Source organism: Hemiscyllium ocellatum, chromosome 5 (genome assembly GCF_020745735.1).
Source record: "Hemiscyllium ocellatum isolate sHemOce1 chromosome 5, sHemOce1.pat.X.cur, whole genome shotgun sequence".
NCBI lineage: Eukaryota > Metazoa > Chordata > Chondrichthyes > Orectolobiformes > Hemiscylliidae > Hemiscyllium > Hemiscyllium ocellatum.
The window spans coordinates 103,728,316-103,872,494 of NC_083405.1; the positions used below are offsets into that span (position 1 = coordinate 103,728,316).

At 39.8% G+C, this 144,179-nt stretch overlaps 1 protein-coding gene across 1 annotated transcript; it reads right to left on the bottom strand.

Moving 5' to 3' along the window:
- Positions 1–8,816: 8,816 nt before the first annotated feature.
- On the bottom strand, positions 8,817–118,492 carry LOC132815810 (kinesin-1 heavy chain). Its single transcript, XM_060825070.1, has 27 exons — positions 118,085–118,492; positions 94,382–94,469; positions 90,393–90,466; positions 89,030–89,134; positions 88,503–88,551; positions 80,387–80,442; positions 80,082–80,169; positions 75,608–75,732; positions 73,724–73,828; positions 72,977–73,122; positions 70,505–70,653; positions 65,980–66,152; positions 64,749–64,817; positions 63,996–64,202; positions 63,167–63,310; positions 56,499–56,684; positions 42,823–42,940; positions 41,363–41,424; positions 41,075–41,184; positions 40,389–40,490; positions 40,017–40,077; positions 39,831–39,902; positions 32,347–32,451; positions 27,716–27,932; positions 19,495–19,633; positions 15,048–15,115; positions 8,817–11,523 (listed from the first exon to the last, which is right to left on the bottom strand). The coding sequence occupies exons 1-27, from the start codon at positions 118,208–118,210 to the stop codon at positions 11,504–11,506; spliced, it is 2,964 nt and encodes a 987-aa protein (XP_060681053.1). The 5' UTR covers positions 118,211–118,492; the 3' UTR covers positions 8,817–11,503.
- Positions 118,493–144,179: the final 25,687 nt, after the last annotated feature.

Consider the following 144,179-nt stretch of genomic DNA (forward strand, 5'->3'; position numbering starts at 1 on the left):
CAAATCAGGACAGGACTTCTACACAATGGTAAGTTCCTGGAGTGTGTTGATGAATGACTTGGGGTGCAGGTTCATAGTTCCTTGAAAGTGGAGTTGCAGGTAGTAGGATAGTGAAGGCAGTGTTTGGTATGCTTGTTTTTATTGCATTGAATAGAGGAGTTGGGATGTCATGTGGCAGCAGTAGAGGACATTGGTTAGACCACTTTTGGAATTCAATTCTGGTCTCCCTGCTATTGCAAAGAGATTACTATACTTGCAAGAGTTCAGAGAAAATGTACAGGAGTGTTGTTGGGATGGAGGGTTTGAGCTGAATAGGTTAAGTGGTGACCTCATAGAGGCTTATAAAATCATTAGGGGCAGGGATAGGGTGAATAGCCAAGGTGTTTCTTTTTCAGGGTGGGCAAGTCCTAGAGAATCTAATCTAATGGGAAAAGATTTAGGATTAGAGGGGAAAGACTTAAACAGTATAACTTTTAAGGGGCAATTTGTTCACAGAAGGCAATAAGTGTGCAGAATGAGCTGTCAGAGGAAGTGTAGGTGATGGGTAGAATTACAACCCATCCAAATGCCTTAGATGTTAATGAATATGACGTGTTGAGACAAGCGGACTAGACTTACTTCGAATATCTGGTCAGCATGGACAGGCTGGATTGAAGTGTCTATTCCATGCTATCATTTCTAGGACTCTACTCCATTTTCTTTCTCTGTAACCTGCTAATCTTGAATGCTATCTTTGTGGTTCATGGACAAGGACTCCCAAGTTCCTCTTATCCAGTTTTCTGCAATAGTTCTTCATTTAAATGGGATTTGGCTCTTCTATTTCTCCTAACAAAGTGCATAACCTCACATATTCCCACATTATATTCCAATTGTCAGATTTTTGCCCACTCACCGTCTATATCCCTGTGCAGTCTATCATCCTCACTAATCACGATCCCATTTATTTTGTCATCTACAAACTGATCGTACATTTTCCTCATCCAAGTCAATAATATATACTGTAACTAATTTTTTGCTGGCCATTTTCAAGCATCACGTTCATTCACTAGTGACAAGATTTAAAGTTTACGATTGTGCACAACCTATCTAAACTGATGCGTTACTGCAACACTGTGGGAATGCCACATCAATTTTCTGATGTGTTCAATGGATTTCGATTTAAAAGGTGGAAATACCTCAAGGCAGAATTCAAAGGAAAGCTGAGAAGCTCACTCACATTATCCTTCAACCAACCAACTGGAAATTGATGAACCAATCATTTATTTAACCCATTGTTCTTTACAGGATCTTGTTGCAGTCAAGTCAGTTGTTACTTTTACTACTCCTTCAAAAGGAAATCACCAAGTGAGCAATAAATTACTACCCCAATCAGTGAGACCCACACCCTATGATAAAAAGTGATATTTTAAATATTTGGCCATGAAGCATTTTGGAACTTTGAGAATCAGTGTTCAAGTCTAAGTAAGGTACCAAAACAAATTTATAACCTTAAAATGTTTTGAAATTAATCAGCTATGTTTCTTCCTCTATTTTTTGAGGAATTTGATTCAGTACCACAACTATTGGGTAAACAAAAGTTGCACTTGACCAAGGGGTTCAGGTACATAGTTCTTTGAAAGTTGCATCACAGCTAGACAGGGGGATTAAGACAAAATTTAGCGTGTTTGCTTTAATTGCTCAGGTCACTGATTATAAAGAGCTTGGATATCATATTGAAGCTGTACAGGACTACGGTGAGTCCACAGTACTTTGGAGTACTGTGTACAGTTCTGGCTGCCCTGCTTTAGGAAAGATATTATTAAATTGGAGAAGGTTCAGAAAAGATTTACTAAGATGTAGCCAGGACTGGAGGGTTTGAGTTTAAGGATAGGCTTGGACACTTTCATTGTAGTGTAGGATGTTGAGGGGATGAATAGCAAGGGTTTTCTCCCTCGAGTAAGGCAGTTTAAAAGTAGGGGCATATTTTTCAGGTGAAAGGGGAAAGATCTAAAAGGGACCCGAGCGGCAATGTTTTCACACAGAGGGTGGCTCATATATGAAATGAACTGCAAAGGAAGTTGTAGATGCAAATATAGTTACAACATATAAAAGACATTTGGATTGGTACTTAAAGGTTTAAAGGGGTTCTTTTAAAATTCATTCATGGGATGATGCAGTCACTAGTTAGGCAGCATGTATTGCCTATCCCTAATTGCCCACAGGACAGATGAGTGTCAACCACAGTATTGTCGGTCTGGAATCACGTCGGCCAAACCAGGCAAGGGTGGCAGATTTCCTTTCCTAAAAAAGGAAATTAGTGAACCAAATGGGTTTTTTGACAATTGGCATTGAATTTATAGTAGTCATTAGATTCTTAATCAAATTCAAATTCCACCATCTGCCATGGCAGGAATCAAACAAACACAGTACCCCAGAAGGTTATCTGGATCTCTAGATTAAGAGTCAAAAAGTGTGGTGTCGAAAGAGCACAGATCAGGCAGCATCCAGGAAGCAGGAGTGGACATTTCAGGCATTAGCCCTTCAGCAGAAATCCTGATGAAGGGGTTTATGCCCGAGATATCGACTTCCTTGTTCCTCAGATGCTGCCTGACTTGCTGTGCTTTTCCAGCACCACACTTTTCAACTCTGACTCTCCAGCATCTGCAGTCCTCACTTTTTCCTAGTATCTGATGAACAGTCTAGCGATAATACCACTAGGCCATTAACTCCTCTAAAATAACCCAAATGCAGGCAAGTTGGACTATGTTGTGGTTCTGCTCGCCGAGCTGTAAGTTTTTGCTGCAAACGTTTCGTTCCCTGGCTAGGGAACATCATCAGTGCGGTGGGAGCCTCGTGTGAAGCGCTGCTTTGATGTTTCTTCCGGTATTTATATTGGTTTGTTCTTGCCGCTTCCGGGTGTCAGTTTCAGCTGCAGTGATTTGTATCTGGGGTCCAGGTCGATGTGTCTGTTGATGGATGTTCTTGCCGTTTCCGGGTGTCAGTTTCAGCTGTAGTGGTTTGTATATGGTGTCCAGGTCAATGTGTCTATTGATGGAGTTTGGGGATGAATGCCATGCTTCTAGGAATTCTCTGGCTGTTCTCTGTCTGGCTTGTCCTATGATAGTGGTGTTTTCCCAGTCAAATTCATGTTGCTGGTTGTCTGAGTGTATGGCTACTAGAGATAGCTGGTCGTGTCGTTTTGTGGCTAGCTGATGTTCGTGGATGCGGATTGTTAGCTGTCTTCCTGTTTGTCCTATATAGTGTTTTGTGCAGTCCTTGCATGGTATTTTGTAAACTACGTTAGTTTGGCTCATGCTGGGTATTGGGTCCTTTGTTCTAGTGAGTTGTTGTCTGAGCGTGGATGTTGGCTTGTGTGCTGTTATGAGTCCTAAGGGTCGCAGTAGTCTGGCTGTCAGTTCTGAGACACTCCTGACGTATGGTAGAGTGGCTAGTCCTTTTGGTTGTGGCATGTCCTCGTTCCGTGGTCTCTCTCTTAGGCATCTGGTGATAAAGTTGCGTGGGTATCCGTTTTTGGCGAATACCTTGTATAGATGTTCCTCTTCCTCTTTTCGCCGTTCTGGTGTACTGCAGTGTGTTGTGGCCCTTTTGAATAGTGTCCTGATGCAGCTTCGTTTGTGTGTGTTGGGGTGGTTACTTTCATAGTTTAAGACTTGGTCTGTGTGTGTTGGTTTCCTGTGTACCCTTGTGGTGAATTCTCCGTTGGGTGTTCTCTCTACTAACACGTCTAGGAATGGGAGTTGGCTATCCTTTTCTTCTCGTGTGAATCGGATTCCTGTGAGTGTGGCATTGATGATTCTGTGTGTTTTTTCTATATCTGTGTTTTTGATGATTACAAAGGTGTCATCAACATATCTGATCCAGAGTTTGGGTTGGATTTGTGGTATGGCTGTATGTTCTAATCTTTGCATAACTGCCTCTGCTATGAGTCCCGAGATTGGTGATCCCATGGGTGTTCCGTTGATTTGTTCGTATATCTGATTGTTGAATGTAAAGTGTGTGGTGAGGCACAGGTCCAGTAGTTTAAGTATGCCGTCCTTGTTGATAGGTTCGGCCTCCTGTGTTCTGTTATGTATGTCCAGTAGGTTGGCTATTGTTTCTCTGGCTAGGGTTTTGTCATTTGAAGTGAACAGTGCCGTCACGTCGAATGATACCATGGTTTCTTCTTTGTCTAGGTGTGTCTTCCTGATGACGTCCAAGAATTCCTGTGTTGATTGTATGGAGTGTTTGGATCCGCTGACTAGGTGTTTCAGTTTTTGTTGTAGTTCTTTGGCCAGTTTGTATGCTGGTGTCCCTGGTAGTGATACTATGGGTCTGAGTGGGATGTCTGGTTTGTGTACTTTGGGTAGTCCATAGAATCTGGGGGTGTTGTTGCTTTCAGGTTTCATTCTTTGCTGGTCCACTTTGGTTATCTGTCCGTTTTTTTGTAGATTCCTTAGTGTGTTGATTATTCTATTGGTGAGTTGTGGTGTGGGGCCGGAATCCTTCATTTGGTAGGTGTTGGTGTCTGCGAGTAGTTGTTGTGCTTTACTGATGTAGTCTGATTTATCTAGGATGACCGTCATTCTGCCTTTATCTGCCGGTAGTATGATTATGTTTTTGTCATTTTTCAGTGCTTTCAGTGCTTCCCTCTCCTTGGTGTTGAGGTTATGTGTTTGTCGTTTTCTTATTATCATGGGTACTACCGTTTGTCTCACTGTTTGTTGTGTCTCTTCTGTCAGTCCATTGTTCCTGAGTGTGCTTTCTAGTGCTGCTAGGAAGTCTGCTGTGTTGGCATCCCTGTAGTTGTATTTGAGTCCCTTGGCCAGTATAGTTCTTTCCATGTCTGTGAGCTGTCTGTGGGAGAGGTTTTTAACCCAGTTGTGTGTTGTAGTGTCCTCCTTTTTGTGTGTTAGTTTGTCCATTTTTTTCTCTTAGTGCTGTTTTTTTGCGGAGTGTTGTCCTGTTCTGTCCTATAGTGATAGCCTGTTCTATGGTCCGGGTCCATTCCTGATTAGTGGTTTTTGAAATTAACGACTTTTGGCGCGCAATTTCTTGCTTGTATCTGTGCAGTCGGTTGTGAGCGTCTGTGATCATTACCTGGACCATCCTGAATCCGTTCTTCTTGCCTGTTTCCCTGGCTTGTGGGTTATTTACTGGAGGTCTGTACTTGACACATTGTGGAAGGATTTGATTTTTTCTGCATTCGTGGAGGAACCGGAGTTGTTCATATGTTGCGCTGAGGCGGTTAGCGCAGGATTCCCATCTCCTGGCTTGTTTCAGCGTTTCTCGCCCGTAAGTGTTTAAAATCTGATTGAAGATTTGTAGCTCGGGTATCCGTTGTTGTGGTTCTGCTCGCCGAGCTAAAGTTGGACTATTTAGTTTGGGGAAACTTGGTCAGCTTGGACAAATTAGACCAAAGGGTCTATTTCTGTGCTATATGACGACAAACATACATTCTCTGTAAAAATAAAAACTCCACTAGTGAAGTCATGCCCAAGTAGAAAGGCTTGGAATAGTACAGTACTAGATTAAAATGAAACGCCTTACCAAGTTGCTAAAGAGTGATAGAGTTGAGACTGCAAATGATTTAATGTACACCAAAACATGACCAAGAAATCCGTGTTATACAGGGAAAGAAAATAGAATGAGAAGATATAAAATAAAAACAGATTGCAGGAACTATGCAGGAATGTAAAAAAGGGATGAGGAAGAGTTCTTTTGAAGTACAGACAGAAAAATGACAATGGCAAATGAACAACCAAACTCAAACAAATATTTTATCTTCACAGTAGGAGTCACAATTGATATATTAAATCCACAGAACATGACCTTTACTTGAGCAAGTTCTTTTTTCAGATTGCCAGCAATATTTTGCTTCCATTGCTTTATATTCTTTATTGTATGTGACTTAACTTGCATGATAAAACTAACCTACTTTATGCAATAAATACTTGCTCAAACTAAGTAGCCTTTAAGAGCCAAATAATCTATTTAATCTCTCAAATGGAGGTTTTATATCTCCTTCTCTCAATACTGCAATAAATGACATCCTTTTATCTTTTATGGACTGAAAGAAAAAGATATTGAACTGTTTGGACACTGAGTTAAATAGGGTTATTCTCTATTAAACAGAAACTCAGGTAATGCTCTGGGGACTCGAGTTTGAATCCCACCATAGCAGATATTGAATTTACATTTCACTAAGAATTAAGAGTGTCTAATTGTGAAACCACTGTCGATTTTTGGGGAAAACCCATCAGTTCAATCATGCCTTGTAGGGAAAGAAATTGCAGTTCTTACTGGGTCTGGCCTATGTGTGACTCCATACTAATTGGGACAGGCAATAAATGTGCGCCTGGCCTATGACGCCCACATCCCATAAGTGAATTTATTTAAAAAACAACTTAGTGGCATGTGCTCATTTGACCCTGTTCTGATCTATCCCATTCGGGACAGAGAATTGCTTGTATTGGCTTCTGGTGTTTCCCAATGTATCTTTGATCTCTTCCCAATTTTCAACTACATGCTGCCATGCCACCATCAGCACCTCATTTCCACATATTTACTGACGCAATTGCACTCCCTATCAACACCTTTCTAGCTATCTCTGCTCTCTCTAAGTTGTCAGGCATCCAACCCTGTTGGAATTTTCTCCACTTAAATAATGGGAACACCAATGTCATAGCACATTTTCTGGTCACCCACACCACCACTCAGCAGTAAATCTAAAATTGATCTGGATTGTTCAAACCTTGGTGCCATAAGTTCCTGACCACATCTGCACCTTCATCACAACCAGCTATTTTCAATAAAACATTACCCCAATTCACCCCAGATCTCTGCTCATCCATTGCACCCTTGTTATCTGAAGACTTGATACAGCCTTGACTAGCCACCATGATCCATATATCTAACCTCTAAAACATTATCCAAACTCTGCTGTCCATCTCCCAACTTGCATAAAATCCAGTTCAGTCATCCTCTGCTCACAGACCCACTCCTCAGTTAAGAAATGCCTCCACTCTCAATTTGAGCCCTCCACGGGTTTGGTCCTCTCAGCCCTACACATTAGATAAAAACTGAATAAAAACAGTGGATGCTGTAAATCACACAAAAACAGGAATTGCTGAAAAAGCTCAGCAGGTCTGGCAGCATCTGTGAAGAGAAATCAGTTAACATTTTGGGTCCAGTGACCCTTCACAGAACTCAAAAGCAAATGCTATTTGTCAAGTATGCTTATATCATGTCTTCTGCAACAATGCCTGTTTATTGCACACAAATAACAACAAATCACAATCATTCTTGTACAAGTTTATTTGCAGGACTGCCTGCAATGTTGAATTTTCAAATCATTAGATTTAGTGACATCAGGAATCAAGCTAATCAGTGGTAGAATGATTTTTCACACGTCAGTTCTATCATCTCCAACAGAACAACTTACAATTCTCAACTTCAGCCAAAGCAATGATACTTCAGGATCCTGCTAGAAGATGATGCGAGTTTGTTGTTTGTTGGGAGGACATAGGAAAAACAAAATGCAGTTCTACTCAACAGCAATCTTGAAAAACTTAGTTTTTAAATATACTACAGATAGGATTACAATATTTCATGGTCATGCAAGTCATCTGTTCTGTGCTATTACATTTCTTGGGAGGGACAATTTTAGTTACCAATACATTAAAATCATGTTGAAAGTCAAGATTTTCAGCATGTTCATTTATGACAATGTTCCACTCATAAGTTAAAACGAGGTTTTATTCCAATGTTTATACGCTCAGCTTTTATATAGTTTTATGGGAAAATTAACACTTCTCAAATATAGCTCATATCAGTGTCAGAGTTTTACAGCATGGAGTAAGGCTCTTTGGCCCATTGTGTCCATCAAACATCTATCCATTCCAATCCCATTTTCCAGTACTTGGCCCGTGGCCCTGTATGCTTTGGCATTTCAAGCGCCATCTAAAGAATTCTTAAATGCCTTGAGGATTCCGATCTTGTTGACTCTTTTAGGTAGCAAATTCTTGATACCCACCATGAAAAACCTTCTCCACAAATACCGTTAAACCTCCTGCTCTTTACATTAAAACTATGTTCCTAGTTATTGATCCTTCTACTAAGCCTCATCTGCCCTATACATGCTCAACTTCTGCAGCTCAATCAGAACCTCCTCAGATGACTGTTCTAAGTAAAACAACTCTGGCCCATCTAGTCTCACTTCATAGTGAAATCACTCCAGCCTAGGGAGCTTCCTCGTGCATCTCATCTGCACCCTCTCCAATACAATCACATTTTTCCTATAATGCGACAACTAGAACTGCACAGTCCTCCACCAGCAACCATGATCCAAGACTTGTAACTATTATATACAGCTCCATCATAACCTACTTGCACTTGTATTCAATTCCTTGATAAATAAAGGCAAATGTGCCATTGCCTTCTTAACCACTGATCCATCTGTTCGGCTACTTTCAAGAATGTATGGGCAGATACACTAAGGTCCCTCAGTACCTTGTGCAGTCCTACCATTCAGGATATACTTGCTGGTCTTGTTAAAAGCATCACTCAGTTTTCAGGATTAAATTCCACTTACCACTGTTCAGCCTGTCAGCTTTAACAAACTTTCAAGTCACAAAAAGTCATCATCTGCAGTAATATTTTAATTTGCAAACAGCTTAGTTAAACCCAGATCTGAATTTTAATGAACTATAACCATACCCCTATGCACCTTCTTCTGGATAAACTATTGCAAGTTGCACTCATTACTGCTGATTTGCAACCATTAGTTGTGTGTTGGACTGAAGTTTTTTTTAAGTATAAAAAATGTTTCTACTCAAATGTTCACTGAATTCCCAGATAAAGTTCATTTATTTAAACACAAATACATTTACAGCATGCAGTCAGTCAAAACTAAATGATGGCTTAACAAAAACATTTTATGTGCCTTCTCCTGTCCGACTTAAGTCTGCACCACGTTCCACAGGCGGAAACCTTAGTGTCTTCTCATGTCAAATTTAGAACTATTACAGTAATTTTCTTAGCATTGTTTAAATTATGCAAATAATTTAGTTGATCACCATGAATAAATATTAGATTTTTATTCAATTGCATTTTGCTCAAAATCATTCATTTCTACAAGATCTGAGGAACAAGCTCACAATAAGCACTTGAAGGGTACACTGCAATGCAATCAGGATAACAAGGCATTTACTATTCAAATGACAAATTTATATTCAACACCTTGTGTGTAGCCCTGTCCAGATGATTTGCCATGGCAACTTTGATTAACATCACATATTGGAAATTGCACAGAAAATTGAAATACAATAAACAGGTCCTTAAACCAGTTATGTTTCCAGTGCAGTGACTGCACCCAATGGCCAGTATTGAGTGTTAGGCACGTAAGACCTAATATCTGAAAAGAATATCTAACAAGTAAATATGCAAAATCAGATGGTTTTATATTATCAAGACAACAAACATACAAAAGCAATTAAGTTTCATCTTAAATAGTAAATCTCATGGACCAAATATTCCTTTTTTCAGATGCAAATGGAGTATGGCTTTTTTTGCATCATTTAGGAGGCCTTGTGATCAAATGCCCTGATAGACGAACTGGTCAAATCAGTTTCAGAGCAACAAGTCCAGTATTATTAGATTCAAAACTGACCTTCAAAAGTGGTCAAAGTACATTCGGCACTATGTTTAACTCAGATTTGCATTATTAGCTAATTTATTGGTCAGCCTCCAGTCAGCAAGTAAAACAGAGCTGGAAAATTGGGAGGCCAAGGAAGAGAGAGAGCGAGCGAGCACACAATGTTAAAAACAATCACCTGTTTAATTAAGCACATCAATTCATCATTTATTCAGATCACATTTATACTTCCTGTCAATTTGGTTTGTTACTTGTAAAGTTGTTTTCTTTAGCACATAAATGATCCACCTTCTCAAATATTCAATACCGTAGCCAATATCTTGCCAGAAAGCTTGATCCATCAGGTTAAGGATATACCTTGCTGATTAGTCACAAGTAATAATACTCCACAAGTAACTAACCAAATCGACAAGGGGACACACCCTTTTTTTGAAATTATAAATGGTATGTGAAACAAAAGGCATTTTAGGGGATGCACCACTTAAAAGTATGCCTCAATAATGCTTAAGTCAGGTCTAAATTTAGACTATTAGCTCCATGGAGACATTTCATTGAAGTTTTGTTCATTGCATATTGCTTACTCACTTTATCCCACTAAAGAATCTTAGCTAGCTATGTGACCTTATCCACCATTTAGTCTGTTCTCATCTTTCCCCATTCATGTTAATAACCTTTTATATCTTGAACAGGGTTTCTGGACAAGTGCCAGGACTGAACCAGTTTTTCCTCCTAGGGACTTTTTTAAAAATGTTAGACTCAACATCAGTATTTTGCTTTCCTAATGAAGGCCAATTATAGTAAAATAGTACTTCACAAATTTGCACTTACTTTCCATTTGTGGGTATTTTCAAATGAGCCATTTTGCATTTTGAGTTATCATTGAATAGGTTGACTAATAGCATATTCCAGGTATTAAAAAACAGATTAGGATAAAATGTTCAAGCAATGGCCAAATATTACAGATTTTTTTTAAATTGAGTATTTGCACTTCTCCTGAAATCTATTTTAAGAACAGTAAAAGTGCAATGTTTTAACTCAAATACTTTTAAATAATGCTCTCCCTGCGCAATGAGTCTAAAGACGAAATACTGATCTTTAGTTTATCATAAAAAGCAATGGCAAAATCTGGACAGACTATGTTGCGTGCTCCAAATCAAAATATAATGCCTTTTTAATTTACCCTCATATTTATGCTCAGCTAATGTGTTTTAGCGTTCTCCCATAAACTTAGTCAGACAATGCCACAATATATGTTACAGTCTCATTAGACATTCCTGTATTTTACTGTTAGCAGCTTATTATTCTGTACTACCCTAAATCTGCTCTAACCATACACTGTCATGAATGTACCTTCAGTATTCAAATTGTTCTACTCCTCTTCATCTCAAACCAAAAAAAAAATCCATTTCAAGAAAAAAACTTCAAGTACTATCTTAATTTACACAAGGTGATAGCTGCGTTCCTCCAAATCACTTTTCACTGTAAAACAAGCTTATCAAATCTACTTGGCGACATTGTTTCACAAGTCCTAAAACAATGAAATGTACACAAATTAGGCTTCATTGCTTCTGCTAAAGTTTTCCTGCAACAACATACATTCAACTTGGCACAGTGCAGACTAAATTTAAGACATGAATGACAATGTACTGTGCAATGGAGCTACACATTAAATTAAATGTAGTTATTTGCAAGGCGCCTACATTGCACTCTTGTTTTGCAAGAAGATCAGTAAGGAGGTTCTGCCAAGGGTGGAGCTGTACAGGCCAGGGCTTTTATTTTTAAATATAATTTTTCAAAAATAATCCTGTGAAAAGTCTAGTTGGAGAGTTCACTGCTTTGGAATGATAAGTTGTTTGGATGATACCTCTTTGATTATGTTGTTGCTTTAGCAGCTGTAAAGAAAAAAAATGAAATCAGTATTATAAAACCTAGTCAAATCCATGCATTGAATGGTTTTGCAAATCATAAAACAGCATTTTTTATTTTCGTTAACAAACGAAACTCTCAGTGGAAGTCTCGAAGGAAATAAAGGAAAGATAGGAAGAATCAAAGAGCTATAACTGGAAATTTTGATTTTAAAGTAGGCACGTTACATTTAAATTCAACTATATCATGTTTCGGTATTTAAAATTAGAACCCAGCACTGCATGAAACATGAACTTTTCTTCACACAAGGTGGTAATCTTTAAATTTCAAATATTTTGTCAATATCTTTAAAAAAAGATTCATTGCAAGTCCAGAATATAAAGTGATATCATGAAAGGCGAGATGGATGCAACTAAGATACATATCAGCCATGATCTCACTGATTAGCCTGCTCCTCTTCCTAGCACTTAGTGAAAGAAGCAAGCAACCAAACAAAGTTACTTTACTCTTCTGGATAATATCTGTTGTGGTTCTGTTCGCCGAGCTGGAAGTTTTTGCTGCAAACGTTTCGTTCCCTGGCTAGGGAACATCATCAGTGCTATTGGAGCCTCCTGTGAAGCGCTGCTTTGATGTTTCTTCCGGTATTTATAGTGGTTTGTTCTTGCCGCTTCCGGGTGTCAGTACTGACACCCGGAAGCGGCAAGAACAAACCACTATAAATACCGGAAGAAACATCAAAGCAGCGCTTCACAGGAGGCTCCAATAGCACTGATGATGTTCCCTAGCCAGGGAACGAAACGTTTGCAGCAAAAACTTCCAGCTCGGCGAACAGAACCACAACAACGGACACCCGAGCTACAAATCTTCAACCAGACTTTGGATAATATCTATCATGGAATGAAGTGTATAGCAAAATGATAATATGTTTAATCACTAATTAACCTATTAAAATTTTAGGGAGATTTTCTTTCAATTCCTGATCTTGGGAATTTCAAAATGTGTTAAACGTAGACCTATATATACATACAGGGAAATTAAAAGATTTGCTCACCACATTGTGACAGTATTATGGGCTAACAGACAAACTACATTAAAAGCTCACTGTGGAAGACAAACAGCAGTCTCTTAGTAAGATACCACTAAGATTAAAACTTTTATACAAAGCCAATATTTTGAAACTTCACTAACTATTTTCAAACTTTAATGAACTCCATTCAAAGTTTATACTTTTAAGAAAATACCAATTATTCTACCTATGCTTACCTAGAGCTATAAACAACTAGTTTGAGATTTTAAGGTGGGTCATTGAAATTTGTTTGAATTGGAAAGCAATGTAAATGGTTAGCTTGCAGGTGCTGTTGCCTGCCTGGTCTTAAAGGTAGGGTGTTGGGTCAAATTGGCACTTAAAGTAGAATGTAAAAAAATCACTACATGCTGAAATCACGCATAGCAAGAACAATGACAACTAGTGATCTTGCATACACAAAATAATAAAGCTCAGTCTTGGAAGCAATTACTTAGGAAAGCTCAGGACATATGGGTTGGATGGAGAATTGTAACTAGCTTGTTATTATGCAATTTTATTGGGTTATGGAGTCCATATAGAAATGATGTAGAGAACCACTTTTACAAAAAGCGTGACAGAGATTTAATTTAACAGATAAGAATAATCTTTTCTCAGAGAATTGCAACTATTTAAAACTCTGCTACTAAAGCCTTTTAAGGAAAAAGTCCTTGAATATTTTTAAGGCAGATGTGCATAGATTCTTGAAGCAAGGTGGTGTGGGGCTAGGTGGTCACATGAGGAGTTATCGGCTAAGATCTTACTAAATGGCAGGCCAGCTTGAAGGGCCAACTAGTCTACTCCTGCTCCGCCCTACTCCAATTTGAATGTTGGTATGGAGTAAAAAGGACAAAAAAAAGTCACAGATAAAGTCTAAGGGATTATTTTAAATCATTTCAAATACACAAAAGGATCATTCAGAATCTATAGGATTAGGAAAAGTCTGTGGGAAGGAATTATCTATCACAAGTGTAAGAATAGGAGGTTATGTATTCACCTATTGTCATTTATATCTCTCAGGTCACCTGCAAGATCCATGTATATCCAGTAGCGAGAAAAAAATGCAACAGTAAAGTTAATGGAATTTGCAGAAAAGAATTCTATTATTGGGAGAGTAGGTAAGATGGAAGAAAACTTAAAAGACAATGCTTCCTGAAAAGAATACAATGTTTCAGAAATAATACTTCAAATGAAGAGCTTTTACCTCCACTGAGTGGAGTAAACCCACATCTATACCAGTTGGCAAAGCAGGAATATATATCAAAGTCAAGTAATTTATATTTGCATAACCATTGAAAGAAAAAAATGTATGATCTTATAAATGTAAAGGCAACAAGTTAATTTGCTACAAGGCAGTCTTTGTCAAATCAACATTCTACACAAGATTTTTACACTGTAAAAAAAAAATCAATATATTTGCACTATCAAACTGGAGGTTGCATTTTGTGGTCAGCAAAGCACTAAAGCTGGCTTGAGAGCTCAAAAGAAAACTATTCACAAAGATTTGTTAAGCTTTAATACTTCTGAGTATTTGTTTAAACCTGAAGCTAAGTCATAGGGATCTCAAGCATTCAGCAATAAGGACAACCTCAAACTTGGTGGGCAGTCAATCACACCGAACAACTCTCATTTTGTGAATCTAGCAGTAAAATGAATGGTATGAAAATAAAGGTTAAATAGGTAACTAAATGATCGAGGTAAAAACAATGACTGCAGCACGGCGGAGCACAGCAGTTCAGGCAGCATCCAAGGAGCAGCGAAATCGATGTTTCGGGCAAAAGCCCTTCATCACGCTTCAGGCTCTCTGCCCTTATTCCTGAATCTCTCCATGTTCAGGCTCTCTGCCCTTATTCCTGATGAAGGGCTTTTGTCCGAAACGTCGATTTCGCTGCTCTTTGGATGCTGCGCTCTGCCAACACCACTAATCCAGAACTAAATGATCGGGACATGCACATGGGATTAAGTTGAAACCTGGTATTTCTTTAAAAATTGTGCATTTTTAACCATAGTACAGAAAATTGACATTGCTCAAATAAAATTTGTTTCAGTGTTCGAATGATTGTTCAAAAGTAATCATAAACTAGTTTTTCTTCATTCAACAAGGCACAATTATTTTCAAGCATTTCAGACAGAAGCTGAATATTTGTTTTAAACTGCAAGTATGAACTAAAGAAGTTGATGTCAGCTTAAGTAATGACTGACTATTTCATTGTCATAATTACTGCAAGATCCATTCATCTGTGCTTCAACACAAATTATCATTCACAACTTTTTATTTGCATGGGCTATGTAAGCAAAATAGCTTAAGAATCACAGGTATTCAGATACCTATATACAAGGCCACATGCACTATACATTCTAAATATAAACTATTTTGTTCAATCATTCGGAACATACCCAATATTCTTCAGAAACTACATTTAAACACTGCCTTAACCTCCAGCTTACATAAGTAATAAACTTACACATTACATCAAGGTAGCTTACCTTTAACAGATGAAGGCACAAAGCCAGTGTCTCCAATTTCAGCATTATTAGCCATCCCTCCACCAACACTACAAAACAAAAAAAAAGCTATTATATTCAGAAACAGCTGTATACAAACAGCACTTACCCATCTGGAACAAAAACATCAGTTTAAAAAAGAAAGCACAATAATCTAATCGGAGAAGACGACACTATCTTAAGACAGAGACCTAGTTCCAGATCTCCGAGGTCACCACTACCCATTACACCACTTCCCCTTTTGATTACCAAGAACATCCTTCCTGAATTTACCACATCCCCCATAATACGGTTATCATTTCATAATAATGTGCAATCATATAAAGATAGCAGCTACCAATACAGTGCCATACTTAATATTTTCTATTCCTTGAACACTTTCAATGATTTGATTTATCACCACATGAATAGAGATAGTGAAAAGGATTGTTTGATCTAGCTGTTCTTGAATCTATGGATACAGGTTTTTTAAACATTTATATCTTCTGCCTAATGGAAGAGTATAACAGGGGTGGGAGGGGTCTTTGATTATGTTGGCTGTAATTGATTTAGTTAAATTTAAATTGTAAAATTTCTCTTGAAATAGTGATACTTTATACCTCAAGCAATTCATTTTAGACACAAAAATAACAATTGCATTTCAAAATTTCATGTTATTGTTACAATTACCACCATCTTGTTCATCCACACTATACAGTCTTCGAAATACAGCATCTTGAAAGATTCAAAGTTTTGTGTAAAATGTAGAATCAAGAAAGCAATTAAAGCATAGGCCTTAGAATTTCAGTGATAGATATACAGCTGGACAACAAATGCCAGTAATACCCACATCCTATCAAAGGATATTGAAAGATCAATTTCAAATCTGACTGACATTCATGCTAGATTCATTTCACCAAATAAAATGTGTCAACCAGATCATCAGATGCTTATGTAGGGTTCATGCCCCCTTCCTTTCAGGGGGCTAAACAATTCCACTTCTCAGATGAAGGTGAAGGTGAAATTAGACCATATGAACATTTCTAAAATAAAAATAATACCTCCTAGTAAATTTATTGTACAATCAGCTAATATCAGAGGAAAAACGTTATTCAACAAAATTGCCTCATTAGAATCTCAAACTTACTTACTACAGGAGATAATCATTCAGCCCTTTCTGCTGGTGATGGGTCCTTGAGAAATCAGTTTAGCTCCACATCTACTTTCTGACCAGGGCCTTGTTTCTGTATTGTATACTCCATGCAATCAGTTAGAGACATAACTTAATCAAGCTCAACTGTTTCTTCCAATCGTCAGTAACATGGTCCAGATTTTGTATTTCAGTCAAAAGAATAAGTTATCAAAATTTCAATTCTGAGAATGAACAGGGATTCACAGAAACCCATCAATTCTAGCAAGCCTAGACAGTGTAAGCACAGCATGTTCCTAGTGACCAAAATCAGTCCAAGGGTACTGGGTTTGCCATTTAGGACTGAGCTAAGAATTTTCTTTGCCCGGAGCGTTGACAACCTCTGCTACAGAAAGGAGAGTCACAAAGCATGGAAACAGACTCTTCAGTCCAACTAGTCCATGCCAACCACTTCCCACCCTGGTCGAACCTTCCTGGTTTTGACCCATATGCCTCCAAACTTTTCCTATTCACCTATTTGACCAGATGCCTTTTAAACGTTGCACCTGCATCTGCCACTTCCTCTGGCAACTTATTCTACACATGAACCACTGTTTAAAAAAAGAAAGCTGCCCCTCGTGTTCTTTTTCAAGCTTTCTCCCCTCACCTTAAAAATATGCCTCCTAGTTTTGAACTCCCCCACCTTTGGGGAAAAAAAACCTTAGCTATTCATCTTATTTATGATCGTCCCCATTTTACAAACCTGTATAAAAAGATCACCCCTCAAACTCCCATGGTCCAGTGAAATGTGTCCAGGCCTATCCGACTCAAAGTCTCAGTCCCAGCAAAATCTTAAGTCTTTGTTGAACCCTCTCCAGTTTAATATCTTTCCTGTAACAAGGCAACCAGAACTACTCTCAGTCCTCCAGAAGGTTTGAAGGGCCAAGAGCAGGCAGGTGGGACAAGTTTAGTTTGGGATTATGTTTGGCATGGACAGGTAGGACCAAAGGGTCTGTTTCCACGCTGTATGATTCTAAGAGACTTCACCAACTCCCTGTACAACATCAACATGACATCCCAAAGCAGTTGAGGTCAATTGAATAAGAGTCAGGTATAGTCCTTAGTACTAAAGGATCGAAGGGGAGAAAGTGGAAAGAGGATACAGAGTTGGATTAGCCATGATCATTTTAAATGGTAGACCAGGCACAAAAGACCAAATGGCCTATTTCTATGTTTCACACCTCAATCTGTGGAATTCCCTTGCCCAGTGAAGTAGTTGAGGTTTCCTCATTGAATGTTTGTTTTTAAAGCTAATATAGATAATTCCTTTACTGATCAAAAAATTGAGGGTTATGGTGAGGGGGCGGATAAGCGGAGCTGAGGCTACGAGAAGATTAGTCACGATCTTATTGAATGATGGAACTGGTTCGAAGGATCAGATGGCTTACTCCTGCTCAGAGGCCTAATTATCCACAATACCAATTGTCAGTAACATTTTGGCTACAGAAGACTCAATATATTATCGCATGTTACTGCGTGGAGATAGCAAATGCCCAAATTTAAATTTCAACCTTGCAACTTAAATATTAAAGCAATTTATATTGTTTATCTAATCCTAGTCTTCATTCAGTTTCCAGGATGTTTATAAACTCCATGAACAAGACCAACATATTAAGATTTAGTATTTGCCACATAATGTAATTCTTCACCGAGGTACAGGGATTCTCTTCATTATGCTAGAAGAGAATGGTGCAACTATTCTGACTGATAATAAATGGTATACACAAAATCCACTCTCTCCACTTCAAGATGACAGCAGAGCAGCTCATCTGCTCTATCCTCTTGCTTTGCTTTTGTCTGCGTTTTTTGAACTTTTTAAACTTATACAGACAGAACTGTATGGGAATGGTGGCAAGGTTAATGCGCAGATTGGAGGCAGTCATGGGGAGGCAAGATCCTGGCATGAAGCAAGTTCCCAGACTGGAGGCCATTGCAGGGAAGTGAAGGAGAGCCTATCGCAAGGAGGGGAGTCCCCTTCATGGAGAGGCAAGGCCCCTTGTGGACTGCAGATGACGCCTGGAGTTTCGAAGTCTAGTATGGTCTAGAGGCTGGAAGGACTAAATTGTGCATTTTTATTTTTCTACATGCTAGGTTTTTTTTATTTGTTCTATTTTATATCAATACTTAAGTATCTGTACCTACATATCTTGAACATTAGATGGCATGAGTGGCAACCTATAAACTTTTCACTGTACTCACTTGAGTACATGAGACAAAGCTAATTCAATTCAGATAGCACTTCCAATGTTCAATGTCCACCCTGTTGGACTAGGGTGGACAAAGATAAAAAGCACACAACACCAGGTTATAGTCCAACAGGTTTACTTGGAAGTACTAGCTTTCAGAGAGTTGCCCTTTTGTCAGGTAACTGATGGAGCAGCATCATAGGACAATTTATAGCAAATGATCATACTACTGATGTAATATACTGAACAAACAGATTGCTGTTAAATCTTTTATCTTTTAGAATGGGTTTCAGGTTTCCATTAATATATAAATCCTAGAACTTCTTTCAAGACACATTCCTGAGATAGCTTAAGATTTTACTATAAAAAACCAACATCTCAGCTCAGACAATGCATTAAAGGTGTGAGGTTAGAGTCTGTCTGTATTCCAGTCTTCAGTCAGACTGGTTCCATTTCCAAAATAGGAATTTCTAAAATGTCACATGGATTGACTGCCTGCAGATTGTGCTTTTTGAACAAAGTGAAATATATCTGCCATCTGATTAAGGAGCAGCGCTCTGAAAGTTAGCACTGTCAAATAACCTGCTGTTAAAAGATTTAATTTTTAATAAAACCTTAAGTTTTCGCAGGAATGTGACTTGAAAGAAGTTCTGAGATTTACATATTAATGAAACCTGCTACCCATGCTAAAAGATGAATGATTTAACAACAATCTAGGTTTGTTCAATACATTGCATCAGTTGTATGATACTATGATCTTTTGCTATAAGTCATCTTATGATCCTGCCCCACGAACTACCATGAGGGAGCAGTGCTCCGAAAGCTAGAACTTCCAAATAAACCTGTTGGACTATAATCTGGTGTTGAGATTTTCAACCATGGGAATAGGTATTACAATGAGAGCACCAGCAGAATTCTGCAGATTTGTAAAACCTGGAACTTGCTAAAATAGTCTGTTCAAATTATTAGTGTGCCAGAGCACACAACAAAAGCATTGAAAATAGTTAAGTTTAGTCAAAAGTATTTGACTTATTAGAATATTCCAAGAACAAATTTTCACGTGCATGATACATACAACTTATCTGATTTTACACCGCCTCCACCTCCACGGACTGCAACTGCTTGGCTGTTCTGGAAGAATCCACCTCCCCCACGAATGGCACTTGGGTGAGTTGGGGAAGCCATAGGGGGCTGCCCAGGGCGGATTGGTTTAGCTAGATAAACAAAAGGAAACCATTTGTAAAAACATTAAGTTTTGCTTCGAGCCATAGTCAAAACGTTATACTTTAAACGCCCTGCTACACTTATACAAACAAGAAAAAGGTTTATACAATTTAGGAATTATGCTTTGAATTGCATTAGATTTACAGAATCTACAAAGAAACTGACCATAATTCCTAAATTAAGAGTAAAACCACACCAGCAGGCAAGGCGAGAGGGTGTCAAAATAAATTAAAGGAATTCTATCCAAATGGATAGTAGAATTGAAACAATGTAGGTGGACTCTGTGCACATCAGCAGTCACCAGTGCCAGAGGGAGGACCTCAGCAAGAAACCCGCCCCCCCCCCCCCCCCCAAGTACAAGCAGTCACCTGCACTGAAGAGCAGATCGTCATAGGCCTCATGTTGAGGAGTGCATAAAGCCCAAACACCAGATCACTAGATTTTTCCTCTTTCCCACCTCCTCTAACCAAAAGAGAAGTGGAAGGATAGGGGGAGGGGGAAGCAGCCAGAAGTCACTGCACACACTGGCACAAATGATATAGGTAGACATAGGGACAAGGTCCTGCAGAGTGATTATAGAGAACTAGGAGAAAAGTTAAAAACCAGGACTTTGTTGGTGATAATCTCCACATCACTTCCAGTGCCATGCGCTAACGAGGGTAAGAACAGGAGGTTATCACAGATGAATGCTAAAGTGGTAGTGCAGGGAGAAGAGATTCAGATTTTGAGATCACTGGAATCTTTTCTGGGACAGACGTGACCTGTTCAAGAGGGACACATTGCACCGAAACTGGAGGAAAACCAGTGCTGCAAGGGAGGGTTTAAACTAGATTGCCATGGGGATGGGATCCACAACAGCAGGGAAGCAAATGCTAGGGCACTTGCTCGAAGGGCATACAGTAAACAGAAAAAGTTGAAGAGACAAGTCAGGCTGGAACATGACAGGGAACAACGAACGCCTGTTGGATTAAATTGCATTTATTTCAATGCAAGAGGGCTGACAGGTAAGGCCAATGAACTCAGTTATGTGGGACTGCGATATTATAGTCATTACAAAACATGGCTAAGGGAGGGACAGCCTAATGTGCCAGGGTACAGGTGCTTTAGACAGGACAGAGGTGGTGGAAGGAGGGGAGAGGAAATTGCATTTTTTATTAAGACTAGTATCACATCAGATGAAGTAACTGAAGGATCGTCCAGTGAGGCTTTGTGGGGGGAAGCTAAGAAATAAGAAGAATATGGTGACCTCATTGCAGTTGTACTATGTGCCCCAAATAGTCAACAGGAATTAGAGGAATCACTATGCAGGGAGACTGGGAAGACTTGCAAGAGGACTGTCATAGTAGGGGATTTTAGTTTTCCTAACAGACCAGGATTACCAGGAATGGAATTTGTTAAGTGTGTTCAGGAATGTTTCCTCAAGCAGAGGAACCTATGGGAAGAGGTGAAACTCACTTATTCTTGGGAAATAGGCCAGGACAGGGGACAGTAGGGGAACACATGGTGCCAGTGACCATAGCTCTATTGATTTTAAAATAGTTATGGAAAGGGACAAAAACTGATCCACAGATTAAAGTTCTAAATTGGAGCAATTCAAATGTTGATGGAATTAGACAGGAGCTTGCAGGGGTTGATTGGAGTAGTTTGCTTGCAGGCAAAGGGACCTCTGGCAACTGGGAGGCCTTTAAAAGTGAGATATCTAGAGTTCAAGGTCTAAAAGGTTCTTGTGAGGGTGAAGGGAAAGATTGGCAGAAGTAGGGAACCCTGGATGACAAGATATTGAGGATTTAACCAGAAAAATGGAGGGCTGGTACAGGTTCAGGCACTGGGATCAAAAGAATCCCTGGAGGTATACTGGCAAATCCTTCAGGAAAGGGGGCACAAGATAGCCTTGGCTGAGAAGATTTGAGTGAATCCAATGAGGTTCTTTAAATGTATTAAAGGAAAAAGAACAACAAAAAAGAGAATAGGGATGCTCAAGGACCAAAATGGACATGTATATTAGAATTACTGGAGATGGGCAAGGTTCTTGAATATTTTCCTGTGTTTATCATACAGAAAGACAATTTGGGAAAGTTAGTGGTGATATCTTGGGGACAGTCTGTATCACAGTGGTGTTGGATGCATTAAAATTTATGAAGGTGGCTAAATCTCCTGGTCCTGACCAGATATATCCAAGAACACTGCAAAGGGCTAGAGAGGAAATTGCAGGGGCCCTGGCTGATATTTTTGCATCATCGTTAGTCATGGGTGAGGTCCCAGAAGAAATGCTGGAAAATCTCAGCAGGTCTGGCAGCATCTGTAAGGAGAGAAAAAAAGCTGACGTTTCAAGTTTAACGGACCCTTTGTCAAAGCTCCCTTTTTTTTTTAAAGCTTTGACAAAGGATCAGTTAGACTCGAAACATCAGCTCTTTTGTCTCCTTACAGATGCTGCCAGACCTGCTGAGATTTTCCAGCATTTTCTCTTTTGGTTTCAGATTCCAGCATCCGCAGTAATTTGCTTTTATCCGGAGTCTATATGGATTTCAGTAAGGCCTTTAATCAGGTTCCACACGATAGGCTGCTCTGGAAGGTTAAATCGCATGGAATCTAGGGCGAGCTGGCAAATTGGATACACAATTGCCTTGGTTGTAGGAAGTAGAAGGGCAATAGTGGAAGGATGCTCGTCGGACAGGAGGTCTGTGACGAGTGGAGTGCCTCTGGGGTTGGTTTTGGGCCCTCTGCTGATCTATATCAATGATTTGGATGAGAATATACAAGGCATGATTACCAAGTTTGATGACACTAAAACAGGCAGTACCATGGACAGTGAGGAAGGTTATCAGAAATTGCAGCAGGACCTTGATCAACTGGGGAATTGGACAGAGAAATGGCAAATGGAGTTTAATATAGCTAAGTGTGAAGCATTGCATTTTGGAAAGCCAAATGATGTTAGGAGTTTCATGGTGAATGTTAGGGCCTTAAGGATTGTAATGGAACAGAGGGATCTTGGAGTTCAGGTTCACAGGTCTCTGAAATTAGAGTCACAGGTAGACAGGGCAATGGAGGCGGCTTTTGGCACACTGGCCTTCAGTCAGGGCAGAGTATAGAAGTCAGCATGGATGGGCATTTAGGTTGGCATGGACCAGTTTGGACCAAAGAGCCTGCCTCTATGCTGTAGGACTCTATGACCATGTGACTCTATGAATGTAGTCAAACAGGTATGATTTAACTGCCATTATGGAGGTGTGACAACAGATGACCAAGGCTCAGACTGGAATATTCAAGAGGATTCAATATTTAGGAAGAATAGGAGAAAGTGAGGACTACAGATGCTGGAGAAGTCAGAGTCAAAAAGGGTGGCGCTGGAAAAGCACAGGTCAGGCAGCATCCAAGGAGCAGGAGAATCAGTGTTTTGGGCATAAGCCCTTCATCAGGTATGTGAAGTGGAGGAGGAGGATGAGAGGTAAATAGGAGTGGGGGGATAGGCAAGAAAGAAAAGCAGATGGGTACTGCTAATAATAAAGGATGGGATCAACACATTGGTGAAACAGTATTTTAGATGAGGAAGTTAGAATGTGTAAATCTTAGATCAGTTTGGGTAGAGGTAGAGGTAAAAAAATGGGAAGTCAAGCATTAGCTGGAACTTTTCCCATAATCAAAGTTCACCATTTAAAACTGGCAAATATAGCCCAACCATTTAAGGAATGTGGGGGGACACAGAAATATCTGGTAACCTGATACCTATCACAGGGAAATTAATAAAATATTAATAAAAAAAAGGATATGACAGTTGGGCACTAAAACAACAAGACAAATTTCTGTAAAACTCAGGTCTGGCAGCATCTATGAAGAGTTAACATTTCAGGTACAGTGACCTTTCTTCGAAACAATGTTCTGAGGAGGCCACTGGATCTGAAGTATTAACTTTTCTCTCCACAGAATGCCAGACCTGAGATTTTCTAGCAATTTGTTTGTTTCCAATTACCAACAACCACAGTCCTTTCGAATTTTTAGTAAACAAAAAACTATGATTAGGAATTGGGAGAGTCAACATGAATTTTGGAAAGAAAAATAATATTTGACGAACCTGTTCAAGTCCGTATATTTGAACAGAAGTCAGTAGATTTCCAAATATTAAAAATATCAAGGATAGAATGTATGTGGGGAAATGACAGTAGGCAAGATGATCAGCTATGATCTAGCACAATTTGGAATCAGGCTCAAGGGGTTAAATAGGCTACTACTGTTCCTATCCCATCTTCCAAACCGGTCTATGCATTCCACAAGCCTGCTCATTACCTCTACCAACTTGGATTTCTCATTCTTCTATTCCTTTCTCGCTCACATCTCTCCTTCAAGTGGATTGATGCTACCTCTGCTTCAACACTCCATGTGGCAGTGAGTCCAACAATCTTAACTGCTACAGATTCTGTGGCAATCATATTTCTAGCCTCTTATTCTAGATTAGGCAAGTGCAAACTTTTTCTCATTATCCCTCCATTTTAACTTTAGAGACCTCGATAGGATCGGTTTTCCACAGAAAACAGCCCTAGTCTGCTTAACTTTATCAAATGGTTTATTTCCCCTCCATCTGGTCAAATCCTTGTCACTTTTTTAAAAATAAGTCCTCAATATCCTTTTAGCAGCATGGCAATCAGAATTTTACTCCATAATGCAAGTGCTGTCTAATCAAGATATAACAAACCTTTCGACTGCAGAACAATCAATTAACGCTAACATTTACTAGTTTCATGGTCAACCTGTTTTCTAGTTTTATTTATCTTATTTTCTCCTACTTCGGTAAACCACAGTGTACCAGTATTTTACTAAAATGTTAAATCTTAATTAGTATAAGTGACAATAACTCATTCGATTCAAACTAATTTTATTGTTTCCAGCTCAGGAGCATCAAGGCCAGTCATAATGCTGCTCAAGCTACCTCAGCTGATATTTCAGTGAAAATATAGTCTGCCCTGAATTATATCATTTATGCAATTAAATCTACTCATTTGGTATCACCTTCCAAACTTGTAGTATCTACCACCCAGAAGGGCTGGCTGCATAGGAACACCCTATGCCGGCTCCAAGTTTTTTCCAAGCCCCACACATTCTGACCTGCACCTTCTTCAAGGCTCCTTTACAGTTGGATAGTGAACTTCCATCCATTCCTGACTGTGCACTTCAAGCTGGTTTTTCTGTCCATTGTATAGTCTGTACAGCGTCAGCGGGTAAGACAAAAGGTGGAGGGGTTTGCTTTTTAGTTAACAACTTGTGGTGCACAGACACTACAACCCTGAGCAGCCATTGCTCCCCAAACCTTGAATTCCTCACCATTAAATGCCGCCCCTTCTATCTACCAAGGAAGGTTACTGCTGCTATACTAACTGCTGTGTACATACCACCATAAGAAAAAGGTTAAGGAAGCTCTGAATATGCTGTACTCCACCACTAACACACTAGATATGGAACACCCTGAGTCCCTGTTTATTGTAACTGGTGACTTCAAATCAAGCCAATCTAACAAAGGTGTTGCCTAAGTACCACCAGAACATTACCTGCCCCACCTGGGGCCTGAACATTTTACACCACTGAAGGTTGCCTACCACTCCATCCCCTGCCCTCATTTTGGGAACTCTGACCACAATGCTATGTTTCTTCTCCTGACTTACAGGCAAAAACTCGAGCAAGAGACCCCCTAATGGATGTAGGGGTAGTGTTGGCCGGAGGAGGCAGAGGATCAACTCTGGTGCTGTCTGGAATTGATTGAATGAACCTGGCCCAAACAGTCTGCAGGTACCTTGGATGGGTACGCCACCACCGTCACAGGCTTAATCAGTACGAGCGTGGAGGACTGCATACCAAGGAAGTCAATCCCAAACAGGAAACCCTGGATGAATTAGGACATGCAGAACCTGGTAAAAACCAATGTAAGGCCTTCAGATCAGAAAACCCACTCAAATATAAAGAATCCAAGTATGACCTTCACAGAGCCATTCAGACAGCCAAGGACCAAAACCAATCCAAACTAGATACCCAGAGACCGAGCGACTCTGGCAAGCACTGACTGAATGACATCACGTGTTCAAAAAAGAGACAGTGTAAAATAGCAGACAATGATATATCCCTCCCAGATAGTCTCAAAGCCAATGCTGACTTTGAGCAGAATTTTGGCAGAGAAGTAACACCTATTCCGACAAGTCCTGACGAACCTATCCCAACAGTCACTGCATCAGAGGTCGGATCAGTTTTCCTTCGTGTGAATCCAAGGAAAGTGAGTACCAGGCAGAGGTCAGACATCTTCAACCTCACCCTGCAGCAGGTCACTGTCTCTGCCTGTTTCAAGAGGCCAACAACATCCCTGTGCCTAAGAAGGCTCTTGCATCGTGTCTCTGACTACCGCACAGTGGCCCTAACTTCGGTCGTTACGAAATGCTTTGAAAGGCTGGTTGTGGCATTAACTCCAGCCTCCTCACTATTTTTGACCCACTCTAATTTATCTATCAGACCAACAGATCCACATCAGATGCCATATCACTTGCCCTGCACTCCTCCCTAGAACATCTTGACACCAAGAACTATCTAAGAATCCTACTCATTGAAAGCTGAACTGTAGTCAACACTTATCTCCTTGAGACTGATTACTAAACTTAGTGATCTCAGACTAAGCCCCAATGTCTGCAACTGGATCCTCAGTTTCCTGACCCACAGGCCACAATCTGAAGATTGGGGACAATATTTCATCCTAACACTGGAGCCCCCCAAGAATGCGTACTCAGCCCACTATTATACTCGCTGTATACCAATGACTGCGTCACCAAATACCAGACAAATGCCATTTACAAGTTCGCTGATGACACCATAGTCAGTCGAATCTCAGATGGTGACAAAACAGACTACAGACGGGAGGTGGAAAACCTGGAAAAATGGTGCACGGAGAACAACCTAGCTCTCAATGTTGGCAAAACCAAGGAACTCATTGATTTTCAACGGGATGTTACTTATGCCCCCCTACACATTAACAGCACAGAAGTGGAAGAAGTGGGGAGTGTCAAGCTCCTGAGCACAGTCATCCACAACAAGCTTTCTTGGACTCTTCTTGTGGATGCACTGGTTACAAAGACCCAACATCTCTTCTTCCTCAGGCAGCTGAGGAAACTTGGCATAACGGCAAATATCCTTAAGAACCTTTATAGATGTGCCATCGAAAGCATTCTGTCTGGATGTATCATTACCTGGTATGGCAATTGTACCATTGGAGATGGTTACAGAGAGTGGTGAACTCTGCCCTGACAATCACATAGGCCAGCCTCCCATCTATAGAATCCATCTACCAGGCCTGCTGTCAAGGAAAGGCCACCAACATTCTCAAAAATCCATCCCACCCTGGCAATGTTTTTCTACAACCTCTACTATCAGAAAAGAGGGTACAGATGCTCTACATGCACCAGCTGGCTTCATAACAGTTTCTACCCTACTGTTATAGGAAGACTGAATGGACTTAAACTCTTAACATTCGCTGTACCTGTGTTTTTTGTTTTTGCCTATTATTTACTTATCTATGCTAACTATGTGATCTGCCTGTATTGCTCGCAAAACAAAGCTTTAAATTCAATTCAATTCCATGCTATTAGCTCTGTGGGAGCCCCCATATTTTAAAGAATGCATAGTTTAAGGCAGTAGCTTACGACACCTACGTAACAGCAATAATTGTTGGTCTAGGCAAGGAGACTCATACTTGACAAATAATTTAAAATTGAGATAATGTAAATTAACAACCTAAAGTACTAATTGCATTTCAATCAGAATGATTACACCGCATAAGGAGACATTTGCCTGTCATATCCATGATGGCTCTCTACATGAGCAACAATTTAACTACTTTATGACAACCTCAACTTATTTTAAAAAAGTTAAGATAATGATAACAAGATATGACTGCTAAGTTATAGTTGTTTGATAGCACAGGACTTGAATACTGCTAGGAAAACGGCGCGCTGTTGAAGCTTTCCATCTTACAATCAAGACAACTTGCACAAATTGCCATTAGATAGTTTGTTGGAATCTACAATGTTGTACCATACTTATCTTACCAATCTGAGCAGAGTGCATTCTCTTTGCCATGTTCTTTGCTCGTACAGCTTCTTTGATACGGTCCACTTCCTGCTGGTAGCGCTTGCGATCTCTAAGTGCATTCTCTTTGGCTTCCTTTAATGCAGATTCCAAAGCCTTGACTCTTTCAGCTGTGGCTCTGAGACGTTTCTCTAGTTTGGGAAGCTCACAACGAAGATCTGCATTATCCCGTACCAACTAAAGGAAAGCACAACACCTTAATATTAATAAACTTAAGAACATGATCAGGTTGTATCAGGACTTCAAGGAATTACAACTTAAAGGCAATTAATTGGAAAATAACTGCACATAACAGAATGAATACAGTGACAGATTTTTAACCCGGTTCATTTGTTGCACATTCAAGATATCCAATTTGCTTCCTAATCCTTGATGTATATGAAGCCCTACTAACTAAGATTTTATGATGGTTCAAATGAAGCACCAGGGATCTGAAACATTTCAGATGGGATAATAGCAATTCATAATGTTATGAAGTTGCCACTTTTTTAATTGATTACAAATGAGAGAAAAATATAAGCTACCTTTAAACTTGGGGGATTTTATTAGGTGAAAGTGAGGACTGCAGATGCTAGAGATTAGAGTCAAGAGCACGGTGCTGGGGGATTCAAGATGGCAGCGACCCAGCAAGTCTGAGTCTACAGAGCTCCTCCCAAGACTTGGGCAAAGTGGATCGCCCACCTCCACCACACTCACCAAATCATCTAAAATAGCTTTTATTTAATATAATTAGTTGTTTGGTAGTGTTAATATTAAATTTATATAATCTAATCTCTTAGGAAAAATGACTAAAGGGAGGAGAGCCCACAGCTCTCAGCAAGCAGGAACCCCTCCCCCACCCCCACCCTCTCCAGCTGCAGCTGAGGTGTCTATAGCCGCCCTGGGGGACTTACCGACAAGCCTTGTGGAGATGATCACCAAGCTGGACGCGAAAATCGACGCATTTATCGAGGCGTCACGAAATTGCTGGGATTCACTCTCGGCCGAGCTGCAAAAGCACGGCCGAGACATCCAGGAACTCGAGCGCCGAGTCGGAGGGGCGGAGTTAAAGGCCGCGACCTCCGAGACTGCAGCTCAATCGGCCGCGGATCAAGTCCGGACCTTAGAGAATTACATTGACGACCTCGATAATCGAGGTCGCCGAAAAAATATTCGTTTGCTGGGCCTTCCCGAATGGGAAGAGAAAGGCCAGCTCACAGCATTCCTGGAACAGTGGTTGCCACAACTTTTGGATCTGGAGGCTGGATCAGGCCAGGTGTGGGTAGAATGGGCCTACCGGGTCACAATACGCGGGCCTGCCTCGAACCAGTGCCCACGCCCGGTCCTGTTCCGGGTGCAGAGCTATAGGGAGAGGCAGATACTCTGAGATGTGTCTAGAAATCTTGGAAAAGATCCCAAAGCCATGATCTATAAAGGATCCAAGATCATGTTATTTCAGGACTTCTCCCCGGCTCTGGCTCGAAGGAGGAAGGCGTTCGATGAGGTGAAGAAGTGTTTAAGGGACTTAAATATCCAATACTCCTTACGCTACCCAGCGACGCTATGTTTTAACCACGAAGGATCTGGGTATAATTTCAGATCTGCAGAAAAGGCTAAGGAATTTTTGGACTCTCTTAAATAAATCGTAAGAGACAATGTATGTTGGCTTGCCTTTTCCCCACTCTGATTTATATCCCCCCCCTTTTCTTTTCTTACTGTTTATTATCTTGGGGGGGGGGGGGGGGGGGGGGGGGGAGAGAGGGAATTATTTATTTGCTCTCCATTTAACGATTTTCTCCCCCCCTTAGGGTTCTTTTATTTTATTATTATACGTGTGTGTGTGTGTGTGTGTGTGTGTGTGTGTGTGTGTGTGTGTGTGTGTGTGTGTGTGTGTGTGTGTGTGTGTGTATATATATATATATATATATAAAAAAAAATAAAAAGCCAGGGGGTTTAGCTAATGTTGGTGGGGACAGGTGGTTACCTTATTCTATTTTACTTTTGTCTCTAGGAGCGGGGTTATTTTCCCTTGCTATTTTATATTATTATATTTAATTATAATTTGTTGAAGTTGTAATTTTATAGTTATATATGTTTCGACATGGTATTAATACTACCAAATATACTCAGGTGTGGGTGGGGGTGGGGTCGGGTGGGGGTAGGGTGCTCACTGTTAACTCTATCTCCTGTATCATATCTGAATTCTCCTCATTCTATTAAGGAGCGCCTGGGTCAAGGGTGGGGCACTGGTTGGGAGAGGATATGATGGACCGTTGGAAAAGAAGAAGTGATACCCCCGGGAACAAGGGGGATAATCTCCACTCAAATGTTTTTTTTTTATTATTTAGAAATAGTTTTCTTTTTATTATACTGTTATGAGTGTATTAGAGAACCTTTATTTTCGTAAATTCTATATGCTCGGGATGTTTTAGATAGGGTTTCCCCTCCCGAGGGGTCTCGGATTTACTCGGATGATTATGGTTGATCAGTCGGTTAAGTGGTGCACCTGGAATGTCAAATAGGAAGAGATTATTTTCTGTTCTCTCTTTCCATATCAGGAAAAATATTTTGGTGAACTGGGTGGCTGAAGGTTCCCCTGGACTTTCAAATTGGCCCAGATTAATCATGGAATGTATTCCCCCTACTTCCTTACAAATATGGTGCACCAAAAGACCGCATTATTTTATAAAATATGGCAGCCCTTTTACATAGATATTTTGGCTATCCTAACAAGGGCTTTTATTTAATTGAGATTACAAACATGGCTGGTCCGGGGCCCCTTGGGAGAGGAATCCCGCATGAATACGGGTTTTGTTATATATGATGTTAACACATTCCGAGCAAGTATTTCAATATCCAACTTCTATGTTAACCGTTGGGGTTTTTTTTTCTCCCCCACTTCTTTTTTTTCTCTCTGATTTTCTCTTATTTGAAAGATGTAAGTGACTCAATTATACACTCTGGCTAATTGTAGGTTAGATTAGTAGTTAATTGAGTTTTGATTTTTCTCTCTCAGTATTTTTCTCATTAAATTTTGATTATTGTATATTTAAGATTTATTTATATATCAATGTTTGTACTTGAGAATTTTGTTTATTTTTGTAAATTTGTTAAAATGTTAAATTTCTAATAAAAATATCTTTAAAAAAAGAGCACGGTGCTGGAAAAGCACAGCAGGTCAGTCAGCAGAGGAGCAGAAAAGGACTGTTGCCCAAACATTGATTTTCCTGCTCCTCAGATTGATTTTATTGGCAGTCATGAGTTAACTGTAATGTGACTATTAAAGTACAATTTAAACCACTGCTTATTGTTTAATCACAATATTTTAAATGCATTGTTTCTATTTCAAAGAGTCAGCTTTACTTTAAATAACAAATCTTGAAAGACAAAAAAGGATTGCATACATGCACAGCTTGATGGATTTAATTGCTTCTATAACTACTAACTTGGCCTGTCTTTGTGGGGAAATGTTTAAATTCAGTCAAGCTTTTTTTGGGCTGAACATATTATTGGGTTCCTCGAATTTTAAAAACACAATCACCTGTTATTTAGTTACAGTCTCAGGTGTTCTGTTTCAGGGTTTGTCCATCAAGGAAGCAAAATAGCTAATAGGCAATTCTTTACCTCCAGGACAAAAACAAACAGGACAAACCAGAAGTAAGAATTACAAATGTAAAAAGGACAATGGTACCTTAATTTTGAGGCTTTAAATGTTACAACTCAGAAGCCACATCTAGGACTACACAGAGTTCAAATCCTAATCTAATTAGCAATGTCAAAATAATTGTAGGTGCTTACAAACTAAGATGAAGAGGATCAGTTGTTACTGTTCGTAAATTCTAAATTTCCAAATCAAACACCCTTCTGATTTAAAGCAGTTTTAAATCTGTACAGCATTAACTTGATCTCCACCTATCATTTACTCCTTTAGCTCATATGATCTTCAGCATATATACCTTTCCATAGACACAAATCAATAATGAAGGGTGACTGGACCCAAAATGTTGAATCTGCTTTTTCTTCAGATGTTGCCAGACCTGCTGCATTTCTCCAGCAATCTGTTTTTGTTTCTGATTATTCTGAAAACAGGTTTCCCTGGGGTTTTGTTCAGTAATTTAGCATTGAAATTAGTAGAGTTAAATGCAAATCCTGGCACGCTGAATTATTGTTCTTGTGTCAGACAAAAAACTATAACAGCTGTAGTCATGCACGTGGATCTTGGCAACTGTAGGCTGCAGCATAAATCTTTGGCTAATTGCAATGAATTTAATGCAACATTCTTAAATGTGCATGCAAAGTTACTTCAATAGATATCCTATCGAGATAGTTATTGTACAAGTTGATTTTTTTTTTGTAAATCTTGTGATTTAATAACACCATCTAGTGAAGAATTTAAAAAAGGGAAAAAAAAGCGCAAGTTATTGAAGAATGGTCAGTTTCTAGTTTTTGGAAGTTTGACTCATGGCATCCAGTCCCCATTAGCATGCTCCACAATTTTAAAGCTGTTATTGCTGCTGTTTTCTAAATACAAATGATCAAACAAGCATATAAATAGATCCGATGCTGAGTTTAAGTAAAAACATTTGCAGAAATGTTAACACCTTTGATTTACCTGTTTATGAACCTTTGTGAGCTGTTCAAGGTTGTTTTCAAGAAAGGAGATCTTTTGCTTCTGTGCAGCACTACCACCGGTGTCATCAGAATCCATTTCAGCACTCTGGAATAAAACAGGGATAAAGACTTATTCAGACATCTTCAACTGGATGTCTAATACTGTAAAACAACTTAGATTATTATATTGTAATCTATTAAAAAGACAGTTCTTCTATAACGCTATAGCTACATTCTTGTGCGACCCCACATCATTAAAAAATCGCGCTTTAGAAACCGTGCTTAAATTGATGGTGATGTAATCATGTTACAGCAAACACTTTTTTTTAAAAAGTTTGCGCTTCAGAAACAGTGTCCTCAACTCGTCAATTGGGTTAACTAAACACACATTATAATAGACCAACCTGTAAAGGCAAAGTGTTACATTTAGATTAGTGATTTATTGTACTACTAACTGAAAGAAGGTGACAGATTGAACAATGCTGCAGTACACTTAACATTGAGTCTACATAGTTGAAAAATAAATTGTCTATGCAAAATTACTTCCAAGAGGATAACTGCACATCTGTATAGCATCTACAGTACAGAAGCAGGCTGTTCCTTTTATCTGATGTATATAATAATTGTGCTTCACACAAGCCTTCTCCCATCTAACCTTATCAGCATATGCTTTTACTACTTTCTCCTAGATGCTCATTTAACTTTCACTTAAAAGCATCTATGCTAGCTATGGTCAATGATTCCTTGCAGTAGCATGCTCCACATTTCTAACATTCTTTAGGTAAATGTTTTCTCCAAAATTCCCTCCTTATGAGTTCCAGTTTTAAGACTCTCCACAAATTGGGAAAAATATCTTCATTTGTTAAAGGAATTTGATAGGATTGACTCAAAGACCACTAGCTACACCTCAGTGTTCTTTTATAAGGAAAAGAGCCCCAACCTTTCCTGGCTAGTGTCACCTCAGTTCTGATAGCATCCTTGCAAATCTTTTTTGTATACTTCTCCAGGATTAAGAACAAAAGAAGAAGATTCATTGGGGAGTATTATGGTATCAAGCAATAATTTTTAATGTTAACTTGTACAAAATGGAAACGGGACTTCATACTAAACTGAATAATTTATCGTTTAAAAAGTGCTATGAAATATATTCCAAATGTTATTAATTGAAATGATCAGTGGTCACAAGGGCTAAAAATGTAGTAGAAGTCACTTTGAACTAATAGTAGCACAGTAGCATGTTATTGGGTCAATGCTTCAGAGCTAATAATCTAGAGAATCCATGATCAAATTTTATCATGGCAGTTTGATAACTTTGTTACAAAAAAAACCTGATATCACTAAATGTGAACATGAAGGTGCCAGATTTTAAGAACTAATTAGTTCTTGTAGGAAAGGAAGTCTGCCGTCCGTCTTTACCCAATATAGCTCTTCAGTTCTAAACACTTTCTGGCCTCGGATTTGAACCGGCTGTTTCAAACAGTTACCAGTGGCTCAAGGGGACATACAAATCACTTTTCATGACAACCAAAGATGGTCAGCAATTGTCATGAACATTCCAAGAAGAAAATTTAAGTCTTCCAAACTGGAAATGGGTCACACAAAAATAACTGCAATGTTCAAACTGAAACAGCTCAATTTTAACACTGGGTAGTAACACTTTTACAACTAATGCAATTCAGCCAGCAGCAGGGAAATCCAAAATCTTGAGAATAAAACTTTATCCAGCAGAAAAAGGTACACAGCAAGAGCCCAAATAATATCAATATTTTCACTAATGGAAATTTAATCTAGAAGATAACCTGAAAGATAGTAAGCAAACCTGCAATTTAATATTACCTCTCAGCTAACATAAAAGGAGTTGTGTAAGTCACAGATCATCTCGCTTAAATAACATTGCTTTCTAGAACTTATGAATACTTTATCCTGAACACGAACAGAGGATCTCTAGTGGTGCTAAATATTACTAGACAACAGTAAATTCAATAAAAAATTCTAATTTGTTTTTTAATGAAACTTGAATCAGCTACTAGGCTTCATACCATATATCTATTTCATGGCTTATTTAGGGGCTTTTAAAAGTTGTAGGTAGTTACAAGGAAGTGCAATATCTACACAACTCATTTTAAATTAATGAGTGTTAGTAAACAACACTCAGGGCCTCTAACAATTAGATTTATACCATTAAAGATAAAACACGTAAGCAACTTGACGTCATGAATAGGTAGAAACCATACTCTGTTCTGGAATGTGGTTTTCAAACCCGTCTTGATTGATGGGCTAACACTGACTTCACTTGCCAGCAAATCAAAATCAAAAGTACCAAAAAAAAATTGGACAGCCTCAAAACAGCTCTTAGTGGGACAAAGTTCACAATGCAAATTGCCTTATGCACTCACATATGCAAATAAGCTAGCACCACTGATCAGTCACAGGATCACCAATCACAATAAGAAAATAATTTACTGCTATGGTGTAGTAAAGGCTACTCTTCTGGGAATGGGCTAGAGCAAATTCACACTTGGCCAATTGGTTTTTGATACTGAAATGGAGTATTGAAATAGAAACTATCCCACTCAGGAACAAGATACCCTGTTCTGATGATCAAAGTTTACAAATAGATTTGACTGCTTTTGAGTCTGACTAAGAAATCAACATCAAAACTCTTGTAATTAATGGGTAAAATTACTGGTTTAAATTTGCTATAGAAATGATACTATATCTCATGTACTCTTGCACATATTTCAGAAAGACACCAAGACAACTAAATAACATATGCTGATCTAGTCCTCTGCACATTTAGTTGGTCAGCCTGCTAGCCAACTATGTAACAGAAGTAGAAAATAAGCATATAACCCAGAATTTATAATATGACATTCACACTTATTTGAGTATACACTTAGTTATCAATAAACTTTCAGATATCTGAGCCAACATGAACCTGACTGAGGGGAATGTGTTACATGTGTTCACACAGAAAGTCACAAGTAGTAAAAGCAAGCAGGGACTAGGTGGTGGTGACAACAATTTGGTAGCAAAAAAAAAGGTTCAAGGAAGGTTTTCCAAGTCCTAGAAGATCGACTTAAGGCAAACTTGAGGCCATGTCATACACCAAAAATCCAATGAACAAATGCGTACCAATCAGAAGGCAAATGTAGTTACACCAAAGATAACCTAGCTGAACAGCTGATGGAACTGATCATTGTCCCTACCTTTCCGAAAGGAACTTCTGGGCAATGCTCAAGATTATACCATCAACATACTGCTGGGGGGGTTACATTGGAAGCCACTGTAGGTACTTGATGCTGCAACTATTATCCATCAAGTACAGTATATTCAAATCTTGATTTGGACTGTCTCATCCACCAGTGTCCAACATTTTGTGACATGTGCAAGTTCTGGTCTACAAGATGACACTGTACTAAATGCAAATTGAAGTGGCCACAGAAACCAAAAGTACAATACAATTCTCCACTACAGCATGTGAACAACTACCAACCAAGGAACATTACTAAATGTATTCTCAAAGCTCCATCCAAGTGAACAGGCACGTTAAAAGAAAAAGTAACTGCAACATGTCAAAGTATATGGTGACACATGGACGCCGTCAGAAAATCTAAACATTTCACCTCCATCCAAGTGGCACAGCCCAAAGAAAATGGCAAAATGTGCTACATGCTAAGAGTGATATATTGGTCCAAGAATGTATATCATCCCATTATGCATCTTCCATGAGATGATCTCGAGAAATTAGCACAATGTTTTGAAATCCAACATGACAAAGACCTACGGAGGGAGACTGGGCAAATTGGACTTGCATTCTCCAGAGTTCTGAAGCATGAGAGGGGTTCTCATTTAAGCCTATATAGTGCTTAAGGAATAGTGTTAATGCCAGATACGATGTTGCCCTGGTTGGGGAGTCTAGAAACGAGAGCACAATTTCAAAATATAGGGGTGTCCTGAAAGGAGGACGATGAGGGTTGTCCCGAGAGGAGAAAAACGTCTTTTTAACTCAAAGGGTGATGAATCTTTGGAATTCAACTTTATAGGGGAAAATCAGTCTTTTGAGTGTATTTAGAGATTGATAACTTTTTGATTATCAACGATGTAAGGGTTTTGGAGACATGATAAAAGGCATTGAAGTATTCAATCAGCCGCGATCATATTAAATAATGGGGCAGGTTTGACGAACTCAACAGCCTCCTCCTATTCTTGTGCTTTTAACTATTTATAATGGATTTTCCATCTCATGCATTGGCATTCTGTATTTTAATGCCAATATAGCTCATGATGGACCTCTGAAGTATTTCATGTTGTTCCAATGGGGCCTTCCATCATGCACAGATTGCCATATTATGATCCAAAAGTTAACAAATATATCCACTCAACACTATAGGTCCCAAACTGTATTAATGAATCAATGATCCCAGTGTACTCTTCTGGCAAACTGAAATTGTGATGCAGTACCACATCTGAAAGAGACTGCCCAAACAAGCACTTGAAGTGCAGCGTTTACATTCAGGATAAGCTCAAACTGGAACTCATGATCTAGAAAGTCAAGCATCACATAGGTTGGTGCAATTCTATGTTTGAAGATGGTACTTGTGACGAGATGTGCCTTGAAGAGTCATTGGTTTTTTCTTGTTTCTCTTGAAGAGGCATGTTGTAAACCTGGTGCTGAGGTATCCACTTTTTCTTTAACAAAAGCAGCATGAGTGGATGGAGTCAGTCTCTCAGATCTGGGTTTTTTTTGCTTTCAATTCTAGAAGTTGGAGTTTTGGAGCTGAAGCTGCTAGTTAAAGCTTTTGCAGCAACAGAAAGCTGAAGTGATCTCTGCGGATAGGTTCCTTCTGTCAATGTTGTCTCGTCTAGACTGAAGGAGATGGCAAGTGGGGAAACAGTTTCCTGAATTTGCCTTTGTCAAGGATCCCTTTATGGGATGATGCTATGTTGGAGTAGCAATTATATGATTTATTTAGTTAAGTATTTTAATAGAATTAAAATACAGTTCATGCCAATTCTTGTTTTGGCTTGTATTTAAACGGTTATGTAATAATAAAGTGCTTTGCTTAAAGCCTAGTTGTTTGATCAATCAAATCACATCTAGAAGGCGGCACCTAACACTCATCTTTAACTAAGGTAAAAGTTCAGATTTAGGCTAATCTCCTTGATATATTTTAAAGAGGGTTTGGTCTAGTCCACAACACACCGCACATTTACATCAAGGTGCATTTACAATGCACGAAAAATAAGTTCATGCAAGATCGCTACCTGTGGAAGACTTTAATCCCAACTTTTCCAGGCACAAAGTATCTTTCCAGCTAGATGCTGAGAATAAGCATCAATCCATACATCTTTCCCTAAAGTCACAGGAACTCAAACTTTTAAAATAGCTTTCGGTAGATAATGTTTGCTCAGATTACGATTGGCTTGACTTATCTGTTAGCGGAGACATATTCCAACAACATATGAATCGTATTAGACAATCTACCAGCTTGACTCTATTGCAGAGTACATTGCAGTTCCCGCGAAAACTAAACATCAACTTGATACAAACTGCCATCAGCTCATTGTGGTTCCAAGAAACAAGATAAAAGCTTTCAGCAGCCAAAAATGTTATATTAAGGCAAGTCAACTTCTTTGCATTGATATATTCTTCACAAGGTATAAAACCTGATGTTACCAAAATGGAAAATATACCACAAGACAAAGGCAAATTACAAAAATATCACTGAATCTAGGACTTTTTAACCTCCTTATATTCTAAATTTTATCTCCTGAGATTTGCTTTGCAAAGGCACACCATATAGGAAGACTGAAAAGGGCAACATATATCTTAATCTCTCAAAAATGCTTCATCACCAAACAAGTATATTCTTCAATATTGTGGAAATAAACACATTCCAGAAAGGCCTCAGAATATGTCTACTACAGGGTGACAAGCTTATTGTATTTGGTCCTTACAATAGTTCAGACTCCAAAATCAAAAAAAGCACTCGCTCCCCTTTGCGAAATACAAAGTTTCCACATGGACTTATTCAACAAGCATTTCATGCAATATAATTAAAATGTAGTTTCAGCTATTGATACCAAGGATAGAAGATGGTAACAGCTGTGGCGTGTCAATTCAGATTGACAAATTTAAAAAAATACCCACATTTCCTACACCCTCCATTTGCTATTAATTTTGTTTTTTTTTTCCCAGTGACTCATTGATCATAAAAGCACAAACCATTGGAAATGACCTGTCAAAAAATTCTCATGTATTCCAAGACTATACCATCTAATTGTGAAATCGTATCCTTTGATTTTCAAAGTACAATTAAAACCAAGCTCCGAGGATTTTTCTTGATGTTTTGGCAGAGTTCTAAACCCTGCTAAGAATGAAGGTATTCTTATAGACTTACTAGTAGATATTGTCAAATCGGAGTTTGACGGTAATCTCCACGCCAATCTCATTCATTTCGGCCAATGCCAGCAGCACTAATTCAGCAAGTCATGCCTGATGCTATCCAATTGCAACAGCTCAAAATGATTATCAGCTGTTCGCTCAAATACATTGGGCAAGTCCCTGAACAAACTTTTTTTTATATAACCAGAGATGAACTAGAACATGGCAAAAATGTAATTTTTAAGGCAAATGAGTGATTAATTCACATGCTCTGCACTAAATCATGTTTGACCATATACACATAAGCTCTTTGGCATCTGTGTGAACTAAGAGGTTTGCATATGAATCTAGTGGCTTGCCATTAGACAGATTAACTGACTCCACACAAAATTCCATCTGACCTGTAGTGCAAGGTCACTACCAAAACTTTCATGTCCAAGGACATGACTACATCCTGGTGACTGGTTATTTCATGAAATTCCCTTTTCAGAGACAAAATCAAAGATACCACTTGTGCAACAGCTTTTGACAGATTTAATTGCCATATTCAGTATGCTTGGTGTTCATCATCAAATTGAGTATGACAACAGCCCGCAATACACTAGTGCACTCTTCCACAATACCTAACAGAACTGGAGTGCTCAATTCCTGCCCAGCGAAAACCACAATTATTAAATACAAAGCTGCTTACCAAAAATTTTGGATAGCCTTATAAATCTACTTGTTCCTTCTCAAGGCAATAGCTTGCCCTCACGAGCATCTCTCAGGTTTGAAAGACTGATCGACACAGTTTGTCCCTCATATACTCTCACCACACAAACAGTGGAGCAGACATGACGTGCCAATGGCTTACTTCTACTCCTGTGTATTCTGGTCTGCAAAGGAGCTACTTTTCAATAAACATGCCTTAGTAGGCCAGCTTCAATGATCCAAATTTTCAACATATTGCTTAAGCTCTGTTCTACTTCGGTACATTCTAATTAATACCCATGATAGGAGAGAAAATATAATTAGTTTGCAAGTTGTGAATGGGCTTCCCTTTTCATGTTCCAACAAATGTACAACTGACCCAGAAAGCAAAGTCACTGCTTCCATACCTTTTTAACTCTGGTTGCCAAGTCTTGAACAAACAGCTTCCGAAGATTATGAAGTGTCTGGAGTTCTTTTGCCTACAGAAATAAAAAAGTGACGGCATACAGATTAATCCTTGCTCAATAAAAGTTTAAGAAAGATTTTATTTTAGAAATTCAAAATCCAAGACTTGCATATTCAACTTCACTTACCACAGTCTCTTCCAGTCCTTTGAGGTCCTGCCTTGCTTGTTCTCGTCGATCCTGCATAATCCTACATTGCAATATTTCGTATTAGTCAGAATATTTACATGAATGAAGACATAGTACATGCACTAGCAATGATTCTAGAATAAATATCAAGCTTTATTCTTGGTCTAATAAGTAGAGAAGTGGTTGAGAACTTTGTGATATTAGTACATTAACATGTGTGAACTAAAATTTGTTTCAAAATAACAAATTTCAATAGTATAGCTTTTGAGTTTAGTAATTTTTCAAAATCTGTTTTTTTAAAAAAAAGTAGTGCTGTAATTCAGCTACACATTCATATGAAAATACTCATTTGGAAACACTCATATTACTTACGTCAGTTCATGTAATTTGCGGCTTTTTTCCTGATCAACAGTCTTTAGCTTTTCATGTTCTACATGTAGACGCTCCTGTTCCAACATCATTTTCTGATTTTGGCTGTTGTCAAATGGAAAAAGAAAAAGAAAATGAACAGAATGTTTTGTTTTAGCTGTAAACAATAATTTAAATCCAATCCAGAACTAATAAGCAACAAAAACACTAGCGAGGTCTGAAGATTTTATATTCTCTTCTGCACTTCAATCAGGAGAAAATTATTGATAGCCAGTCATTCCACAGAGGGGCCAGCTCAGGATAACTTCAGCTTTTATTCAAAATCTCAGCCAACATATGATGTAGTTCTGGGGGAAGTGAGGATCTGTTGCAAGAATGGATTAACTTGCTCTGCTAATGCAACAAATTTTGATATAAAAGATGCCCAAAATAGCAAAATTTATTGAATGAGACTTTTGAAATTTAATAATATGGAGTGTCAATACTTCATTCGACATTTCAAACTGTATGTGTGCATGTCTAAGAGATTACAGTTCGACTTTAAATCAATGAGCAAGTGCCAAGTGTTGCCCAGAATCAGAAAAAGATAACTACCATACAAAAAGTGTTGCTGAAAACCTACATAAAAGATTCAACTAATTGGTTTATAAGTTCAAATATTGCAGATTAAATACTAATGAAACACATACTCTTGAAGGTCAGTAATGAGTTTTTCCTGCTTTTCAATTTCATCCCTCAAACTGCTGATCTGTTTCTGATGGGCCTCCCGGTGGCTCTGCATTTGTTGTTCGACAGCTTTCTGTAGTTAGAAATGAATAGTAGAAATATTATTTATCAAGACGAGGCCTTAACATACACAGTCAAAATATTGTGATACAAGTGATAAGTGAACATACAGCCTACACAATAATCACAAAGGACCAGAGCAAAATAGTGCACAAAGAATTAATTCCTACAGTTCTAAAGCAAGGAGTTACCTTCACTTCGTTGGCAGTCTGCACTTTGTTCATGTGCTCCTTTTCCATTTCATGTACTTTTTCTGTAAATTCAAAAAGTTCATTACTTTAATCCTTTAAAATTTTATCAAATCTGAATTACAGAAACTTGATAAATTCAAAATAAACTGTTTGAACATTAATGTTTTTCATGGCTACTTTTTTTCTCAACTGTCATATTTGATGATAGATTGGATCTATAATAGAATTCAGATTTTCAATAATGTTTTTGGCCTGTTTTGCAACCAATTGCATAAATTCCTAGCCTCTATATCTCAGCAAGCTGAAACAATTTACAACCATCTTGCTGAGATTTGACTTTGGCCCCACCTCAAAGAATTTTTTGGCTCTGTGAAATCCAAACCATAATTACACCTAGCTGTGAACAATACCTTGTTACACTCTTTCCCACCTCCCTTGTTAAAATTTTACTTGGCTATGTCAGTCAGTTTACCCTCTGAAATGGAGAATTATTGCAGAGCCCAGCTGACCCCACTGCCAAAATTATCTGCCGTACTAACCCCATCTACCAATTTCCTTTTCTTTCCCTATCAAGTAATTACAAGCTTCCTCCTGCCCGTCCAATCTACCTGATTAAATACAGTGCTTAATCCAGGCACGCTGGATGCCATGAGACCAAGATCAACTAGCCAAATATTAAAAGTTCTAATTTTTTTCTTAAAAAAATGCAGAGGAGAGAAGACTTAATGTATTCAAGACGTAAGGACAATTTGAGCTGCATTTCTAACATTGGAATCAAACAGGGGCCCTGCTGTCACACCATATTGCAAGCAGTCACCCAGGTTTTACCTTAATTTAGATTATTTTAGATAGATTACTTAGTGTGGAAATAAGCCCTTCGGCCCAACAAGTCCACACTAACCCGCTGAAGCGCAACCCACCCAGACCCATTCCCCTACACTTACCCCGTCACCTAACACTATGGGGCGAGAGAGAGCGCTGATAGGCTCAACGCCTGTATGGATTCTAGTGGTCTTCTCAATCTTGGACTTTCAAGTAACTGAAGAGGATGTTCACCAACTGTGAGCAGTTCACTCCATTATGATGTGGACACCAGCAGCATGAAATTATAGTTACCCACCTCATTTTACTCCTCCCCCACCCTCACCCAAAAAAATTCTGCTTTCAAAATTTTAAGACTACAATTCTGCTGGAAATTTATACCATGATAAACAATTTCTTGGCAAAATGTAGACAACCGCACAGGTAAGTGGGGGAAATTAGGTGCTGGTAGTTAGGACCAGGGGAAGAGAAATTTTTTTTTTTAAAAATCAAGCAAACAATTTACAATAGTGCACCTGAACACTTGGCATCAGAATATTCCTACAAACTGCAAAACTATTCTACTTCTAAGATTTCTGCAAAAATGCTACACGGTGCAACAAAGCATACTCTTGCTTAGAACTAAGACTCAAACATACCTTGCGCCTGAAGCTTGACCAAGTCTTCATTCAATGAATCAACAGATTCTTCTAGATGTCTCTTTTTGTGTTCCACATTCTGTAGATATTCTGTAAGTGACTTGATCTTTGCTTCATGCTAGTATCATTGATTTAAAAGAAAAAAAAATTATAGTTTAAATAAAACGAACAAATCTCTTTTCCCTTCAGGTAACGAGAGACAATGTAATAATTTTTGTGGAGCTTTCTTTTTGGATGTTGTTATGAAATGAAACAAATGAATATTACCATTTTAACTTGTAGGCTTGTGTTTTTGCAGCCCAATGGCCCACAGTTATAACTACAACAGGCCAGAAATAAATAACTTCATATGCAGGAGAGGTAGAAAAACATACCTGAAGAGGAGGACAGTGAATGGGTAACATAGATCCAGGAAATAGAAACAGTAAAACTGCCAACTTTTCATGAAAGCTGTTTGCAATTAACAACATTTATATTCAATGGAATTACCACTGAATCACCCATTATCAACATCTGGGACTCAGCATTGGCCAGAAATTGAAATGGACCAATCATAAACAAAATACGACAAGAGTAGATCAGAGGCTAGGAATTCTGCAGTGAGCAACTGACCTCCCATCACCCCAAAGCTGGTTCACCAACTAAGTCATCGTGATGGAATACTTCCTACTTGTGCAGATGAGTACAGCTCAAACGACACAAGTAGTTCAACACCATTCAGCCCCACTTATTAGCTGTCTATACACCACCTTTAAATCCAATATACAATTACAGCAGTTTGTCCAACAACATGTAATGTCTCAACACACCAATACTTCTCAGATAGCACCTTCTAAACACATGACCCCTTTTGATTCACGAGAATGGCAATTGCACAGGAACGGACCACCTGATACTTCCACCAATAGGCTAATTTTTCTGACTTGCAGCTATATTGGTTTCTTCACTGCTACTGGGCCAACATCCTGGAATTCTCTTCCAAACAGCACTGAGGAGTGCTGCAGTAGATGAAGACAGCTCATTACCTATCCTTCATTGTCCTTGAAGATGCTGATGTGTTGATCTAGTTATGAACATATATCTAGTTACGGACATATATTCCATGACTGGATATAAAAACTAAATGGTTGTGTATTAATTAATCTGAATATAAAAAGATTTTAAAACCTGAAGCAAAATAGGATACAATTGCTGCCAATTTGTTTTATGTCCTAGGACAGCAATTGTAACCCCACCCCCTCAAAATATCACAGTTGACTACATTGAGTGTCAATATACTACAGCCTGCTGAATAGTCAAGATCACAATCTCTCCAATCATGGCAGAATTACATAGATTGAAAAAGTGACAAAATATAGCATGAGAGAACAGAGGATAGAAAAAAGATGAACAAATATTTCTAGAGGCCACTAGCTATCAGGGCCGTTCATCTACAACACACAACATCCCAAGCACCATCACCAGATTACGTCCACCATAATCTAACCCAGTAGTAACTGGAGTGGCTTCTACTACTAATAGGATGTTGCCGTCGAGCCATAAAGCCATTCTGCGTACACCACAAATGTATACTGTGGAGTAGGAATTTTAGTAATGGTGCAGTGTTATGTCAGGTATGAAGCTGTGTCCCCCAAAGATTGGAGGACTGACATCAAACAGAATTTCACTTCAGTTGTTTACAATCAGTATCTTTCCTATCTGCCCACACTTGCAAAACTCACAACACTAAATTTAGGATGTTCAGCTGAACTTGTTGTTATGATGTGCTGGCATGCACAGTAAGCTTATACATTAATGCATAGGACCCAGTTCTTTCTGGACAGAAAGCAGAAAGTACTCCACTGTGCCTGTTGTTTCAAATCAACAAAATAGATGACATGCTATTTACTAGCTCATTTGTCTGGGGAATGCCCTGACCAGAGTAAACCTGTTTGGTTTAAAATTTAACAAAACCTGGCCGTTAACTGTTAATCAGCATTGATGGGTACATTATCCATGGTAATGCCTCTGCCAGAGCTCATTTAGCACCCAAATCTGCTCATGCAATATAAATACTAGTTTTCCTCTTGAATTTGTTTTCTTACACCTTTTCCAAATTGAAAACCTTTTTTCAGCTCAAAATCTGCACTATTATTAATAATAATTTAGATTCCAAGCTTTTGATCTCTCAATGGCACACGTTTATGCACAATGCTGTATTATGATTGATTTCAACTAGTTGAATGAGCCAAAATTCCCAGCCTTGCTTTTTAAAAGAAAAAAAAGAGAGAAATGTAGCATGGTAGAGACAAAATAGACAAATTGCAGTCCATTTATTCATGAACTTGGCTCTTCGCATGCTCCGCGAAGCCTAAAAATGTGTGTTTGCAGAATAGTTGCTACACAGGGTTTGCAACAGGTGGTGGGGGAAACCAATTAAAAAAAACTTGGCCTCAATCTGTCAGCTACAGATTCTTCTATCCATTAAAATATCAGTTAGTGACCACTACACAATTCTTGTGTAGCCAAAGCCCTGCCATCACATCGGGAATGTCCTCCACTGTGTTGTGTGGTCCTATCACTGTGTTAAGTCAGACAGATTACAAATAGATCTAGCAACTCAAGACCAGATAAGCATGAAGTTCTGTGGGCCACATCAGCAGAAGAATTGCACTACAACCTCATAGCCCAGCATATCCCCTACTCAAATCATTACTGTCAAGCTAGGAGGTCAATCAGTATTGAGTATTAAATTCAATGGAGTGCTGATGTGCATGCCAGGAACAGCACCAGGCATAACTAAAGAATAAAAAATGAGTTAGGAGTCACCTTACCAAAATGAACTATTTGAATGTTGCTTTTGTTTGGCAAGTGATAGACAGTCTAGATTAGAGTGGCATTGGAAAAGCACAGCCAGTCAGGCAGCATCCGAGAAGCAGGAAAATTGACATTTCAGGTAAAAGCCCTTCATCCAGCACCACTCTAATCTAGACTCTGATTTCCAGCACCTGCAGTCCTCACTTTTGCCTAAGTAATAGACAAGAGCTAAGCAATACCACAAATCGGTAGATCATATTTAAACTGCAAAGTCCATTTTAAAATGGTGATGGCCAATTTAACAACCTACTGGAAGACACCAAAGCAGCTCCACAAATATCCCCATGATGGAATAGCCCAACACAAAAGCAAAAGATATGGCTGAAGTATGAAAAGTAGTCTTCAGGTGCCAGTCTTCAGCCAATTCACTTCACATCACTGATATCCAGAAAGGGTTAGAGGCACTGGATACTGCAAAGGCTAGGGCCCTGACAACATTATGGCTCTACTTGTCACTCTCCAAACCAAGCAGTTCAACACTGGCATCTAGCCAACAAAGTGGAAACTTGTCCAAGCAGGACAAATCCAATTTAGCCAATTACTGCCTAATAAGTCTACCCTCAAACATTAGTAAAGTGATGGAAGGTGTCATCATCAGGGCTATCATGCAACACTTGCTAAGCAACAGTCGACTTATTGACGCCCAATTTGGGCTTTGCGAGGGCCACTCAGCTCCTTACCTCATTACAACATTGGTTCAAACATAAACAAAAGACCTGAATTCTATAGTTGAAGTGAGTTTGTCAGCCGTTGACATGAAGGCCATTTTGACTGAATGCGGCATTAGAAGAACCCTGGCAAAACCAGAATGAATGGGTATCAGAAGGAAACCTCCCTGCTGATAGGAGTCACAACTGGTATACAGAATAATCTTTGTGGTTGTTGAAGGTCAGCCATCTCAGCTTGAGTGAATATCTGCAGAGAGTTCCTCAGGGTCATGTCCTGGACCCATTCAGCTGCTTCAACGATCCTTCCTTCATCACAAGATCAGAAGTGGGAACCCTTGCTAACGTTTGTACAACATTCAGCACCATTCACGGCCTCTCAGATACGAAACAATCAGTGCTCACATTCAACAAAATCTAGACAATATCCAAGCTCGAGCCTACAAGTGGCAAGGAATATCACCACCACACAAATGCCAGGCAATAACCATCTCCAATAAGACACAATCCAACCACTGATCTTTAACTCTCAATGGTGTCACCATAATTGAATTCCCCACCATCATTTTTGGAGGTTACTATTGACCAGAAACTCAACTAGATTCACCACATAAGTGTAGTGGTATCATGAATAGCTCAGAGGCTAGAAATACTGTGGCAAGTAACACCTCCTGACACTGCAAACCCTGTCCATCACCCATAAGGCACAAGACAGGAGTGTGATAGATTTCCCCCAATTACTTGAGTGCAGCACCAATACTCAAGAAGCTTGACACCACCCAAAACAAAGTAGCCCAATTGATTGGCTCCACATCCACAAGCATCCACTCCCTCTACCATCAATGCTCAAAAAGTATCTACTAGATGTAGTGCTGAAATTCAAAGATCCTTAAACAGCATCTTCCAAACCCATGACCACATCCATCCAGAAAGGCAAGGGCAGCAGACACACAGAACACCACCATCTTAGAGTTCCCCAACAAGCTACTCCCCATCCTTGACTTGGAAAATATCACCGTTCCTTCACTGTTACTGGCCAAAATCCTTGAATTCCCTCTCGCTCTAAGGGGACTACCTACAGCTGTTCAAATTCATCTTCTCAAGCAACATCAACATTCCATAAGTGCATAAAATAAACAGTCTTTACCACAAATTTTAAACTGCAGACATTCAGCAGTCATTCAGGGGGAGGGGGAGAGAGGGGGAGGGAGAACCTGCACAGTTACAGCCTTTGCTGTTTTGAATTCATGTATCACTGGACATTGGAGTGCGTCTGGGAAAATAAACAGTGAAATTCACAACTAATCTTAGAGGAACCTGTTTGGGCGAGGTTCACAGCACAGAATCAGATAAGTTAATCGTTGTTTTAAGTGTGTCCAATAGAAAGGCTGCAGTAGTGAGTAGAGTGGGTTCTTTCTTGATTATGTGTTTTTGGAGATATATCTCATAATTAAACTTAAAATATAAGCCATAACTATTAATTTAACCTGGGACAGTGTTTTGTCAGGGAATAAGACTGTTATTTTCTGGGTCTATAGATTGTGAAGGAGCAAAAATGGCCTTTAGTACAGTGATATGTACTTCTCGTCAGATGTGGGAGATTAAAGAGTTTAAAGGGTTACTGCGGATTAGATCTGCCATAAATACTGTTGGTTGCAAATCATATCAGATCAAATGGACCAGTTGGAGAGACAGATAGAAGCAATGAGGAATTTACAACAGCAACAGTATGTGATGGATGGCAGTTATAGGAAGAGGGGGGAAAAGTCTCAGATACAGTCACATATCTCCTGGGTTAACTCCAGGAAAGGTAAGAGAGGTAGGCACCTAGGGCAGGAGTCTTTTGTGAATATACCCATTTCAAACAGATATGCTGATTTGGAAAATGTAGGGGGTGATGGATTCTCAGGGGAACGTAGTACAAACAGCCAAGCTTCTAGTATTGAGACTGGCTCTAATGCAACAAGGGGTACATTGGCTTCCAAGAGGTCAATTGTGTTAGGGGATTCTGCAGTCCGAGGTACAGACAGATGTTGCTGCGGCCAGCAATGAAAAAGCAGAAGTGTGTTGCTTCCCTGATACCAAAATCAAGGATGCCTCAGACATTGCAGAATGCTCTCACGGGGGAAGAGGGGCCAGAAAGAGGTCATTGTCCACATTGGAACCAACGACATAGGAAGGGAAAAGGTTGAGATTCTGAAGGAAGATTACAGAGAGTTAGGCAGAAATTTAAAAAGGAGGTCCTCAAGGGTAATAATATCTGAATTACTCCCAGTGCTACGAGCTAATGAGGGCAGCAATAGGAGGATAGAGCAGGCAAATGCATGGCTGAGGAGCTGGTGTATGGGAGAAGGATTCGCATTTTTGGATCATTGGAATATCTTTCGGGATAGAAGTGAGCTGTACAAGAAGGACAGATTGCACCTAGATTGGAAGGAGACTAATATACTGGCAGGGAAATTTGCTCGAGCTGCTTGGGAGGATTTAAACGAGAAACGTAAGGTGGGGACCCAGGGAGATAGCAATGAAAGAGATCAATCTGAGACTGGTACAGCTGAGAACAGAAGCAAGTCAAACAAACAGTCAGGGCAGGCAGGGACAGGGTAGGACTAAAATTAAACTGCATTTATTTCAATGCATGGGGCCGAACAGGGAAGCCAGATGAACTCAGGGCATGGTTAGGAACATGGGACTGGAATATCATAGCAATTACAGAAACATGGCTCAGGGATGGGCAGGACTGGCAGCTTAATGTTCCAGGATACAAACGTTACAGGAAGGGTAGATAGACAGGAAGACAAGAGGGGAGGGGGGAGTGGCATTTCTGATAGGGGATAGCATTACAGCTGTCCTAGGGAAGGATATTCATGGAAATCCACCCAAATAACATCCCTGGATGTAACTAAGAAATAAGAAAGGGAAGATCACCTTATTGGGATTGTATTTTATATCCCCTAAAAGTTAGAGTGAAATTGTAAGGAGATCTCCGCTATCTATAAGAATAATAGAGTGGTTATGGTAGGGGATTTTAACTTTCCAAACATCGACTGGGACTGCCATAGTGTTAAGGTTTAGATGGAGAGGAATTAAGTGTGTACAAGACAATTTTCTGATTCAGTATGTGAATGTACCTACTAGAGAAGGTACAAAACCTGACTTACGCTTGGGAAATAAGGCAGGGCAAGGTGACTGAGGTGTCAGTGGGGGGGCACTTTGGGGACAATCATAATTCTATTAGATTTAAAATAATGATGGAAAAGGATAGACTAGAACTAAAAGTTGAAGTTCTAAATTGGAGAAAGGCCAATTTTGACGGTATTAGGCAAGAACTTTCGAAAGCTGACTGGAGGCAGATGTTCACAGGTAAAGGGACGGCTGGAGATAAGCCTTCAGAAATAAGATAACGAGAATCCAGAAAAGTATAGTCCTGTCAGGGTGAAATGAAAGGCTGGTAGGTTTAGGGAATGCTGGATGACTAAAGAAATTGAGGGTTTGGTTAAGAAAAAGAAGGAAGCATATGTAAGGTATAGACAGGATAGATCGAGTGAATCCAGTATAAAGGAAGTAGGAGTATACTTAAGAGGGAAATCAGAAGGGCAAAAAGGAGACATGAGATAGCTTTGGCAAAGAGAGTTATAGATAGAATGAGATGTACAGCATGGAAATGGACCTTTTGGTCTGGCCTGTCCATGCCGACCAGATATCCCAACTCAATCTAGTCCCACCTGCCAGCACCCGGCCCCTATCCCTCCAAACCCTTCCTATTCATATACCCCACCCTCAACCTCTGACGCTGCAAGGAAAACCGCCCCAGCCTGTTCAGCCTCTCCCTATTGCTCAAATCCTTCAACCCTGGCAGCATCCTTCTAAATCGTTTCTGAACCCTTTCATGTTTCACAACATCTTTCCGATAGGAAGGAGAGAATTGCACACAATATTCCAACAGTGGCCTGACCAATGTCCAGTACAGCCACAACATGACCTTCCAACTCAGTACTCTGACCAATAAAGGAAAGCATACCAAATGCCTTCTTCACAATCCTATCTACTTGCGATTCCACTTTTAAGGAGCTATGAACCTGCAATCCAAGGTCACTTTGTTGAGCAACGCTCCCTTAGATCTTACCATTAAGTGTACAAGTCATGCTAAGATTTCCTTTCCCAAAATGCAGCACCACGCATTTATCGGAATTAAACTCCATCTGCAATCCCTTCTCTAGTTTCCCACAGAGTTTTCAGGTACACCTGATCAGGTCCTGGGGATTTATCCACTTTTAACCGTTTCAAGACATCCAGCACTTCCTCCTCTATAATGTGGGCATTTTGCATGATGTCACCATCTATTTCCCTACAGTCTATATCTGCCATATCCTTTTCCACAGTAAATACTGATGCAAAATATTCATTTAGTATCTCAGCCATTTTCTGTGGCTCCACACAGAGGCCACCTTGCTGATCTTCGACGGCTCCTATTCTCTCCCTAGTTACCCTTTTGTCCTTAAATATATTTGTAAAAATCCTTCGGATTCTTAGTTCGATTTGCCAAAGCTATCTAATGTCCCCTTTTTGCCCTGATTTCCCTCTTAATTATATTCCTATTGCTCAAAGTTTGGGAGAAGATTTGTAGCTCGGGTGCTCGTTGTTGTGGTTCTGTTCGCCAAGCTGGGAGTTTTTGTTGCAAACGTTTCGTCGATAGAGGTGAACAGTGCCGTTACATCATCAGAAATATACACATAGACAAGGAAGAAACTATGGTCTCATTCGTTGTAACAGCACTGTTCACCTCTATCGACTAAACCCTAGCCAGAGAAACAATATCCAACCTGCTGGACATACAGAACAAACAACAGGACGTTGAACCTATTAACAAAGACGGCATACTTAAACTACTGGACCTGTGCCTCACAACACACTTCACATTCAACAACCAGATATACGAACAAATCAACGGAACACCCATGGGCTCACCGATCTCTGGACTCATAGCAGAAGCAGTAATGCAAAGGTTAGAACAAACAGTCTCACCGCAAATACAACCCAAACTCTGGGTCAGATATGTGGACGACGTCTTTGTAATCATTAAAAACACAAATAGAGAACACACACCGGATCATCAACGTTACACTCACAGGAATCCGATTCACGAGAGGGGAAGAAAAGGACAACCAGCTCCCATTCCTAGACGTGATGGTACAGAGAACACCGAACGGAGAATTCACCACGAAGGTATGCAGAAAAGCCACACATACAGACCAAGTCCTGAACTATGAAAGCAACCACCCCAGCACACACAAACGAAGTTGCATCAGGATACTATTCAAAAGGGCCACAACACACTGCAGAACACCAGAACAGCAAAAAGAGGAAGAAGAACACCTTTTAAGATTACTTACAGTGTGGAAACAGGCCCTTCGGCCCAACAAGTCCACACCGACCCGCCGAAGCGCAACCCACCCATACCCCTACATATACCCCTAACCTAACACTACGGGCAATTTAGCATGGCCAATTCACCTGACCCGCACATCTTTGGACTGTGGGAGGAAACCGGAGCACCCGGAGGAAACCCACGCAGACACGGGGAGAACATGCAAACTCCACACAGTCAGTCGCCTGAGGTGGGAATTGAACCCAGGTCCCTGGCACTGTGAGGCAGCAGTGCTAACCACTGTGCCACCGTGCCGCCCTTACAAGGTATTCACCAAAAACAGATACCCATGCAATTTCATCAACAGATGCCTAAGGGAAAGACAACGGAACGAGGACATGCCGCAACCCAAAGGACTAGCCACACTACCATACATCAGGAGCATTTCCGAACCGACAGCCAGACTGCTGCGACCACTAGGACTCATAACAGCACACAAACCAACAGCCACTCTCAGACAACAACTCGCCAGGACAAAGGACCCGACACCTAGCATGAGCAAAACCAACATAGTGTACAAAATCCCATGCAAGGACTGCGCAAAACACTACATAGGACAAACAGGAAGACAGCTAACAACCTGCATCCACGAACACCAACTAGCCACGAAACGACACGACCAGCTATCCTTAGTAGCCACACACAGATGGCAAACAACATGAATTTGACTGGGACAACACTACTATTATAGCAAAGCCAAACAGAGAACAGCCAGGGAATTCCTAGAGGCATGGCACTCATCCACTGACTCTATCAACAAACACATCGACCTGGACTCAATATATCGGCCACTGCAGCGGACAGCAACTGACAACCGGAAGCGACAGAGACAAGCCACTATAAATGCCGAAGGAAACATGACAGAAGCGCTTCACAGGAGGCTCCCAAGCACTGAGGATGTCACCTAGAAAGGGGACGAAATGTTTGCAACAAAAACTCCCAGCTCGGCGAACAGAACCATATTCGTACTGCTTTTTTACTCTAATGATTCACTCAATCTATCCTGTCTACACTGGACATATGCTTCCTTCTTTTCCTTAGCCACACCCACAATTTCTTTAGTCATCCAGCATTCCCTATACCTACCAGCCTTCCCTTTCACCCAGACAGGAATATACTTTCTCTGGATTCTTGCTATCTCATTTCTGAAGGCTTCCCATTTTCTTGCCGTCCCTTTACCTGTTAGCATCTGCCTCCAATCAGCTTTCGAAAGTTTTGCCTAATACCATCAAAATTGGCCTTTCTCCAAGTTAGAACTTCAACTTTTAGATCTGGTCTATCCTTTTCCATCTTTATTTTAAAACAAATAGAATTATGGTCGCTGGCCCCAAAGTGGTCCCCACTGACACCTCAGTCACCTGCCCTGCCTTATTTCCCAAGAGTAGGTCAAGTTTTGCAACTTCTTTAGTAGATACATCCACATACTGAATCAGAAAATTGTTTTGTACGCACTTAAATTCCTCTCCATCTAAACCTTTAACACTATGGCTGTCCAGTCGATTTTGGAAAGTTAAAATCCCCTACCATAACTACCCTATTATTCTTACAGATAGCAGAGATCTCCTTGCAAGTTTGTTTCTCAATTTCCCTCTGACTATTGGGGGGGGGGGGGGTCTACAATACAATCCCAATAAGGAGATCATCCCTTTCATATTTCTCAGTTCCACCCAAATAACTTCCCTGGATGTAGTTCCCGGAATATCCTCCCTCAGCACAGCTCTAATGCTATCCCTAAGCAAAAATGCCACTCCCCCCTCCTCTCTCATCTCCCTTTCTATTCTTCCAGTTGCATTTGTACCCTGGAACATTAAGCTGCCAGCCCTGCCCATCCCTGAGCCATGTTTCTGTAATTGCTATGATTATCCCAGTCCCATGTTCCTAACTATGCCCTAAATTCATCTGCCTTCCCTATTCGGCCTCTTGCATTGAAATAAATGCAGTTTAATTTATTAGTCCTACTTTGTCCCTGCCTGTTTGATTCACTTCTGTTCTCAATTGTACCAACCCCACCATCTTACTTGTTTAAATGCTCCCAAGCAGTTCTAGCAAATTTCCCCGCCAGTATATTAGTCTCCTCCAATTTAGGTGCAATCCGTCCTTCTTGTACAGGTCACTTCTACCCTGAAAGAGATTCCAATGATCCAAAAAATGAATCCTTCTCCCATACAACAGCTCCTCAGCCATGCATTCACCTGCTCTATCCTCCTATTGCTGCCCTCATTAGCTCGTATCACTGGAGTAATCCAGATATTACTACCCTTGAGGACCTCCTTTTTAAATTTCTGCCTAACTCTGTAATCTTCCTTCAGTATTTCAACTTTTTCCCTTCCTATGTCGTTGGTTCCAATGTGGACAATGACCTCTTACTGGCCTCTCTTCCTTCGTGAGAACGTTCTGCACTGTCTGAAGCATCCTTGATCTTGGCACCAGGGAAGCAACACACTATTCTGCTTTCTCGCTGCTGGCCGCAGCAACATCTGTCTGTACCTCGGACTACAGAATCCTCTAACACAATTGACCTCTTGGAAGCCAATGTACCCCTCGTTGCATTAGAGCCAGTCTCCATACTAGAAGCTTGGCTGTTTATGCTACGTTCCCCCGAGAATCCATTACCTCCTACATTTTCTAAAACAGCATACCTGTTTGAAATGGGTATATCCACAAAAGACTCCTGTCCTAGGTGCCTACCTCTCTTACCCTTCCTGGAGTTAACCCATCTGTGACTGTATCTGAGACTTCCCCCGCCCTCCCCACTTCCTATAACTGCCATCCAACATGCTGCTGTTGTAAATTCCTCATCGCTTCTATCTGTCTCTCCAACTGATCCACTCGATCTGATACGATTCGCATCCAACAGTATTTATGGCAGATCTAATCTGCAGTAGCCCTTAAACTCTCTTTAAACTCCCACATCTGATAAGAAGTGCATATCACTGCAAAGGCCATTTTTGCTCCTTCACAATCTACAGACCCAGAAAACAACACCATCTTATTCCTCTACAAAACACTGCACCAGGTTAAATTAAGAACTATGGCTTATATTTTAAGTTTAATCAAGAGAATTATCTCCAAAAACATAATCAAGAACAAACCCACTGTACTCACTAATACAGCCTCTCTTGAACAGACTTAAAACAATCAACTTTGCTGATTCTGTGTTGTGAACTTTGCCCAAACCGGTTCCAAGATCAGTTGTGAAATTCACTGTTAATTTTCCCAGATGCACTCCAATGACCAGCAACACACGAACTCAAAAACAGCAAAGGCAGGTTTTCTCTCTCTCTCCTGCACTGTCCTCACAGTGTGCTTCCTTTGTCTGCTCTTCTCCCTTTTAAAATTGCTGTTTTGACTTTTTTTCCCAAAATTCCAAAACAATGCAACAGCATATAAAACACTAAGTGCTGCTCCTGGGAATTCGAGGAAATCACCTCCAGCACCTAAAATAAGTCAAAAAAAAAGGCGCAGCTCTTACAGCCATAATTTTTTCCCGTCCTCCATCTTGGAATTAATCCATAGAATTAAGGAGAATTCAAAGGGTTTTTACAAATATATTAAGGACAAAAGGGTTACTAGGGAGAGAATAGGGGCCCTAGAGGGAATAAGATCCATAAGGCAGCCTTTGTGTGGAGCTGCAAAAAACGGGGGAGATACTAAATGAGTATTTTGCATCAGTATTTACTGTGGAAAAGGACAAGGAAGATATAGAATGTAGGGAAATAGATGGTAACCTCCGATTACATAGATTCTTGACCAGATAGGCCAATGGGCGGAGAAGTGGTGGGTGGAGTTTAATTCAGATAAATGTGAGGTGCTGCATTTTGGGAAAGCGAATCTTAGCAGGACTTATACGCTTAATGGTAAGGTCCTAGGGAATGTTGCTGAACAAGGAGACCTTGGAGTGCAGGTTCATAGCTCCTTGAAAGTGGAGTCGCTGGTAGATAGGATAGTGAAGGGGGGCGTTTGGTATACTTTCCTTTATTGGTCAGAGTATTGAGTACAGGAGTTGGAAGGTCATGTTGCGGCTGTACAGGACATTGGTTAGGCCACTGTTGGAATATTGCATGCAATTCTGGTCTCCTTCCTATCGGCAAGATGTTGTGAAACTTGAAAGGGTTCAGAAAAGATTTACAAGGATGTTGCCAGGGTTGGAGGATGAGCTACAGGGAGAGGCTGAACAGGCTGGGGCTGTTTTCCCTGGAGCAGAGGCTGAGGGGTGACCTTAGAGGTTTACAAATTTATGAGGGGCATGGATAGGGTAAATAGGCAAAGTATTTACCCTGGAGTCAGGGAGTCCAGAAACCTATGTCCAGGGAGGGCATAGGTTTAGGGTGAGAGGGGTAAGAGAGACCTAAGGGGCAACTTTTTCACAGAGGGTTATACAGGTATGAAATGAGCTGCCAGAGGAAGTGGAGGAGGTTGGTACAATTGCAACATTTAAGAGGCATTTGGATGGGTATATGAATAAGGAAGGTTTGGAGGGATATGAGCCAGTTGCTGGCAGGTGGGACTAGATTGGGTTGGGATATCTGGTCGGCGTGGAAGGATTGGACCGACGGGTCTGTTTCCATGCTGTACATCTCTATGACTCTAAAACCTTTTTTTTAAAAAAATGATTTGTTGAAGCTCTGTAAGAAACAAAAAAAGTGTTCTTCTTTAACATCCCTTTGGACTGAAGCTATAGGTAGGACAGCACAAAGAATTAGCAATTCTGAGACTACATCAATTACCTGGGAAATGCGAAGTTGACAAGCTGCCAGTTCCTTTTCATTCTCTTCCAACTTCTGGTTATTCTCGACCTGTGTACTTTCCAACTGCTTGCAGCGTTTTACCATGGTTTTCACTTCAGATTTCATTTTGCTAATGTACAGCCGTGCCACAGTAAATTCCTCATCTAGGAGGCCACTTCCCTCAGGCTGCAGAGAAATAAATTATAGTTATAAAGTTTGTCACAATATCAGCACAACTTTCAGACAAAGATCAGCAAATTTATTAAAGAAAATATATCTGGAGAATAATTAATCCAAATTATTGGGACAAACAGAAATGAACAGGAACTAAAATAGTTTTACTGTTCTCAAAAGTGAAATCATCCTGAAATAACAGGTTATACTTCTACAGCACATTTAACATAGTAAAGCACCCCAAGGCACTTCACAGAAACAGCAGGTAATAAAACAGCAGACATCATTAAGAAACATCATTAAAATTTGGTCAAAAAAGATAGCTGCAACATACTGTGGCTAAACCTGAACATTTTCCTAATACCTCCAAGACTACAAGACATAGGATAAGAAATTAGGTCATTCAGCCCATCGATTCTTCTCTGCCATTCAATCATGGCTGATTGGTGCTGCAACACTATCCTCCCCATAACCCTTGATACTCAGGAACCCCTCTCAGTCTTAAATATACTCAATGACTTGGCCTCCACAGTCTTCTGTGGGAATGAATTCCATTGATTCATCACTCTGGCTGAAAAGGTTTCTCCTGATCTGTTCTAAAACGCCTTCCCTTTACTCTAAGGCTGTGTCCTTGGATCCTAGTCTCTTCTGCCAACGGAAGCATCTTCCCAGCATCTACTCTGACCAGGCCATTCGGTATTCTGTGTGTTTCAATTAGATCCTCCCTCATCCTTCTAAACTCCATAGGGTAGAGAGTCCTTAAACATTCCTCAAAATGCTAAGCTGTTCATTCCTGGGACCATTCTCGTGAACCTCCTCTGAACACACTCCAGTGCCAGTACATCCTTCCTGAGAGATGGGCCTAAATCTGGACACAATACTCCAAATGTGGTCTGACCAGAGCTTTACTGAACCAAGAAATACATCCCTGGTTTTACATTCAACTCCGCTCAACAAAATTGCCATCATTACATTAGCCTTCCTAACTACTGACTCAACCTGCAAGTTTACCTTTGCAGAATCACGGACTAGAACTCCCAAAGTCTCTGTGCACTTCAGATTTCTGAATTTTCTCACCATTTAGAAAAGAGTCCATGCCTCTATTCTTCCTACCGAAGTCCATGATCTCACACTTGCCCACAATGTACTCCATCTGCCACTTCTTTTGCCCACTCTAACCTGTCCAAATCCTTTTGCAGCCTCCTGACTCCTCAATGCTGTCCCCTCTACATTTGTATAATTTGCAAACATAGCCAGAATGCTCAGTTCCTTCAACTAGATTATTAATGTATAAAGTGAAAAGTAGTAGTCCCAACAGACAGCCTTGCAGAACACCACTTGTCACTAACTGCCATCCTGAGAAGGACCTTTTTATCCCCACGCTCTGCTTTCTGCTGGACAGCCAAGTTTCTATCCATGCTAGTACCTTGCCTCTTAACATCATGGGCCCTTACCTTACTCAGTCACTTCCTGTGTGGCACCTTGTCAAAAGCCTTCTTGAAGTCTAGGTAGATAAACCAAAAGGGTCTCCTTGGTCTAACCTGCTTGTTACTTCCTCAAAGCATTCTGGCAGATTTGTCATGCATGACCTCCTCCTGATGAAACCATGCTGACTTTACCCTATTTTACCATACACTTCCAAGTATTCAGAAATCTCATTCACAATGGATCACAACTGGGGTTAGGCTAATCTGTCTGTAATTTTCTGTCTTTTGTTTAAAAAGGGTGTAAGGCAAGAGTGTCACGTTAGCGATTTTCCAGTTATCTGGGATCCTCCCTGAATCTAGCAATTCCTCAAAAGATCACCACTAATGCCTCCACTACCACTCCTTTAGAATTCTAGGAGTGTCCCCATTGGGTCCAGCCGATTTATCCACCTTCAAGCCAGTTTTCTAGCACCTTCTCCTTGGCGATGGCCACTATACTCAGCTCTGCCCCCTCACTCGAATTTTTGGGATATTACTCATGTCTGGCACAGTCAAGACTGACACATAGTAAACAATTCAGCCATTTTCTTGTTCCCCACTACCATCTCCAGAATCATTCTCCAACAGCCCAGTGTCCACTTCAGTCCTTTACAAATCTAAAGAAATTCTTAAGTCTTCCTTTATATTACTGGCTCGCTTACCCTCATATTTAATCTTTTCCCTCACTTTTTTCATTGCCCTTAGTCTTTGTACATTTCCCAATCCTCTGGTTTCTCACTACCCTTTCCCACATGACATGCTTTCTCTTTTGCTTTTATGCTATCCCTGATTTCCCTAGTCAGCCATGGTTGCCTTATTCTCCCTGTGTCATGTTTCTTTTTCATGGGGATGAATCTCTGCTGCGTCGCCTGAATTCTCCCAGAAACTCCTGCCATTGCTGTTCTATCTTTCCTGCTAAGTTCCTCCCCCAGCCAATTCTACCCAGCTCCTCCCTCATGCCTCTGTAGTTGCCTTTATTCAGTTGTAATACTGTAAACCTCTGATTCCACCTTTTCCCTCAAATTGCAGGATAAAGTCAATCATATAAATGATCACTATCTCCTAAGGGTTCCTTCACCTTAAGCTCCCTTATCAAGTCTGCCTCATTGCGCAACACTAAATCCTGTTCCTAGAGGACTCCACTACAAGCTGTTCTAAAAAGTCACCTTTGTGGAATGTCCACAAATTCCTTTTCTTGCAATCCACTACCAACCCAATTTTCCCAGTCTACCTGCATATTGAAATCCCCCAAGATCACTAACTTTGCCTTTCCTACACATCTTTTCTATATCCTGGTGTACCTTGCACCCTAGCTCCTCCTATTTGGAGGCCGGTGCATAATTCCAACTATGATTTTCTTTTTAAAACCTTTATGGTTCCTCAATTCTACCCACACAGATTCTACACCATCCGACCCACTTAGTTTCTTACTATTTCATTTCTTAGTCATAAGGCAACCTTCCTTTGTCCACTTGAGCAAAAATATGCCATTTAGCCAGTGCTATTTGCTCTGCCATTTAATGAGATCTGGCAACAATCAACTCTACTTCTTTTGCTTTTCCCTCCACAGCCACTGATTCCCTTACTAAGTAAGCATCTGTCCATCTCAGCCTTGAATATCCTAACGACCCACCCTTGTTATAAACAATTCCATAGATACACAACCCTCGAGAAATTTTTGTTTTAAATGCTTGACCTTATATCCCCTGATGCCAGGTTCTCCACAAGGAAAAACATCTCCAAATCTATTCTGTCAAGACCCTTAGGAATCTTGTATGTTTCAATATGGTCACCTCTTATTCTTCAAAACTACAATGAATACAGATCCAATCTACTCAACCGCTCCTTGTGGGACAGGCTACATCTACCTGGCATCAACGTCAGTTTTACATCAAATGGAATAGAATATAAAAGTAGGAAGATTTCCTTTAAGGTACACGTCAACCACAGCTGACATACCACAATCAGATTAGGCCCCCTTATTGAAAGGAGGTCAAACTGGCACTGGATCCTATTCCCCACTTCACCAACCTGCCCCAGCCTCCATCTGTATCTCTCGCCACACCCACCCCCAGTCCTGAAGGGTTAGACCCAAAACATTTGACTTCTGCACCTCCTAAAGCTGCCTGGCTTGCTGCGTTCTTTCAGCCTCCTGCCTGTCTATATTGGCACTGGAGCCAGTCCAGAGAAAATTCCTTGGATTGCTTTATTAGACTGTTTGCAGTATTCCAGTGTAATCTGACTAGTGCCCTGTGTAGTAACAGCAAAGCTTCTCTACTTTTATACTCCATTCCCTTTGAAGTAAGGTCAACATTCCTTTATTACCTGAACTTCTGATTCATGCACAGGGACGCCCAAATCTGTTCTGCAGCGTTCTGCAATCATTCTCCATTTCAAGCAACATTTTGCTCCTCTATTCTTTGCGCCAAAGTGAATGATCTCTAATTTTCCCACAGTTTATTCCATCTATCAAGTTTTTCCATTTAACCTGTGTATATCCCTTTGCAGACTTTATCCTCATCACTATGTGGCTTTCTACCCATTCCTGCATAATATACAAACTTGGCTATAGTACATTCACTTCCTTCACCTGAGTCATTACTATATATAGTCAATAATTGTGGCCACAGCACTGACCTGTGACACTAGTTACAGGGTGCCATCCTGAAAAAGACCCACTTATTCCATCTGTTTAGATACCCAAATCTCTAACTAAGAAACATACCTCTATCACCATGGCCTCTTATCAAGATAAGACAGCTTTGTCAGAATGAGACATCTTATCAAACACCTTCTAATAATCCAAATATATTACATCCAGTTTTTCTCCTTTATTTATCCTGTTTGTTACCTCCTCAAAGTCGTCTAGTAAATTTGTCAGGCATGATTTCCCCTTCACGAAGCCATACTCTGATCATGCATTTCTAAATGCTCTACAATTAGATCCGTAATATCTGTAACTGGGTAAGTATTAGGTTAGACTGGTGCTAGAAAAGCACAATAGGTCAGGCAGCACCCAAGGAGTAGGAAAATTGACGTTTCAGTCCTGATGAAGGGCTTTTGCCCGAAACGTCGATTTTCCTACTCCTTGGATGCTACCTGACCTACTACACTTTTCTAGCACCACTCTAATCTAGACTGATTCCCAGCATCTGCAGTCCTCACTTTTGCCTAAATATTAGGCTAACTGACCTATGGTTACCTGTTTCTTGCCTCCTTCCCTTTTTCAATAAAAGGTGTTAAACGATTCATTCACTTTAGGCACATATTTGGAAAGCCCTGCTCAAGTCTAGTCAGAAAATAAATCAATTACTTTTTTAAAGTTAATCAGATGAAAAAGACAGAAAAGTACCAGAGAAGGTAGAAACTCTCAAATTGTAGGTTTGTTTTAAACACAGGAGCCCATTTTTTGATTTCTGAGACTTGAAATTCTATTAGGAAACTTGAGTGCATATTTTCACAATTAGCTTACTGTCTAAACTTTAGACTGACTTTTGTCTCAAACAAAATACTTTTACGTATATTCTAAATGTATTTGCAAGATATCTGATAACAGGAAACACTGAGCCTACAGCTGCTTGCTCACAATAATAAAGCAAACTGTATTTCTTTTCAATAATTTACCTTTAATGTCTTTCCAGTAAATCGAGACAAAACTTTATGCTGACAAAGGAATCTTAAGAACTAGTTTCAGCTTCAAAACACATTACAATCCTTGAGCCCAACAGTTTAGTAATTGAAGATCAATTGAAGCTAACTCATGATTTAGATAATAGGTCCAGATGACCCAATTAGAAAATTTACATATTTAAATCATCTATCTGTAAATATACAATACTGACTGTGCTCCACGAGATTAAGAATCTCAAATCTGCCCAAATCTGGAATGAAACATATTGGCATTCTTGGACCTATTTTTCCTTCTTCTAAACAGCAAACAGGCCATACAGGTCTAGTTATACCCATAATGTCAATTTCTCCACCTCCTCATGCTGCCTGGCTTGCTATGTTCTTCCAGCCTCCTGCTTGTCTACTTTGGATTCCAGCATCTGCATTTACTTTGTCTCTATACTGATCTAGCTGCAGTCATATAGTGGATGGTTTTGAAAATCGGGAGTCTGTATCGGGAGTGATCACTGCATAGTCTTTTGGTTATTCTGTTCTATATAGCTAACAGTGTTAGTGCAGAGGTGTAGAGACAGCTAACAGAGCAGAATCAATGGCACAGACTTGTCAGGTTGAAGAATGACTCGCTTATGTTAGTTACATTCTATGCAATTTATTACTGGATCATAGTAAATTCATCTTCATTTGATCAGGAAGAACTACAGAAACTAAGCATTTTATCCTTGAAAAGGAGTGTCTGAGAGTATAAATTTAAACTAGGATATTTAAGCAGAATAGTAAGCAAAGCTGGATGATGGTCAGCAGCGAGGCGGTTAGTAAGCCAGGATGGCAGTTGACTCAGCCCAGTGTGGAGGAAGAGCACGCCTGAGTGGGGAGCGTGGGCCCGATATGGGGAAGCATGACCCATCATGGGAAAGCCCAGCGTGGAGCAACTACAGGCCCATGGTTACGGAACAATTGTAATATTGAACTCTTGACATTTCTTTTTCTATTTTGTACCTTGGCACCTTTGTACCTAAGATGGCACCAGGAATGTGAAGTCGTTCCCTGTACTTTACACGTGACAATAGACTTAATCCTAAAGTTGGCAATGCTACTGGTAAAGGATCATGTTTAGAAAGGTAAAATGACGACATCTATGATAGAACTGCAGATGCCTTGATTAAAAAAAAAGTTACCACTGCACGGAGTAGGCAACATTCAATACACAGTCAAGACTGACTGAAGCGGTCTGAAAACTAATTGCAGAATTTGAGTTTGACAGTAGCATGTTAACTTTTCAAATTCCTAGAGGTAGGAATAGATAAAAATGATCAAAAAGTATGTTTCCCCTGACAATAATACTGCTTTTGCTTGCTGGCAGACAACCACAAACCAATGTTTCAAGATAGTATTGTTTACCTTAACATCATTATTGCCAACTGCAATTCCAATTTCTGCTAGATCTTTTAACAATGACGTCATCATTTCAGTGACTCGTTTCTTCTGATGATTGGTCATTTCCTTCAATTTTTGCAGCTCTGCATCGATGGATGTTAATGTAGCCTGCATTAACAGAAATGAAGTAATCATCTTCATAACAAGCAAAAATTTAAGCAGTTATTTAAGCTATCATTGAGAATCAGATTTGAACCAGAATGCAAAGTGTTGCTTTGACACAAGCATACACAATTAATTTGCATCTAACCAATCAAGAAACAAAACACCCTTTCAAAAGGCTACAAAGTTTCTTTACAATTATTTAGCAAAAATTTCATCTTTTATAGAGTCAAAGCACAGAAACAGACACTTGGGTCCAACTAGTCCATACCAAACAATCCCAAACTAAAAACTAAACCCACTTGCCTGCTCTGGTCCATATCTCTGCAAAATAAAAGATATTTCTATTTATGTACTTAAGCATCTTTTAAACATTGCAGTTGTGTCATCATCCACCATTTCCTCAGGACATTCACTCCACATGCGAACCATCCTCTTAAAAAAGATTTCCCTTCATATCATTATTAAATTTCTCTTCTCACCTTAAATATGCACCCACTCTTGAAATTCCCAGCCTCGGGAAAAGACACCCATCATTAAGTCTGTCTATAATCCTCACAATTTTATTAACCGCTAAAGTTCACTTCTCTACCTAATCCATACACAGCACCAAAATCTTCAAGGAAGATGCCAGCTGTTTTTAAACATGGTACACAATTGTGAAAGGCTTTCACCTAGAGCAACTCCTTACCGATTTTTGACCCAGTTCATCACTTAGTAGCTCAAATTCCCTTGTCTTGTCCTCAACTTCTTGTGATTTCTGGTCATAATTGACTGCAAGTTCTTCCAATGCTTGCAGTACCTCCTTCACTTCTTCTTTAGAGGCATCATTCTCAGCCTGTAGGCGATTGAGTTCTGACTGCATGTTGTCTTGGTCTCGTCTGGTGGATGCCAGAAGCTACATAAAGATGTAAAATCAGCACCAGATAAATGAAAGCACTTAATTACTTTCATGTTTACTGTATGACAGGTTTAGTTATATAAAAATTGGCTATTTACACCAGCAATATTTCAGTCATTTTATTCCTAAAGTTTAATAAATCCTTCAGTGATATAGTTAATACTTTCAAGATAAATCAGTGAAGGAGTTCAAAATCTCCCAATGCTTCAATGTGTAAACGCAGCCGACAATGTTGGTTTCATAACAATGTTTGGTAAGAATAGAAATGAGAAAGATCTCAGGTAGGATCTCTGATCTATTTTGAATTAGGTAGTAATATATCTGTAGGACTAGCAGCACAAATGGTCTTAATACCCTGAGCTATGAAGCAGAAAGAAAAAAAAGTGTCAGGCTCAATGGTTACCTTAGACTTCTGCTCAAAAATACAGAAACTGAATAGGCTGTTGATAAGACCAACATGCAGGGTGCAATCGATTGACACAAGTCAAAGCCTGTCTAATACAACTAGATGAAAACAATGTTAGCAAGTTTGATCAGACTTACTTCTTCCTGATCCAACATCTGCTGCTTAAGTTTTTCCACCAGCTGACTCTGTTGGTTGATCTCCTCATCCTATAACCAGAGTTAAAATACAATCAATTCACATTTAGATGGATTATTAGGCAATACTAACAGTACATTAAAAAAGATCACCCCGTGCAAAGATACACCAGAACATAATTTAAATATTTCAATTTTCCTATCAGCCAAAAACTAGACCTTTGTTCATGTATGATCATTGAAAAGTAAAAGTAATTTTTTTAAAAATTGTATCAATACTAAATGATAACTTTCATCAAGTGTTCAATTTCTTGCAAACAATATGCAGTTTTTAAAAGTAACCTGACATCGTTTATCCCAGCCTATGAAATAGCAAAGTGACAGTCTTATAACCTGAACCGAGCAAAGGCAAATTTTGATTCATCCATGTCCATCCTTTTATTTATGCTACGTTACTTAAGTATGTGATCTGCGTTTATTGCTCACAAGACAAAGCTTTTCACTCGGTACACGTGACAATAAATTCAATTCAATTTATTTGTCAATACCCTTTCGAGATAACTGACCAACTTCCTTATTCAGAAACTAAATAACAATTAATTTAGCTACAATTTAAAATTTCTTTTACAAAGCTAGCACCTGAAGGGAAAGGTATCCATTGGAGTCAATTTGTATTGCATATAACCATTGTTCAAATTAACCTGATTACATCAATAATAAACAATTCACAGTACCTTAAAACTGGCAGTTCTCAATTTTATTTCCTCTGAAAACAAGTTAATTGAGTTGATATGCCTCAATAATTGTAAATGGTTGGTGGCATTTATCCTCCAACCAGCTCCATATCCAAACTGTTTTTCATCAAGTACCATCAAGATGTAACAGACTTATTTTAAAATAATTCACCTTGAATACTTTTCAGAATATGCTCGCTTAATTGGTTAAGAGAGAGATTAAGTAAAAATGGAGATAGCCTGTTTTTAAACTTGGCCATTTCAATTTAAAATGGCTGCTTTATATCTCACAGTTAGTAATCTAACTATTAAAGAGACCAATTCAATTAGAATAGGTCAACTATTTCACCAATGCCACAGAATTTTGCTTTCTCATGGGGACTAAGAATCAAAGGAACAATCTATTACAGTAAAACTAATTTGCTTTCGAGATCAAAAAACACAAACAATTTAAATGCATCAACTCTTGTAGTACAGTTGGAGAAGGAGAATTAACACACCTTATCATCCAGCTGCTTATACAGTTTAGGAATTTCTGAATCCATCTTTTGCTTCTCGGCATCAGTGAGTTTAACAGTCGGAGTTTCCTCAATTTTGTCATTGGTGAGAACAATCTCAAGTGCCTCCTTGTGTTTCTCTTTGTCATATTGTTCTTCTATAGGCACAGACTCGCCTTTAGAAAAGAATACATTGAAGATATAAAGCAAATTAATTGTTCCCCATTAGAATTTTTTTTTTTGCAGATTCAGGTTCTGAATGATAAAATTTGGCTCATTTGAGGTGTAGGGAGATATCGGTGTCTATTCCTATTTTTAAAAAATCACTAAAGGAATAGTGGAAAACTATATTTTTGAAAAAAAAAATGTCAGAGACGTACAGCATGGAAACAGACCCTTCGGTCCAAACCGTCCATGCCGACCAGATATCCCAACCCAATCTAGTCCCACCTGCCAGCACCCAGCCCATATCCCTCCAAACCCTTCCTATTCATATACCCATCCAAATGCTTTTTAAACGGTGCAACTGCACCAGCCGCCATCACTTCCTCTGGCAGTTCATTCCATACCCGTACCACCCTCTGTGACAAAGTTGCCCCTTAGATCTCGTTCATATCTTTCCCCTCTCACCCTAAACTTATGCCCTGTAGTTCTGGACTCCCCGACCCCAGGAAAAAGACTTTGCCTATTTACCTTATCCATGCCCCTCAATTTTGTAAACCTCTATAAGGTCACCCCTCAGCCACCAATGCTCCAGGGAAAACAGCCCCAGCCTGTTCAGCCTCTCCCTATAGCTCAAATCCTCCAACCCTGGCATCATTCTTGTAAATCTTTTCTGAACCCTTTCAAGTTTCACAACATCTTTCTGATAGGAAGGAGACCAGAATTGCACGCAATATTCCAACAGTGGCCTAATCAATGCCCTGTACAGCCACAACATGACCTCCCAACTCCTGTACTCAACACTCTGACCAATAAAGGAAAGCATACCAAACACCTTCTTCACTGTCCTATCTACCTGCGACTCCACCTTCAAGGAGCTATGAACCTGCAGTCCAAGGTCTCTTTGGTCGGCAACACTCCCTAGGACCTTACCATTAAGTGTATATGTCCTGCTAAGATTTGTTTTCCCCAAATGCAGCATCTCACATTTATCAGAATTAAATTCCATCTGCCACTTCTCAGCCCATTGGCCCATCTGGTCTAGATCCTATTGTAAGCTGAGGTAACCCTCTTTGCTGTCCACTACACCTCCAATTTTGGTGTCATCTGCAAACTTACTAACTGTACCTTTTATGCTCACATTCAAATCATTTATGTAAATGACAAAAATAAAGGACCCAGCACTGATCCTTGTGACACTCCACTGGTCACAGGCCTCCGGTCTGAAAAACAACCCACCACCACCACTCGGTCTTCTACCTTTGAGCCAGTTCTGTTTCCAAATGGCTAGTTCCCCTTGTATAGCCTTGCTAATCAGTCTCCCACGGAGAACCTTGTCGAACGCCTTACTGAAGTCCATATAGACCATATCTACTGCTCTGCCCTCAATCCTCTTTGTTACTTCTTCCAAAAATTCAATCAAGTTTGTGAGACGCGATTTCCCACGCATAAGCCATGTTGACTATCCCTAATCATACGGAGTCATACAGCATGAAAAAAAAACACTTCAGTCCAACAAGTCCATGCTGACCATGTTCTCAAACCAAACCAAACTAGTACCACTAGCCTGCTTTTGACCCATATCCTGCCAAGCCTTTCCTATTCATGTACTCATCCAAATGACTTAAAATGTTGTAACTGTACCTGCATCCACTATTTCTTCTGGTAGTTCCACATACAAACCACTGTTTAAAAAGGTTGCCCCTCAGGTCCTTTTTAAAATTTTTCTCCTCTCAACTTAAAAATATTAACCTAGCTTGAACTCCCCTACTCTAGGGAAAGGGCTTTGGTATTATCCAAGCCCCGGTGATCTTATAAACCTGAGGGTGTCCCCTCAACCTTCTCCACTCCAGTGAAAAAGGTCTCAGCCTATTTTCATAACTCAAACCTTCCATTCCCAGCAACATCCTGGTAAATCACTTTAAATCTTTGCCAATTTAATAACATCAGTCCTATAACAAGGTGACAAGGACTGGACACAGTATTCCAGAAGAGGCCGCACCAACATCCTGTACAACCTCAAATTGACATCACAACTCCTATACTGAAAGTCATTTTTGGGTTCATGACCGTGAGGAACAACATTGCCTCCAAGCTGGTCGATTTTCTGATCGAAGCACTGACTTCCAGTTTGCAAAGTCGCTGCTGCACACAGACTTCAGAGGCCCACACAGCTGACAAAATTGGAGTTAATGCTGGTCAGGAGTATGGTTATTTCATTGTTTTGGGATTCAGTTAAGATGTATCCAGTGAAGAAATAAGACTGCTATCTTTGAGGAACCCAAGTAAAAAAGGTTCTGTGGAAGAACTGAAAAGGTGAATAAGCTAGCCTCCCTGAAGGGCTTCTGTAAGATATCCTGTCAACATCCTGAACAGATTACATCTGAAGAGACAGGGGCAAACACACCCGTCTAGTGACTTCCAACAGATTCTAGGTGTTCCAATCCAAGGTAGCCAGACTGAAAGCAATCTAGACATTCTGTATTTTTTTTCCCCAAGAATGAACTACAACTATTTTGGCTAAAGTGTCATTTGCTATTGCATCCTACTTGCTGCATGGTCATATAGCTACAGGTAAGCTCCACACACCAACTGGTAGACCAATGTATGGCTTCTGCTTCTGGCAGCTGCTGCTGCACTGATGTTGAAGGCCCGTGCAATAACAAAAACATTCATAGGGAACACTGCATACACATAAGCTAGACAGGAATCATATCCTCATTGACAACTTTCACTACTGGCTCCAAATACCATACTAAGGCACACTGCAGCAGTTGACTTGCAAATTGTAGTGAGCACAGAAGTGGCAAACACTTATGCACAAGTGCTCCTAGACAGAGAGACGACCAGGGCAATAGGCTACCAAATGGCTGAAACAAACAGATGATCAAAACATGCCATACCATATGGTTGTTGGCATATCAGCTTAATATGGAATGGTTGCAGGAGGCAGGGCCTTTGTTGCCCAGGTGGATTGCCAATCAAGTCTCAAACTCCCAAGTCAACCCATGACTTCACTACCACCATCCTAGTTTGTTGACCATGAGAGATGAGCTCCAGGCTTCAAAGGTAGGATCAGTTGGCAAAGCTGTACTCCAACTTAAACTGCAACAGGAAGGACAAAATATTCACTCCAACTGAAACAAGTTCATACTGCAGTGTTGGGAAAGATGCAAAAAACAAAAAAAAAACCACAGATGCAAGGCGACACTGCACGCAGTGGCTCAGGATACTGCTTATTTTAACAACACATAGACGATGACTTCATTAGCCAATAGAACCTTGAGTGACCAAGCAACCTCTTTGAAAGAAAGCACTGCTTAATTCTGATTTGAAGGACCTAAGCAAATGCTGGTATTGCAAGCTTAATCAGAGTAAGCAATCATAAAAAATGTAAACTCAAAACGTCATTTCAAAACAGGGAAAAATAAAAATTCTGAAACAGGCCTGCCTGAACACACTGTACAACTCTGAATGCAATAGTCATCCAATGATACTCAATAGTGGTTTGGTGGCTCATGAGCTAGCTATACATGATAGCTATGTAATAGCCTGTGAACAAGGTTTGCATCTCAGACTAAGACTTAGCTCAGAAGACAATACTGACTACACTTGCCATTGGTCATTTAGACCTGAAGATGAACATTGCATCCTCAATATTTCCTTCATAGTGATGACGACTTCAGCCCCTAAACTTTCGGTCTGCCATTATCTATTCACCATTTCACTTGAGACTAGCAGGCTACAAGTCAAATCTGTGTTTTTGCTCCAATCCATAAGGCTGACATCAATGGGTTCTATATACATGAACTCATCCAAAATGTACTTCCCAAGGTCAAAACTGGCATATTTGGCAATTTCAGAGTTGGCATAGAAGGGAGTAAATAGAAACTACAGAGTTGAAAACTTGGTATAAAAACAAAAGGGAAACATCAGACTGACCAACTGCCAAGGGATCATCTCACTTCCTACAGCTGGGAAAGTCCTGACCTGAATACGTCTGAACAGGCTTGTGCCAACCATCTTGTGAAGAAACCCCCACTCCCCCCAAAACAGTCTGTTCCGCTTCAGAGCGGACAATACCATCAGAGACATGGCACCTCTGTTCATACTAGTTCAAGGTGTTGAAAGCGAGGCTAAGCCCTGTATGTCACTTATAGACCACACTAATGCATCTGAAATGGTGCGCAGGGATGAATTTGGATGCCCAGAGTCCTGGTCAAGGCGAAGTAGTTTCACAGAAATCTATATGGACAAGTCAAACTAACAGTAACTCAGAGTCCCTTCCAAATCTTAACTGGCACAAGTTAAATCATTTTTCAAGTCGCAATGTGTGGTTCAGCTTTACTAATGAAAGTTTACATACCTTTACGCCATCTATTGAGTTCATTTTCAAGCCACTGTATGGTATTTCTTAAAGTCTTGTTTTTCTCTTTCTCTTTTTCATATTTCTTCTTCCATTGTTCTGCTGTTAACTCAACATTAACAGTTACAGTATTCTTAATAGTCTTGGCTCTATCAGAAACAGAAAAGATGGTGAACTCGTTTACTTAGTTTAAAGAAAAAGCACAGATCCTCCCTAACTTGATAACCAAATGTTGTACATGAATACCTCCACATAGGCTTTTTGCTCTTTGAATAATCTGGCCCCATCCACATGCACGCTGCAATTGTTTAGCGTGGCACACCAGAGTAAATTCTCCTACATTGTTAACATTACATGAGATCATTTGACATCCATATTTTTTAATCAAGAAAGGAAAAAAGTGTTTTTCGAAAACTTTATTCTCAGAACCCAGAACGATTTAAACAGATGGAAAAAAAATTTACATTGCTCAGCTCAAAACAGCTGCACAGTCTTCTCTCTCCTTAATAAAATGCTAGTCTATGTTTAGCTGAACTTTCCTCCAAATGATCTTTAACAATTTTGTAGCAAAATACCCCATGCTCACCAAATGTGTTACTATGTTGCCTTAAATTGCTTAACAGTGGTTCTTGACACCCAAACCAGATTGTCATTACCTCATGTGCAAACTACAACTTTGGCTGAAGAAAAGCACATGCTAGAATCTTAAATTTAAAAGGAAAAAAAATGCTGGATACATCTCTTTGATTGTAGCTGCAAATGTGTTGCTGGTCAAAGCACAGCAGGCCAGGCAGCATCTCAGGGAGCATCCTTAGGTGAGAAGCTGAGTTAAAGTTTCAATTGAATGATCCAAGTTTAACCTGAATAGTCAACAGTTTCTTTCAGCACAGAAGTCAATCTACCCTGCGGAGTACTTCCAGATTTTTAAATAATATTTTTACAGCTTTGATTATTCCTTCCCTTGCCATGTGTCTATTGCCTCTTCCATAATGTCCTTAATGATGGAACTAGGGAACTATGCTATTCAGTACTTCCAGGTCAAACTTCCAAAAACAGAAGCCCAGTTTAAGAAACTTTTCAGGGGGATGACTTTCTCAAGCAAGGCCAGGATTTATCGCTTATCCCCAAGTGTCCTTGAGAAAGTAATGGCAAGCTGCTTTCTTGAACCATTGTAGTCCATTCAGACTAATATGCTCAAATTGGATTTAAGATAAACACCATTTTGCAAAGGGTCAATAGTGTGACAATGCAAGTAAACATTCTGTGGGATATTTCTGAGTGTTGGGAGGGAAAAAAATTTCAGCATGGGTTTCAGTTCTTGATGAAAATGTGTTGCTGGTCAAAGCACAGCAGGCCAGGCAGCATCTCAGGAATAGAGAATTCGACGTTTCGAGCATAAGCCCTTCGATGCTCATCTATAACCCCAGATGGAAGTATATAAGCATAGTACACACTACTGGAAACAGCTGATGATTGGCTCATCTATAATGATGGTCACCAGTCAACAATCCAGCACTTCAAATATTGATACATGCAGAAGGTCAATGATGGTGACAAATTCTCAATACACAATCCAGTACATACCCAACAATTTCAATAAGAAACTACATGGAAGGGTGGAAAACGAGAAAAGAAGTGACTTTCAAATTAAAACCAGTAGAATAAAATGTTATAATTTTACTGGTTCAAAAAGTGTTTATTTTCATCTTTACAAATTCAGGAAAAACAATTTTTAAAAATTATTTAAAAAAGTGAATGAAGCAGTAGAATATGCTCAGTCAAGCAAAACATTCCAGTGGTTTGAAAGAAAACTATGAAACAAGCATTACAAAAATGTGTTGCTGGAAGCGCAGATCAGGCAGCATCAAAAGAACAGGAAAATCGACAAATCGGGCATAGGCCCTTCTTCAGCCTTTCCTGGAGGAGGGTTTATGCCCGAAACGTCGATTCTCCTGTTCCTTTGATGCTGCCTGAACTGCTGCGCTTTTCTAGGAACACATTTTGAAGCTCTGATCTCCAGCATCTGCAGTCCTCACTTTCTCCTTACAAAGAAACTAGGCTACATTCAAGTGCAAACAGGATAATTAGATTAGATTAGATTACTTTACAGTGTGGAAACAGGCCCTTCGACCCAACAAGTCCACACCGACCCGCCGAAGCGCAACCCACCCATACCCCTACATTTACTCCTTACCTAACACTACGGGCAATGTAGCATGGCCAATTCACCTGACCCGCACATCTTTGGACTGTGGGAGGAAACCGGAGCACCCGGAGGAAACCCACGCAGACACGAGGAGAACGTGCAAACTCCACACAGACAGTCGCCCAAGGCGGGAAACGAACCTGGGTTAACTCTGGCGCTGTGAGGCAGCAGTGCTAACCACTGTGCCACCCACAAATGCCCCCTCCCATAAAAGTCTTCCAGGACACTATCCTCTTCTATAATAGTTGCCAAAATAGTTTACTTGCCTCTGACCAAACATCAATGTACTTTTGGTTTCTGCCTCATTGTAGGATGATGGAGAACAGCAAATCACTATTGTCGTTCTGCAGTTACCACCTAGTGAATCCTGTAAAATTCTGGTCATTTTGCTGTCACGGTATGGCACGTATGTCTGAAAACAATTTTTAAAATTATACATTATCTAAAAGATTTTTACATCTATTAGCCAGTTTTCCAACTTGCATTCATATAGCACTTGGCATTGAAAATATCCTGTCGGATCTCACAGGGTGAGGAGCAAAAGTAGTTAACAAGACATGCTGGTATTTGAGACACTCAGTTGAAGAAATGGGTATTTTGGGGAACCTGTAAGGGGTGGGGGAGGTGGGGGAAGAGAGCGGGGGCGTGCAATGTGGGACCGACAACGAGGGACGGTGGTGAGCAAGAACAAGTTGAGAGGAAATAAAGTTAATAGTGGCACACAGTGGGAAGAAAGAAAATGGCAGCACAGAGTTGCAAAGCTGCACAAGGCAGGGCAAAGCTATAGAGGGATTTGTAGATAAGGATCTCAAAAACTGATGCACAGGACATAGCTGACAACCAGTGCACATCAGTAAAAACAGCATCGCACAAGTGGATATACTTGCATACACTAATTTCCTCTCTCAATAAATGATACAACAGTAAAATAAGATTGGTTGATAAATTCTGATGCCTTTAAAAATCTATAATTTGTTAGGGTTTACCATAAACAGATCAAGTTCAATACTCACACTTGATTCTGCCAGAGAAGCAATTACATTCCCCAGTGCTGACAAAGACTTGTTGATATTCTTGGCTTCATCTAGTACAGCCCCTTCTGCTCCAGTTTTACTGACCTTAATGGATGTTCAACAAGAGGAAGCAACATATTATAGCATTAGTCCAATCATTTGCTTTTTGAAAAGTTTGTTCCCTCTTCTTTTCACAATACTGCTTACCACAAAAGATTTTATTTTATAGAAATATTCGATTGCTGTATTATGCGATTCCTACTGAACACTAAATTATCACAGTAAATCGCATTCATGGACTCTTCCTCAAGCCAGACAAACAGATGCAAGTGAAAGTCAAGCTTTGGACATTTGACAATGCTCAGGGGGCCAATTGTTTGCTTTTCTTTTGGATCAATGCACTGCCGACAAGGCCATCATTTATAACCCATCCTTAACTGCTGTGAGAAGTTCAATTAACTTCCCAAATCCTGCAGTTCAATGTGGTAAATGTTTTCTGCCCCCCTCCCCACCCCACAATATTGTTATTTGATACAACCAAATGATTTACTAAGTCACTTCATGGTCAAGTGTCACTGTGGGACTAGATTCACAAATTGACCTGATCAGTAAAGCTTTTATCTAAAGAACACAATCACACAGCTAGGATTCTTAAAAGCAATCAGATGGCTTTGGGGTTTGTTTAAATTGATCTCAGTTCTTACTTTCAGCTTAATCCTAATACTCTAACTGTTGTGTTGGGATAAAACCTTACATTTTCTGAATTTAGCTGAGGCTATTGAAGTTAGAAATATTGCAGTATCCATTTCACATAATATGCACATGTCTGAGAAGTATGTGTAAGGCATACCAGCATTTCCTTCTGAATGGCAATCAATACATCAAATTTCCAAAAACAAGGACAAACAGCACTTTATTACATTGTGGAACAGTGCCAGGAACTGCATAATGATGGAAACTAAGCTCTGGCAAACAAGATAGATCATTGTGCTGCCTAGTTTGATTTAATTTTTACTTAGGGCGCAACGGTCAATGAACTAACTATCTTGATATGTAGTTTTGAGTCAGCTAATGGATTACTAATCTGATTTCAGGCCCCTGAGATATCTTGGCTCTTTCAAACACTCCCTCAAGTTTTTAAAGAATGAATATTCTTGAGATGGACATTACTGCAAGTCAACATTTATTGTTTACATCAATCTGCCCTTAATGAACTGTGGTGAACTACTATCCTTAAATGCAAACATGTGGCTAGTTAGGCCATTGGAAAGGGCAGTCAAGAATCAACCACATTTCTGGAGTCTCACACACCCAATTGAGTAAAGACCAAAGATTTTATTTCCTAAATAACGTTGCGAATCTGGATTCGGACACATTCACTATGGAGATCCATTCAGATATGAGCAACACAATTTCACAATGTCCTTTTATAACTCATCATCCATTAAATGGCCAAATCTCATTTTCAAATTGACACAAACATCTTTCACTTGACTGCTACTGCTTTGTTACCATTAGATGCTTGGGATTCTCAAAGCAGGTGGTATTCAACAGGATTAGGCACTGTTATCTTGCTGCTGAAGTTTTTAGTAAAACTAATCTGTAAAACAAGGGCTGAAATAATCAATTTTTTTTTAAAAAAGTGCTTCAAATGTGGTTACATTTTTGTCCAAAACTGTATTCTGCACCTCTCCTTAAATCTCTATACAAAAAGATGTCGGGGGTTAATTTCGACATAAGGATGCCATGATTTTTTAGGAAAACAATTATGCTGACATAAAGTATATTCTTCATTCAACTGAACTAGAAATCAGAAACCTACTTCAACATGACTACTGGATGAACACTTAAGATATAGCACGATAAATGAACATTAAAGCATACCTTTTCACTTCCTGCCAAGTCAACCAGATAAAGTTTACCACTTAGTTTCTGCTCTGTTGCAGTGTTTTCTTGTTTGACATTAATGAGAAAGATACTGTGGCTACGTGAGCTGTGCTCATTCATATCTGAAACAGAGCGAGGCACTGATTAAAAATTTGCATTTTGTCTAACGTCTAAACAACAGTGATGTGGTAGCTTAGTTTCTTTCTCTAACTTGGAGCAAAAGAGATTTAAGGCATGGAAACAAACCCTTCGGTCCCTTTGGATTTAGATAATCCTAAATTAATCTAGTCCCATTTACCAGCATTTTCCCCATATTGCTCTAAACCCTACCTATTCATATACCCATCCAGATGCCTTTTAAATGTTTTAGTTGTCCCAGCCTCAACCATCTCCTCTGGCAACTCATTCCATACACACATTACCCTCTGAGATAAAGCTATCCCTCAGGTCCCTTTTAAATCTTTCCCCTCTCACCTTAAAACTATGCCCCCTTCATTTTGTACTCCCTTACCTTGGGAGAAGACTTGGCTATTCACCCTAACCATGTCCAACACTCTAGGGAAAATAGCCCCAGCATACTCAGCCTCTCCCTATAGCTCAAACCCTCCAACTCAGGCAACATCCTTGTAAATCTTTTCTGAACCTTTCAAGTTTCACAACATCCTTCCTGCAACAGGGAGACCAGAACTGAAAGCAGTATCCCAAAAGTGGCCTAACCAGTGTCCTATACTGCTGCAATATGACCTCTCTTAACTCCTACACAATGCACTGACTAGTAAAGGCAAGTGTACCAAATACGTTCTTGCCTATCCAGTTTACCCGAGACTCCACTTTGAAGGAACTATGAACCTACACCCCAATCGCATCTTCGGCAACATGTCTTGGACCTTACCAAAAAGGTGTGTAAGTCCTGCCCTGATTTACATTACCAAAATACAGCACCTCACATTTATCTAAACTTCATCTGTGACTCCTCAGCCCATTTGTTCATCTGATCAAGATTCCGTTGTACTAAGGTAACCTTCTTGGCTGTCCACTACATCACTAATTATGGAGTCATCTGCAAAAATTTACTAACCATATATCTCTTATACATCCAAATCAATTGGTCCCCTACTTTTCAGGGCAATTGCAAACCCAGCAGCTGAACGTTTAAAGTACAAGATTGATCATCCAGTACGTTATCACGTTAGGTTTATTAGCTTCAGATGACGCACAATACAAAGAAACCATGACAAAGTGAATTGGGAGCAAGAGGGTATCTTCTCAGCACAGCAGATATGATTTTGTGAAGTACAGAGTTTTTGTTTACAATTCTGTAGCACTTTTATGCAGCCACAGAGAAAGAGTCAGAAAAGTAGCAAATCAAATTCCCTGCAAAGCATAAAAGTATATGATCAGAAAAGGTGAGATTAAAGAATTGAAGTATATCCAGAATATGTTGAGGTGGGGAGAATACAAGAACTTATAAAGAAACACGATACTTAATGGAGTGTCAAAATTAAAAGAGATGAACTGCTTCCAGATGCAATGATCAACCCTCAAAATCCTGGAACTCTTTCAAAGTTCATATTTAGTTATAATACAAGCGTAGACCTGAGAATTCCAATTCATTGCATTACAATGTAAAATTAGAAACACAATCCTTCAACACTGCTCTGCCAGGCAGCGAGATCATGTCGGTCCTCTAGCTCAACTCTACTTTCAAATCCTATCCCTGCGTTGCTCCATTTTTTGTGTTCAAAAGGCTCCTGGTTTTAACGAACACATTCATCAATTGAAAAATGCACCCAATTCCAACGAACAGTCAAAAACAAGTGGAGAATTTTTTCATCCCAGTCCTAAAATGTTTAATTCCTTATCCAGAGATTACAACCTACATTGGAAGAGGGGGGAGGGGGGTGGCACCATCATCACCTGCAAGCTCACCTCCAAGCCACTCAACTCTGATCTGGAAATATCACCATTTCTTCAGTATCACAAGGTCAAAGTCTTGAAACTACCTCTCTCCTGGTAATGTAGGTGGACCTACACCAAATGGATTCCAGCAGTTCAAGAGGTAGCTCTCCAACATCTCAAAGGCAACTGTGGACGGGCAATAAATATTGGCCCAGCCAGAATGGCCCACATATCATGAATGAATAGAAGAAAAACAAGATTTAAGGCTCTTCTCTAAATCAAGGAGACAGACTTATTGCAACTAACTTGTCAAACTCATGCATCTGCTGCCCTTATCCTTCTATCTAGTAGAGATTGTGGATTTACAAAGTTGCCTCATGTACAAATCTAAGTGTGAGCTAGCAACATGTGATTCAGAAGACAAATAGAATATTGATCTTAATTAGAAGGGGGATGAGAACAGGGAGGAGAAAATGAGGACTGGACATGGTGGAGATCAGAGTATAGCGTGTGTTGCTGGCGAAAGACGGGTCAGGCAGCATCCCAGGAGCAGGAGAATCGACTTTTCAGGGGTAAGCCCTTCATCAGGAATGAAGCTTGTGGGTCAGGGCTGAGAGATAAATGGGAGGAGGGTAGCTGAGAAAGCAATAGGTGGATGAAGGTAAGGGATAAGATGATAGATCGGAGGAGGGAGTGTTGGACAAGTCCAGAGGACAGTGACGAGTCAGAGGCTTAGGACTGGAGATAGTGGGAGGGGAGGGGAAATGAGGAAGCTGTTGAAATCGCATTTATCCTGTGTGATTGCAGGGTCCCAAGGCAGAATGAGAAGTTCTTCCTCCAGACGTCGGGTGCCAACGGTTTGGCAGTGGAGGCAGCCCTGGACCTGCATGTCCTTGACGGAGTGGGAGAGGGAGTTGAAGTATTCAGCCACGGAACAGTGGAGTTGGTGGGTGCGAGTGTCCCAGAGATGTTCTCTGAAATGATCCACAAGGCGGCGTCCTGTCTCCCTGATGTAGAAGAGATCAAACGGGTGCAACGGATGCAATGGACATTGGTAGAGGTACAGATAAATTTCTGACAAATGGAAGGATCCCTTGGGGTATTGGACGCAGGTGAGGGGAGTGGTGTGGATGCAGGTTTTGCCCTTCCTGCAGTGGCAGGGGGAGGTACCAGGAGTGGGGTGTGGGGTGTTCGTTGGTGGTGTGGTGGTAGTGGTGAGGTGGACCTGACAAGGGAGTTACGGAGGGAATGGTCTCTCCTCTACTGCACCCGGACTGGTCTCCTCTACATCAGGGAGGCAGGTCGACTTCTTGTGGATCATTTCAGAGAGCACCTCAGGACACCCACACCCACCAACCCCATGGCTGAACACTAACTCTCCCTCCCACTCCATCAAAGACACGCAGATCCTAGGCTTCCTCCACCACCAAACCATTACCACCTGACACCTGGAGGAAGAACGCCTCACGTTCCGCCTAAGGACCTTGCGACCACAGGATAAATGCGGATTTCAACAGCTTGCTCATTTCCCCTCCCCCCACATTAGTCCAGTCCCAAGCGTCCAACTCTGTACCACCCTCCGGACCTGACTATTACTGCCCCGTCTGACCTATCACCTTCTCCCGCACCTGCATCCACTTATCACTTTCTCAGCTACCTTACCCCCCACGCCCCAAACCCCACCCCTGCCCATTTATCTCAGCCACAGCCCACAAGCCTCATTCCTGATGAAGGGTTTATGCACAAACATCGATTCTCCTGCTCCGAAGGAGAACAGGCAACTCCTGCTGTAACTGTACAAAAACTGACTATACCATGCCCGAAGTACAGTATACACCTCTGGTCTCTTAACTTAAAGGAACCTTGCTGCATTGGAGACAGTTTAAAGGTTCACCAAGTTGAATCTGGAATGAAGGGATTACCTTGAGGAAAGGTTGAGTAATTTGGGACTGTAATCACTGGAATTTAAAAGAATGAGCAGTGATATATTGAAGTGTACAAGATTTCTTTAATGGCCTGTGACCTTCCAGCTTGCTGGTCTACCTCGCTTTGCAAGATCAGCAGAATTGGATACAACATTATCAGTCCCTTAAGCTAAATCATTGATATGGATTGTCAACAGAGGACCAAAATGCTGATCTTGAAAACATACCAGTTAAAACTTGACAACCCCAAAACAACCTGCGTATTCCTATTCTACCATCCGTAGTCCAGGTTCAAGCCATCACTCTTACTTTGACTACTCATCTTGCCATAATCTATGGATGTGTGGGCACCTTATGTTTTGAAATGTCTTTTTAAATCTAATTAAGTTATCAAGTTAACCAAAATCAAGGATACCCTCATCTAGATTATTCCCAGAAGACCAACAAATGTCTTGATCAAAACATAAATAAAAATTCCACAAGATCCACAACTGTATTTTTAAAATTATTTGCCCAACATTAGTTCCACAAACAGAGTTGAATCAATTTTTTTAAAAATTCAATCATCACCTTCTTCCAACACAATATCGCAGGATCACATTTAGTTTAAAATGGATTTGTTTTCAACCCACGATATCAACACTTACTTGTGACTGCTACATGTCTGTTGGATTTTCCTTCATCAATTGTATCCATGACCTCTTCAGGACTGCAAACAAAACGCTCTGTGCAGCCCTAGATCAGAAGGACAAAAACAGAGACCAAACTTGTAAACAAAATACTTTCAGTATATACAAGCAAAGAACTGTATGCTGAAAATCTGAAGCCAAAACAAAGTGCTGGAGAGACTCAGTAGGTCTGGCAGCACCTGAAGAGAGAAAAACAATTAACCCCTTGTCAGTTTCTCCAGCACTGGTTTGCTTTCATTTCATACTTAGCATATTTTACTCACCTTCACATAAGGAACTCTATTTTTATCTTCATGGACAGAGAGATTGGTCTTGGACACTGCAAACACACAAATAATGTTTTATATATAATCCAATATGCCTTGCAATTCAGATCCGCACACTAATTTTCAATATTTCAGTATATTCCTTGTTCATAAGGCAAACCCTCCAGTCCAGGCAGCATCCTGGTAAACGTTCTTTGCACCCTCTCCAAAGCCTCTATCTTTCCTATAGTAGGGCGACCAGAACTGGACACAATATTCCAAGTATAGTCTCACCAGGGACTTATAGAGCTGTAACAAAACCTCACAGCTCTTAAACTCGATCCCCCTGTTAAAAGCCAAAACTGTCTTATCTCAAACTCTGAAGGAATTATAACTGCTGGTTCTAGCTATTTGAATTCTGATCATAAAATGATCTGATAAAACCAAAATAGTAGCAGGTAATAATCATACACAAACTCCATTCCAATCCTAATCTTTCTTGTCTGCACGCACAGTTGCTTTAAACCACTCCAGGATTGAACGAGTTGATGAGTAAAACTCCTGGTTTAAATCTAAGCGTATGGTCGTGACAGTTTAAAGTTTACTTCACACAAACAGGGGCTTGAAAAACATGTCTTCCCAAAATTAAGCCAGTTTGTTTATAGCTGGAAGGCACAAAGAATACAAGAGGTTCACTAACACTTTCCCTCCCTTTTTCTAACAATTCTGTCATATCATCATAGCATAGTTACAGCACAGAATGGGATCATTTGGCTATGTGACTGCTAGCTTTTTGAAGGAGCCTATATGAGCTCTGGTATGTTTTCCCTTTGAGAGTGTATTTTGAAAACCCCAGTTGAACTGCTTCCACCACATTTATCAGAGGCACAGTCCAATCCTAACCATGTGAAGAATTAACTATTTTTGCCCATGTCACCATTGGCAACAAAAGCAATGACCTTAAATCAATCTTTCAATCAATAGAAATATTTTCCCCATCTTTGTCCAAGATTTTGAATCGCTAAAATCTCTTCTCCAAGAAAAACGGTCTAAGCTTCTCAAAGTAATTGATGACCTTCGTCCCTGAAGCCACTCTCATGCATCTTATTTCCACCCTTCTATGCCCCATTTACATCTTCACATCCTTCCTGAAGGACCTAGATAGAGTAGTGCAGTTGTGGTTGAACTAGTATTTTCAATGTAGTTAGTATCCTGAACCAGAGTCTAGATTAGAGAGGAGCTGGAAAAGCACAGTAGGTCAGGCAGCATCCAAGCAGGAAAATCCACGTTTTGGGCAAAAGCCTTTCATCAGGAATGAGGAAGGTCTTTTGCCCAAAACGTCGATTTTCTTACTCCTCGAATACTGCCCAACCTGCTGTGCTTTTCAGCATCACTCTAATCTAGATTCTGACCTCCAGCATCTGCAGTCCTCACTTTCACCTCATATCCTGAACCAGGCCAAACTTCTAGTACAAAATCTGGTTAGAAATCAGTAACTTACTTTTAAAACAAAAAAAATTCAGAGGACCTACTCAGAATAAAGCCACAAGATTTGGCATTGACAAACAATAAAATGTACTATAATATAATAACAGTTGTATAATCTACATGTAAAACTTATTTTAAAATCCAGAATTAAAGTGACAAAAATGGGTAAAACTGAACAAACAACCCACAGCACACATCAAATAACAAATGCAATCAAGACAGATCCCACAGATTTCATTGCAATTTAGTCTAGACATTAAAACCATAGTGGACCATAAAATCTCATTAAAGCAGAAGGGATTACAATTTTCCAGATCTTGTACAATTTGCCAACTCTAAAAATTTTCATTTATATTAATAGCTTGCCTAATCTCATATCATCTTCTCCCCATCTATGACTTTTTTTAAAAAAGTTGTCCTCTGGTTTTTAAAATACTCCCCAACCCTCTGCTTTCTCCACAACCTTCACCACATTGTATGCGTTCTCTGTTGTTTATAACACTTTTCCTGACCTTCTTTCAGTAACCATTATTGTCTCATTCTCCTTTTAGCATGTTCCTTCTTCTGAGATGGATTTCTGCTGCATCTCCCAAAATTACCCCCAAAAACTCCAACCATTGCTGCTCTACCACCTTCTCTGCTGGGTTCCCATTCTGCCCAGCTCCTCCCTCATGCATTTGTAGTTACATTTACTCAACTTTAAAACTGTTACATCAGATTTTAACTGCAGGTCACTGCCTTCTCGGGGTCCCTGCACCATAAGCTCTCCAGTCAAGACTCACTCATCACCAAATCCAGGACTGGCCTGTTCCCTAGTGGGGTATACTGCAAGCTGCTCCAAACAAAAACCCATCTTATAGACATTGAGATCTTCCACCAACCTGATTTCCCAATTAACCTGCATATTGAAGTCCCCCACAATTATTCCAATGGTGCCTTTCTTACATGCCTGCTCTATCTCTTGATTTACTTCCATTCCCACATCCAGACTACCTGGATGTCTAGGATGCCTGCACACAACCCTCATCAGGAACTTTCTTCCTTTGCAGTTCCTCAACTGTACCTACATTGATTATAGGTGGAAGGTGTAGAATTTCTTCTTGCTATTGATTTAAATTTCATTTCTCACTAACAAGAAAGCCCTTCACCCTCTGTCCAACTGCCTGTCCTTTCAATAGGATATGTATCCTTGAACATTTAGTTCTCAACCCTGATCTCTTAGAATAAAATATCACATTGCCATGCGCACTCCGGTATAGTGAAAAGGTTTTACAATGGCTGCCTCTTTGGTATAAGTACCTAGGTACAAATCTTGGATACAGAAGAGGAACAAGAGGAAAAGTAGTAGCATTACTTTCTAAAATAAGACAGTTATAACATAGTTAAAGGATTGACATTACAGTCCCAGTTGTGATACCTACATGATAACTACCAATTTCAATCATTTGAAAAAAATTAGTCTTTGCAATGTTTTGTTGATTTTTGCTAATATAAGTTACCTTTCCCACTAATAATTTGACTACTAAACTTCCTTTAATGACAAGATAAACGGTGATAAGCTATTAATCCAGTAGGTGGCACTATCCACTAGCAGTAAGATTTCCATATTCAGTGTATTTAGCATACACAGCTTGTCCAGATATGCTGTAACAGTTGCCAATCCTGCAAGACTGCCCAAGAACAAGACAAACTATGTAACCAGATTAAGCAAAACTTATGGAGACTGAGGGGTGATATTATAGAAGTTTATAAGATCATTAGGGGCATACATAGGGTGAATAGCCACAGTCTTTTTCCTCAGGTGAGAGGAGTCAAAAGCTAGAGGAAATAAGTTTAAGGTGAGGGGGAAGATTTTAAAAAAAAGGACCTGAGGGGCAACTCTTTCCACACAGAGGGTGGCACGTGCATGAAATGAGTTGCCAGAGGTGGTAGTGGTGTGTACAATTACAACATTTAAAAACGGTGTCTGGATGGCTAGATAAATTAAACAGAAAGGGTTAGAGGGATATGGGTCAAATACTGGCAAATGGGACTCGGTCAAATTAGGATGTCGGGTCAGCGCAGAGGAGTTGAACCAAAAGGTCTATTTCTGTGCTGTATGACTGACTGCTAGGTCAAGTGCAATTATGCTTTAAAATATCAACATCTATTTAAATGACTAATTCACTGTCTGACAAGGTTGCTCAACTGCTATAGCAACAGCACAGTTTTGCCTATCAAAACAGGAGGCAGGTTTTCCATGAGAATGAAACAGCAATTCAAGATAACCCCTTTTGTGCATAATTCAGGGATACTCAAAATAATGAACTTAATCAATAACCATTTCAACTTAGTCTGTAATAATCTCCTTGTTTTTTTTAAAGAGAGAATACTTTAATTGATGTCTGAGCCAATTTATTTTCAGGCTGACACCAGTGTGAAATAAACACAACAATGACTGTGAAATTCCAAGAGTAGAGGAATGGCAGGACTACCTTATGCAGAAAGACTGGAGCGACTGGGCTTGTATACCCTTGAGTTTAGAAGACAGAGGGGATCTGATTGAGACATAAGATTATTAAAGGATTGGACACTCTGGAGGCAGGAAACATGTTTCCGCTGATGGGTGAGTGCCGAACCAGAGGACACAGCTTAAAAATACGGAGTAGACCATTTAGGACAGAGATGAGGAGAAAGTTCTTCACCCAGAGAGTGATGGCTGTGTGGAATGCTCTGCCCCAGAGGGCAGTGGAGGCCCAGTCTCTGGATTCATTTAAGAAAGAGCTGGATAGAGTTCTCAAGGATTGCGGAATCGAGGGTTATGGAGATAAGGCAGGAACAGGATACCGATTAAGGATGATCAGCCATGATCATATTAAATGGTGGTGCAGGCTCGAAGGGCAGAATAGCCTACTCCTGCACCGATAGTCTTTTGTCTATAATTTAGGTGTTTGGATTCATGAGCTGAAAATGTGTTGCTGGTCAAAGCACAGCAGGTCAGGCAGCATCCAAGGAACAGGAAATTCGACGTTTCGGGCCAGAGCCCTTATCTCCATTCCTGAATAAGGGCTCTGGCCCGAAACGTCGAATTTCCTGTTCCTTGGATGCTGCCTGACCTGCTGTGCTTTGACCAACAACACATTTTCAGCTCTGATCTCCAGCATCTGCAGACCTCACTTTTTACTCTACGTTTGGATTCACGAAACAGTTTGTATGCAGGTACATCATGTAATGAAGACAGCTCGTGGAATGCTATCCCTTAATAAGAATTGAACATAAAGAATATTATTCTTAAGTTATATAGAGCATTAGTAATGCCATATCTCAGATGCGTGCAGTTTTGGTCTGTCTTAAGGAAGGATTGTAAATCCATCAGAAGATGGTTCATAAGAGATTTGTTAGATTGGCACCTGGAATGAGTGAGTTGTCACAGACAGGCTTGGTTTGTTCCCACCAGTGTTTAGAAGAGCGAGGGTGACCTGATTGAAGTCAAGATAGATCCTGAATGACCTTAAGGTGGATGTGGAAAGGACATTTCCTCTTGTGAGCAAATCTAGAACTAGAAACACTTGTAAAATTAGGATCATCCCTCAGGACAAAAATGAGAAGAATTTTTTTTCACTCCAAACATTATGCAATTTTGGATCTCTGCCTTAAAAGATGGTGGAGGCAGAGTCACTCAATATTTATAGGGCAGAGATGAATAGAAATTTGTTAAGCAGGGGAAACCTATCTATTCCTGATAAGCTTTGAATGTGAAATTCAAAACACACAGGTCACTGATCTGATTGAATGGTGAAGTAGTCTCAGTAGGATAAATAATCTACTGCTGCTCTTATTTTGTAGATTTTTAAGAGTTAAATGGTACATTGATCCTTGACATTCACTAATAGCTTTTTCTAAAAATGAGAAATAGAAGGCAATAAATTAGGTATTGATAATTCTCTAGTGTCAAAAAGACTGCAAACCTGTGCAGTGGTATAAACTATTCAATCTTTAAAGTTTAGTATCAATACTCCAAAAAATACCGTTTTATGACAATGACCAAATGGGTCAGGACTGACAGCATAATCCAAGTCAAGTGTTTCGCAGACTTATGCCAATTAAACCAATGTATTTCAGTAAAAATAAAGCATTACTACAGTGGTTTCACTCATAACAAGTATGGGTAAAGTCCATCTTCATTCACAAGGAACCAACTCAAAATAATGGAGGTTGAGCTTACTCATTATTTTGCAATGGTATGAATGTCTGGAATAAGTAGGGAGTTCATTAAGCAGTGGGATTAAGCACACTCTTCATTAACAACACCTTCACTCACAGGAAAAACGGAAAGAAAACACAAGTATAGAATAAAAAGAGAAAGATTCAAGTATTTCTCATGACAAATGCCAACACCTACATCCATCATGTGGATTCTCTCAAATTCCCCAAAGACCTGAGCCACTTCTGCTAATTCTGTTGCAGAAACTGGAAGTTTACGTTTTGATTTTCATAAAATATTTCTTTCAGTGATACAACTGTTTATGGCAGCTTTGTGAAGAAATGTAATGTTTTTTTTTAAAAATCTCCTAATGGCCAATCCATGGCTTGAGGGGATTGGGGGGTTAGTATTAGATACAAACATACAAAACAATTGACCTAAGAATTGGGAAAGTTTTAGAAGTGGTCAGCAAAGGAGGACTAAGAGATTCATTAAGGAGGGGAAAAAAAAATTTAGAGTAAGCTTGCAGGGAACACAAGAAATGTCTTAAAATCCTCTTTAAGTATATAAAGAGAAAAAGATTGGTGAAAAGTAATGTAGGTCCCTTACAGTCAGAAGCAAGGAAACTTATAAGTGGGGAACAACTAAATGGCTGATGAGGTAAATTCATACTTCGCTTGTCTTCACAAAGGAAGTTGCAAATAACTTATCAGAAAAGACGACGAGCACAGATTCATTCACTGAAACAATTCTATTAGAGGTACAGTGTTGGAGAAACTAACAGAATTGAAGGCTGATAAATCCTCAGTTACTAATATACACTCCAGATTACTTACAGAAGCGGGCCCTAGAAATAATGGAAGCACTGGTGGCCATCTTCCAAGATTCTTTATGCTCGAACAGTTTCTACAGATTGCAGAGTAGTTAAGGTAACCCCACTACTTTTTAAAAAAAAAGGTAGAGAAAGTAAATGGGGAATTATGGAAGCAGTGAGGAAAATGCTAGACTCCATCATCAAGGACTTTATAGCAGGGCACTTAGAAAACATCAGTAGAATTAGTCAGCATGAATTTATGTAAGGAAATTATGCTAGATAACTCTACTGGAATTCATCAAGGATATAAGTAGTAAGGTCGATCGGGGTAACCAGTGGACGTGGTTTATTTGGACTTTCAGGAGGCTTTTGACAAAAATCAGACATGAGATTAATATGTAAAATTAAAATGCATGGGATTGGGAATAGTGTCTCGAGATGGACAGAAAATTGCTTAGTAGACAGGAAACAAGGTAGGAATAAATAGGATCTTTTTGTGACGAGCAAGCAGCAACTTATGGGGATCAGTACTAGAACCACAGCTATTCGCAATGTTATGATTTAGGTGAGGGAACTAAATGTCTCAAAATTTGTAGATAAAATAAAGCTTGGTGGAAGCATCAGCCATGATGAGGATGCAGAGTGTTTGTCATGTGATTTGGACAGCTGGAGTAGGCAAATGCATGATTAATGTGATGTAGTAAAAAATTTGGTAGTAAAAATAGAAAGGCAGATTATTATTTGGATGGCTGCAAATTGAGGGGGGATTGTTCACCAGTCACTGAAAGCAAGCGTAGATGCAGCAGGCAGTGAAGACAGCAAAACTGAATGCTGACCTTCATAGCAAAAGATCTCAAATACAGGAACAAGGATACTTTGCTGCAATTATACAGTCATTGTTGAGGCCAGAGGCAGAATGTTGTTAGCAGTTTTGGCCTCCTTTTCCAAGGAAGAATGTTCTTGCTATACAGGGGCTACAATGAAAGTTTACCAAATTGGTTCTTGGGATGGCAGCACTGATACAAGAGGAAAGTCAGTCAGTAGAATTATATTCTCTGGGGTTTTCAAGAATGAGGTGGGGGTATGAGGAGGAGTATATATACCTCTAAAGGGATCAAGATTTTGGTGAAGGGTGTGATTAGAGTATTGAGCTCAATGATCAGCCAGGATCATATTAAATGGCAAGCAGGCTAGACAGGTCAAAAGGCTTATTCCTGCTCCTGTCTACGTTTCTATAAAATTGCATTAGTAAGTGAAACAAGTTGTAATTGTATAGAGTGACAGTGCAAAACTTTACATTTATGATTACAGAAATGTGTTCAGGAATAAAGTCTATTTTAACTACTCTGACAACATAGTAAACAAATAGTGATAGACAAATACAAATCCATTTGGATCAAGTGCCAGTTGTGGAAGAAAGGGTTTACTTTTTAGAACCTTAACCAGCTCGTTTCACTTCACAATGACTGTGAATTTTACAAGCAAGCATTGTAAAATTCACAATGCTATTGTGATGGAAATAGCAATCACTCTGCTAGATAATTCTATTTCCAAATATAGAATTTGTGCCTAAAAAGAAATCCCCAGTTGCTCAAAATATTAAATTTTGTCATTTACAAGTACCATATCAGACAAATTAAACATCTTACCATCTAAAAGATCCCTAATCTTGTCCAAGTAAATTTCAAAATACGAAACCTAGAACATACAATTTAAAATGATTAGTTAATTTCACAGAAACTGAAATGTACTTGTAATTACACTTAAAGGGGTGTTTATGGAAACTATTTTCAAAAATTCTTTTATTCCTGCAAACGACAGTTCAAACTCCAGAGTACCATTTTAGAATTTGAATTCTGTTCTTAAAAATAAAATCTGCAAATAAACAAAACCAGTAATAAGTGAGCATTGCTGTCAAGGGAAGACAACTAGTTCACTACTGTTCTTCAGGGTGGAAACCTGGTCATTCCTAAAGAGTCTGGCCAATAAATGACTTAGCTATTCTCCAATCTCAAGCTACTCAAGTGTAGAGAAACATTACACAAGTTTAAAAAATCCAGAACTACCTTCTCAAGGGTAACTAGAGATGACCAAGAAATCCCAGCTTTATCAATGACGGCCATATCACGAGAATGCGTGTTTAAGAGAAAACAATTTGTTGCATTGTCATTTTTACCTTTATGTGGAATTCCAAATTTTCATCCATGGAGTAAATGTAATTAAAAATATCTTGGGCTATCCTGGGGATTATTCCCATACAATCAGGATCATGGAGTGAACCCTGCAATTAAAAGTAGAATTATGGTTTAAGTGACACCTAATAGCCAATGTACATTTTGCTAAACCAAACAAATTAACATTTCAGAATGCAGCTACAGTTAACAGCAGCTACTGTTGCTACCATTACAGAGTGATAGAATAAGTTGAGATTTTCCATCTCAGTATTTGGTCTAAGGAAGGGTCACCAGGCCAGAAACGTTAACTTTGATTTCTCTTTACAGATGCTGCCAGACCTGCTGAGCTTTTCCAGTAATTTCTGTTTTTGTTTCTGATTTACAGAGGAAACTCTATTATCCGAATACCAATTATCCAAAATCGGATTATCCGAAGGAGATCTCGTGGTCCTGTTGGAAACATTACAAAAAGACTTGTTTTTCCAACAATGGCTTAGTGATTAAATAGGCACTGTCTCCAAATGACGGTCTGCCCGCCCTCTCTCTCCCCACATTTTCCCTGGGGTTCTACAGAGGGATGTACCCTACTCCACCCATCCTTCCCCAGATAATCTCTCCAACATTGTCCTGTACAGGACAAATATGGAAACTGAGAAAAAGTTGCAGCAAAAAGTTGTGTGGGGCTGTGCGCGCGCAGCTGTGGCTGCGTGTGTGCTATTTGGAGACTTACCCCACAAAGGAAACTGCAGCAGTGTTGTTATTGGTGTCCAGTTCAGCCGCCCCAGAGAGGGGCCGGGTGCTGGACAGGGCTGGGGAGCAGGGGACTGGGTGCTGACAGTGCTGACAGGGCCAGGGAGCAGGAGACGGTGTTGGGAGCAGAGTCTCACACACTGTGTGCTGCTGCAGTCTCCTGAATGGGGAGCAGACTTTAAAAAGCTCCGAGCCCAGAGGAAAGGCATTTGATCAATTAACCGAATAACTGATTATCCGAATGAAATAGTGCATGCCCATCAAGTTCGGATAATCGAGGTTCCCCCTATACATCATCCAGAGTTCTGTTTTGAGGTCCTTAATCTCGCTCAAGAAATGAGTGTGTATAAATTAAGACTTCAATACAACTAAAGGGTTAAAAGCCATTTACTATAGGTATAGCTCTTGAATATTTTTGTACCTTTATAAATTTTGGCATAAGCCAGAAGTCCAGAGTGTGTACTAGCAATATTATTTACTCGTTTAAAACAAATTTTTGCTCCTTTTACAAGGAATTTGGCCAAAACTTAATGAGGGCATAGAGTAACATGAGAGGTGAATACTCAGCACACATTCTATTGGGTGGCTTTACAGGCAGGCGAGGAAAACACTTACTTCCATAGTGTGAGTTTTACCAGATGATGTCTGGCCGTATGCAAATATTGTGCCATTGTATCCATCAAGTACATCTGGAAAATGAAAAAAACCAATAGAAAATTTGTACAACTGACCACAAATCTCATTGCAAATACTTTAGCACGCAAGAGATAAGCAGAGTATTTGGCTTGCAAGCCTGCTCCTCCATTCAACTCGATCATGGTTATGTTGGGCTTCAACTCCACTATTTCATACTCACCATATTCCTAGATTCCAAGACATGACCACTCTTTTTCCCAACTTTAAATATTTTCAACGTGATATTACAACACTAGCAGAACATGGAGGATATTTTTCTGAAATCAACTTTATTATGGCTTTTAGAGGTGTATTTTGTCCTTTTCAATTGAAGAAAGGTCGTGACAGAGATGCTGATCAATCGAAAGATCCAATAAACAGTTTGAGAGGCAGTAGGTTTTAAGAATGGGTGGGTTGAAACTCCCACAAAAGGACCAGGTTTTGAGTTTTAGTTTTTCAGTAACACACAAACAATTTTCTCTCGACTTTCTTCCTCCTAGGCTGGACAACTGCATGTGAGACTATTTTACCGAATTCATCTTTGCTCAGGGGGTGTTTATAGGATGTTACTATATTAGATCATTTAATGCTTAGTAGTTAAATAACCTATTTTTCTGTTAAGTTTTCCAAAAGAGTTAAGTTGCTCCAATTTCTTTTGTTTTGTTGTATTTTAACAATAGTGTATAAATGGAGTGTGTGGCTTCAAGACTGATTGGTTAACCAATCGAATTGTATCCAAACACACACTTGGAATTTGTCTTTAAAATATGGAAAAGTTAGGGTAGAAGCTAATCTTAACATTTTTGAGGGTTTGGTGTGGTCCATAACTTTGAAATGCAATTCTATAGGATTGAGCTAGGCTTGGGGGGAGGATGAGGACATGAAGGAGGCTGGGAGAATTGCAACATTTAATAGGCATCTGGATAGGTATATGAATAGGAAGAGTTTAGAGGGATGTGGGCCAAGTGCTGGCAGCATTAGGTTGGGCTATCTGATCAACATGGAAGAGTTGGACCAAAGGGTCTGTTTCTGTGCTGTACATCTCCATGACTCTACACTTAATATGCAACTATGAGCCAGCACCACTTCATGTCAGAATGGATTCTTTTTTAGATCATCCAAGGTTAAATCTGTCTCCTTTGGTTCAGAGATGATTATAAAATTCAGTATTAAAAAAGGTATATTTACAAAATCAATAATATGCATATGTGTCGATGAGTGTTGCAGTCCTGCTTCTAACTAGCCTTGATTCAGCAGCTTAAAGCAAATTTCTTACATTTGTACTGGACACATGACAAGCAATTTGATCAAAACAAACACAGATGTTTAATAGGATTGGTTTGTTTGTTCATGGCATGTGGGTATCATTGCTAGGCCATTATTTATTGCCCACCCCTAGCTACCCTAAAGATGCTGGAATTGTCTGCCTAAACTGTACCTGGTTGGTGTTGGTATTTCCACAGTAATGCCAGATACCAATTTTTTAAAAATTTTGAAACAATAAGTTTTGAAGGGATGACCACATATTGCATCATTCAGATCACGTAGGACAACTTTCTCTTTCTTTTTCATCAGCCTTATTCTTCTAGAAGTTTGTATGATGCTACAGAAGCAAATAGTGCCAAGTTGATACTATGTGGGAGAGAGGGGGGGGGAGGGGCGAGGGCGAGAGAGCGCGATAATAGAATGCCAGCTTCTGTGCTACTTTTGTAGCCACTTTTCATTCTGTAGCCACAGAATGTAAGGATCAGTTTTATTTTCATTTCTCATTCCTGATGAAGAGGTCATGCTCAAAACTTCAATTCTTGCTCCTCGGATGCTGCCTAACTGGCTGCGCTTTTCCAGCACTTTTCAACTCTGATCTCCTACATCTGCAGTTCTCACTTTCTCCTAGCCACAGGATCTATATGGTTTATTGCATCAAATGCTACCTTAAAATCAAAGACAATCATTTTCACCTTACTTCTGGAACTAAGACCCACTGGATCAAGATTATGAGGTCTAGAGCAAATGGTCCTGTGAAACTTAAACTATATATCTGATTATTGGTGAGTAAAATGTCATCACAAACCTTTCCTATCACTTGACAGGAGGGGCTGATGGGAAGTAATTGAATCGATTGACCAGTCTTTAGAGACATCATATTTGGGACTATTTTGTTTGGCAGATGCCAGTGGTGTGGTTAAACAATTTAGTTAAAGGTATTGCTATTTCTGCAGTACAAGTTTTAGCACAACAGTCCAGATACTGCTGGAAACCATGATCTACATTCAGCAGTTTCTGGATATAGTGGAGTGAAATTAATTGGCTGACAGCTGGCACCCATTTTAGTGGGGTCCGGAAAAGACGACCAAAATTTATATTCAAACAGAAATGCAAAACAAATGTAAACATTTCAGACTCATCTTTTGCACTCAGCTGATATATTTTTAGTCTTGTGATACTCAGTGCAATAGTGCAGCCTCTTCCATCCATTAGATTTTTAATTGCCCACCAAAATGGCAAGACTGTAGAGGTTTGATCTGATCAGCTACATGTGCAATCTTTTAGTTCTGTACAGCATGCAGCATCTTTCATTTAGCAGGTAGACAGTATTGTTTTAATTCCTAAAGGGCTAATATCTCATTTTTACACAAGTACCTGTTCTACACCTCACATTGAGCCAAGATGGATCTCCTAGCTCTAAGGTAATGGCAGACCAAGGGGTATTTGAGGCCATGAGAATATACAGAATCACAAACGTTAGTGCAGGAAGTGGCCATTAAACCTGCTGTTTCTGCAAAGAATCCTGAAACGTGCATCATGACCCAGTGATTCTGCATTTTCCCCATACCTTTCCACATTACTGAAAGAGAAACAATCTAATGCCCACTTGAACGTCTCAGTGAAAGTGCACAACAAGTCCAAGGAGTGCCTTTAAGATCTGAGATTACAAAGTATAGTAGAACAGTGCTGTTGCTAGTGAGGAACATTCGGGAGATGCAGAGCTTTGAGCTGCTAGATCAGTCTCAATCTAACCCGTTTAGTATGGTGGTAAAGCCACAAACACAATGGATGAGAATGTTTTTGCCCAGAAGAACTACACAGAAGTTCCTCCTACCAATACTGCCAAGCATAGATTCACCTGAAATCTGAAGATTTTTGAGGGTATAAAAGGTGGCACGTACTCGAGTTGATGCTATTCACATCTGGCAACTATGTCCTATAGGTCTCTACCAGGTCAGATTTAAAAATCACAACACCAGGTTATAGTCCAACAGGTTTAATTGGAAGCACACTAGCTTTCGGAGCGACACTCCTACTCAGGTGATTTTTAACTTTGTGCACCCCAGTCCAACACCGGCATCTCCAAATCAGATCAGATTTAATAATGGTGCTATCAGACCACTCTTGCACTGGATAGTGGAATCCCCAATCCAGAATATATTTTTATACCCTCCGTGTTCAACATGGAGAAGCACTGATGTATCAACCAGTTAGAATAGAAGGTAGCAATCAGTAGGATAATTCCCTGCCTATGCTTACCCTGATAAAAGATCACAAGGATCAGAATCAATATTAAGAACTCCCTGGGCACTTCCTTCCAACTATCTATCTGGTATGCCTACCAGAGGATGGGACATCCAAAAACCCACCACTTAACTTGATGTAATTGAGACTTGATGACACATTTTGTCTGTTAAACATTTATTAAAAACATCCATGTGCTTCAACAGAAGTGCATGTGGTCAGTGCTGCACACCAGGATCCAAGGAAGATTGTTGGTGAGGAAGTCTGAATTAACAGCATAAGAAAATAGTACAATATTCAGATTGTCAAGCCTGCCTTGCCATTCTATAATACTGGGCAACTCTACATTTTGCTAATACTTTGCAATGGAAATTTGCAAACCCCAATTCAAACACCTGCTTTTTATCACTATGACTTACCTTTGACAATATTTTTTGCACAGGCATTGTACACTTGTTCTTGTGTTGCATTTGAAGCGAAAACATAGTCATATACGTAAGACTTGCCCTGAAAAAAATTGAAATAAAATTTGAAAAATATTTTGCACAGAACTTTGTATTTAAAAGTATGTTACTTTCAATTTTCAATTACATGTGGAAATATAACAGCCACCTGCCTTGATCGCAAGTTTGCTGAAACACACGTTGAAGTCCACAAAACTAGAAACTAAACTTAGAAACAAGATCAACTTCAAAATAAAGGTTGATGGCTTCCAAATAAAAATGCATTCAAGGAGGTTAGGTGAATTGGCCCGTGGTGTTAGGTGTATTAGTCAGGGGTAAATATAGGGGGGTGGGTTTCTCTTCGGAGGGTCGGTGTGGACTTGTTGGGCCAAAGGGTCTGTTTCCATACTGTAGGGAAGCTAATCTCTAATCTCATCTCCAATGTTTCAAAAAAAAAGAAAGAGTGACAAAAAGTGAAGAAGAGTGTTAGACGTACTAACAGAACATTTCACGCCCAGTGGACAAAAATGAACCGAATGAAGTTGACTACCAAACAAGACCCTATACGCAAAATCAATGTAGTCCTGAATGGCTAGGCTGTATAACAGACTATATCATTCTATTCCTCCTTTGAGGAAAATTTGAGAAAATACATGCATGGATTGAACAACATTGCTGCCAACACAGAATGTGACACATTCTTTTTAAAGTCTGCCTTGTGCTTGATGGCAGTGTCCTCCCACAGTCCAAAGATGTGCAGGTTAGGTGAATTGGCCATGCTAAATTGCCCATAGAGTGTTTAGGGATAGTGGTTAGGTGCATTAGTCAGGAATAAATATAGGGTAGGGGAATGGGTCTGGGTGGGTTACTCCAAGGATCCATGTGGACTTGTTGGGCCAAAGGGCCTGTTTCCATACAGTAGGAATTCCAATTCTAAAAAAAATTCGAAAGGGTAAGAGACATTTACATAATCCTAAATTTCTCCTATTTTATGGCAAAGGGTTAAACCCTTCATTTAAGATTGCACAAAGCCTTGTGATCAAATGAATTTGAGAGATCAAAGTTATCCTAATATTTTAAATAGCTTAATTAAGGACAATGTCTAGTTATTATATGAACATTTGAGACATTCAAAAAAAGTGATAACACCCACTCATGGTTGAAATAGGTGCTCAGTGTTAATTGTATTTTTCTCCATTTTTCCTGTCATTTTCGGAATTACACGCTTAAATTGGGATAATAACATGGTAGAGGATTTCACATTCTTCTGTTGGAATACATTTCTTCTTAATTCTGGTCTTCCAGTCATCCAAAATCCACTTCTCGTTCTTGTTGCATTAACAGCTTGATCCAGAACTACTTTTACCCATTTGCAGAAGAGATTTTGACTATTTACCCTATCTGTGTCCTTCATGATTTTATAAACTTCTGTGTTACCCCACAGCTTTAGATACTCCATGGAAAATAGCCCCAATCTATTCAGCTCCTCCCTACAGCTCAAACCCTCAATGCTGGCAACATCCTTTTAAATCTTTTATGAACCCTTTAACGTTTCACAATTCCCTTCCTTTAGCAGGGAAACCAGAACTGAATGCAGTATTCCAAAAAAAAAGTAGCCTAACAAACGTCCCCGACTAATCTCCCAACTCCTAAGCTCAATGCACCGACCAATAAGAGCAAGCGTACCAAACACCACCTTCATTACCCTGTTTACCTTGACTCTGCTTTCAAAGGAACGATGAACCTATAACCCAAGGTCAGAGTTCGGAAATAATCCATAAGACTTTACCATTACGTGTATAAGTCCTGCCTTTGTTTTCCCTACCAAAATGCAGCACCTCACATTTATCTAAATTAAGCTACTCAGCTCACTGAAAAATTATAATCAATCAGATGAGTCAATATGTCCACTATCTCTGCAGCTACTTCTTTTAGGGTCCTCAGATGAAAGCCAACAAGATGGCGAACATATCGGCCTTTAGCCCAATTAGTTTATTCGATTGTACTTTTCCATTGTACCTTTTCCTCCCATTTATTCTTTATTATTACCAGGATGAGTGAAGTATCTTCCACCATAAAGACTGATGTAAAATATCTGTTTTAACTTCTGCCACTTTAGTAGTCCCCATAACCATCTCACCAGTTCTATTTAAGCAGCCTATGATCACTTTGACCTCTTTCTTCCCTTTTATAAATTTAAAAGATGCTCTTATTAGTGTATTATATTCATCAAGTTTCCCCTTGTAGCTTATTTTGTCTTTATTTATCTTTTTAGTCCTCCTCTGTTAAATTCTAAAATTTATCCTATTCTTTGGGGCTATTACTGATTTTTGCCCGTTTATATGCATTTTAATTTATTACTCTCCTTAACTTCCTGAGTTATACATGAAAAGGTTTTCCCACTCAGAATATATCCTCATTACTGGTACGTACTTCTGATAAGAGTCATGACATACCTTCTTCAATGTCTGTCACTGCTTGCTTACTGTTTTTCCTGCTAATCTATCTGCCCAGTCCACTTTAACTTAAAGGGAATTGCGGTGAAATGAAGATGGAATTTTAGCTAAACACAATTGTTTCCAATCTAAATTTCTCACACTAACAGAATCTAAAATTTATCATCTTATGATTATTTCCTAGGGGATTTTTTTTAAAAAAAACAGAGGTCATTTATTAAACCTGTCTCGTTACCCAATACAAGATCGAGGACAGCTTGTTTCCTGGTTGGCTCCCCGATAGAGTGCATCAGGGAGAGTGACCGAGAACAGTCTATAAATTCATTGGCATATCTTTCCAATTTGATCGATCCAAATCAACACAAAGATTAAGACCACCAATAATTATTACTCTTCTTTTTCCAAGCTATTATTTGTTGATTTATACCCTTTCCTAGGCTGTGGAAAATTTGAGTGCCTATATACCACTCCTATCAATGTCTTTGTTTCCTTGTTTTTATTTACCTCCTCCCATTTAATCCCACATCATCTCTCATAACTGTCCTCATTTCACCTCTTTCATCTACCCCACTTTTCCAAAAGATGGAATACTCCTGAATGTTAAGTTCCGAGTACGGATCCCAAAACCATGTCTCCGCAATGGCTACAAGATCAAGTTCATTTACCTCAATTTATACCAGTCTATAGGCTTGTCTTTTCCCCCATTTTTCAACATCCTAACTTTTCTGTGGACTGTGTTCCTATTTGTCGTTTATCCTTTATCATCCCGTCTACCGTTTTAGGGAACACTTTCTAGAAGTTATTGAACAGCCAATAAAAGCAAGAATCTAGGTTACTTTTCCATCCCATTTCAACACTATTTTCAGTGTTTTACGAACTGACACGTGATAATTAAGTAAAGACCAGAAACTGAAGTGTATAAAACAATACACTGAGCTCATCAAGGTAGCTCCATGCCCAGAAATTACTATGTCCTTTGAAAACAAATATTTTCCATAGATGCAATAAAACCATCTCCAAAATAGTAGCTACTTAACAGATAACAATTGTTTGAGTGGATAAATTAAAAATAAATGTGGTGGGTTATTGTGAAGTGTAAGGATACAAATATTACTTCATTACTACTCTTGTCAGAAAAATGCTGATGTACTATTTACAAAGACCAATGAAACAATGTCAAACAAAGAGAAATGCACTAAGATAATATGATGCGACAGCATTAGTGAATGAGTACCAAGATACAGAACCACTAAATAATCTGGGAAATAAACTAGTTTGGCATTATTCCCATGAGGAAATTATCAATAGTGTATTCAATGTCTCAACTAGTTCTTAATACCCCATATATCAACGCAGCACAATGTCTTCAATTTGCTACGGTCACTAGTTTGTTGGCACACCAGTAAGAGGTCACATACAAACAGTGCGCATAGATTGTGTTTGACACAAACTTCAAAATATATCTGATACAGGTGCATACCTGGAAAGGATGTAGCAAATCACAGCTTTGAGTTTATATCTCAAAAATAAAACTTTAAAAAGTGATCAAGAGTTTCAGGTAATGATTTGTTTTTTTTGCCAAGCTAACAAGCAGATAGCTATTTGAAACTCTTTCCTTGAGAATTGAACACTCCAGTCTCAAAAGGAAAGGCTGGTCATTAAAAAGACTAACTACTGTGAAGTATAGAAGTTTTTAAAGAAAAAAAAAGGGATGACACCACCAGATAAAGAAGGAGATGATCCCTGAAGAAAACAAGTTAATTGGAGACCGGGAGTTAGATGCTCAATTACTTAACAGGAAAACACTGAAGGGGTCAGGATGTGGATCTCAGACAATGCAAATTTCAGTGAACATCAGAACATGGTATAGACTCGAAAGACTGGACTCTGTGGGTGATGACATGGACACCTGTGCCAGAAGTTTTAAAAAAAGCTGGTAAGCAGGGTAGTGACAATGATGGTCAAGTACCAAAGAATGAGGAACTTAAACTGATAAGTGTGTAGTGCCAATTTTCTACAAGTAAAAGTGTAGGAGGGAAATGAGTTAGATAAGAATGACAAGACAATGAAATGGTCAAGGATAATCTCTTGTGATAAAGACTGGTGAAGTCAGAAAAAAAAACTGCAATATCAGAGGGGACTTTAAAAAGATGATATCAAAATAGAACTACAGGTCAAGGAAAAGAAAAATTAATTCTAAAGATGGAGTCACTGACAAGGTCAGCTTTTACTCCATTCTTGTTGGCCTGAACGCAATGATAAGACTGCACTCGTAATAAATAAGTCAAATTATTGCATAAAGGATACATTATTAGGCTAATGTGCTGACAGCCACACCTGGACTTTGTGGGTGATGACAAAAAAATGTAGCCTGACAGCTAAACTAAAAGGATGGGAATGAGTCATTACCTGTAAGACAGGTTTCAGTCAGTGATAGGGAGTCAACTTGTTTTTAAATTCTTTCATGGGCATCACTAGAAAAGGCCAATATTGTCTATCCCAATTGGCCTTAAAAAGTGGTAATGAACTGCCTTCTGGAACTGCGGCTGCCCATCTGGTGCAGGTAGATCTATCATGCATTAGGAGGCAATTCCACAATTTTGTTTAGTGACAGTGAAGGAACGGTGAGATTGTTCAAGTCCAGATGGTGTATTGCTTGGAAGGTAACTGGTAAGTAGTATTCCCCATATGGTTGCTGCCATCAGCTTTCTGGGTGAAAGAGGTGGCAAATTTAGGAGGTTTTGAGAAATGATCTGTGATTCATATTGACATACACCTTGTGGGAGGTATAAATAAAATTCTCGTCAACTTGTTCAGAGATTAATGAACTGCCAGACGAAGTGGTGCATGCTGTACAATTACAACATTTAAAAAATGTCTGGATGAATAAGTATGAAGTATTTTGAGAAATATGGGTCAATTTAGGATATCTGGTTGGCATGGACAGGTTGGATTGAATGGTCTGTTTCTGTGTTGTACATCTCTATGACTCCAAGTAAAAAAGCACGGATAATTGATTGAACCCCTGGAAGCAACTGGGTAAAACGGTCATCAAGGATAAGGAATGAATCAGTTTGTGTTACCATAATTGACCACATTTGGAGATTACCAAAAGAAGTCAAGAGGGAGAGATGGCACACTGGTTGAGAAAACAGTGAACAATAAGATACTGAATTGTCTGAGGATTTAGACACCAAGGGACGACAGCATACTTTAAAAAGGGGAAAAAATTGTTCAGAAATGAATTCAAGTGGTGAACTGAAGAGTTATTTGCTGTTCAGTTATGGATAAGGTCTACTCAGTCTACATCTCTGCAACACAGCCCATCATAAAATTGACTGATTCTGTTACAGCAGCAGATGGCCATTTGGAGTTAACCAAAACCTCTCCTGGTCATCCATGAACTTCAATTCATCCAAAACTCAAAATGCTATTCTAACACACCAACATTGTGCTTCAAACGCTCATGTTAGAATTCTTTAGTGGTACAATGCTTCTGATCTCTAACCTCTCCAGTTCTACAACTTCAAGACTACGCTCTCAAATGTGGTCTCTTGCACATTCTAAAAAGACAGACCTACCTTCAGTGATCTGGGCCGATTTGTTGGGCTGGAGATTTGCTGATCAAGAAAACTCTCGTACGCAAGCAAGACGTGAGGAGCTATAACCATAAGAAAAAGGTACAGGAGTAAGCCATTTGGCTCTTCACGCCTGCTCTGTCATTCAATAGGATCATGACTGATCCAACATTCTCCATGTCCAGTTTCCTTTGTTGACACAGGGAAAAAAAGTAAAGTGGACGGGCAAAAGATTGGTAGATGGAGTATAGTTTAGAAAAATATTACGTTGTCCACATAAGCAGGATGAATGGAAAATCGGATTATTTCAATGGAGATGTTCATTTAATCTGCAGTCTGAGAATCAATAGCAAATAACTTCGGAAAATAAACAAACTATTGGACTGTTATCAGGGAATGAAAAATGCAAGTGGGGAAACTCTAAAAACTGAACAAGGCAATAGCCACATTTATAGTGGTGAGCAAAATTCTGGTCTACTTAACAAGATGATATGCTTACTTTGGGAGTTAATCAGAACATATATTTATCGATTCCTGGAACTCAGCGATAGTCTCATTAGGAAAGTTTGAGGAGTGGAAGATTGGAATGAGAGGTGATCTGACAGAGTTAGATGCTGGGATGATATTTCCTTTCAGGGGGAAATCTAGAACCAAGAACCATAGCTTAAAGGGCTCTCCCATCTTAAATGAAGAGGAAGAAGAATTTCTTCCCAGAGGGTCAGTTGCCTTTGGAATTCCTTTACGCAGATTCAAGTGAAAGTTGAATTATTGAATATATTTGAAGGTTGAGTTGGAGAGTTTTGATTGACAAGGCTTTATTAGTTGGTGAGACAGGTTAACAAAAGTGGAAATTAAGGCCCTAATCAACTCAGCCCTTGTCAAGCCTCTCCAGGTTTTCCTAGCATTTGACCCCTGAGATCTTACATCCAGCCCCTGCTGCAATTACAGGGATGCCATCAAATTGACAGTGTCAGGACTTCATCATAAGCAAAGCCTTGCCTTCAGTCAAATAACAAAGCATCAAAAGTAGTAAGAGCCCCACGGACATTTTCAGTGATAGTGATAGCTTTGGTGGCATGAGAAATTTATAAATGTTGTCTAAGCTAATAGAAACTGACAGATGAATAAATCTTTCATTGACAAGTAAATGATATCAGAGAAGAGAATGATAATACAAGATTAGCCTGATTCTAGAACAGCACCTAGTCAAAGCCTTAACTGCATTCTGGACTGCTCAAGTACCTCCTTAGTCAGAAATAAGGAAATATGAAATGGCAGAAGACATTTGGCCTCGCGAACCTGCTTCACTATTCAACAAGATAATGACTGTTTGTGTTTTGGCAGAATTGGGATAAAGGGGCTTTTTTCCAGGGTGGCAACTTGTAACTAATGGAGTGTAACATGGATCACTGCTAAGGACATAATTATTTACAATACGGGTTAATGACTTGAATGAGGGAAGTGAATGTGCAATCTCCAGGTTTGTGGATGACAAATAACTGAGAAGGTAAATGGTAAGGATGACAAAGTCTACAGAGGAATATCAACATGAGTGAATAAAATTTTGCAGATGAAATATAATGTGGGAAAATGTGGGATTACGCACTTAGGCAGAAAAAAATACAAAAGGTGAACATTATTTAAAGAGAGAAGGTTGGAACACAGAAGGATTTGAAAGTCCCTATGCATGAATAGCAAACATAAGTGTACACATTCAGCAGGTAACATGGAAGGCAAATAGAATGGTGGTCTTTATTTTTAAGGGATTAGAGGGAGGAAAGCAAGATGCAAGCAAGTGAGGTCTTGCTTCAAGTATAAAAAGGCACTAGTTAGATACATCTGAAAACGAACTATTTTAGTCCCACTCCCAAAAAAAATGCTTTTAGAAAAGGACTTGCTTAGTCGCAGTCCAGGGAAGGCTCATTAAGTTAATGCCAGTACAGAGGGACTTTACGATGAGAGGTTGAGTAAGTTTGGCCCATACTCCTTGGAGTTCAGAAGAATGAGAGAGCACTTTATTGAAACTGCAGGGTGGTTGCTAAGTGATGTTTCTCTATGACCCACTACTTTGATATGTCAGCCTATCAAACGTTTTCTGGAAATCTATATTAGTATATCTACAGGCTTCTCTTCGCTCATAATGCTGGTTATTCCTTCAAAAGATCTCTAATATATTGGTTAAACATGACTTCTCTTTCACAAAAATTATGCAGACTCTTCCAGATTATTCCTGCATGTTTACAAAAGTAATCTCAAATGATCAATTCCAACACTTCTCCACAGCAGACTTCAAACTAACTGGCCTATAATTTTTTTTTGTTTTCTGCATCCCCCTTGTCTTGACTAGAGGGGTTTTATTTGTTAGATTCACGCAGACTTGAAAGTTTCTTAAATCTAAGGAACTTTGGAAAATTAACCACCTACTACCTCACTAGTATCTCTTAAGACTCTCATTTCCAGATTTCAGCCCATCAAGCCAGTATATTTTTGGCAATACAATCTACCAATAAAGGTAAGCACTGCGTACACTTTCTTAATTAACCCTATTAATTTGCCCTGCCAGCTTCAGGCATCTATGGACGAGCCCACCAAGATCCCTCTGTTCCTCAGCTTCCTAGCGTCTTGCCATTTATTGAATACTTTGCTATCGTGTTCCTTCTTCTGACAGGTATCACTTCATTTACCAAGGCTAAATTCCATCTCCAACTACTGATCTACCCAGTTTATCTTGTAACTCACACCTTCTCCCTCACCATCAACGAGACAGCCAATATTTGTGTCATCCTCAAACTCATCAACACCCCTTCCTCCACCACCATTTACATCTTTTATGAATAATCACAAGCAATAATGGATCGAGTACAGATTCCTTTAGTATACCATTGCACACCAAGCTTTAGTTAGAGAAACTACCTTCTTCCACCAATGGTATCCTGTTAACTAAGCAAACTTTGAATCCAACTTGTCAGGTTATCCTGGATCCCATGACCTTTTACCTTTTTCCAGTTTCCCATGTGGGACCTTGCCGAAATCCACAAACTACATCAACCGCTGTACCCCGAAACAAACACTTGGTCACCACCTTGAAAAATTTCCACTAGATTTATGAGGAATGATTTCCCTCTGACAAAGCTCTATTGACTATCCTTGATCAAACTTTGCCTGGCTAAATGAGGATTAAATTTTCTACTATTTTCTCCAATAGTTTTCCTACTGATGTTAGGCACAACAGTTTATGCTTTCTATATAACACCCTTCTTGAAAACGAACATTAGCAGTCCTCTGGTGCCAGCCCTGCAGTAGGAGATGATTTGAAAATTTGGATTAAGGTCCCTCTAGTTTCCTCCCTCATTTTCTACAGAAGCCTGGGATACAACTCATTCAGACCCGAGATTTGTCAATCGACAGTTCCATCAATTTGCTTAGTAAAACTTTGCTCATTAAACTCCTCTCCTCTTCCACATCCTGGTTTATAGCCATTACCAGAAAAGGTTTTTATATACTGTATAGAGAAGGCAGAAGCAAAATATTTGCTCAATTCATCTGCCATTTCCTTATTATCCAGTATTAACTCCATATTCTCACCGTCTAAAGGACCAACTCTCTTTTCACTTACTCTTCCTTTTTCAGGATTTGTAGAAACTCTTGCTTTCCAGTCTTTACTTTCCTAGCTAGCTTTCTCACAAAATTAGTTAATCAGAAGAACTAAATTGTCATTATTTTCCATTGTTCTTTACATTCTGTCACCCATAAGGTGATGCATTTTGGGAGACAAGGCAAAGAGTTCATGGTAGAATAGCAGGACCCATGAAAGTACAGAGGATCAGACAGATCTTGTTATGCACAGTCACAAATATTTTCTAATTAACTTGTTCAGAGAAAAGTCATTACACACCTGTGGAGTAGGTGGGGCTTGAATCTGGGTCTTTACAGATCTTTGAAGGCAATAGGTCATTTGAACAGGTGCTTAAGGCATATAGGATACTTGCTTTTATTAGTCAAAGCACTGAATACAATAGCAAGGATGTAATAATGGAACAGTACATAAGTTAGGCCAGAGCTGAGTATAGTTCTGGTCACCAGAAAGTATGTGAATGCATCAGGGAGGGTGTGTATATGGAGTTGATCAGGATGTCGCTTGGGCTGTAGCATTTCAATTGTGAAGGGAGACTAGATAGGCTGGGGTTATTTTCCCAGCCTGCCTCTATTCTTGATGAAGGGCTTTACCCAAAACATCAATTTCCCTGCTCTTTGGCTGCTGCCTGACCTAATCCAAACTCTGATGTCCAGCATCTGCAGTCCTTGTTTTTACCTGGGGTTATTTTCTTATAGAATTCTGAGGGGAGAGTACAAAATTGAGGGCCATAGATAGGGACAAGTCTAATTCTATTCACTTTTTTTTTTAAAAATGTATTTTACTTCTCAATATTCAGGATCCCATATTTGTCATTCAGAAGCCATGTCTCTGGAATGACAGAGATTGAAGTAGATACAATGTGGATGACCAATTTGTTATAAATACCATGCACAAATACAGAGCTTTTAGTTTTGACTGTTATCCTTTTAACATTGACCCAATTGATGTATTCCTAGATTTTAATTTACTTGTTCCGGTCATTCCTCAACCCTCATTTCCCAGAATATTATTTTCCTCTAACTTTGTCTCAGCTCTTTGATATACCACATCGTTCTACATTTGATCATGGGTCCCAGCTATTTTGCTTAACACACTCCTCAAATCCCCACCCGATAACTTACAGATTATAACAATTGAGGGCCTGTTTATCAATTTAGAGCCTAGTTCCTCATACCCAGCATGCAGAGCTTTTCTCGTTCACCTAAGTCATTGATCACCATATAAATCTAATAAGTTGAATGATTCACCATTACATTTTTGCTAGTTTGCGAAAGGACATTGTTTATGATAGTCAGGTATTAATCAGAATGCTATAACCATGAGTGGTAATGCATTAGTAATAAGGAGATGAAGGAACAGTTTCATAATTAGATGATATGGTCATTGCCATAGTGATGACACAATCAAAATGATCACAGCAAACCTCAAATGGGCTGGAAGGACAATCACCACTCCTGAAATGTGTTTTAACTGGTGGCCTCCTCAATAGAATACACTGAGCAAGAGCAGATTGTTACCAATTCAAGCTCAAACTCCCTTGGAAGTATTCTAGATAAGAACTACCATTCTACTGATAGTAGCAACACTCTGGCATAAAGATTAGAAAAATCACAAAGTATACAGCAGAATGCTGGACGGAAGAGAGAAAATATTCCACGCTATTATTGACAAATCAGCCAGACTTACAGAAGAGCCGCTCAGTTGTCAATAATAGCACCAGTACTAGAATTTTGAGGCTTCCAACCCCATTTGATTTGCACATAAACATTTTACTCTATTATTGTACTGATTTAACACGAGTGTTCAAACCTCCCCATGGCCAACTGCAGAACTGAATTCAACAAATCATATCACCATGCATGCATGCTTAGGTCTACATATAGAATCATTAGCAAAGTTAAAATTAATCAGATTAAAAAAAAGACCACAGATACCAAAACTGACTAAAGGCAGGTAATGAACAGTTGTTTCTTTTTCTATGGGAAATTATGTTCCCTAGGAATCTGAATTAGGACCACAAGTGATATCTATTAATGACCCAGGCATGGGTACTAATTATAGGGTCCTCATGCAACACCGTGGTAGCTTCTCCACCCCTAGACTAGGAGACCTGGGTTCAAGTCCCACCCTCTCCAGAGGTCTGTAATAACATCTAAATAGGTTGATTAGAAAAATAGTACTAATTACTAAGTTTGAAGAGGACATGAAACTTGTAAATGTTGTAAACAATGAGGATAGTATCTAACTTAAGGAACCTGGGAAAACAATAGACATATAGCAGTTGAAAGTTTACCTAGAAGATGTGAATTACATTTACTTCACCCACTGAATTTCCATAGCAATATAAATTAAATGGGAGTGCAGAAACAGAGACCCCTAAGATGTACACACCAATCTTTTGAAAGTAGTACAATTTCAGAAGACCCTTTTCTGCCCAAACTGCATACACAATTCTTGGCTTTGTCAAGTGCACAAAATAAAGAGGTTATCTAATGTCTTTGTAAAACATTGCCAGGTGAAGTCTTAAGAATGTAAAGGCTTTGGATATGCATAGAAAACTTGTCTGAAATTGATCCTAATCATAAGAAAATTCAGTTTTGTGTAAAACCTGGAATTGCTCTCCTGAAAGACAAAGGATATCTGATAGACAGTATTAATATCATGAAGGTTGGATAGTTTCTCCACTGCTCCCAATGTAACAACCCATGCCAGATGCAGATGAGTGAGATTTAAGTTGACTTATAAAAGAATCACAGGAAATCTTTTCCAAAGATATTAATAATTGTAATCTGGAATTCAGTGTAGAAATCATGGGAAAGTGGATTCAATAGTAACCTTAAAAAGGAAAATTTGATAATCATTTGAAGCAAAAAGCTTTAAATGATTTGGAAATAGAGCAGAGTAGACTATCCAAATAATTTAATTCCAAGTGCCAGTATCACAGCTGATGTTACTCTATGACGCTATAATTCTCGATATTATGCAATTCAACCTTTAATTCCTTAGAGACTGATAGGGTTTCCCTTTCTACTTCAAAAATACACTTTTCATAAATTACACACACAGTCACAAGTGAACTTTGACTCAAACCAAAAAACCCAAACCCTCTCAAACAGACAATACTAATATTTACATACACTTGAGACACTGGGAGGGTCCGATAACTGAACAGACCCCCACTTGCCATCAGTAGGAAGATGTCAGACAGTGGTCTTTCCTCACTATGTCTTGGCGAAGGCCGCCCAAAGCTTTAACGCATCACTCAGCACATAGTCTTGAACCCTGGCATGTGCCAGTCTGCAACATAAGTCGGGTTCAACCTGTTGGTCTGGAAGACCAACATGTTCTGGGCAGACCAAAGAGTCTTTCACAGAGTTGAAGGCCCTCCAGACGCAACTGATGTTTGCATCCCAGGGAACAGACCGTAGACCACAGTTCCACGTCATGAAGCTGCTCAGGACAAAACTGCCACAAAAACCACTGCATTTTTCTCCAAACTTCCTTTGCAAAGGCATATTCCAGCAGATCCGAGACAATCTCAACAGCCCATGTCACAGCTACTTCCTGGGCAGTGTGCAATAGCGCAGACTGACCGGTCATACTTAAACTCTTCTCACCACCAGTTAAATAATATCTTGGTATTTGTTGGAAATTTCTGGTTGATTAGACATTCTGCCAAATGATTTTGACAGTCTGATCAGGATCCACCTTGCCCTTTTCCCTCAGAGTCTCAAGGACACGGTTGACCACTCCCTGATGGGCTGGTGGTCAAAAAAGTGTTTTTTTTTGTAAATTTCTCTTATGAAGAACAAGTGATGTGGAACAATCCAACTACTTTGAATTGAATTGATTGTACACGTGTACAGAGGCAGTGAAAAGTTGTCTTCGAGCAATACAGGCAGATCACGGTTAAATAGCACAGATAAGTAAATAATAGGTAAATAGCGGCAAAACAAAAACACAGGTACAGGCAAATGCTAAGAGTCCGAATACCCATTCAGTATTTTCACAGTAGGATAGAAACGGTTTCGAAACCAGCTGGTGCTTGTTTAGGCTTCTGCACCTTCTCTCCCTGATGGTTGAGATTGTAGGGTGGGATAGATCTTTGAGAATCCTGGCAGCCTTTCCTTGACCTCAGGCCTGGTAGATCGATTCTATAGATGGGAATTTGGCCTTTGATTATCTGGGCTGAGTTCACCATGCTCTGTAACCATCTCCAATCTCGACTGGTACAGTTGCCATACCCGGTGGTGATACATCCAGATAGAATGCTATCTATGGCACACCTACAAAAGTTGACAAGGGTATTAGCCTATTGCCAAATTTTCTCAGCTGCCTGAGGAAGCGACGTTGTTAAGCCTTTGTAACCAGTGCTTCCAAGTGAAGAGTTCAACAAAGCTCGTCGATGACAACCATTCCCAGGAGCTTGACACTATCCACTCGTTCCAGCTCTGTGCTGTTAATGCGTGTGTTGGAGACGGGGGGGGGGGGGGGGGGGGGGGAAGAGTTCATGAATAACATCCCACCAAAAGTCAATAATGTGTTACTTGGTTTTGCTGGCATTGAGAGCTAGGTTGTTCTCAGTGCATCATTTTTCCAGGTCTTCCACCTCCCGTTTGTCGACTATTTTGTCGTCATCTGAGATTAGACCAATTATGGTGGTGTCATCAGCGAACATGTAAATGGCATTTGTCTGGTATTTGGCGACAGTGTCATGGGTATACAGCGAGTACAGTAGGGGGCTGAGTACGCACCACTGGGAGGCTCCAGAATGGAGTGTTAGAGGGGATGAAATATTGGCCCCAAATCTTCACTGGTTATGGCCTGCGGGTCAGGAAACTGAGGAACCAGTTGCAGAGAGTGGGGCTTAGTCCAAGATCACTAAGTTTAGCAATCAGTCTCGAGGGGATAATAGCTTGTGAGAAGATTTGTAGCTTGGGTGCTCGTTGTGGTGAGTCTGTTCGCCGAGCTGGGAGTTTTTCTTGCAAACGTTTCGTCCCCTTTCTAGGTGACATCTTCAGTGCTTGGGAGCTTCCTGTGAAGCGTTTCTGTGCTGATTCCTCCAGCATTTATACTGGTTTGAATCTGCCGCTTCCGGTTGTGAGTAGCTGTCCGCTGCAGTGGCCGGTATATAAGGTCTAGGTCGATGTGTCTGTTGATCGAATTTGTGGATGAGTGCCATGCTTCTAGGAATTCCCTGGCTGTTCTCTGTTTGGCCTGTCCTATAATAGTGGTGTTGTCCCAATCGAATTCATGGTTGTTTGTCATCTGAGTGTATGGCTACTAGGGATAGCAGGTCGTGTCGTTTCGTGGCCAGTTGGTGTTCATGGATGCGGGTTGTTAGCTGTCTTCCTGTTTGTCCTATGTAGTGTTTTGTGCAGTCCTTGCATGGGATTTTGTAAACTACGTTGGTTTTGCTGCTGCTGGGTATCGGGTCCTTTGTCCTGATGAGTTGTTGTCTGAGAGTGGCTGTTGGTTTGTGTGCTGTTATGAGTCCTAGTGGTCGCAGCAGTCTGGCTGTCAGTTCAGAAATGCTCCTGATGTATGGGAGTGTGGCCAGTCCTTTGGGTTGTGGCATGTTCTCATTTCGTTGTCTTTCCCGGAGGCATCTGTTGATGAAATTGCGCGGGCATCCGTTTTTGTTGAATACCTTGTATAGGTGTTCTTCTTCCTCTTTTTGTAGTTCAGGTATGCTGCAGTGTGTTGTGGCCCTTCTGAATAATGTCCTGATGCAACTTTGTTTGTGTGTGTTGAGGTGGTTGCTTTCATAGTACAGGATAATAGCGTTGAAGGCTGAACTGTAGTCAATGAGGTAGGATTCTTAGGTAGCTGTTCTTGGTGTCAAGATGTTCTAGGGAGGAGTGAAGGGCAAGTGATATGGACATCTGACGTGGGTCTGTTGGTCCGATAGGTAAATTGGAGTGAGTCAAGAGTAGTGAGGAGGCTGGAGTTGATTAATGCCACGACCAACCTTTCAAAGCACTTCATGACCAAAGTTAGGTGGTCATCATTGAAACATGCAGTATGAGCCTTCTTAGGCATATTGGGGTGTTCCTTGTCATTGTTACTCATCTTTAGATTTTTTTTTAAAAATCATCCTATAAGTGCTTCAGGAGAATAATGGAAACACTACCTTTTAAATGCAATATACTAGAGTTCCCCATTCCTATTTAGGCAAAAATCAAGAGAGTCCAAACTAATAATCAAATCCCAGACTTGTGTGCAACAGCAACATTCAACTCACAATACAACCAAAGAAAGGGTATCTTAGCTGGCCACTAATTGTGTCATTTTGGGACCCTGACATGTAAGCTGGCTTTTTGTTTGCTTACCCAACAGAAACAGCACCTAATAAAAATGCAAATGATTCTAAAGTAGGACACTTTGGGTTAAAGAATGTGATTACGTAAACATGTTTTAACTGCTTTACACCTAAGTAGTGGGCTTTGAAATGCTGGAAAACCAAAATTACAACAAATGAAGGTTGTGCACCACCACAACTCCGAAGTTTGATCAGATACATTGTTGGGGAAAATTGAAAACAAACGTGAACATCAAAGAGTCAGGGTACTCACTGCACCCAAGACAAAATATCTTAGGTGAGTAGTGAGAATTAACTTCAGATTAAAGTGCCAAAACACCAGAACAAGCACTTTTATGGCCTCTGCTTCTATATTTATACTCCAATGTTTATTCATTAGACATGACTACAATAAAAATGAACCATCACTATGTTCACAAACTCTGCTTAATATAGAGTTATAAATATAGCTGATATATGTCCTACCCCTTTAATATCTCACCCTCCATTACATTCTCCCAACCTCTGAAACTATCTCTGCTCCCATCTCAAATTTTAAAGTTATAACATACAGTAAAATTGGAAAAAAAACTCCCCCAAAGTGCTTCACAGAAACAAAAAAAAATCACATTCAGCAATAATTAGACCAGAAGACTAAAATATTAGTTAAAACTACGATTTAAGGAGTGTCTAATAAGGAGAATATCAAAGTGGAAAAAATAAAGAGGTGTAGAGAGGGTATTCCAAAGATGAGGAGAACTGAAGGTACAATCAGTGGGTTAAAATAGTGGATGATCAGAAGCCAGAATTAAATTAATTTAATGCATGTCAACAACAAAATTCTCATTCCAGTTAAACAATCTAAAATTTTAATTTTAAAGTTGCTCACATAGCCTGAATGTAAATGGGTATGGAGACCTAACAAAAGAATGAAGTGTTTATAAAAGGATGATAGAGAAAAGAAGCCAATCAATGCAATCATCACCATCTACATTTACTATACCAAGTTAAAACTGATAACGTCCTCTCTACCACTGGCTCTTAAAAAGAAACTTGAATATTTGCACATTAGCTACTGCAAACATTAATCTAAAAATCATTTAATAATTAAAAACAATTTTACATGTACACTTCATACTACATGATGCAGCCATTCTACAAATGAACTAATGCCATGTATGTAATACCAGCTACTCCCAAACAAATTTCTGAAAGGGTCTTTGTTATATTACTAACAACTCAACATGCTTATAAACTATCTGCCATAAACTGATATGCAAAACATAAGTATCATAGACACTAGATTTGTCTGAATTTTGAACTTAAATGATCAATTCTGTATTTACCCATGCTAGACCCAATCTCAAAAAGCCAGTGGAAACACTGGATGCTAACTCAGTGACCACATTCTTCTTTCCAGTACTGACCTTGATGAAGTGCGAAAAAAAAACTCCAGACAGTGCAGACAAACTATGGATCCATGTATTGAATGAAACTACTATCCTGAAGTATCAAGATCCCAGTTTGCTCTGTAAAATGCCCAGTTGCTATTAGTTCTGTAACTTTAAATTAATTCAAGAATAATATTTAGCAAAAAGAAATTCAACAAATTATGAAAAGCAAAACTATTTCATAATAATGTCAAGTGATGAATTTTACAAGTAGGAATTTAAATTCAGTTGGGATAATGCAAAACCAATTTTAAAAAAAAGACTTTTTCATGTCCTTCTTATTGTACTCAACATTTAACACTGCAACTAATGAGCAAAATGCTTAGCATAAATAGGGACAATTCAAGCTATCCACCATCTTCATTTGGAACTATATCACCCCAGCTTCACCATTTGCACAGATAAAATCTTGGAACACTCCCTGACTGTATATGGGTCTATATAGCAGAACTCAAGCAATCACCACCTTCAAAGACAATTAGGGATAGACAATTAATTTTGGCCTTTCCAGCAAAACACCCAGATCAAAACAATAAATCAAAGCTAAATCTAATTTAAGAGCACAAAAGTTATTTTACTGTGTAATATCCTTGCAAAGATACTGTTGTTTCATCAGCAACATCCTTGACAATTAGAAAGTGTTGTTTGCCACAGCATTGTCACAAAATGCAAAAGTGATTAATCCCAATTGTTAATATTTGTTGCAAATATTACTTTTAATTCACTGGCATTGTTGGAAAGTTTACAAATCATTTCAATACAATACTGCCAGCACATCTTGTGTTTACGGTGCAACATGCAGGTTGAGGGAACAATTAACAGATAAAGAGTATGAGCTACAAAGTAATCTTAAAATCAAATAATCCTATAACAAAAGACCCTGATAGTTGTGATTTTTGTTCGTTAGAAAAAGCACAATGATTAAACCACTGATACTGGTTAGCCTGCCAGCCTAAAAATCAAATCTCTACCTCTGGACCAGGAGAGCTGGGTTCATATCTTATCCACTCCAGAGGCGTGTAATACTATCTCTGAACAGGTTGTTTAGAAAATATCAAAAAAAACAGTAGCTAGCTGTAAAACAGATTAATCCACTTGGACCTAGAGACTATACAGTGCCATAAAGTCAGGCAAACATTGATCATTGCACAACTGCCCTGCATGAAAACTAAAACTGTAATTTGTATTATCTAACTGGATTGAAATTAGATCGTATTATTTTTTAAAACGAACGATGGAGGACAATTCAAAATCATGTTTATAAAGGACTAAGTCAGACGATTTCCTCAAGAGACAATCAGCCTCTAAGATTGAGGTTGCTCACTCCTGACAGAGGACTGGGATATGAGCATGTCCACTAACTGGATTTCACAAGATGACAACATGACTGATTGCAGAATATGGACCTCGAAATAACACTAAGACTATAGAATCAAATTAGAATGTAACATGTTCAATTTGTACAAACAGATGAGTTTTATTGTGAATTGACTACATAATAGATTGCTATCCTCAAACATGGGTAAAAGTCAGGACAAAGTGTTAAAATAAACACAAATCAGTGATCAATGTGCAAAAATCTGAATGATGAGGATCTTTGGTGTTCACACTGTCATACAAGATAAGAAGTAGTGAAGATATACAAAGCCAGGCAACTACTCAATTAAATATGTACACTAGGTCAAAAGAAATTTACCCATTGTAACTTTGGGGCCAAAAACAGTTCTTTTGTGCATAATGTGTAAAAACACTCAAATGATATTTAGGATGGCTAACAAGTGGAGCTACGATCTTTTCTCAGCTAGATAAGTATAATGGATAAAATGGCCCTCATCCCTATTTACCATGTGATGCACTGTAGCTGCAGGAAATAGGAAAGAGCTGCAAAATCCAAAAGCAATATGAATCTAAGCTTTATTTTATGAGATCAAGTCAAAACAAAAGATCGGTCATCTATGCCTCAACTGCAAGTATTCTAATAACTTCACATGGAAATGTGCAAAGTTTGAAATAAATGAATTTAAAAACTTTGCTTTTAGGCGGAATTAGTATACAATGTTTGCTGCTCAATTTTAAAGTTCTTTTAGCTTCAAATTTGTCAACCAAATGCAAGTTTGAGAAATATGCCTGCAGCAAACTGATTTTGCATTTCTGCACAATTCAGTCTCAGCAGAGCTAATCATGAAACTAAGATATACTTCAGAAAAGCTCTTCCCTACTGCGATCTCAAAATAATCAGTTTTTAATGTTGGTTGAAAGGACATCTGGACAGTGTGCAAACTCTTTTCAAATAGGTTCAATACCTTTAACCTTCTCAGAACCAGTTGACAAGATGATAGCTTAAGGTTTCATAAATAGGGTAGACAGGAAGAAACTTTTCCCTTTGGTGGAAGGATCAATGACCGGGGTATAGATTTAAAGGTAATGGGCAGGAGGTTTACAGGGGATGAGAGGAAAGCTTTTCTTCCTCCTAGATGGTGGTAGGAATCTCGAGCTTGCTGCTTGTAAGCGTGGTAGGAACAGAAGAGCTCACAACATGTTAGAAGTACACCTACAATACAAAAACATACAAGGCCATAGGCCAACTGCTGGTAAATAGGATGATAATGTAGAAAGTTCTTTTAAACCTACAGAGACTTTATAAGCCAAAAAGCTTTTTTCTGTGCTATAAGCCTCTATTCAAAAGAAAAATAAATCCAACTTCCACAAACTGCACTGGAGGCTCAAATCCTAATGTGGGGCACAAACAAATAGACTAACCACATGCACGGTGGCACAGAGGTTAGCACTGCTGCCTTACAGCACCAGGAACCTGGGTTCAATTCCCGCCTCAAGGTAACTGTCTATGTGGAGTTTGTACATTCTCCCCGTGTCTGCGTGGGTTTTCTCCGGGTGCTCCAGTTTCCTCCCACAATCCAAAAAATGTACATGTTAGGTGAATTGGCCATGCTAAATTGCCCGTAGTGTTAGGTGAAGGGGTAAATGTAGGGGAATAGGTCTAGGTGGGTTGCTCTTCAGAGGGTCAGTGTGGACTTGTTGGACTGAAGGGCCTGTTTCCACACTAAATAATCTAATCTACAAAAATCCTACCAATTACATCAGATAGTTGAATAAAAAAAAACTTCCAACAATCAAAATCAGGATATGTTTAACCACAGAAGGCCTAAAGGAAAAAGCAAAAGAGAGACAGTGACCTTGTCCAGACCACAGTGCATGTTATACCAATCCAGTCCTAGGCTGAAGGGGCAAGTGTTCAGTTAACCAGGCCAGTGCTCAACCTCAACACTAAACAAGACAACTGTGAGAATCAATATCTCTCTCAGTTTATCCATTTAATCAGGCGTGAAATTTTTCAAAGCATTAGTGGGAGCACAATTTGTATATGTAGCCCAGGTTGTGGAAACAAATGGCAGATTTAATGAAATAGAATTTCAATCATGTGTTCACAGCAGATAAGAATCCTGTTCAACTTCAACAACCTCAAAAATTGAACACAGTGATATTACTATTTAAGCTTTCAAGTATGAAGACACAATTGAAAGGTATTAAAATTCTACAAAGCACCAGGTACCAATTTCATGTTAGGGGTGGGGAAAGAAGAAAAAGAATATCAAATGTTAAAATTTGTCCAAAATATTAATTCTGAAAAAGTACACCCAACTCAGAAGTTAAAGGTGAACAGCAAGTTTTAAAAAAAAACAAACGTTTTGCCAGAAAGCTACAACTAAATATTCTGAAACAAACCGCTTTACAGATACAGTTCTTTATAATTATACATGAAGAAAACATCTCCTTTAAATTTTCTACATAGAAACTGACACCAAGTTGTCTAAACTCAACAGACATCTTGGGAGAAGTTTAAGGGATTATAAATGCCTAATATCAGAACTGTACTGTTTCCTCTAACGAAACCACACAAGTCGTCAGTGTTTAAGGAACAAATCAGATTATTGTAATAGTTCTCAGGATGATTTATTTTCTAAGCTTCTATCCTAAAATGAACCATATATTTGATATGAATAACACCATTTTAGTGATAAACTAAATCAATGAGGTTTCAAAATTTTGAAGAGGTACATTTTCAGAAAACTATGCTACAATTCAATTAGTTTAGATTAGATTACTTAGTGTGGAAACAGGCGCTTTGGCCCAACAAGTCCACACCAACCCGCCGAAGCGCAACCCACCCATACCCCTACATTTACCCCTTACCTAACACTATGGGCAATTTAGCATGGCCAATTCACCTGACCCGTACATCTTTGGACTGTGGGAGGAAACCCACGCAGACACGGGGAGAATGTCCACACAGTCAGTCGCCTGAGGCGGGAAATGAACCCGGGTCTCTGGCGCTGTGAGGCAGCAGTGCTAACCACTGTCCACTAATTATTCTATAACCAGTGCCTCAAGTACATTAGCTTAAGGGAACAAGTAAGTAGTATTGATGGCTTAAAAGGTGTTTTGGTATAGTGCTAGTGCCCCTACCTCTGAGCCAGGAGGGTTCCACTTGCTCCAGATATACATTACACACGTCTGAAAAGATTGGTTAAAAAATCCAAAAACAATAAAAGCTGGAAATACTGAACAGATCTGTCTGCATCTCTGGAGAGAGAAAGACAGTTAATATTTCACGTCTGATATGATTACTTCAGGACACAGGTTCTTCAGTTCTGAAGAATCATATTGCACTTTAAACATTAACTGTTTCTCACTCCTGAGATGTTGCCAGAGTTGCTGAGTTTTGCCAACATTGTTATTTCAGATTTCCAGCATTCACAGTAGTTTGTTTTTGTTAATTGACAAGTCATCCTTGCTTAAAAACATTCTGATGTGACAGGAAGAGGTGATTATACATTACACAAGAGTTAATCCAGAAATAAAAGTACAGTTTCACTTGATTTACTTTAACTATTTCACTGTTCTTTAATTTAAATACACATTGAGCAGCTTTTACAATGCTTTAAATAGTAATAACAAAAGTAGAAAGTTCAAGAAAATTCATATAGAACTTGAAGTGTTAGCTGTCTCTCCCCTCCCCTTTCCCCCCCACACAGGGATGCTGCCAGACCTGCTAAGTTTCCCCAACATTTTCTGTTTTTACATATTTTTAAAATATCTAGTGAGTTGTTAAGACTTCAGATATGAAACATACCAGCAGTTACTCTACATAACAGGTGGTACCTTGAAAATGATAGCCTCTGTTTTAAAGACCTGCAAATGAATCTCTGTACAGATAACATTCATTTCAGAAGTTCTGAATTATTAGCTTCCCTTGTTGAAAAGGAATGCTGCTTAAATTCTGATGTTTAAGGATTTATTTTTAAAAAGGGATTCTAGAAGTTAAGTGAGCATTTCTTGAATTATAGCCCTGGAGTACCATTCTTACACAGCAGTTCCAAGACAAACAAAGGCCATGAAACAGCGCAAGAGAGATCAATCTTTACACAAACCAACCAATGTATAAAACTTTAAAACATGTTTCGTATTCAATATTTACCAATCTACATCCATTAAAACACAAATTATATCATAACTAATTACCACTTTTAGGGTGGGCAAATCACTCCAGGTCAACAGCAACACATTTTCAGCAACAGCAAATCTAAACTAGTTAGAATTTCAACTTCAATATGTGCTATTTGATTGTCATAATCTCAATCCGAAAACAATTCATAACTACCAGGTTGACTTCATCTTCTAATTAATGTATGAACTTGCCTTTTTAACAATTAAGATCACGACAAAGACATATTTGTATTGAATTATAATTATTGCCCCCACCCTCCAAAAGAAGCATTCAGAAAAGATCCTCCCGAATGTCAATATATGGCGCATCCCATTCGCCTGAAGCACTAAGAATTACTCAGAGGAAGATTTACGGTTCCTTTCTGTCGATTTAAAATTCCACACCCTACGTTATGCTCCCTATGGCTCTAAAATAAGACGTGGCAATTTCTAAAAATTCGACAGAACAATAAATAAATTATGATTTGTACTAAGAAAATAAAACACCAAGGCAAAGCAGTAGCAAACCTGGGAGAAGTTTTGAAACAACAGGCGCACTTCGGGGAGACGCCTTGACAGATGAACGCACTTTTTAAATAAACAGCCGCAATCACTTTCAAATCTCCTACTTAGAGGGGATTCACTCACATCTCAAACTTGAATAGTCGATATTAACGCATAACACTGGACAAAATCCAGCCTCAGAAAGAACAAAGAATGACAGCGTAGGAAACCAAAAATAAAAACTCACCCCAACCGCCACGGTTTCACCCCCTTGAAATTTGCAGATATATTTGTCCCCGCGTTGGATCTCCGAGTCATTTAGCGGCCTGAAACGGCACATCACTTTTATACTGCACTCTGCCGGATCCGCCATTGTCCTTTTTTATATATTGTAGCGAAGGGGGGGGAAGGGGGGTGGTAAATTTAAAAAATACAAGTCAAACTTCCCCCCCTTCTCCTTAAAAGTAGTGGGTGCCTTTTGTCCTCCGGATCAATGGGTACCGTTTCTCCGGAGAACCGGTTTCCGTTCCTGACTGAAGAGTTTCTATTTTTTTGCCCCCTCTCTCTCGTTTCCACTTCACTTCCGATCCAACATGGCCGCCATTAAACCGGCGTCTCCCGGCCGCAGCCTCGCTCTCATTCAGCGCGCGCCCGAGTGGGGCTGGGGTCTGACGTCACATCTGCAGATCAAGCTAACGCGCGCTCCCATCCAATTGCGCATGCGCTGTGCCTTCCATTCCACGCACTTCCCAATGGCATCGGCAGCTTATGGTAATAAGGAGAGATAAGGCCAAATCAACAGCAAGATTTCACAGGCATTGCCCTTGCTGTGTTTCTTTAAGGCTTTTACAACGCTAATTTTGTTTTTTTTCCCCCTCCTCAAAAAAAAGGGCTGCTATCCCAGGAGGAGGGAAGAGATCCCTTATTGATGCCTACGCTCGTCGGGCATTATGGGTAAAAAGGCGCCTATTTGTGATGGAGGGGTCGGGACTGACGTCAGCAGGCGAGCGCGGGACGTACCGTGGTATGGCTTAGCGTGGGCCGCTGAGTCACGTGATTCATTCCAGAACGGGAGGGGTGCATTTTGTTGCTAAAAAGATCCATCTTTTGTCGGGCTACCTGTAATAAATACCCACCTAAGAAGGGAGTAAATGGTCGTGGTAGTGCCCGATTCCAGCCTGATCGTGTGGAGTTTGCACATTCACCTTGTTTCGGCGTGGGTTTCCTCCCGCAGTCCGAAAGGGTGTGGGTAGGCGGATTGGCCATGTTAAACTGCCCAGTGCCCAGGAATGTTCAGGCTAGATGGGTTAGTCATGGGTAATGCAGAGTATCAGATATTAGGGTAAGGGGTCTGAGTGGGTTACCTTTAGGAGGGTCGGTGTGCACTCGATGGGCGAAATGGTCTGCTAGGGATTCTGTGATTCTACTGGAACAGGAGAACAAGTGGACGTTTGATGTCCAGTGATGAACAGAAAAGCATCTTGTAAAAACTCTACAATTTGGTTATCATGTGCTTTGATATCGTACAATGAGTTTGGGCTCAAGACAATAATGGTGAAGGCAAAGTTAAAAGCTGTCTCCACGTTTAGATTTCAATGTAGTATTATTTATTATATACTAAACTAAGTACTGCTGCACATGGTAATCATAAATCCAACAGACTTTGAATATTAGATACAGATGAATATTTAATTTATTTGTTGTCACATACTTAAGTATAGTGCAAAACTTTGTTTATGAGCGGTACAAATAAGTGAGGACATACAGGTCATAGAGTAAAAAAGATTTGAGCCATAAAGGTTATGTCATGTGGCATGTGCGATAGGCAAGATCAACATTAGCAAGATCAGCATTATTTGAAGTCAGACAATCTGTTCATCAGTCGAATAACAACTGGGAAGAAGCTGTTCCTGAACCTTCTAACGTGTGTTCAAGCTTCTGTATTTTCTGTCTGGTGGAACAGGTTGGAGGAGGGTATTATTGGAGTGTGAAAGGTCTTTGATGTTGGTAGTCTTTCCATGGCAATGAGCTATGTAAATGGAGGTTGTGATTGACTTCCATGAGGATCTGGGTTGTTTCTTACAGTCCTGGATAGAGCAGTTGCCATACCAGGCTATTATGCACCTGGTAACCTCTTCCTCGTGTGCTGTCCAGTCTGTAATTCTAGACTCCTCCCACATGTTGCTCTTTCTACTCAGTGATGTGAAAACCTGTAATATCATTGCACAGTTGCTCCAAGGTCCTGAAGCCCTTACACAACAGTAATAGATGACTAATAAGGTTGCCAGCTGTGCTCTGTAAAGAGCATCATATGACAGCCTGTTGCCTACTCTTCATCCATTCAGTTCCCTCTGTTTTTAAAATTATAGTGACAATTGTTCTTGATACCCCTATGATTTGTCTCATAACAGCAACTTGAATATCAAGCATTCATTTATGTAGACTCCAGGACAATCTGGAGGATTATGCTGATTAGCAAAGTGAGTAATCAGAATCACGGAATTATTTACATCAAGAAGAAGGCCATTTCGTCTAATTTCTCTTCGATGAACAAATTGTCTATTGCTATATCCCTGTCTTTTTCCCCAAAGATCTGCAATTTTTTCAGATTAAAATCCAATTCCCTCTTAAATACGTTATTGAACCTGCTTCCACCACTCTCAACCTATATATGATCAGATCCCAGTCACTCACTACATTATGTCTACTTTGCTTTGTTTCCAAATACTCTACGAATAGCATTTATTTTTCTCTATACTGTATCCAGACTGCTCGTGATTTTGAATACTTCGATTAAATCTCTTGTCAAACCTCTCAGAAGAAAACAGCCTCAACTTCTCCAATCTACCTATTTAATAGAAGTTCTTTTCATTCCTGGAATCATTCTCATGATTCCTTTCTGCAACCTTGATCATCATTTACTCTTGATCATTAGTAAAGTAATGGAAGTTGTCATCAATAGTACTATCAAGCAACTCCTGCTCAACAATAACCTGCTCATTGTCCAGTTTGGGTTCCACCACTGTCATTTAGTGTCTGACCTCATTACAGTCTTGGTTCAAATATCAGTAAAAGAGTTGAATTCTATAGGTGAGGTGATAGTGACAGCCCTTGACAAATGGTATAAAATTCAGTACACCAATGATTGCAACAACATACAGCACCATTTGCAACTCCTTAGATACTCAAGCAGTCTTAGTAAAAATGCAGCAAGACCTAGACAATATCCAGGCTTTGGCTGAATAGTGGTAAGTAACAATCATGTCACACAAATGCCAAATAATTAATATTTTCAATGAGGGACAATCTAACCACCAATTTAATTAATCAATGGCATTGACTTTACTGAATCCCCACCTGTCAACATTCTGGGGACTATTGTCAACCAGAAACTCAATTGGACTCGCCATAAACATCCAGTGGCTACAAGAACAGGAGAACTGCAGTAAGTAACTCATCTCCTGATTCCCAAAAGCTTGTCCATCAATTATAAGGCAGAAGTTAGGATTGTGATGGAATAGTCTCACTTGCCTGGATGAGTACAATTTCAAGAACACTCGAAAAGTTTGACACCATCCAGGACAAAGCTTGTCCTAAGATGGATATTTTGTCCCAGTCGAAATGGTGTCCTTCCTTATCTGTATGTAAGGATAGTAGTGAGAGAGGGTCATGTCGTTTTGTAGCTAGTTGGTGTTCATGTATCCTGGTAGCTAGTTTTCTGCCTGTTCGTCCAATGTAGTGTTTGTTACAGTTCTTGCACGGTATTTTGTAAATGACATCAGTTTTGCTTGTTGTCTGTATAGGGTCTTTCAAGTTCATTAGCTGCTGTTTTAGTGTGTTGGTGGGTTTGTGGGCTACCATGGTGCCAAGGGGTCTGAGTGCACCGATTTCTCAGCAACAAACCCAAACAAGCAGACAAAACACGTCCAGAAACCCTAGCCACTCTCCCCGACACCAAAGACATCTCGGAAGTGACTGCCAGACTACTCAGACCCCTTGCCATCATGGTAGCCCACGAACCCACCAACACACTAAAACAGCAGCTAATGAATTTGAAAGACCTTATACAGACAACAAGGAAAAATAATGTAATTTACAAAATACCGTGCAAGAACTGTAACAAACACTACATTGGACAAACAGACAGAAAACTAGCCACCGGGATACATGAACACCAACTAGCTACAAAACGGCATGACCCTCTCTCATTAGTATACTTACATACAGAGGAGGAAGGACACGACTTTGACTGGGACAGCACATCCATCTTAGGACAAGCAAACAGAGACATGCATGAGAACTCCTAGAAGCGTGGCATTCCAACCGGAACTCTATCAACAAACACATTGAGTTAGACCCCATCTACCACCCCCTGAGAAAAAACAGGAAATGACATCACCAACCCAAAGAAATCCAAACATATAAATAGAAAGCAGGGATCATGTTCAGTGCTTCGCCTGGAGGGTGATGAAACGTCTGAAAATGAACCTTCCAGCTCAGTGAGCAAACCTACATCCAGAACAATCCAATGCTTTGGGGGCATAAGACTGGGAAAAATTGAACAGTTGGGAGAGGACTGCCAAAAGACCAACAGATGTAAGTTGCTAGTCGGAACCCTCTGAGAGATACCTGTCTGGGGAAGGAGTTTGCACAGAGAAAAATGTCAACGTTGACCTAGAGAGCAAATCTACAGAGGAAGACAAAGAGAAGATTTGACAACTGGCTGGTTTTGATATTTGAATTTTTTGGTAAACCTTACTTGAGGGGTTTTGGCGGACTAGTATTATAGAAGGGAACGTAAAAGATAGGTTAGAGGAAGGAGTTATAAATAGCTGTTAGTTAATTATTCTCTGTTATAATTTAAGAAATAAAGTTGTTAATTTCTACTTTAAATAGTGACCTTTGGAATAGTTCTTGGCCTCTTGACTTTTCACAGATTAGTGCACAGTAAATCTTTTCAGTGTTGCTGGTTTAAATTACTTGGGGGGGGGCGGGTTTACCCCATGTCATAACAGTTTCGGGGTTCATCCGAGGGCCTTTTGTCGTGATTTGAACAGTTTGGGTCTTGGATTTGTGATTTGAACTGGTTTAGACAGATTTGAATAGATTTCAGGGTATGAAAAATCCCAGCAGATTTAAACACTTGGAGGTTAATGTCCTAGATCCTTAAATAAAACATAGGTGAGGCAATTTGTCTATTTTAGGTGACTTGTGGTTGATTAAATTAAAGGTGAGAGAAATGGCTCTGAAAATTGCTAAAGAGGTTCTCAGATTTGAAGATGATTCTCAATTTTGCGAAGAAAGTTTAGAAGGAAAGAAAAAAACCATACTTTTAGAATTAGCAAAGAAATTAGATTTGGGCTTAACCAAGGAAAAAGTAAAGCTGAAATTGTAAGAGAATTACTCAAACACTTAGGTGTGTTAGAGAAACAGATAAGTGCAGGATGGAGAGTAAAAGAGATGATAGTGATATTTACAAATATGTCAAAGCTCTGCCACATTTTGATGAGAACAATGTTGAAGCCTTCTTTATTTCATTTGAAAAATTGGTTATGCAAGTGGAGTGGTCTGAGGATTTATGAATAATGTAAGTTTAGACTAAACTGGTAGGCAGAGCTAGTGAGTTATTTGCAGTGCTGTCATATGAGGGGTCAAGAGATTATGAAGAGGTTAAACAGACTATTTTAAATGCTTATGAATTGGTACCTGAAGCATATGGACAGCAGGTTTAGAAACTCAAAGACTTATGTTGAATTTGAAAGAATTAAACATAGTCATTTTGATAGATGGGTGTGTGCTTTGAAAATAGCTAGAATCTTTGAGGCTCTATAAGAGCATATTCTGCTGGAGAAGTTTAAAAACTCATTTCCAGAGATGGTAAAAGTTCACATGGAGGAACAGAAAGTCCAGGATGTGAGAAGGGCAGCAAAATTAGCAGGTGAATACATGTTGTTGCATAAGACAAGCTTCCAGCCAAAATTTCGTCCTGTGAGGAATAGAAATTGGGAGACTGGGAGATCTTACACTCCAAAACCAAGAGTAGAGAGCACTGGTACGAATTTATCACAGGATAAAAAGGGAAGCTCAAGATGATGGAAAGGAGGTGAAAGGCCTCAGGTGTTTCCACTGTGGTAACGTGGGACACGTAAAGTCCTAATGCTGGTGGTTAAAGAAAGGCACTGTAGGAAAAGATGTGGTAAAAGCAGCTAAGTCAGTGGCATTAGTGAAGGTGGTAAAGGAGACCCCAAGCAGAACCGAGGAGCTGCAGGAGAGTGCACAGCCTCGGCAGGGGCTGGGTATGGAGTTAGTCCCTGATCTCTACAAAAAATTTGCCTGTGTGGGTAAAGTTTACTCAGAAAGAACAGGGAGAGATACCGATCTAACCAGTTGCTAATAGAAAGGATGAGCGAATATGCACTCTTTCTGATCTGTTCCCCAAGAGTGTGGTAATTTGTGGGATAGATGGACAGTAATTTAGCATTCCCCTATGTAAGATCAGGTTGGAGTGCCAACTTAAGACTGGGGAAGTTACAGTGATTGAAAGAGTGTTAGTTCCAGGAATTCAGTTTGTTCTTGGGAATGATGTGGCAGGTTCCAAGGTGGGAGTGACACCCCTTGTGGAGAAGCCGAAGGAGGACCAAGAAACTGAAGAGTTAAAACAGAAATATCCTGGTATTTTCCCAGACTGTGTGGTAACTAGATCCCACTATCATAAGTCACAGCACGAAGCAAAAAGTAAAGAGAAAGGTGAAGGAGTTGAGGTTCACTTAGTGGATACCCTGTTTGACGTAATGGTGCAGGAAAAACCTGAACAGACAGAGGGTCAAACAGAACTGTTTACCCCTGAAAGACTAAGAGACTTGTGACAGCAAGACAAGACAATAAAAGATATATATGTGGATGCGTACTTTGAAAAGGAAGCAGAGAATATTCTGTAGGGCTATTATCTGAAAGATAGAATCCTAAGGCGAAAATGGAGACCACAGCAGGTTAGTGCAGAGGAGAAATGGGCAAATTGCACCAGATTGTGTTGTTGGTAGCATGCAGACAGGGGGGTTATGGGTACCACATGAACTACCTGTAGGAGGTCACCAAGGGATACAAAAGACTTAGGTTAAAGTACAAAACCATTTTTATTGGCCTGCAATGCACAAGGATGTGGTTAACTTTCGCCACACATATCATACATGCCAAATGCTAGGTAAACCACTGGCGGCAAAAAAAACCAGCACCTTTATTGCCAATTCCTGCATTTGAAGAACTTTTCACGCGGGTTATAACTGATTGTGTAGGTCCCTTTCTGAGAACTAAAAGTGGGAACCAGTACTTGTTAACCATACTGGATATGTCAACAAGATTTCCGGAGGCAATTCCATTGCGGAGTATCAAGGCAAAAAGGGTAGTAGAGGAGTTGGTAGCTTTCTTTACACGGTATGGGCTACCCAGAGAGACAAAGGGTCAATTATTACTGCTAGGCCTTTTAAGAAGGTTATGGATAGCTTAGGTATGCAGCACTTTAAATCCAGTGCGTTATCATCCTGAATCCCAGAGAGCTTTAGAAAAGTGGCATCAGACCTTGAAGACCACGTTATGTGCATACTGTCAGGATTACCTGAATGATCAGGATGTAGGTATCCCATTCGTATTGTTTGCCATTAGAGATGCCCCAAATAAATCTATTCAGTTCACTCCCTTTGAGTTAATATTCGGGTATGAAGAGAGGCCCTTTGAAATTAATTAAAGAAAAATTGACAGGACCAAAGTCTAAGATCTCATACTTAGATTATGTATCAGAGGTAAGGGAGAGACTAAATCAAGTAGATGAGTAGCTAAACAGCACATAAAAAGGGCAGAGTGTAGAATGAAGCAGTGGCAGATAAAAGCTCTGAGACTCGGACGTTTTCTCCAGGGGATGACGTGTTAGTACTGTTACCAGTGGTAGGAGATCCCTTTGAAGATCTGGACCTCTCGGTTTGGGGGGACGTGGGGGGCGTCTCTCTGTTCCGTAATTGGTCAATAAGCACTCACAATTGGTCTGGTTCTTTAAGACTTCATTCTTTATTTTTTCATATGGCCAGGTACAAAGCATCCAGATACACAGATTGTATACATCCATATTCCTCGGAGGAGCTGCAGACATACTTTTCTTAAAGAAAGGTACAGGCTATGATCACATAGTACATTCAGACAATTACCAATCAATATACAATATTCCTTTACTTGACAGTTACTTGGTCCAATGATATTTCCTGGGAACCAACTTTGTTTTCCAATCCTCAAGCCACCCTATCTCACTAACAGAGCCATTGCACCTGCATTTGAAGGTCAGTTAGGATGGTCAGTAATGTCTTATCTAGTCTAATTATTTCTATGCTGTAAAGAAAGCGTTGTCTGCTAATCTCTTGAAGCAGACTATGGATAGTTGATTATGTAGGTATAGCAGAATTGAAAGCCATTTTATGCAGCTTTTAGCAGAATTGTCAATTTGCAGCCTAGAAGCCATTTTGTCATAGTATTTGCATTGAGAAGCCATTTTATTGCCACCTAAGTTATTAAGAGAATGTGTTGAGTGGTTGTTCCTGACCACAACTAGTTACCTCAGGTTTCAGAGCTTCACCTTCAAAGCCAGGTTTAGTGGTCACTATCAAATTGAGGCAAAGTTGTGTAGGTGAAATAACTAGCAAAGATGCCAGATAGTATCGGGTATGTCATGTTAACATGTTGAAACCATATTATACTAGAGAGAAAGAACTGGAGAAACTGGTGTTAGTCACTACCCTGCAGAGTGAGGAATCAAATCCAGATGATGTGGATTTTGATGTGCCTCAAAATAGATTAAAAAATGAAGAAGTCCTTGAGGAGTGAGTTAGGTTAGTAAGCTATCTGTCTCAGGAGCACAGAATACAGTTGAAAGATTTGTTACTGCAGTATAGGGACATATGTAAAAATCAGATGGGGAGGACTGTTGTACATGAAGTAGACGTATGCAATACTGCTCCGATAAACCAATACCCCTATCGGCTTAATCCTTTCAAAGCCAGATGGGTCCAGATGGAGGTGGAGGAGGACATGCTTCCTGATCAAGGGCTCCTGACCGAAACGTCAATTTTCCTGCTCCTCTGATGCTGCTTGACCTGCTGTGCTTTTCCAGCACCTCTAATCTTGACTTTAAAGTAATGCCCTTTGGAATGAGGAACGTACCTGCCACATTCCAAAGACTCATGAACAGAATTGTGGCTGGATTAACAAACTGTGCTGTCTATTTGGGCGATGTAGTAACCTTTAATAAGTCCTGGAAAGATCACAGTTGGCAGAGCTCTTTGAACGACCACGAGAAGCAAAACTGGTGAGAAACCTAAATAAAACTGGATTCGCAAAAGCTGAGGTGACGTTCTTCGGACATAATATTGGCCATGGAAGGTTGACCCAATGGAATGCAAAGACAAAGGCTGTTGAGGAATTTCCATGACCAACTTCGAAGAAAGAGGAGCTTCAGTTCTTTGGGCACAGCAAATTCTATTGGAAGTTTGTTCCAAACTTCAGCAGTGTAGTAGCACCGTTAGCCAATTTGCTGAAGAAGAACACAAAGTTATGGTGGACAGAAGCATGCCAGGAGGCATTCAACCATTTGAAAGCCATATTAACCACCAAACTAGATTTAGCTACACCAAGCTTTTCAAAATCTTTGAAAGTTGCCATCGATGCTAGTGACATAGGAGTTGGAGCTGTACTACTACAGGAAGATGAGGATGGAATTGAACTGCCAATTGGCTACTTTTCAAAGAAGATCAACATCCACCAGAGGAAATACTACACAATCAAAAAAGAACAATTGAGTTTGCTACTGGCCTTACAACATTTTACTGTGTATGTCATGAACAATGTGTCGGAGACGTTGGTGTACACGGATCACAATCCTCCTACATTCTTAGAACACTTTAAAGACAAGAAAATGAAATTATTTCATTGGATTCTTATGTTACAGACTTTTAATTTTAAAATCGTACATGTTGTGGGTCATAAGAATGTAATCGCAGATGCTGATATCACTGATTTAACTGATAAATTTAGATGAGATTTGTAGTTATTTAATGTTTTATATACACATACAGTTAGATGGGAAGAAGTTATAGTGAACTTAAATTCAAGTTATCAGTATGTTAGGATAATGTGTTAAAAGAATAGAGAAATAAAGAAGCTATCTTTTCATTATGGTGGTTAATTTTTTCTTAATAGGAGAGGTGTTATGAAGATGTGGGTGTACTGTACTTTTAAGAAAGACAAAAGCTAGCAGCACCAAGTGTTCTGAATAAGATACAATGTAACATGTGGACCAGCAGCTAGGGTAGTTGGTTGCCTGGAGACAAAAACACATTTGAATTAGGCCAATCAGTTTCAATTATACCTAAAAAAAACCCAAACCCCAATCAAGTTTGAATTTAGTATATTGACAATATTAAAAACCAATGACACATCTGATGCTTTGGGGGTATAAGACCGAGAAAAATTGAACAGTTGGGGGAGAACTGCCAAAAGACCAACAGATGTAGGCGTCTAGTCAGAACTCTCTGAGAGCTGTCCGGAAAAGGAGTTTACACAGAGAAAAATATCAACACCGACCTGGAGGGCAAATCTACAGAGGAAGATATAAAGAGAAGATTCGCCCGCTGGCTAGTTTTGAAATTTGAATTTTTTGGTAAATCTTACTTGGGGGATTTTATCAAACTAGTACTATAGAAGGGAAAGTAAAAGATAGGTTAGAGGAAGGAGTTGTAAATAGGTGATAGTTAATTGTTCTCTATTATACTTTAAGAAATAAAGTTGTTAATTTTTACTTTAAGAGTGACCTTTGGGATAGTTCTTGGCCTCTTGACTTTTCACAGATTAGTGCACAGTAAATCTTTTCAGTGTTGCTGGTTTAAATTAGCGGGGGGTTGGTTACCCATGTCGTAACAGTTTTTATGTGGCACCTTGTCAAATTCCTTCTGGAAATGTGAGTACATTGCATCTAGCTTTTTATAATTCCTGAATTTATGAATTGAATTCAATTACTTCATCTGCTGTGATGGGATCTGAACATGTCCGGAGCATTTACCTAGGCTTCTTCAGTATGTTATATCTATAGGCTCCCCTTTATTCACAGCTTATGTTGCTCCTTCAAAGAACTTCAGTAAATTAATGAAACATGATTTCTCTTTCACAAGTCTCTTCCTGATTATCTTGTGTTTTCAAAGTATACAGCTGTATACTCATAAATGATTAATTCTAACAGCTTTTCCATGACAGATGTCAAGTTAACTAGCTGAAAGTTTTGTGTTTCTTCATCCCTTCTTTAACAGAACGGTTATATTTGCTATTTTCCTGTCCTATAGGAATTTTCCTGATTCTAAGGAAATTTGGAAAATTAATACCAATGCATCTACTACCTCATTAGCCACCTCTTTTAAGACCCTAGAACTCCAGTCACTAGTTGTGACAATGAGGGCATGCACAGCGATGTGATGTCCACCAATAGGTGGCAATAGAGTGGGAGAGCAGCTGGAGCAGTCAAATGGACTTGCTGGTACAAGATAGTGTTAATGGAAAGGGATAGAGACAGACAACTGAATTTCTCAGTTTAACATAACTCAGACAGTCATTCAATGTACACGTTTATCCTAATTTCCCCTTCCTGTCTGTAATGTCCTGATGCCAGTGGAGTAAAGAATCCCTACTTCATGATCTTTGGGCCAAATGTGTGTTCAAACGTCCTGTTTTACAAGAAAGAAGTTAATCAGAAACAGATATTTATCAGCTCGCAACTATATCGGTTTGCTCAGTACCTAGTGATTTGTAATTTCAGCAAGTTCCTCTCTCTCTTCCACCTCCTCATTTACTGGAATGTTTATTTCTCCTCATTAGTGAAGACATACAAATATGTCTTCATTTTATTTTCCACTTCCATATGATTTAGTGTTAACACCTCATTCTCTCAAGTCTAAAACTCATTTCACTTACAGTTTCCCTTTTTAAATACCTGTATAAATTCTTGCTGTTGTTGTATTTCTGGTTGTCTACCCCTCACATTCTAATTTCTTTCTTCTGATTTATCTTATATTCATTATCTGCTATTCTTTGTATTCTGATCAATCATCAAACCTGTTACTTATCTTTGTGCAAGTATGTACTTTTTTCTTGATGCTCTCCTACTGTAGTTGGCCATTGATGGGAGTGGTCCTCCCCTTAGAATTTTTCTTTGTAGCAGGAATATTTTGAGTGTTCTGAAACATTTCCTTAAATATCTGTCACGGCTTCTTTGTTAATCTGTCTACTAACTTCATATCCAAGTTCATTTCATCTAGCTCAGTTTTTCTGCCTACATAGTTGCCCTTATTTAAAATTAACTGCTAGCACACTTCTTTCTTTCAACCAGAATGTAAATTTCAATCATATTGTAGCCACTGCTACTTAGGAGTGCCTTTACTCTGAAATAATTAATTAATCCTTCCATATTACATAATACAATGTCTAGTATAAACTGCTATCTGATTGAACATACTGATCTCAAAAGCATTGTATATATTTTCAATCCTGGCCACCAACAGCAATAGTATATATAATATATATATTATAACCATCCATGATTATTGCCTCCATCCAAACCTATTCTGCACCCTCATTTCCTGAACAATGGTCATACATAACTATTGCACCAATGCTATCCTTGATTAATAGTGAGACCCATGGTTTGCAATGCTACTGCTAAGCCAATGTTCTATACAAACAGTTAATCTAAATTCCTTATTTTTGTACTCTGTCCCCTTACTTATAAAGCCTGTGATGTTGCATACTTTTTTTTTAACCATGTTCTTAACCCATCATACACCTATGTCCCTCTGTTCCTGCACCTCTGTCAGGATTGAATCCTTTATACTACGTTATCTCTCAGCATTCTTCCTATGAAATCATATTTCTTCATATTTCTCCGAATTTCATCTGCCACCTGTCTGCACATTCCACAAAATTTTGAAGTTCTATCCTAGCCTTAGTTTTGTATCACCTGCACATTTTGAAATTGTGCCCTGGACACCAAGATCTAGGTGATGAATATGTATCAGGAACAGCAATGGTTCTATCACCTATCCCTGGGGATCTTCCCTACAAACTTTTCTCCAGACAAAAACACATCAAGCAACCACTATCCTCAGTTTTCTCTCACTCGGCTAATTTTGTAACCATGTTGGTTCTGTCTTTTTATTTCACACAATGAAAGGGAGTGTTCAAAACGGTTTCAAAATGAGAACAGTTAAGATGTGGCATTCCCTGTAACAAAGTTTGTATCGAGATGTCACCCATGGCTAGTCATATTCCTGAAAGTTTCAACCAACAGCTTTCGACATATGTGATGTGGGGTGCAGGTGGGAACATGGAGTTAAGACAGAAAATGAGTCATCATCAGATTGAATCACGGAACAGGATTAAAAAACAGTATGGTCTACTACTACAGTTTCTTGTGTTTCCACACTTTTGCCATTGATTGCCAACATACCCTCCTTCCAGTTGCCTAAGCCAGTCACAAGTAACCAGGCTGTTCTTAGCCATTTGGATGATGCTAAATCAAAAATCAGCCATGATGTCCTTGAGTAGTACAAGAGGCTACTTTAGTTTCTATGTTTCTATGCTTGATTGTATAGAAAGTATACAATACTTAGACCCCCACTGCAATATTTCAGTTAACTAATAAACGTTGAAGGAATAGAAAAAAATATCATTGCCCTGTGATTTTTTTCTCCTGGGTTGCTCACAGCTGTGATATAATATTAAACTTTAAATTGTGGAGACTTTTAGGATTGGTAACCCTATGAAAATTACATAATTTCTTTAAAATGGAATTAGGCCATTGCTTGAAAATTTGAAATAATAAGGGGGATGAGGAACAGAATAAGATTGCTGGATGGCTTGTGAAGAAAACACCACCTGATAGGTCAAATAGTTTGCTTCTGTGCTCCAATGTTTTATGGTTCTTTGATAATTAAATGACTGTTGTCAATTTATTCAATACTGTCATACGAACATAGAATTCTTTTGGATAGAACAAGGTCATACTTGTTGTGGTTCTGTTTGCCGAGCTGGGAATTTGTGTTGCAGATGTTTCGTCCCCTGTCTAGGTGACATCCTCAGTGCTTGGGAGCCTCCTGTGAAGCGCTTCTGTGATGTTTCCTCCAGCATTTATAGTGAGTTGTATCTGCTGCTTCCCGTTGTCAGTTCCAGCTGTCCGCTGCAGTGGCCAGTATATTGGGTCTAGGTCGATGTGCTTATTGATTGAATCTGTGGATGAGTGCCATGCCTCTAGGAATTCCCTGGCTGTTCTCTGTTTGGCTTGTGCTATAATAGTAGTGTTGGCTCAGTCAAATTCATGTTGCTTGTCATCTGAGTGTATGACTACTTAGCTATCCTAAATCTTCTCCCAAACTTTGAAGGTCATACTATATCTAGTTTACCTTTCACTAATCTGGTAATTGCATGTTACAACAGTAATGGAATTGCAGAGTAATCATCGTATTCAATCTCCAACAGGTTCAGACATGAAGTGAAGAACATATTCCAAAGTCACTTGTTCCTCTTAAAGATGATACATTTGTCATATTCCATATCTCCAATTACTCAAAACCTGTATCCCAAAATATTGTTTTGTGAAAGAAGTTTATCTGTGTATGGTTGAATGAATTAACACCATAAAACTCAGTTGTCTCTCGAGGGAGCTTGTTCCACAGATTTGCCACCTGCTGAAACTGAGATTCGAATGTGAACATTTGCCCTGATGTTTGGATCTCAAAATTCCATTTTATCTATTTGGTAAATAATTCAGTATGGAAACCAATTAAAAAGTGTTGAAGTGATTTTGTGGAAGTCCAGGAAAAATGCACCACCTGGTCTACCAAAATGTCCGGTTAAAGTGCAGGGATATGATTGAAATCTGCTGCAATCCCAGCGCCAAAATGGTCACCTCAGACACCCTGATCAGATTACAAAACAGAATAAGAATGTAGAAATTCCACTGGATTTACAAGCTGCACCTATTACTCACATTCCATGCCAAAATCTTTACTTCCCTTGAATCCTCTTATACAAAGTGAACCATAATCATAGAATCACAAATTCTTTCATTAACTTTGGAAATCTCTTCCGTACCTTACCAATAGAATCATTAGTATTTGTCAATTTCTCATTTGTCGTAATCTCCAAGTACTATAATTGGTCCATTACTAGTTACCTTTATAATCTCAACTCACTTTTCTAGATTAAGCTGTCATCCTGATTTGGAAAACTTGAAGGAAATCACTGGCAAAACTGGACTGGGATCTGGTGTTACCATTAGCTACCACTTTTACCAGCTGCTATTATTAGGAACACAAAGGTCTGGCAGATTCAGACTTCCAGAATAATTTATTTTATCCCAGCATCAGTCTTCTAGTTTGTTTTTCCTCTTTTTTTTAACAATCACTGAAATTATTGAACTCTATTACATATCGTACAAAGACACCCCACCTCCCACCACCAAACCATCATCTCCCAGACCATCCAGGAACCCCACCTCCCACCACCAAACCATCATCTCCCAGACCATCCAGGACCTCATCACCTCTGGGGATCTCCCATCCACCGCCTCCAACCTCATAGTTCCACAACCCCGCACCACCCGTTTCTACCTCCTGCCCAAAATCCACAAACCTGCCTGCCCCGGCCGACCCATTGTCTCAGCCTGCTCCTGCCCCACCGAACTCATCTCCCAATACCTCGACACGGTCCTGTCCCCTTTAGTCCAAGAACTCCCCACCTACGTTCGGGACACCACCCACGCCCTCCACCTCCTCCAAGATTTTCGCTTCCCCGGTCCCCAACGCCTTATTTTCACTATGGACATCCAGTCCCTGTACACCTCCATCCCCCATCACGAAGGACTCAAAGCCCTCCGCTTCTTCCTTTCCCGCCGCACTAACCAGTACCCTTCCACTGACACCCTCCTTCGACTGACTGAACTGGTCCTCACCCTGAATAACTTCTCTTTTCAATCCTCCCACTTCCTCCAAACTAAAGGAGTTGCCATGGGCACCCGCATGGGCCCCAGCTATGCCTGCCTCTTCGTAGGATATGTAGAACAGTCCATCTTCCGCAACTACACTGGCACCACCCCCCACCTTTTCCTCCGCTACATCGATGACTGTATCGGCGCTGCCTCGTGCTCCCACGAGGAGGTTGAACAGTTCATCAACTTTACTAACACCTTCCATCCCGACCTGAAATTCACCTGGACTGTCTCAGACTCCTCCCTCCCCTTCCTAGACCTTTCCATTTCTATCTCGGGCGACCGACTCAACACAGACATCTATTATAAACCGACTGACTCCCACAGCTACCTGGACTACACCTCCTCCCACCCTGCCCCCTGTAAAAACGCCATCCCATATTCCCAATTCCTTCGTCTCCGCCGCATCTGCTCCCAGGAGGACCAATTCCAACACCGCACAACCCAGATGGCCTCCTTCTTCAAGGACCGCAGATTCCCCCCAGACGTGATCGACGATGCCCTCCACCGCATCTCCTCCACTTCCCGCTCCTCCGCCCTTGAGCCCCGCTCCTCCAACCGCCACCAAGACAGAACCCCACTGGTTCTCACCTACCACCCCACCAACCTGCGCATACAACGTATTATCCGCCGCCATTTCCGCCACCTCCAAACGGACCCCACCACCAAGGATATATTTCCCTCCCCTCCCCTATCAGCGTTCCGCAAGGACCACTCCCTTCGTGACTCCCTCGTCAGATCCACACCCCCCACCAACCCAACCTCCACCCCCGGCACCTTCCCCTGCAACCGCAGGAAATGTAAAACTTGCGCCCACACCTCCACACTCACTTCCCTCCAAGGCCCCAAGGGATCCTTCCATATCCGCCACAAGTTCACCTGTACCTCCACACACATCATCTATTGCATCCGCTGCACCCGATGTGGCCTCCTCTATATTGGTGAGACAGGCCGCTTACTTGCGGAACGCTTCAGAGAACACCTCTGGGCCGCCCGAACCAACCAACCCAATCACCCCGTGGCTCAACACTTTAACTCCCCCTCCCACTCCACCGAGGACATGCAGGTCCTTGGACTCCTCCACCGGCAGAACACAACTACACGACGGCTGGAGGAGGAGCGCCTCATCTTCCGCCTGGGAACCCTCCAACCACAAGGTATGAATTCAGATTTCTCCAGCTTCCTCATTTCCCCTCCCCCCACCTTGTCTCAGTCGGTTCCCTCAACTCAGCACCGCCCTCCTAACCTGCAATCCTCTTCCTGACCTCTCCGCCCCCACCCCACTCCGGCCTATCACCCTCACCTTGACCTCCTTCCACCTATCCCACCTCCATCGCCCCTCCCCCTAGTCCCTCCTCCCTACCTTTTATCTCAGCCGGCTTGGCTCTCTCTCTCTTATTCCTGATGAAGGGCTTATGCTCGAAACGTCGAATTCTCTATTCCTGAGATGCTGCCTAACCTGCTGTGCTTTGACCAGCAACACATTTGCAGCTGTGATCTCCAGCATCTGCAGACCTCATTTTTTACACATAGGCATTACACCTTGTACCTTGTAAGGACATTCTCATTTAAAAAGTCAGGTTCTAGTATTCGAAATATGAGGGATGAATGATGCAGAATGGTTAAATTATTAAAATGACAGCATCAGCACTAACTAACAACCATCTGATCAGTTGCACAGCTTCCAAGTAAAATATTCTGTTTCTTATTTTAAACAGTTGTTACAGGAAGACTGTCTGGTCATTTTCTACATTCTTTTTGTATCGGGTTTATATCATTCCTTTGTATTACATCATATTTATTAGATGACAAAGAACCTTAATTGACAATCTGATAATTAGAGCATGATGTCTATCCATGTCATTCGTCTGATCTGATTTTAAAAAAAAGATTATTCTCCATAATTACAGTCAAAAGAAGGGTCAAAATTAACACTTACATTTTAAATTACAACATAAGAATCATCACTGTATTTTATTCATGTTCTAATTAACTAAGTTTAATATTAACTTTTAAGCTTATTCTTTCATCTTCAAAAGATAAGCAGCTACAAATAAAATTTTGAAGAATGAAAATATGTGATCTGCACATATGGTATTCCAAAATTTCTAAACTACAGAAGGTATACCCCAAAATGGTGGGGTGTGAGGTGCAAGAATTTGACATGGGACCAGGTTAAGTGCTTCTCCACTTGTTTTCTGGTCTGTAAAAACTTTTGCAAAAAAGTGAACTAATGTGTTATTCACCTTCTGTTCTTTGTTACTACGTTTCTTCTATTGTTCCTTTATCTGTTACTATCTGACACTGCATCCCAGTGATCACATGAGAGCTAATACCATGAACATTTCTACTTTGAAGGGTGTTGTGTTATGACACAAATCCCAAACAGACATATCTGTAATTTTAAGACAGTTTCATTACATCACATCATGTAAAGTAATCCTCATCTCATTCAGTCATTCTCTCTGTGTCGTTAAGTGAGTTTAGTGTCTTCAGTCAGTTATGGTCTGTAATATGCAGAAATATCAGTAAGCACATAGTGTTGCAAGTAAACTTCAAGATACAGAGCTCAGCTACCTGTGGTGTATGTTATGTGAGCTAACATATATAGAAAACACAGCAATATCATGGTTGCAGCAAGTGAGCATTACAAGTTAGTAATGACAGCTAGTTAGTGGTAGCAATTAGATACATAAGTCTGGAAAGGTGACAGCAAAATGGCAGTTGTGAAAATCTTTCTTTCTAACAAATGTCCATCAATCTGTGTTCACAGCTGAACTTAACAAAGACAAACTAAGATAGAAATACAGCAACTTTGTTCTAAGCATCTATAATTTTTAAGTACTTTGCCTTTGATGAAGGTCAGGTTTCTATAATCTTTCTGGTGGCCTTGTCCTGCTACGCTTCCTCTTAGTAACACTCCCTTTTCAGAATGTTGGAATCCTTACAGAACTATCTTCATCGTGAGCACAGGCAGATTTGAAAAACACAAATGCTCTTTTTGTTGCCAGGTCCTCATCTGCATAGAAATCAGTCATTTCTGCATTTTCTTTAACAAAACCCTTGGTGCAAAAGCTCCAAAAAACTATTCAAGACATAATTATGACCTGTACAAAGGCTCCAGTCTTCTGCTTTTAAAGAAGATAAATAAATGGAGAGAGCAGTAACATCAGTCAATGAAATAAACACAGTACTGTACCCTACTACTAAAGGAAAGAGCTGAAAAGTATTACACTTAGAATTAGAATAAACTTTATTGTCACGTACTCAAATGAGTACAGTGAAAAGAGTACAAGTCACAGCTTATGGTGCTACCTTAGTCACAAAGGTCCCTAGGTACAGCTTCTTCGGTAACAGTTCTAAGAGAAGTAAAAGGCCCAATATTTGTATTAGCATTTTAGAGATCTGAATGATATTCAATAAAGGCAGAAAGTAGACAATCCTGCATTCTGACAGGACTTCAGTATTTAAAGAAAACGTTAACCTTCATGGAACAGCAGATAACTCTCAAAGAATGATGTGGAGGTGCTGGTGTTGGACTGGGGTGGACAAAGTTAAAAGTCACACAACACCAGGTTATAGTCCAACAGGTTTAATTGAAAGTACAAATAAACCTGTTGGTTTTCAGAGTGCTGGTCCTTATTCAGGTAACTAGTATGCAGGATCATACACACATACACCCACATTCACATTCACAACCATGTGCACACTCAATCATGCGCGCTCACTCTCTCTCTTTCCTCCCTCCCCAACACACACACAAACACACACATGCTCTCTCTTTCTCCCCCTCACACACACTCTCTCTCTCCCCCCACCCCTTCACACACACGCATGCATATATAAGTCTATGGGTGAATTTGTGGGATGAATTTGTATTTGCAGGTACATTCTGTTTCGTTCAAAAAGCACACAATCTGTAGCCAGTCAGTCCATTGACATTTTATTAATTCTTACTTTGTAAATAGAACCAGTCTGACTCTAGGTTGGGTACAGACAGAATCCAACCTCACACCTTTAATGCATTGTCTGAGCTGAGATGTCACTTTTTATATATAAAACCTTGAGTTATCTCGGGAATGTGACATGAAAGAAGTTCTGGGATTTACATATTAATGAATTAAAACCTGCAACCCCATTCCAAGAGGTTGAAGACTTGACAGCAATCTAAGGTTGTTCAATACATCACATCAGTTGTATGACACTTTGATCTTTTACTATGAATTCTGTGTTCTATGTTCCTACTCCCCTAGCTACCTGATGACGGAGCAGCGTTTCGAAAGCTTGTACTTCCAAATAAACGTGTTAGACTATAAACTAGTGTTGTGTGATTTTTAACTTAAAAGAATGACAGGCAGTCAAACCTTTTCTCATTTTGGGCATTGAAGGGTTAACAAGATTTAAATCCTCCTGTATTGAAATTGGTCATTCCTCAACAATTATTAAATAATTCTGAAAAGCATTCTTGGCAAACCAAAGAAACGTACCACTGACGTTGTACAGGAAGAAAGGTGCAGGTTTTAAACAATTGCAGGTGAGTCCAGAACTAGAGGGCATAGGTTTAGTGTGAAAGGGGAAAGATATAAAAGAGACCTAAGGGGCAAATTTTTCACACAGAGGGTGGTATGTGTATGGAATGAGCTGCCAGAGGAAGTGGTGGAGGCTGGTACAATTACAACATTTAAAAGGCATTTGGATGGGTATATGAATAGAAGGGTTTGGAGGGATATGGGCCGGGTGCTGGCAGGCGGCACTAGATTGGGTTGGAATATCTGGTCGGCATGGACGCATTGGACTGAAGGGTCTGTTTCCATGCTGTACATTTCTATGACTCTATCTGGAAATGCTTGACACTGGAAAAAGTATTATAGCCATCAACAGGGTCAGTGGAACATGCAATCTTTGCATGTAATGTGTCTTGTCTCAGTCACCAATGCAGTGTCATACCATTTCATGATAGTTGCAAGCTATGTCCTGTTTCTCCTTTTTGGACAATCTAGAACAAGAGGTAATAGCTTTAGGCTAAAGGGCAGCAGATTTAAAACAGAGATGAAAATGTACTTCTCTCATTTATGAATCTATGGAATTCCCTAATCCATTGTGCAGTGGATGCCAGCTTATTGAATAAATTTAAGGAGGAGATAGATTTTTATTTAGTAACGAATTAAAAGTTTATGGGGGAACTGGGCTGGAAAATGGAGTTCAGGACGTGATGAAATCAGGTATGATCATGTTAAATGGTAGAGCAGGATTGAGAGGCTGACTTGCCTACTCCTGCTCCTAGTTCCTATGTTCTTACATAAAAGATATAGGGCTAAAATGTGTAGGAAGTGCAGTTGCCCAGGGAAAGTCCAAAACAATGTTGACTGCAGCGCATGAAGATCAGTCAATCAAGCAACAACGCCAAAGAAACTGCCTCAGTTCCATCCATGTCAACAAATGTCAGGAGGACACTGCAATATTACAGTTAGATGGTACATGTGGTAAACCTGATACAGTACATGTGCACCAGCAGAAAGGCTGAAGACTTTGTGTCCAGTCTGGATGACATGCCCAAAAGGAATGGGTGATGTGCACCATATTGGTACCGGTGCAAGTGCAAATATCGTTCCTTTACCCATCTTGTATGAGATTTATTCAGGAAATTGGCACAGTGTGGTATAGGACATACAAGGTAACTGCTTACAATAGGTTTGGAAGTATATATATTTTATATCGTTGTATGGATCCGCTGTTATTGGTCTACTAGCATACATGAATCTACATATTATTACTGTGACAAATCCATCAGCAGCAACATCAAAAATTCCAGGCTGCAACACCAATCTCATTTAGTTTAGTCATAGCCAAGTAAAACAAATTCAGCAAGCTCTGTCAGATGATGACCAGCTGCAACAATCAAAGAAGGTCATCATCAATAGTGGCCTAAATGCACACTAGACTATTCAGTCTGGACATTCAGAGATCAAACAGAAAAATGCAAAAATGTAATCTTCAAAGGCAAATATGTCATAATTTTGTGAACTCTATGTATGCTGGACCATATAAAATTGACCAAGTTGTAATAGCTATGTAGGAACTAAATCTGTTTCTGTTTTATGGTGTTACCTGAGTAGACCCAGTATATCTATGTGCATCCTCGTGCACATCGTTGGAAAAATGTTACAATTCTTTAAAGAAAAAAAGGAGGCTGTACCTTTAAAATGATTATAAAACTTCACAACATGTGATTTTCCAGTATAAAGATACCTACTTCATCTGAATAAATGAATTGGCTTTCTGGTCACAAATACTGAATGAGTACAGTGAAAAGTTTATATGTCACCACTTACAGCAATATCTTAGGTACTAGGGTATCTAGGTATAGCTTCTTTAGTTATAAGATCTTAAAAAATAGACAAATAAAATATCCAGCGTTGCAGAAATAAAAGTTCAGAACAACAGTCTTCCAACCCAGACCATAATGGTATCTAGCCTCTAGTCCACAACGGCCCCTGGCTCCAGAACATGCCAGGCTTCACTTTGAGGATCATGAGGCTGGGTGATTGCCTCACACTGCCACAATGGTCCGAGAGGACTCCATGCCAGGAGACTGCCATGGGAGGCTACTACAATAGGTGGGGAGTTTGCTATGCCTGGTGGTGGATCACCATGCCAGGAGGCCACCGCTGAGGTGATGCATCAGGTTAGGATGCTGGGAGGCCAATGTGCCAGGCTGAAAGGCCTGATGAAGGGCTTATGCTCGAAACGTCGAATTCTCTATTCCTGAGATGCTGCCTGGCCTGCTGTGCTTTGACCAGCAACACATTTGCAGCTGTGATCTCCAGCATCTGCAGACCTCATTTTTTACTGAAAGGCCATTAAGCCAGGTTGGGAGACCACCATACCAGGCCAGAAGATGTCGGAGGCTGTAAGTCAGCCGGAGACTGGGAGTCACCGCTGAAGGAGGAAGTTGTCGTCTGAGGCTGGGAGAGAAGAAGAAAAACAAACATTAAGAGGAAAAAGAAGAAAAGAACAGGCAGAGTGGACGTGCTCCAGCTGGAGCATCCTACTCTGCTGCCATCTTTGAACCCACTGCCTTTGTATCATGGATTCAGTTAGTATCTTCAGTCAGTCAATTTTGGCAGGTAATACATAATAACATTAGTAAGTACAGAACCTATACTGTGTGTAAGTCTGTGATATCTTAGCCTTGTAAAAGGCTAGTGTGGTAAATAAATTTCTCGACATCTGATATGTGCTACATGGGCAACCATATATAGAAAACAACAAATTGCATTATTGGGAATCATATCTGTCACCCAATGCTGATTGACAAGCAACTTCAATTGCAGCATAATAAAGCTGAGTTTCTACTTCCTAGGTGATGTGCTGGGGCTAACCCTTTCCGTATGCCAACTGAAATCCAAAGGAGATTGAAACAAGGAGCTTTTTGGTTTGTGTTCATCTCCGTCAAATTATCACTATCCTAAGTGCGAGGGGAATTAGTGACGTTTAGTTGTCAATTTCTTCCTACAGGTTTTTGTATCAGGAAATATATTAATAATTGCTCAGATATTCTGTACTGTTCAGTGATGAAATTATTACAGTAATTTTGAAAATTGTTTGTTGCAATAAAAATATGCAATTTGTAAATCTTAGCTGGTGATTAACTTTATTATCAATACTTAGATTTTTAATAGCAGAATTTTTATTGTATATTGAAGTGCTGTGCAGAGCACATATTTGTCATAGGTTAAACAAAATTGAAAACAAACAACAATTATTACCCTGTTCCTAATGTTGCATTTTTTTCATGTATGTTTCCTGCGTCGAGTTTTGGCTCAACACATTAATTTCACCTCATTGAATCCAGTCTGCAAACATCACAAGGCCACTCGTGACAACTCTCCCCCCTGGTTACACTGTTGGTCAAACATTTTGGAATTCACTAAAAACAAACTCCAGGCATTCATTTATAATGCAGCAGTTTGAACTGTTGAAAAAGTAAACTGTTGTTAATTTCTAATCATAGTTCCCTTTCAATACAAGTGTTATTAATGAAAAATTCAAGAGTCTCTTGTTCACAGAGTATTCCAGATATGGAAGGTCTTTCATCCTTTCTTGAAGACTCTATTCAGGCAAAGGCTATCATTTTCCCATTGCTGCATCTGTTTGTTCCTGTAATTAATCTACTCCACATGGACAAAAGTTGATTCGAATATCTTTGTAACAAAGATCTTTTTAATTCACTTCTAATTTACATGATGTGTGTTGCATTAGATTAGATTCCCAGCCCAACCAGTCCACACCGACCCTCCAAGGAGCAACCCACCCAGACCCATTTCCCTCTGGCTAGTGCACCTAACTACCATACCCTACTATGGACAATTTATCATGGCTAATTCACCTGACCTACACATCTTTGGACTGTGGGAGGAAACCCACACAGACATGGAAAGAATGTGCAAATTCCACACAGACAGTCATCTGAGGCTGGAATCAAACCTGGGATTCTGGTGCTGTGAGGCAGCAGTGCCACCCTTCAAATTTAAATATTCCAAACTTTCCCATCTTAGGCTAGGCTTATTCCCTATCCTGGGGCATGAACCCTAGACCTTTTGGATCCTATCCAGGCTCTCTAACAGCATGCCACCAGATTCTACTCATAGAACAGCAATCTATTCATTGCTCACATTTTTGTAACAAACGTGTTTTCTTTAACTCAAGAAAGCCTGGTTAAATTAGTACCTTTAAAACATAGGCATATTAGAATTAAGAAACAAGAAAAGGGGTCCTTTGTTTTTAAGTTAACTGAGAATGAGACTGTGCGAGGTTTGGTTGAATAAAGACGAGACGTCAGTTCCTCCCTTTTTACCTGCAATAGTAAACTGGGGACCCTGGCATAGGGACTGGTTGTAACACTATGAGCTTAATTTATTTTCATTCATCTTTTAAAATACAGGGGAAACAGTAAGGTGGTAGGTAAGGTGCTGAATGTTATGTAGGAGCAGTGAGGATTGAGTGAAGTTGTGAGTTTTGGAAGTAAAAGGCAACATAGTTTAGCTAGAAGCGACAGAGTGCTTGTTTTGATGGCATTTGTCAATGCTATTGCAGGCACATTAAGGTTTTTCAGGGTGTGAAAGAGTTTGGTTGTATCAGAGATGCCGGGGTTTTGGATTATTGAAAGTTGGTGTTAAAATGCTTAAGCAGTGGTATTTGGTGGGATATAATAACAGTGGAAATTAAGGGATTTTGTAGTTATTTGCACTATGGTGAGGTATTACGGAATGGAAGGGTTGGGAATGAAGTGCTGCATTGTAGTCAGAGTAGGAAGAGCTTCTGGTGTTTGGGAATATACCAAAGGACATCCTTAGGGATTGAGAGCAGTCAGCATAATAGTGCATGCAAGGAGCTGGAGAAAATTGTATAGATCTAAATGCAATGTAGAATGCAAGTTTTCTATTTAGACTTGTGGGATCCTGATGAGGTAGGACAATTCAACTTAAAATGGGTACCACTGAATGACACATTTGAGCATAACAATAATTATTATTAGTATCTCAGGGTTCTGGCTGTAGCAACTTGTGACAGTGAGTGGGAGGACGGTTGAATGGTTTGGATTATGATGAGGTCAGTGAGGTATGCTACTGGAGGTATGGGAAGGGAGCTGTCAAGATTGTGGGATAACCAGCAGTGGTGGAGTCATGGGATTACAGGACACTGACATGCTGTGTTACTGTTAGGAAAGAATTAATGAATGTATTGGGGTTAACCTGGTTGTTTAGATTGAAAATGTTGCTTGGCATGGGCAAGTGACCCACTGTAACATGCACAGTAATCGAAAAGAAATCACTCAACTGAGAGAACAAAGTTAGCTCATATGGGAAGCTTGGTCTTTAGCAGCTTTTCAGGTGTTAGCTGTGGAGGATAATGGTTCCAAATATCCAGCCTCAAACATAAGCTGAAGGTACATAATTAGATCTAAACATTATGGTATGTGGCAGGGTGTTGTGATGGTCAAATGAAAATATCATAATGAAAAAGCATGGAAATATAAGATTTACAGAAAGTAAATTACATTCATGGAAACTTATGCTGTAAGCAAGTGCTTTAATACAATCATGGACCGATAGTGTTAGATACTGTGCCACATGGCAGGTTAGTTAGCACATTATAAAGGTTCAGGATTGATGGGTCCTTGGCAACATGGGTTAGAAGTTGGCTAAAAGATAGGAATCAGAAGGTAGGCATTCCTCACACTGGAAAGTTGAAAGTGGTGTTCCTAGGATCGATG

Bases quoted from the DNA above. Each gene is read 5' to 3' on its own strand.
- LOC132815810 (XM_060825070.1), bottom strand. From the start codon at position 118,210: ATGGCGGATCCGGCAGAGTGCAGTATAAAAGTGATGTGCCGTTTCAGG. The intron at 80,170-80,386 runs GTGAGTAAAATA...CTTCTGATCTAG, and splicing joins ATAGAGTTCCTTATGTGAAG to GGCTGCACAGAGCGTTTTGT. The intron at 19,634-27,715 runs GTAAGATAAGTA...TTGTTTATCTAG, and splicing joins AATGCACTCTGCTCAGATTG to CTAAACCAATCCGCCCTGGG.